This window comes from Megalops cyprinoides, chromosome 3, assembly GCF_013368585.1.
Source record: "Megalops cyprinoides isolate fMegCyp1 chromosome 3, fMegCyp1.pri, whole genome shotgun sequence".
In the NCBI taxonomy this organism is placed as follows: domain Eukaryota; kingdom Metazoa; phylum Chordata; class Actinopteri; order Elopiformes; family Megalopidae; genus Megalops; species Megalops cyprinoides.
The window spans coordinates 51,210,032-51,354,210 of NC_050585.1; the positions used below are offsets into that span (position 1 = coordinate 51,210,032).

Consider the following 144,179-nt stretch of genomic DNA (forward strand, 5'->3'; position numbering starts at 1 on the left):
ACCCAAAACACCCAGGAATCATGACTGGGGGGTTAGAGGCTGCTGCTATTCAGCCAACGTCAAATAATGAGGAAGAAAGACTATATTCACGCGCAAGTTAACAATGCGCTGGCCAACTAACCACGAAACAATAAGAGAACTGAACTTTCCTATAATGCTCCAAAAATGTTTTTTTTTTTACAAACCAAAAAACAACATTTCAAGCAGAGAAGAGCCTTCATCATGACTCCAATGCTGCCCCCCCCCCCCCCCCAACCCACACAGCTCTGCAGACTCTCCAAGACAATGGCCAGCTCACCCACCACAGCAGAGTCAACAAGTTTGTTTGATATGGGTGTCACCAAATTCCCTGATGCCAATTAATAACAATATAGCCCATGTCATGTGACAGATCCATCAGACTCAGCCTGCAAGACAAACAGTCCAGCTCTGTGTGATGCTAACTGTTCTCAAACAAAACCACCAACTGATTAACTAAGTGCCTGGATTATTTAATGAATCAACTGCCAACTACCACAAGCATGCTGTCAACCTGTAGGGCAGATTAGGATAAGCATCAATCATGTATTTCAGGATATTTCGATATGTGACACGAAGATTATAATCATAATGTGACTCTTATAACCATTATGTCCATCATCACCGGCTGCTATAGACAAAACATAAACATAAAAAAAACATTTTCTGGAATTGGACCCAATACACAATAACTCTTCGTGTTGTAACATGTTCTCAGATTAGGCTCCACTGTGTAGACACAATCAATGCTCCCTTAAAGAGCCTGGAGTTGAGCTCAGTGAAATATGGCACTTCCAGCTTCAGTAAACCGTGGATATAAATCGTATGCATGATGCTTAGGAAGCAGAGAGCAATCAAAAGGAATTAATGAGGCATTTATCTGTTCATCTCTCCGCTGCTAATTGATTGGTTTTAATGAGGCTGGAAGGAGTGGGGAGGCGGATGGCTGTACAGACAGTTAGGCGACATGGAATGAGAGCAAGCCACTGCAATCATGCGCACACACACACACACACACACACACACACACACACACACACACACACACACACACACACACACACACACACACACACAGCCTCTTACTCAACTCCAATCTCTCTCCCCTGCTGCTGTTCTCACAGTGCAGGGCTCTTTTGACACTCTGTGTGAGGTAACAGCCCTCTTCAGAAAAGAGAAACAAACATTTTAACAGGAAAAAAAAAGACACGATTGTGAAACAGAGCGGTGACCTTACCAAAAGTAGGATTTGACATGTTCTTGAATCAGCACCCACGTCTCGCCAAAGTCGTCCGATTTCCACAGCTGCAACAGCGCAACATGTTTAGTCACGACCACTGCGAGCAAGATTTTTCACTCTGTTCAACCTGTTCTCCACAACTGTGGGCTGGTCAAGAAAAAAAGTAACTGCGATGAGATTTTCTAATTGACCATATAATGAGGTAAGATCGAACACAGTTGTTCATTTGGGTGACAACCGCCATTAATTTGGCCAAGACAAGTCACCGCCATTAATAATCAGCGCAAACTCATCCCGCGTTGTAATTAAGAGGGGTGACAGAACACTGACAAAATATGAGGAGAGACATACGATTCAAACGAAATGCTGGGAAGACTGTAATCACTGTGCCATCCTTTACTGGGGTGAACCGTACTGACTGTGCGGGCTGAGAGTGGTGGTCATATGGGATAGCGTACCTGTTTGTTGGGGTGAGAGCTGTCATAGCCCAGTGCCAGGTTGGGTCTAGTGCTGTGCAGCAGCAGGTCGGTGGGCTTGAAGGGGACTGAGAAGCCCCGGACGGTCTTGCAGAAGTCGAATGTGTTCCAAAGATAGCTGTTAGCCGTGTCTGCGAAGAGATACTGCAGACAGAACGAGAGCGAAAGCGAGAGCGGGTGAGAGAGAGAGAGAGAGAGAGAGAGTAAGATGATCTGAAGTCATAACCGCCAACAGCCATGGATTACAAGAAATTACATGTATTAATATCCTTAGCTGACACCCTTGTCCAGGGTGATTACAGCATACAATAGACTATTATGGAAGCCTTGGAGGTTAAGTGCCTTCCTCTGGGGAACAGCTGTACTACTTTGGAACTCTGGGATTTCCAAGTGTTCATCAGAAGTCCACTTCCCAAAGCACTGCTCCACATGTTCCCCGACCCCTGTCCTTTCTCACGCACAAACACACCCGCCTCCCAGCGCTGACACTAACCCTCTTGTTATCGGCAGGACTGTGGTAGAATTGGGCAATGGCCTCCTTGTTGCCCACTTTTTCACCAGAGAGCTGGAAGTTGTTTGAGATGTCCACGAAGGCGGTGCCGTAGTCATAGGACACATAGACCTGCCATGGAGAGAGGACCAACGGTAAAGCAGCGGGGTCAATGCGCAGTGACAATCCATCTCACACTCCACTGCTACTGACAGCACTGCAAACCTTTCACCCTCCGCCGTCCAACACTTCTCAGAAGAACCGTTTCAGTGAATAGTCTTTGAGGCAGGAGTTTTTTGGAGGCTGCTTTCACGTTCTCCCTTTTTTTTTTTAAAGAAGGAACAGTAAAACTAGCTCATCTTAGAGCAGGAATTCTTTGTTTACACGCACCAATTCTGCCTGTCATCCTAAGTGTTCTACACTGTTGTTGGTTTTATTTTCTAGATATTTTCACATGACATCCAAATATAACTATGCTATACTAATCATGTTAAAATACAATTGACACTGAATACACAGCAGAAAAGGTCCAAGAAAAGGAAGGCTTACAGGCAAGATTACAGTTACTGCAGAAAAAATTGTTACACGTCATTTTCAGGAAAGCAACCACCCAAGGGAAAAAATGTCTATCCATTTTGTTATGCTGTTCTCCTCTGAACTAAATGCTAAATGTTGCTCAACTCAGTTCCACATTTTAAAAGAATGCCAGTGGGAAAAAATGAAAAAAATCTACTTCAGAAGTTTCTCTTTCAGTTTAACTGCCTCTACTGGTATGGTTTTAAACGTTCACAAAAATCAAGAATGAGGAATGAGCTGAGAAGTCTCACTAAACATTGTTATTCTTACTTGTAGTATTACAGCACTGTCCATTTTTGCACTGAAAATGCACCTGACGTATGCAATTCTCAACAAATGAAGGCATTGCTACACATATTCTTTTAATACCAGAAAATTGAGTATCTTCTAATACCACTAAAAATTAGATGAAGAGAAAAAAAATGCTGACATTCGTCAAAATTGACAAAGCAAAAAATGAAATCCTGCCAAGCGTAGATATGTATTAAACCTCAACCATCTAACATTATAGCTTGTAGGCTGTTAAAGCAGAAGCATCAAACATGACCACAAAATGAAGGATGGTAATTAGAAGAGAGGGCCTAAAATTGTCCTTCGCCCCAAAAACCACCCATCCCACCCCAGGACAATCTTCTACGGTAACTCGTGACATTAAGCTATTCGGAGCTTGCGGCAGGCCTTTGACAGGCTTTGTGGTGGCAGACGTAAGAGTTATTGGTGTGTATGGTAATGGCGTGTATAGTGGGAACAGATGGGAGGGCTTAATCCAGCCCTTAATCTGAGGAAATAATATGAGACAGGCTGGCCAGATGTGCTCGCAGCCAGCCCCTGCAAGCACAGCTTGGCCCAGCCTTTCCAGCTGGAGGTCCCCGAGTTTCAGCACATCAGAGAATTATGGGACAAATCTGTCCATTTCCAAAGGGCCTGAAACTCCGACTGGGGTGGCCACTTACCAGCCTGCATGTCTGCAGAGCCACAAAGACACTCCAGACCTCATCATTTATTAATTTTCCTTATTTAAAATTCTGGGGTTTGTGCAATAAATATGGCACCATATCTGTAGTATTACTAATGTCATTATTAATATTGTTCCAAAATGATGACCAATTACTAATCTTATTTGAATCACTATTACCATTTCCCTAAAGATTATTGCTGTGTAACATACAGTACTTACATTGAGGGCCCACACAATGGAACACTAAGCCACTGAATAACAGGAGAGGAAAAATGATGGACACACTGGTTTTTCAGGCAGGAGGTGTTAGAACAGAGGGAGTAAGCCTGGTGAATGAGTTAGCAGAGATGAGCTGCCCTGGTGTGCGGACTCACCGAGCTGGTCCTGGGCCCTGAAGCCCCACTGCTGTCTCTGGCTAGGGCCACGATCACGTTGCTCTTCTCCCCGGCCCAGTGCACCACCATCTGATTGTGGGAGTCGTTCAGCTCGGCCTGCAAACACAAGAAAGAGTGTCGCTCACGACTGACATTTTCTCTCCCGGTCATGCAGAAGACATCAAAGATGTAGAGCAGCGGTTTACCACACTGACCTGCCATGAACTGAAACCTGACAGCACTGACATTTGATCATGCATGCAGTGACCTGAAGCGTGACCTGAGTTGAAGGACCTTTTACCTCCTCCTCACTGGTCCACAAGCAAACCGTAGCCTAGCTGCATTCATGTGAAGAATGTGGTATTTGTAACGTTAAGTTCAAAATAACCCCAGGTTTCAGACATAGAGTGATGTGCACTACACTACACTACACTGTTGAAATATACCCAAACAGCAAGAAAACCATATTGAGCACTCTGCAATATCAGCACCATGACAAGACTGTCTGATTGACAGCACAGCAACTGAGCTGGGCGCTGTACAATATCAGCACCCAATTCAAACTCACCAGAAAGGGCAATCTGCTGGCATTCACACCTGCCCACCCTCTCCGACAGCTCAGTTCTGACACTGTCCCACACCAAAACTGGACTGACTCCATCTGTTACTCCGTTATATTAATGAACGTATTAAATAAACAGACAATTTAGCATTGCCCACGGGGCAGCTGGCCTCCAGGGCCACAGTGGTCTAACCCTGCTTTACACTTGTAACCAATGAGCTTCCAGATCTATGGCATAACAGGCTACCTACTGCCCATGTAGATGCAGGCTTAAACCCAGTTTATCTGATGTGTGTGTGTGTGTGTGTGTGTGTGTATGTGTGTGTATGCGTGTGCGCGTGTGTGTGTGTGTGTGTGTGTGTGTGTGTGTGCGCGTGTGTGTATGTGTGCGTGTGTGTGCGTATATGCATGCTCCTGTCTCAAACTCTAGCCACGTTATCAGTGCCTCCTCCACCAAACTCATTGCTCGCTGCACAGCCAGCAGCTCCCCACAGTGCTTGGGCGTTTGCCCCGTACACCCTCGCTGCGCCTGCAGGTGTGCGTTACCTCTCAGCCCGCTTTAATAGGCCGCGCCATGTCCTGTGAAACAACAGCACAGCGGGACATCCACACTGAATTAAACGTGAGGGTAACACAAAGGGACAGGGTTCGAATGCGCTTCCCAAAGTGCCGAGATCAGAGCGCAGGCCCTGAAAATAAGTGTGTCACGTTCGCCCGCCCTCCCGTCTGGACTCCCCGCTCCACCCCGCCAGCTCTTCTATAATTTACGACGCTGCTGGAGAGACTGCACTCTAAAACCCCCCTCTCCTGCCTCTTTTTTCCCCTTCCCATCCCTGTTTCTCAGACCATTTATCGTCTGTCTAACCCTTTCCATCTTTCTCCCAATTCATTTATCCAAGAGCTGAAAGCCAAAGGTATGTCTATCATTCAGCTGGTGCCAGAGAAGCCAGAAAATAGGCACATTTACCCTATACTCCAGTAAGACATTGTGTTCCCCCTTCACCAAACGGATTGACTGATTAAGGTGAACAAAAAACTCAAGTCAATTTTAAAAATAAGCCAATCTTTATACACTTTGTAGGATCCACAACCCTCCGAAGTTCAATTGTTCACAGTATAAAGAACTAGAGGGACTACACTTCATGAATCTGTGCCCCCTTTGGTAGCCTAGGTGATATACTTTACGTGAACAAAATAAGCTGAACACAGCTGTGTTCACAGCTGTTCAAGATTATTACAGAAAAATATCAACGCAACTCTTACAATGTAGACAGAATCCCAAAGTCAAACAAAGGACAAAAATGGGTACAAGCTTTCCCATTAATGGCACCCTCTTTAAACGGGGTTTTGACTGCGTTTTCAGTACAGGTGGTGTTAAGTACAGGTGGATGTTAACTTAACGCAACGTCTCAGCATCCCTTGGGCACCGGCAGCAAGAGGAAGATGTCATACATTCCCCTGCTGTTAAAGCAGTTTCCCTGACGTTAGGTACAGCAGGTGCCAGTGGGGTAATGGCACAGCTAAAGAGAGAGAATGATGGAGCCATTAAGGAAATACTTTAATAAATGAGTGCAGACGCTGGCAGGAACAGTACTCCCCGGCAGCCCGCCGCTTCTCTCCGTCAGCTCAACGGCACCCAGGACCTTCGCAAAAAATCTGCAGGTACCATTTCACGTCATAACAGAGACTCCCGATGACCCCCGATTTGAATCCGGTGATTTTCAGCAGAGAGCTGAAAAGAAGCCCCACTCAACACAACGTTTATTTTAAAAAGGGTATCGCCTGTTTTTCAATGAACCTAAAGATGAGTGGCACAACAAAAGAGTGTTGTCTGTTTTTTTCGCTCCCTTCTTGAGTTCCAGAAGGTCAGCACCAACAATTATACTTGGAGTGGGTGCTAATATCAAACAGGCTGGTATTTTTAGAAAGTACTTCAGCCGCGGGGACAAATAAGAGCCCTCTCACCACTAACAGCACAGCTTTTTCTTACTGCGCACCTTCCACCTGAAGGCCTCGGTAAGCATCTCAGACAAAAGGACCCAAAGCAGCCTCGGGGTTCAGCTGAATTGCCATTATTGGGTAAAGTCCTTGTTTGATTTTTTTTTTTTTCCAAGGCTTTCAAAGCAAAGAGTTCTCCTTCTTCAGCCATTTGACTGCTGTCTTACTGAACAAGGTGAGTTCACAGTGTACGGAGACGCTCACATATATTAACAGAAACGTACAAAACCGTAGCAGCACTGTGGTGCATTGGTGAGGAAAAGGGGTTGTAATGTAAAGGTTGCTGGTTTGATTCTCATTACTAACATTGGACCTGCAGGCAAGATACTTAACCTGAATTACCTTGCCTAAATACCCAGTTGTATTAATGGACAACATGAAAAACGGCAAGCTCTGAAATTCTCTCTCTGGATAAGAGCACCGGCTACACAAACGTAAAGGCAAAGAGGGAGGGGGACTGGTTTACTGGAGATTGTGCAATGCGAGTTCTGGCCTTGCCTCCAAGCTCTGAGTGAGGCCTCTATCTACACAGACCTCTCAGGATGGAGAGAAAGGTCACACAAAGACAACGAGGGTGGCCCAATTCCCGCTGACCGCAGACATCAGAGTTTACTCCGAGGAGCCCGAACGTCAGTCAGTGCGGTGTGCATTCATCTTCTCTTACACAAACCACCCCCGACTGCGGTTCTTAGCAGGAGGAGCATGTAATCACCCATGCTGACCACCTGGAATGGGCACAGCTACAGAGAGACAGGGGGGTCTGAATGGATTACATTATATTACATTACATTAGTGTCATTTAGCATTTATCCAGAGCAACTTGCATCAGTTACAGTTTTTTTACAATGTTATCCATGTATGCATAAACATACAGATGTTTATTGAGGCAATTGTGGGTTAGGTATCTTGCCCAAGGGTACTCTAGCAGTGCCCCAGTGGGGAATTGAACCGGCAACCTTTCGGGTATGAGCCCTGCTCCTTAACCGCTATGCTACACTGCCGCCCCTGATTAAAATGCACTCCACTGTTGAGGGCTGCAGTGCTAAGCATCACTAAAGCCTACAGGAAGTAGGTGCTCGCAGAAGCAGTTATTACTGCTCGTAAGAGCCTCACACTACATGACCTTGCCCATTACAACTTCGGCACACGCATGCAGACTTTCAGACTGCAGCTTTCAACTCAAAAATGGACTACATTAAGGTTAAAATCATCCCCAGTTTAAGAGGCCATGTGACTTCCGCCTTTCATCCATCACTCTCTCAACAACGCCAATCAGAGCCAGTCAACCAGTTTTGTTACCAAACAGTTTGGATAAGCTTACACCAAAATGCAAACAAACAAACAATTATTCAAGAATTTTCCCAACATTTCATGTGACCCCAGCCCCCCCCCCCCTCCACCACCATTCCGTATTAGGAAACAAAGATGGAGGCCTAAGCCCACTTTCCTATTTTAAACAGTCATATGGTTTCTTTGACAATCCTCTTAGCTCACTCAGTGTATTGGCCAGCATGATGTCATTAAACTGAAAGCCCAGCATTCTTCGTCACTGAGGGGGGACAGATTAAGCTTCCTCTCCCGTCTAAATCGCAACTTGCAGTATAACCATAATTGCATTGAAGAGTTGGCTTTTAACACACGGAGAGGAAGCACAATGTTCACACGATACGACTCAAACTTAGCCAGCATGCTCAGGAACACCGGGCTGTAAATCTTTTGCCCTCGAGAGAGAAGTAAACAGTTAAAATTTACACATCAAACACAAAGAGCTGAGGACGTTGAGAACACAGAGGCGTTTGAATGCAGATACAGGAACAGGGAGGGAGCAGCCAGACTGCTGTAAACATCTACCCTGCTATCAGATGTGGGAGAGGACTCTCAGATATCACATGGAGTACCATCTAGGGTAGACTGGTTCAGGGGCCTTGTGGTTAGAGTAGCCCCAGCCCTGACTGCAGGAGTCCGGCATGACAATCTCTTGCCAGGAGATACCAAAGACATTAAAGACTGTACCCACTGTCTGTCTGCTCAGAACTCATAGGCACAAGAAGAGATGGATGAGGGATGAGCCCTGTGACCGACTGGCATCTCGTCCTTGGGGGGGTAAGCTAAGATCAGCTTCACGGTATGAAAATCAGGATAAGCTCTGCATTGTCTTCTTTTGGACCGGCTTCCATCCGGCTCACTGGCACGATCCTTGAGAAAATCAGAGCAGGTCTGTGACTTAATCGGAAGGGAGGGTGTGTATCCGCTTAATCATCCATCACACTGACCTTGCAGTATCTCCATCTAACCTCTGTCTCCCGCACAACAATAGCGGGGAAAAAAATCATGGAAAAGTCACACCAGGACAAGGAAAAAAAGCGCACAGATCTAGCGTCTTCCATTCAAGCGAAGAGTCACTAACCCTATTCGCTGAGATCTTGAAAGTGCAGTAGATATTTCCTGCAGAACAAATAGGCCATTTGACTTTCCATCCAATTAATGACTTCAGATAAGATGTTAAGATGTTAAATGAGGTGGAATGAAAACCAGGAACCCCTGCAGCCCTTGAAAACCAGAATCGCCAGCCCCTGCTGTAGGGGACTGATTTAAAAAGCACCAGAACGATCGTTTAAGAAAATATGCACCAGCAAGAATTCTAATGCGATAAGCCCCCGAACAAGAGGGTTTTATTTAGCACAAGAGGAAGGTTTGGATCTCGCAGATTGAACTGTTGATGTTGGATGAAATAGCAGCTCTCTGTGGGCGGTATCGCGCTCAACAGGGGAGGAAGAGCGGCGTCTTCTCAGCAAGATACCAGAGATAACTGACCCAAATTCTCTCAAACACGCCGCAACGGAAAACTTTTTTTTTTTATGCAACATCCACGAAGCAGCCAGCACTCTGAAGGAAAATTACAGTGGGAATTATAATAAAGATCTTCTTTCTACAAGGTACAGCAATCCTACAATGCCACTGATTTCCTCTGGGGCAAGAGTGGACCAGTCCCTAGTGATGTAGAACTCGCCAGAACAACACTGATAATGGTACCAATAAAATTTCTTTTTGGGGAAGGGGGGGGGGGGGGGCATGGTGTTCTGTGTTGGTCTGGCAACCCCCCAGGCCCTTAATTACACTTTTTCATAAGCTTATGTGGCTGCATTTGCAAGGAATTCCTCAAGTCCCAGGATGGGGGAGCTCAGTGAATGGCCTGTTCTGTCTCGGTGTGTCTCATTTCCCCTTTCACCCTTCCCTATTTTCTTTTTCAACCCACGCAGATTTAGCAACATTTCTTTCAGCAGGAAGGGTTAAAATGCTCACAGGCAAAAAAAAATCAGGAATTCTGCTTGTGAGGGAAACTCATTTTATGTGCACCTGAACGAACAGAGTGTCTGACAGCAGCGATCGCGTCTCCTAGAAACGCCGGCCATCTGAGGCAATGACAGCTTCCGTACTGAAACTGAACTGGGGAAGACGATCTGTTGCTTCTCCCAGCTGAGGGGACAACACAACTGAAGGAGACAGCAGTCCAAGCCTACACAAGGTGGAAATGCTGAGAAGCCTTCAGAACGGCAGCAGACAAACCGGCAGGCGGAAGTAGCAGGTGCTACACAGTCAGCCCCCAGTTTCCCTCTGCAATGCATCTGTTCATGCTGGCAGCTCTGCCTTCTCTGAGACACCATTCAGGTTTTTACGAGCGCACTGTAGAGCCGAGAGTCCCTGTCACGTCGTCAAGCCTGTTCGAGGAAGCAGAGTGGCACATTTGTCGAGGTGTTGTTTGTTTGCCTGCGTGGGTGCGCCTTCGCCTTAAGGCTAGACACATTTACAACCAGCACTATAATAACTAGGAAAACAGCACCTAACTCGACCGCAAGCAGATTAAGCAAGATTACAGCAATGAGAGGAGGGACCATTCATCCCGGTTCAGTCATTAACTTATTTTGCTGTTGCTGTGTGCTCGAAACCTCAGTAAGCCAAAGCTTTGTCGGCTCTCTGAGAAACTGCGTTGGATTCTCTCCTCCCTTCTCTCTTCCTCACGCTCTCTCTGCTTCGACACAATCATCTTGGCTCCTAATCCTTCCCCCGTTTCCATTTTCCCCTCCTCTGTGGGAGGGAAATTAGAGAAACAAATGACTACATTCCCCTTGATTTATTTTTACAGAGCGGAGCGTTAAATGGGGTGTGTGGATATAATCTGCCATCACGTTCTCATGCATTATTCAGCAGGCGAGGAAGAGATGAACCACAGGGTAGGCCAGTGTGCGCATGCCACAAACAGATCCGAGGGACTGAGCAGATTACATCATCTCTGCAGCGGCAGTACCCACAACAAGGGGGTCAAGCCGAAATCACGTGCGGCCGATTCAGCCGATTGCGGTCCAGCTTTGCCACACGCGCCCGCACGGCCTTCGGCCTCCGTGTATGTTGGCGTCGGCTTGTGAGCGTGCATCAGAAGCACGGAACCTGTTCGCTGGCATAAATCTGATCCCGGGATAAGGTCTGCTTGTGATTTGTGCCCTAGTCCTTGCAGGCTGATCTGCCTCTCCCCCCAACCTACAGCGGGTCATTTGACACTCCGGCCGCCTGCTGATTTACGAGATGCAGAGCCCGGGAGACAGAGTGAGCGGGTAACCGGCCGCAATGCAGCGCGTGTGCCTGCAAGTGTGTGTGTGTGTGTGTGTGTGTGTGAGTGTGCAGGAGTGTGTAGGAGTCTGTGAGTGTGTTTGTGAGTGAGTGTGTGTGTGCATGTGCGCACGTGCGTGAGTGTGCAGGAGTGTGTGAGTGCGTGAGTGTGTTTGTGAGTGAGTGTGTGAGAGTGTGTTTTTGAGTGAGTGTGTGAGTGTGTTTGTGAGTGAGCGTGTGTGTGCGTGAGTGTGCAGGAGTGTGTGAGTGTGTTTGTGAGTGAGTGAGTGTGTGTGTGCGTGAGTGTGCAGGAGTGTGTGAGTGTGTTTGTGAGTGAGTGTGTGTGTGCGTGTGCACACGTGCGTGAGTGTGCAGGAGTGTGTGAGTGCGTGAGTGTGTTTGTGAGTGAGTGAGTGAGTGTGTGTGTGTGTGTGTGTGTGTGTGAGTGTGTTTGTGAGTGAGTGTGTCTGTGTGTGAGTGAGTGAGTGTGTGTGTGTGTGTGTGTGTGTGTGTGTGAGTGTGTTTGTGAGTGAGTGTGTCTGTGTGTGAGTGCACAGGAGTGTGTGAGTGTGTTTGTGAGTGAGTGTGTGTGTGTGTGTGTGAGTGCGCAGGAGTGTGTGAGTGCGTTTGTGAGTGAGTGAGTGAGTGTGTGTGTGCGTGAGTGTGCAGGAGTGTGTCAGTGTGTGTGTGCATGTGTGTGCCTGAGTGGGTGTAACCGGCAGGCATGCAGAGAGGGAGTGAGAGGGCTGCGAAAAGGCTTTCCTGCACATAAATCAGCAGGAGCATCTCACACTGTTTTAATCCCCCGCCCCCCCCGGAGACAAAGTGAGACAACAACAAGCAGGGGTTCCACTGCGAAAGAAGCCAAAAATCTGACTGATATGAATTTTGCAGCTCGATATTGTTCGTATTGCTAATATTCTCTGCCAATCTGATTCTGAAACTGTTTAAAAAAAGACCAGCCTTAGCTGACTCAATTCTTGACTGCGCTGATTATGTCATCGGGTTATCACTGCAGCCGTGGCTGTTACGTTGCTTTCAAGACACAGTCTGCTAACAGATCAATCAGAACTGACACCCATAACCCACGAGTACACAAGGGCCGCAGAGAGCTCTGAAGGTGTGCGCGAAACCCTGTGGTTTGGCGGTCATGCCAACTAAATTGTCATTTCATCAGTCAAACTGAATGTCCTTTTTCAGGTGTTTTTTTTGTGCTACATTCTTTGCCTTTAATGACATTGTGTAGAATCACTGAATTTACATCTGCATGCTTGCATGTCTGTCTGTGTATGTGGCTGTGTGCTCACATGTTTACAAACACGCATGCATGTTCACATGAGGAGACGTGTTATCTAAGCCATTTTCCATATGACGTTGACAGCCCTTCAGGTAATATGTGGTTTGATGGGCTTCATTGCCTCCTGGAAGTGTCTCCTGAATCCACTACAAGTTGGTATCAATATGGAAATAATAAAAGGGAAAATCTACCTTCTGAGATGCTCAAAGCATAACTTTGAGGCTACTTCATAACAGTAAACGTGTCACATCTTTCCTTCAGTGACAGCCTGTGTTTGTTTTATTTTTTGTTCCCCTGGGTTCATATTAATGTCTCCGCTGAATGGACCGTTGCTTAGCACTGCTCCTGTTGTGCACTCTCACCAGGTAACAGCTATGAATAACCCAAAGAACCCACACCCCTACAGCAGTCAGGCCCAGACACAGAGGATGATCTCACTGGGCGACAGATGCATTCAAGTGCACTGCTCTGCTCGAACCCAAAGCCAAAGAGAGAGTGTTCACACACCTATGGGCATTAATAGGCCAAGATTCCCTGTGACCTTGGACGGCAGGCAGAGAAGTCCACCAGGGAAAGACTTGGTCCCGAGTACCAATATTACATTACTGTAACTTAGAAGATGTTCTTATCCAGAGCGACTTGCATAGGTTACAATTTTACATGTCATTTATTTATACAGCTGGATATTTACTGAAGCAACTATGAGTTAGGTACTGTACCTTGCCCCAGGGTATTGGGTAGTGCCCCAGTGGGGAATCAAAACAGCAACCTTTCAGTTACAAGCTCTGCTCCTTACCACTATGCTACACTGCCACTACTGTGAAGGGGGCTTTTTCATCAGCATATGTTTTTTCCATGTAGTTCCAGTTGGAACACTCAGTTAACAAAACTATTTACCTCTTCTCTTACTACCGACAAGATACATGAACAATACACGATAAAGGTAGCAGTAACATTCCCGTCTTGGGAAGTGGGGGGGCTGGTGTTCTGTGTTGGTCTGGCTACCTCCCAGGCACCTTAACTACACTGTCTCATCAGCTTACAGGGCTGAATTTGCAAGGAATTCCTCAAATCCCAGGATGGGTGAGCTCAGTGAATGGCCTGTTCTGTCTCAGTGTGCCGTTTCCCTCACGCCGAGTTCTCACGTTCATCACGGCTCACCTTTCCCTCTTTTCTTTTGCAACCTACACAAATTTAGCTACAGTTCCTTCAGCAGCAAGTGCTAAAATGTTCGCGAATAAAATCAGGAATGCTACTTGTGAAGGAGATTAATTTTAATGCACCTGGAAAGCACAGAGTGTCTGACAGCAGTGTGTCTCCTAAAAACGTCTGCCCTCTGAGGTAGGTGAAAACAAGGATCGTGCGTCATCATAATGTGGGGAGTTTTCAATCTGTCTTTTGTTAAAGACCTCTGTCAGCGGAAAAACTGGCTTTGTCTGTGTCCTGACTGAAAACTTGAGTGACTTCTACCTGTCCATTTGTCCAAGGAGCACTAATGAGTGAAGCAGATTAAGGTGTATGCAGGATATGTGCCCCTTCATCTGAGAGGACCAACGTCTGAGGTGACTTTGGATCCCTGTGCTGAGAAAAAAAATCCTCCAGTGTAGCTCTCCTGAAACCTGGTCAAACCTGAAACATGGTCAAACTGAAATCTGAAACACGGTCAAACACGGTCAAACTGAGACATGATCAGTTACATACAGTAGGCATATTAGCTGAGGGGCAGGGCTCCACACTGAACATGAAGCTGCTGTTGGTGGTTCTGTGAGGTTTCAGTGAGAAGCAGGACTAACTTGCTGTTTGACATCTAGAAAAATCTGACTCAACAACAATGAAAAACATGATCACAGTGAGGGTGATCCAGTCTAAAGTTGTTAAGACTGCAGATTCTGGCTCTGGCATTGAGCTCCGTCTATTTCAACATTAGGGTGCTGCGTCCTCACACAACACCCAACTAGCCAGCTCCTTGCTGTGCAAATGTGAAATTATTAGCATGGTCTATCATAGCATGGCTTAACATGCACTCAGTCGTGCATATAATGTCCATTAAATTGAAATGAGCCACATTTTTACCACAGTAGAGTTGTGTCTATCTTAATGTCCTGCATGCTGCATAAAATGGAAATGGTTATCTAATGAAAAATGCAGGCTACCCCAGTATGTGGTGGGCTACTTTAGTTCCCCTCTACACTACCTCTTGTGGAAGTGATTTTTCTACCCCTGCATCACGAGCGTAAGCAGGTCTTCAGACTGCAGCAAACAGGGGCTGTGTTTCTTCAAGTGCTGTGGTTTCCTCACTGACAAACAACAGGAAGCAACACAGCTCAGCTGACTGCAGTTCTGCGCTGATGGGCGACTTTCGCAGCTGACACAAAACGCACAGAAACAGTGTGTCTTTTCGAAACAGACGGCTGTGCACGCACACGTGCACGCTAACGCATGCAGGCAAGCGTGACCAATGCTGCTCGCCCCCTTCAGAGACCTGCAAATGTTTGAGATGATGCAACCGGACTGCCAGACCAGCACAGGCCCAGCCTGAATGCCACAGCGGCTCTGACTGTTCCTCCCTTTAACTTCCTCTTCCTTTCACAGCTCATATCTGTCACTCGCAACAGCTGATATAAACTTTGACCAAATATGCAGTGTTACAATAAAGAAAAACCCAAAGTCCAGAGAAGGGTAACAGGCATAATGGACATCCCTTTGTCCCTTTCTGTTATGAAATTATGGGAATATAAATGCAGAGAGGGGAACACAGAATTCTGGGCCCCATCTGCAGTCACCAGAGCCCGCTGCGCTTGTGATCCTGGTCTGCTTTTATCAAACATCAAATACGTTTCTTCCCCAGACTGCCATTATGACACGGTTCCTAAGACCTCTCTCTGCATTACATTTCCGCCATCGATCAGTTAGAGCCAAAACAGAGAGCCAGAGGGGTCCTAAAGCCTTCATCACGACTCATTGGGGGATTAGATTTCAGACATGAGGCATGCAAAGACATCAGCTCCTCACAAAAGAGGAAGAAGATGGAATAGAGTTAGGTTTTCCTTCTGACGACAGGAATTTCGCCAGAATTTAAACAGAACTAAACAACTCTACTCTACATGCGCTTCATGACCTTTCACTTTATTTGACATGTAAATTACGCACACAAATTTATCTCAGGAAGAATGACAACCCCACTGGTTTCTCAGTTTCTACACAGACAGCCAGCATGTGAAATTTGTTTGTGCCAGGAAGTGAGAATGGACTGGATACTCGAGCACTAACTTCCAGTAACAAGTTAGTTATTTTTACCACCTAAATTTTAGCTCTAACAACATGTTTGGGTATTTGAGCTATCTTGGACCCATTAATATGAGAATAAGTTTACTGGGATGTTATTTTGTGAAATGAGAGCTGAAATGGACAGTGATCCTTTCAACTTTGCTACTCTCTGCCTCCAGTCCCCAGCAGACACAGAGAGGGAGTTTGAGCCTCTTCCCTGCAGTTAAAGGTGGAATCTTGTCTGTGAAAGGTAATTAACTTCAGCTACATGTTAAGTATTTCAGACAATAAATTGGGAGTCTGCTAGAAAATCCACACACAGAGATTACAGAACAAAACATTTAAAAATCATGCATATTGGAGCTTTGGCTCATATGGGAAAAAAACTGATTTCAAAATCTCAATGCACAAACCAACCAAAGTCAAAAGTGTTTCAGGAATTCTGATCTTGTTTAGAACAGACAGACAGTCATGACTTGAACTGTATGACTACACAGATTTCAACAGGACAGCTTTGCAGAAGTAGATGGACTGACCACAGGGGTCTGAAGTCCCCTCAGATGAAGGGGTGAATATCCTGCACACACAGGCCACACTTTAATCATTTGCTCTCATTGGTGCTCCTCTGACAAATGGACAACATTAAGTCACTCAAATTTTCAATCAGGACACAGACGAAGCCATCAGTTCCTCACTGACAGAGGTCTTTAACAAAAGACAGATGGGAAACCCTCCACATGATGATGAGCTGTTAGCCTCGTTTTCACCACCTCCTTCAGCCACTGCAACTGCCTGAAACCCACAGCTACGTCCTTGCCTTACTGATGTAATTCCAACATCCCCAAACACATACAAACACATGCATCCATCCACAGATGGATCAGTGCCTTACTTCTGAGATGGTTGATTGAGGTGACCACCTGACCAGTCTGAGGAAGAGTTTGATGAGGATGTGGAACTGCAGCTAACCAACTGAATAAAGCCAGATTGGCCTTTATAGTTAGGAAAAGCCCAGATTAGCCTAAATGAGCTGCATGGGACTCAAACTCTGAAACCTCTTCTCTGGCCAGCTCCAGCTAGAGGGCTGGAGAAGGTGCACCCAGGCCCTCCTTCACTCCATACTAGGGTCAGAAACCTTCAATCTGCTTCAATGCACTGACCATAATCTTTAAACTCTAAGACCTGTGTCCCTGTCAAAGCTGAAAGAGCCAATGTGAAGGTGAGTGCTCTTTAGATCAGTGGAACTGAATGAATTTTCCCCGCGCATTTTAAAAGGTGCCAAGGCATTTATTTTGATTAACTATTGTACGAGGCACTCACACTGCTGGCTGCATCTCAGCTGAGAACATGGCCCCTGCCCCACCAATGACACAGCAGCCTCCAAGCCTCAATCTGACTGTACACTTTTAATGCTTGAAAGAGACAGTGATTTGTGTTCCTCCAACATGCCAGAATACAGGCATAAAACACGGGTTTCTCAAGTGCCTCTAGCATCACAGCCACAATGAGCTTGCAGACACGTACACGTATCTCTTTATGTTAGCATTCTGGACAGGCAGAGGCTGTTTTGCATCAAATGCATAATTCAGCTTCTAGAACCTTTCATGCATCGCAACACTCATGATTGCATGATGCAACTCTACTGCTCAATGGGAGGCTAATGCTATGTGCATGGTGTTTTTAATGAAAACGCTTGCTCACCCTTGCTAAGAAAACATCACCACCCTTCCTTTCACAGCTCTGACTCTAGAGGTAACAGCTTGATCATAAAAAACAGAGGATCTAATAATCACAGTGTCACTGCAGTGCATACACCATTATTAAAATGGTCAGCGTTGCTGAAAAACGCAAGGTAGCAAGTGCACGCAAGGTACTTAATTAAAACTGTAATAAAGATGTATTGTGGTTTATACATTATAAAAAGAACACAATTAATTCATTCTTTTGCGCAGAGCCATCTGAACCATGCAATCGCTGCTCTACCCCCAGTACAGAGAGGATTAGCAGCCTTCCTACTGTTATTAGATGTTCTTGAGGCTCTGCTTCAATGATACCTTATAAACCTGTCTGAAATATGGGGCAATCGAACAAGAAGCAGGTGGATGAGAAAATACTGCTTTGGGCAAGAGACTGCAGGTAATTGGAGATAAGCAGATGGTGAAGAAATAAAAGCCACCAATATCTCCAAACTGTGAGAGTTTCCATGCATCATAAAAGATCCTATCTGTTCTCTATCCACCATAAGACAGAGTCTGGGCCATAATCAAACTGTAATTGATACGACAAAAGCAATAAACAGAAGCCGTCTCACGGCTCACAGCAGAGCCTCTTTAGCCTTTCACATCTCCCCCTGATGTTGCCGTGACTACAACTACATGGAAGGCCTAAATTCAAAGGTGTGCGTCTGCATTGTGCACTAAACAATGCCTGAGATTAATTAGTTCCCTACATTCTGCACAGTGAAGCCGATGCCCCTGGAGCTTCTTCAAAGAACCAGATGACCAGATGAGTGGATTAAGGTCATCCCGACACACAGAGAGTTACAATCGCTCACTGCCACACCCAGAAATTCGCACGCCAAGGGAGAAGTAAAGAACAGAGGAGAGGGCAAAAGGAAAAGGAAGTTATGATTAGGTCTTCAAAGGAGGTCATTGCCATAGACAGCGGTGACTTGCATGGCCCCCGTCCAGCTCAGTAATAACTCTTTAAAAGTGAATTTCCTCTGCGCAGTGTGGGGGGGGGTTATACTCACAGGCTGCCAGATATGAGAGAGGAGGACACCGACTACGCTAAGAGGGCAGGACGAGTGCAGCTTAATAGACCTAGAACAGCAACGCACCCAGAAAGACAAGGCAATGCATTTCTGCACAGGCTGTGCTTGTTAGGAGAAGGGCAAGAGGGCCGGAATTATCCGGCACTCTCCGCAGTGTTGTCACGGCGTTCCAAAAGGCCGCCGCTCGCCGGGACGGAATCAGAAGTGACAAAAAGCCCTGTCTGCGGTCGTCAATTTAGCAAGCTTGTTCTGACAGCGCCTTCCAAGGCCGTCCGTCTGACTCCGAGGGAGCAGAGGCGTCTTGGCCTCCGCAGCCGGGGGAGACAGACAGGTTGGGCCAGGTTTGTGCTGACTGTCACAAGAGGTAAATAATGGTTTAAGTACCTCACTGGCTGATTAACACAAGACTTTCTATCCCAGGTGAAATGGAAACTTTATCGGTTTCCGCAATTCGACATGCCGGGTAAGAAAAACCCTTCTGTTTTTTTTTCTTCCCGTGCACAGTCACACAGTGGAGCGCCTGCGGACATTTTTTTTGAGTAACTCGTTTCAGTTTTCTATAGCCTGACTTTTAGGGAAGTTCACTGTCCTTCACTCAAAACAGGTCTCCAGGATTTGGAATATGGACCAGGGCAACGACCCAGCACTGGCTCAGACTGTTGATACATTAAACCTGTGGCAGCTTCTCACTTTCAGACTTGGACTGTTAGCTGGATCAAGGGGGATCGGACCGGAATTTGTTGTATTTGTTAGTGTTGGGCGCACAAAAGATACAGACCATACCAAGCTCACCTGTGTAAACACATCAGAATGCTACAGGGCACCATCCAGGCATGACCTGTCTGTGTCTGTAGAAGCAGTGCTTCATTATTTGGTGAGGGACACCTGCTCAAATACCTTCTAATTGGAGGAAGTCTGTGCTGTAACACTTGGCCTCGGCTGGTCAGATTCATCCCACAATTTAGGCCAAACTCTGTAAATGTAAGTTTCTTTCAGGCTTTACAGAGACACAGAACCACTGACCTTCCCCATGGACACTAGTCATCATGGAGTGACACTCATCACTACAAAGCACAGGACAGTGGCATCTTTGTCATGATGCAAACTTCATTTTGGGAAAGACATCTAGCATGACTTCAGCCATGGGACTCCACGCAGGGGGTCCTGCTTTTGATCAGCTTCTGCAGTTTAACGCCAGAACTTACTGTGAAAGACTCATTTCATAAAATTTCATAGTCAACGGTATTCCCGTGATCCTCCAAAATAGCCACGTTACCAATTTGTTAACTCTGTCCTCAGCGGGTTTTTTATGGTCTAGTTTTGAAAAGCAAACGAGGCGCTTATCGCGGTCTCTCAAACAGTCACATTTAGGCCTTTGTGTGCATCTTCCCACCTGACATTTTACAGAGCTGTAAATTTCCCCTAAGCAATGGCCATTCAGAATGTTCTCCTGTGACTGCAGTCTTCGTCATCGTGTATGTCCAGCTAGACATGGTAAACTTTACTTAATTTCTTCCTTGTCAGTGCGGACAGACACACCTTTGTTTTCTTCTCCAAACTCCTTTTGATCAATGTCCATAAGTGCTACGCAAATACACCCGAGTGAAGTCAAACTGAACTGCAGAGGCAAACTGAAACAGCGTTAAGACAACGCTTCACAACTCTCCACCCTGTCACTCAGTCTGGCCAAGCTGCGTCAAGCAGAACAGCGCTGTATTGTCGTGGGCCACTAACACATGTGAGCATTAGTTCGAGGTCTATTTAGACCTACTCTGCTAGTCTCACACGTTGATTTATTCGTGTATCTTCAATCAAGTTCAATTCTAAAATGATTTATCTTAAATGAACTATCATTTCATTATTTAAGCAAGATGTCTTACTTAATTCTAAAAACATTAGCCTAAACCTAGCCCAAGAAGCTAAGACATGTAAATCAAAAACAAAGCGCACTTCAGTACGTCCTACTTTTGTTTACAGGTCAGAGCGAGTGACCGTTTAATGTTCAATGTCCATGTTAGCACATTTCCCCACCCCTACACCACCAATTCAACGCCTGATAAAAATATCACAGTCACTAACTACACTGCCTGGCCACAAAAAAAGTTGCACACTCTGATATTGTGTTGGACCGCCTTTAGCTTTGATTAGGGCGCGCATTCGCTGTGGCATTGTTTCAACAACCTTATGCAACGTCACAACATTTATTTCCAGAGTTGAGTTAATTTTTGGCCGAGATCTTGTATTAACAACGGGAGAGTCAAACCACTCCGTAAAGTCTTCTCCAGCACATCCCAAAGACTTTCAGTGGGGTTAAGGTCAGGACTCTCTGGTGGCTAATTCATGTGTGAAAATGATTCCTCATGCTCCATGAACCATTCTTTCACAATTTGAGCCCAATGAATCTTGGCATTGTCATCGTGGAATATGCCCGTGCCATCAGGGAAGGAAAAATGCATTGATGGGATAACCTGGTCATTCAGGTACATTCAGGTACTCAGCTGACTTCACTTTATTGCCACATATCATTGATGAGCCTAGACCTGACCAACTGAAGCAACCCCAGATCATTTGCTTATTTAAATGCAAACGGCGACTTTTTTTTTGGTCAGCCAGTGTATTTACAACAGTTTCTGTTGAGCAACAAGAATGCAAAACTCTGCTCATGACAGTGATGAAGCTAGTTTCACTTTAGATAAACTGGTTAGGCGAGATTTACTTTTCCCTGAAATGGTATGTTAAAATGGAGAAACCACATGCCATTGATGGGATTTTGAAAAACTGCAGTGTTTTTATCCATTCCTGTCATCCTTCTATTTTTGGCTCACACAAAAAAAATGAAATGATCAAAGGTGTGGAGATCCATGGTTAGTTTTCCTCCCTTACAGAGGTCTCATCACTATCAAATGTGGTGTTGGGTCAAAGGAACACCAATGACAGACTAATACCCCTGAGCTGGAACCAGGCTAGTGTGAGCTGGAGCAAAAACTACTGGACCTAGTACAGCCAAATTACTACCTCACACTGCATTACCAGAAATCAGACCTATAGCACATGATGGCACACTGAATTCTGGCTTCTGCCTAGAGGCAACTGCCTGGACTTCAGCCCAAAGCTGAGGTTTTCCATATGACTTCTATCCATCTCTGAATGAGTGCCACCTCTTAAATCCTGTATTGTGAATTGTGAGTGTGACTATCTGTGTATGTGTTGCTTTCACTCTGGCTATTCTGGCTCTTTCAGTCTGAGTGAAGGGCTGCTGGTTGTGCCTGCTTATTGACACCGAGGAGCTTTCACCCCATTAAAGTACAAAACAGGCAAGGAAAAGGCAAGCAAGATCGCCTAGCCCTTTTTACACCTAGGAAGCCACCTCTTGTTTTTCTGCATTGATCCTGTGTTTACCATTCAGACCAGAGAAGTTACAACACCATTAAAACAGCTCTGTCCTGGAGTGTGACTGTACAAAGCCCCCTTGGATCAGATCTTGAAGAGGATGTGACATATCCATAAATGTACACAGGATTTTTGAAGGCCTGTGTTTCAAGAGGTCAATATGTGTAGTAATATTTCTATTTCAGTGTTTCAAAAACACAAAATACTTGTTTAACAAGCACACCTGTACACAGAGTCCTCCAACACTGCCTTCTTATTCTGGATCTGAACACGGATTGAAATGGCTAAATCGGCAGCTTCATAAATTTAATTTGATTCAGCTTGCAGGGCAGCTACCAAACTTGCCTGGCAACCAGCTCACAAGCTAATTAGCTAGCTAATGTAGAGAGGCTTCCAAAATAAAACTTAGATGCACATGATGCTTTTCAACACACAAACCAAAGTGACCCCAAACGCGGAAGTAAACAAACATATTTTAGCTCTGTGATTGTCCACCCACGCTCCTGAAGACTGATTTGACGTTGAGTGCACATACCATGTTACACACCAGCTTGGCAATTCGAGCCTGCTCCAACTCGTAGTGAAGGTGATTCTTCTTATTACCGGCGTTACACCACCTCCAGTTTAGTAAGAAAGCCGATTCAAGGAAGGTGGTGCAGAACCAGCTGGCACAAACTGAAGTGAAAGCAGCTGGAAAGCATCTGGGTGTTTATTTTACTTATCAGTATCTACATTAATTGTATCCATAATAACACTGCTTTACCTGCCTCTGACAGATCATCTCCATTGCTCCGTATCACTTATGGAGGTAGGTGGTAAAAAAAAAAGATCTAAACTAGACCTAAACAACAAGGAACTGTTTTCAGACTCGTTGTCTCCCTACTCCATATCTCTACTGACGGCCTTTGGAAGATGTCTAGTAGTTATAGCTTTCATATGGCTGTTTGACACAAAACCTTAACTTTGAAACGAGAGACTGCTATGAGGTATGGCCTACCTCTATCCAGCTCCCCCAGCCCACATATATCATATGAGTAGAGGCTAAAAATGGACCAACTACATTAGAAGCTTCCTCACAGACAAACTTTGATTTGTGAGAAGTATACCAGGGCTTTCTCTCCAGTATGTGACTGCTCTGCTTTCCCTCACAGTTTTTTGCAGCCAAAAATAATTCTGGTACAGAAATACAATGTAAAAAAAAGCACAGGCACCATGAATGATTTGTCACTCAGATCTAACGGAAAAGAACAAGATTTGTTTCAACTTAAAGTTCAGCCTACAAACCAGAATTATAAACGAGCATACTGACCTACTGTACATCATAGATGATAATTTTATTAGCTTTTATCATACTCAGAATTGGAATATTTCTTGGACCAGGGGTATTCTACAGCTAAATCAGTTCAACAGTTCATTATCTGACTGAAGAAATACTTGCCAGAACATGAAGTATGTTCATGCTCAAGTTGATCTCTGTTTTGCATGACTTACTCAAGCAAAAACACAAAATCAGTTTTTCCTTCCAAAAATGTCTGTCTCTTATACTGGTACACAATGCTTAGTATATTTCCATCACAGCCACAGAGGAACACAAACCCGTCAATTACCGTTCTGTTTATACTTGGAAAAACATTTTAAAATAAAATAAAATAAACACATTAAGTTTATTGTGGGGCTGAGGTTTGCAGTATGAATGATTTAGGCAACAGCAAACTTCGAAGATTCAACGGTACCAAAATGAACCAATTATGGCTTGATATTAATTTATTTTAATCAACAGCATGTAGTCTAAAAAATGCTGTAGATATGAACATGAAATGGATTAACAGGCGGTAAGCAGGAGACTGAAACACGATAAGCACTCGCTAAACGTGAGGTTTATTTTGGAAACTTTCCCAAACCCTACATAAATGTAGATAGCTAGCCCATATCACGGTTTTGCGAGATACAGAGGGAGGAAGCGTCAAACAGCGGCCGTCTACAGCTATTCAGAAATGCGGTGTGACGGGGCTGCAGCGGCGGTGTTTGGGGTAAGGAACGGGAGCGTGTCACGCTTTGGCTGGAGCCGCCGTGTTGTGAAACAGGAGTACACAACATCGCGGGGCGTGGTGAAGGGACACAGAATGCATCGGATTTCACTAACCCTTATTGCCGAGATCAAATCCAACTTGTAAAACACAAAATCAAATTCCAGCAGGGTGTTCACGTGTTGTGCGTCTGTTTTACCATTGATGTGTTTTTTTGTTTACCTTGAGGTTTTAACAGCGCGATCTTAAACCTAGTCCTACGTAGCTGGTTATGACTACTTCGAAATTGTGTGAGACGCCGAACAAAGCAAGGACGCTTTTTTTTCTCGGGAGCTAGACAGCCAGCTATAGGTTTCGCCTGTGCCTGGTACAAACCATTTCGGTTAGCAGGAAGCAGCAATTCTTATATGACGATCTACACCACACGTTAGGCTCTAATCTAGCTACTTTCTTTTGTCGTTTGCAAAATAATATTTGCTAACATCTGACCTTTTATCAACGGAGTAAACATAACCTGAATAACAGCCATAAAGACCTACTACCTACATGCCTAACACGGTTACCGTTTTCATCCTCATTGCCTTTTTCGCCGATTTAATCTAGCTAGCAAACGCTAGCCACAAAGCGATATTTTGATTTCACAAGCCTTTTCTGTGGTTAGGTAACATACCCAATTAGGTGACTAACTGTCCAAACATCCATGCTAAACATTCATTCAAAATCTGTAGACTAGTGTACCAACTACAACTTCAGAGGACATCTGAGAGCAAGTAAATCGCTCCGTGCATGGTTGTGGCCAGACAGCTAAATAGCTAGCTCTAGCTAGCTGACAGTGACAATCAACGTTAGCCTGCCACAACTATGACAGACGCAACACCACCAATCGATATCATGCCAGCAAGTTATATACAGTACACAGCTAGCTCGACTAGCTCAATTGTCTATCAAGGCAAGTAAACAGCTTGCTAACGCTAGCAAGTTGGCTAACTTATCACGTTAAATAATTAGCTAGCTAGCTGGCTTGTTATCCATTATACCTGAGGTTGAGTCGGAGGGGTAGCTGCCAGCTAAAGCCAGCTACAGATACCCCGGGTAACAAGAATGCCTTATGTTACCTTTCCATACACCTTGAGCGGCGGTGAGTCTGACGCACTCCTGCGGTTATCGTGCTGGTGCATTTGCGGTGCCGCTCTCCGCTCTCTCCCTCGGTGCAACGCTTGCCTCCAAGTCTCGGTACCCATACCGTGATTTTGGCCGTCCGTGTTCACCCATGAAAAACCCCTGTTTTGCGGCAACATGAAGCGCTGGTCTTCGCGAAGCCAGAGCGAGGAAGAAGAACAGTCGAGAACCAGCACGAAGAAGAGAAATATCGTAAAAAGTGCACGGAGCGGCATCTTGTGCGGCTGCCGTGTCGCCATGTTTTGAGTATATGTTCTTGAGTGCCGTACACCTGAAAGAGCGCCTTCGGGCGGCGAGCAGCAGCAGGAGAAATGATCGGAGTTGCAGGGGACTTTGCCAGTGATAAGAAGTCACGATGCAGGTGTTTCAAAATAATACGTGACGTAACGCAGACCACTTGTCGGACCGATTATTCGTTCGACCAGCTACCAGAACTGGAAGCAAAGGAATATATTATCATCACAATGACTGTAACGTCTTTGTAAACGTGTAGCTATTGTTAAAGGATCTTACTGTCAGTCTCCTAAAATTATAGTTGCGTGACACGAATGAAAATAAGCAATTCCAAATTGAGAGTCTGTTCAGTAATATTTGCGAAACAATAAACATTAAGAATATTTCCCTGAAAGACCTCTTACAAGACAGACCGCGGACATGGACTGGAGCGTACTTATTCCATGTATGCGTACTGCACTGCTGTTGTTTGGTATTTGTTGTTGTCGCTTTCGACGCTGTATGCAATCACTATGAGAGACACTGGAACCGGAGTCAAGTTCCTTGTATGTGTAGAAGCATGTTTGGCCAATAAATTCTCATTCTGATTATGACTCTGGGGAAAAAAAAACGTATGCAATAACGCAGTTTTATTCAATATAACAGTATATGTCCACGAGCAACTCTACGAGTAGTCCAATTCATCGAAATTGAGTCAGATTGGTAATGCTCACTATAAAAAGTGTGGAAAAGATTTGTAAAAACACGTAAAGAGTTTTATTTAAGGAGAACACGGGACAGCATTGTGAGTAAAGTACCCTGCACAGACCACAGGGCTACTCAATGTAGCCTGACCTTAGTGGGCGGATTTCAAAGCACGGCGCTGAACTTCCGAAGCGCTGCTGTTTTGACAGTGATGAATGGGCTTTCTGGGTTTTATGTGTCTAGCTCTGTGGGCATGCCACCTAAACTTTTTTTTTAATGTGGTAAAGAACATCTTTAGCGGTGAGACATTTGCCACCACTTTAACCAAACTGGTTATGTAGGAATTCCTGCATACGGGCTACTGGCCTTTGCACTGCGTGGACATAAAGCGTGTTTAATGGATTCCAGATGCCCGGCAATGATTGCGTTTATTTCATTTAACCTACTTATTTTTTTTACCGTATGAACACTGTCGGCACACAGGCAAGTACACATACTCAGAAATGCGCCAATCAATGGGACACGCGAAATGCTGTTGTAGTTTCTCCTGAACGCAAACTGACATTCAGTTTTGTATTTAAATGCAACGAGGAAAGTGGAAGATAACAGGTGCCGTGTTGACAATTTGCACTTCTCCAAGACTTCTTTATATAAGGCTTTTACATATAGATGAGACTAATGGAAAAAGGCAAGCTGTCACTTATGAGATTTATAGGAAACCACATCATCCTCATTAAAACAGGAAGGGGTGCATCTGTGATATATTTCATTCTCCTCACTACAGTGCTCGTGTGAGCCAGTCCCAGGACTAAACTGAATTCTTCTGTGGCAATCCCTGTTCCTGACTGGATGTTCATAATTGTTTTTTGACATGTTTGGTGTAACAAACATTGGCAGTCAGCATTCTTTTTTTCTGTCATCTTAGGGAACAACAAGAAGCCAGATGTAGTTACAGAAATTATGCAGAGGTACTGTGTAATCAGTGTAATTATGTGAAAATAAACATATCAAGTCATGAACGTTTTTCTTTTTTCATTTTTTCAGACACTTAAAAAATGTATGAAACTTAAAAGCTTAAAATCTATCTTCAGTATTCAGTATGATTACTAACTCATTGTATGCATTTCCATAAGAGAGAAGCCAGCTGGCTTAAAAAATTCTAACAGGAAGCATGGAAAAAAAGGATGTTCCATGCATAAAAACAAAACTTAAAATTGTAATAATATTAACGGCATTTTTTTAAAGGCCTATACCGTGGTAGTTTGGGCTAAGAGGAAGTGCTTTCATGGATGAATTAATGTGCCTCATCTAAATCATCTAGGGCAGTGTATCTGAGATCACGTCCTGCGGGCAAACTGTGTATGCTGGTTTTCATTCCAGCTCGGCTCTCCATTAATTAGGTTTCATTGAGCTGATAATTAAATGCGGATATGGATCTGACATCATTTACTGTAAGAGGTGTCAGCTGTTAGGACTTTATTGCAGATATGGGTTGTTGGAAAAGTGTTCTAAGAGAAGGATATAAGTAAAGACACTTTCATGTGGACTATTCATGTATGTTCAGGAAGTTATTGCTGTTTATCTGAGCCCCATAAATAAACTACGTGTAAGATTTAGTATTTAGTATTTAGTTTTTAGTATATAAGATTTAGTAAGAGTTGTTATTTGATTGACGGGCCCCAGGACTATGAACCAAACCGTATAATACACTTAGCTGCCCAAAATGTGTGTATGAAACAATTTTGCTTGATATTCTTATTAGAACAAGCACACTTCCAACAACACCTTACTGTCATAAAGAATGTGTGCTGGATTAAATATTGAAACATAGAATGAAGATTAGTAATCTTGAAGAGCTCCCTTCTCTCTTGTAGTTTGTCAGGAAATTGTTAGCTGTCCATTCCAGTTGAATAAGTAAAAGGTCATAGAAATGATATCCAGCAAATGTGAGTGAGTCATCTGACCTGGAAGTTACCGTCTGGTGACACAATGCAGAGCAGAAAGAGAAAATTCAGGGAAGAGCTGTCATTTCAGACGGAGAGCTACAGTGACCCCTGGGACGTGAAGCTGTAAAAGCCGTTTAGGGAGGCAATGGTAAAAGGTGAAAATTAAAGTCAAACTCAAGAGATTTGTGAGTGAGATTTGGAAAGCCAGTTGTTTCACGGCCTTGGGGAGAAAATCTTCACAAAGGTTCACTATAATGGCGCCTTTTAGCATGGCACCGTGCATAAAAGGAGACGTTTATGAAGAAATATGAGAGAGCTGGAACTGACAATTCAGGCTGCGTGAGAGCTAAATGTCAGATTTTCTTGCATTTGTTTAACTAAAGTGACTAAATGCATGGGAGCTTTCCATGACGTTAATGTCATGAAATTCCATGTCCCATAGCACAGCATATGCCTCTATTGAGCACAACTTGAACACATGAGACGGTTTGGAACACAGACACACTGTAACACAGAAATGTTTTTTCTTTCATTTTTAAGTGAAGCAGCTAAGGGCAAGCATTTTGCTTAAGGGTGCGATTGCAGCATCCTTTCTACTCCTGAGCTCTAACCACTATACCATAATTCAACCCATGTATGCATTACTGAAGAAGATCACAGGGACATGGTACATTGGCACTGAAATCACCAGCATTTGCTGTGTTTTATGGAATAAAGGATTCTGAACTCTTAAAATATACCTTAAAGGATATATCCGTCCTGTGTGCTCCGTCTTTATTTGTATTAGATTAATAAAAGAATTCTTTCTCTGGAGGATATTTAATGAGGTGTTCAGTTTACCTTTCATTACACAAGGCAGAGTCAGATGGGACACAAGGGCAAGTCAATGGCAGCTTAAAAGTATCTCCAAAACAAAACAAAATATGTAGTTGGAAGGATGTGGAACACCTGTTAAGGGCTTGTGAATATGAAGGAACGTTAACAGGAAAGGTGATGGGGATGGTGCTTTTGGAGAACAGCAAGTGGGGTTTCCCAAGGAAAGGAGCTCCAGTCAGGTCTATCAGATACAGCCAACCGCAGCACTACCACTACAAACACACCCTCTGCTGCTCAGACACAGTGAAAGAGAGAAGTTGTGGGAAATGATAAAGTATGAAAAAAAAGTGGAAGAGCAGAAGTGAAGTGAAAGAAGGCTTTATGTTCTGAAGCACGTTAACATGTCAGTGCAGCCCCTGAAGGCAGCAAAATTTGAGGGTTTTTTTCTTTAGTGCAACACGCTGCCATGAGCTATGGAAAGACATTGGGTGGAATGCCAGAGGTCATACTCATTTAGAGTTTTTTTTGTTTAGCGGTGTTTTTTCCAAACAAAATTAACTTGAACAGAAAAGACAAAGACAAAGCAAGGAAGAACATAAAGCCAATCAGACCGACAAAAGGTGAGGGGCTCTTAGGTAGCTCAGTGGTCACGGTTCTTGCCTTGTGCACAAACTGAGCTTTACTGAGCCGCTCAGCTCACCAGGGGCCCTCGCTGGCAGAACAAATTGACTACATTTTACATTTGCTTTAAATATGAACACAGGTGACTTCCTCCTTTCCTCTCAGTAGAATATCAGGCATCATTTGTTACTTCTGCTGAGCTGTACTAGGAAACTGAATTCCTGGAGATCAGAAGTAGGTCAGTAGCGTATTTCGCATGGGTAAAAATCAGAACTTTGTGAACAGGTTTGGTTCAAAGAAAATAAAGTGACCTTTACTGGAGACTTGGGGGATACAAAACAGAGTTGGTGCAATAGAGAACACTCACACACGCACACATGCACGCGCACACGCACACGCACACGCACACGCACACGCACACGCACACGCACACGCACACGCACACGCACACGCACACACAATAGGCATGGCAACTCAAGACTGAGCAAACACATGAACAAAGGGCAGGGCTTAAATAACAGAGAAAACAGGTGCAACCAATAACTAATTAACACAAGTGAAACACATTAACTAAACGAGACATAGAACACAGGAAGCTATGTCACCATCTGGTGGCCAACCGAGGAAGCAGCCGTTACATTCCTGACACATTTACCTTTATATTTTGTCATGTCGCCGACACTCTTATCCAGAGCAACTTCCAATGTGCAAATACAAAGTGAATACCTGCAATACAGCATCTCCACTATAATGAGAATGAAGAACTATAAAGCTAAAAGAAATGACAAACGGCAAAGCTACAATATATAGAAAATTATACTGTATATTATGTACGGACGCTGTTATCAAGGGTGACTCCAGAAATCAAGCACAAAGCACAAACAAGAAAAGCAAATACACAAGCACGAGACCACAAATGTGCACCTGGCCCAGCATGCCAGAGCAACACAATATATCCGACAAGAGTGTGCCATTCTAATACCACACCATCACATACCCAGGGACTCCCTGGGTTAATGTTATTGTAATGATATGATAATGTAACCAACATTAAAAAATACTCCCCCAGTGGCCCTCCAAGATGGACTCCCATAGATTGACTCGTATGACAAGGAGGAGAGATGAGGCTACCATGTCTGCGCAGACACACCCGATAAATACTTTATTCAGACAATGAGAGGATGAGCAGCCAGTTAAAAGTGGTGAACAAAACTACTGACTAATTAGCAGTGAAATGCACCCCTGGAAACATCCTACCTCCTTGGGCAGTGGATGTGTGCTAGGGTGAGTCTGGATTGGCACATAAGTGGACCACCGCTTTGAAGCTGTTGAAGGCACTAAAGGCCAATAAGGATACAGTTGGGAAATCTGATTGCAGGAACCAGTCTGATACCAGGTCATCCAGAGCTCCACGCTGGTGTCACAACAGCAGCCCCTAATGCTAACTCTGTAAAGCAGCACAATACATCCATCACAGCAAGGAGGTGAAGAATGTGAGGTGAGTGGTTATCATCTTGCTCTGTGCTCAGGGATGAAAGAACATATGAGCTGGACTGAGGGCTGTACGTAAAAGCGACAGACCGGTGCTGGGGGAAACAGTTTAAGCGGCACTGTGCATCCCAGCCACAGGCCTGACAGGCACAATTCAGTTTCACAATCACTATTCAGACAGAATACAGAAATTTACTTTTCACTCTTGACTCTTAAAATCTTTGGGAAGCTGAATTTTTTCATGAAAAATTTAAAAGGACCTATATTTTTCAATAGTCTGGTTAATCTATTTAACTTTGAAATTTTGTTCTAACCACATCAATTTTACAGTTTTACTCACGCTTAGCTGTAATCTTTTAGGATGGTTTCAGGAAGAGTTTTGTTTGGCAGTTTTCACATTTGGCGTGATGATGACCTTTTTCTTCCTTTTAACAGTCTGTGTGGGTGCATAAGGAGCTGCTGAAGACAATCTGAGCATTTGAATGGTTGCCATGTACGTAGACCATTCAAATGCTCTAAATACTGACATCTACTGGCACAGACTGTAACTGCAAGTCAGACCCAAGGGCAACTATCCTTGAAGCAAAGGTTTACGTTAAAATCTCACTCAAAAAGAAGTGATCTTTTATGTCCAAAGATCTTTGATATTTACTTGATGAAGGTGAGTAGGTGTGCTTCCTGAATAAAAATGATGGGGTGCAACTCCCCCAAATATAAATGCATTAGGTCATTTTGATTTCAAAGAAGTTAAAGCAAAATGGTAGCCCACCGTTAAATAATCTAACAAGGAACAAGTTCTCTTTTGCAATTTTGATGTTAGTCCAACTTTGTGACAGAGAGGGAACACCAGTGTGTCTTGGAGGACAGCCCTCTTCATATGCTCCAGGGAAGGCTCTCAGTGAACATGTGATATGATGTGGGAATTGAATCATCTCCCTTCAGCTGAGTGGCTATGCTCATTTCAATCTCTTGCAGTTGTTAAACAACATGATATCACCAAGTCAACAATCTAATATCATTTATTGAACTTCTTTTGGCATCTAAACATATTGTTCATTCAGTTGAGGGACATATTTTATGGATTACTTCAAATTGTCATGATATTCTCTTAGTTATTTGATTACAGTAAATCCTCAATGCAAGCTGTTAGCAAACAGGCTGTTGGCTCACCTTTTATTGACACATTAGATGACATTATTTTCTAAGCATGCAGCCCTGTCTAAGACAACTTGCACACAGCTTGCATTTGTATGTCTTTCATAAACGTGTGACATTACCAAAGCAATTAAAATAGGCTGTTCATTATTCATAGAAATGTGCAGAAATATATTTATTACTAAAATTTGCTGAATATTATCAAAATCATGGACCAAGATGTGCTTTCACACACATTTTCATAGACATTAAAAGGGTTATACATGTCATATGTAAATCATGTTGATACTTTATAAAACCATTCAGTTAGTACAGCTTATTCATTATTTTAAAAATAAGTACAAAGACATACACACACTTTGCAAACTGTGTCAAAAAAAGATAAACAAGATGGTTAATATTTTGCTTATACTCTGTCATTATAGTAACAGCATTTGTAGTGTATCACATTTTACAAATGAAATCATCATTGTCCTTCTTGTGAAAGTTGTGTCAATCTGACAGCTTTTTGCTCAAAATTAAAGTCTGTAACACTTCTAGTGTATTTAAAGAAAATCCCCGGAGGATGATTTGAAACGGCTCATATGAACCACAGTTCATAAAAAAACATGGCACCTATACACTGATCTGTCACCCAAGTGAATGAATATTTATATTTACACCAAAGAACAATCTTTTGCCCATGATATTCTTTGTCAGGTAGCCATGCAGCATCTCTCGGTTTGTACATATATGTGGGGGGACATGTAATAACCTAATCAATATGTTTTCAGATTTCACTTTGGACATACATTGGACATGCATACTTTGGACATACAGTGAATAATTATTGGACTGCATCATTGGCACAAGTTGGTGAACTGCCCTATCCTCTTTTCATAACTAGTTATATATGCAGGTGCTTCTAATTTAAATTTGAAATATCCATTCACGTGCTGGTCCTGATGGGTTACACTGTTACCTGACAAAGACTGTCATGTTGAAACATTATTCATTTATGTATGGTTATATATTATATAGTTATATATTGTATAGTTATATATTGTGTATAAAACTTTGTACATATTGACCTGCAGCGTTTATGATAAAATGACCTATAAAAGCCTTCCATTTGCTACATTTTGCTATAAAAAATGTCAAAACATGTCAACAAGTTTTAGCTGCTACTGAAAGACTTAATTAAAAACAGGCTTTGGTTTTGTTGTTCTTTTAAAGCACCGCCTTTCAGCACAGCTAAAAAGTCACTTGGCACAAATAAAAAAAGACGACAGCATAATCCCTATGAAGACGCAGGGGTCTTTGGCAGAGCTACATTTTGAGGCTTTGCTGGTACAGTTGGTCCCTCGGGCCAGGCTTCTCTGGGCTGCAGGCCTGAGGGTTGAGCCCTATCTGACTGCTCTATGCGCTGCCATTGAACACTCCATGGAAGCCGTAGGGGATGTTCACTGGCACGTCAGCCCTGCCCAGCTCCTCAAAAGTTTTGGCATCCAGTACAAGAAGGAAGGTACTGTTTTCCTGGACCGAAAAAAAAACAAAGCAATCAATTGTGCGATTGGTTGTTCTCCTGAATCCTGCAAGAATAAAGCCGTTGACGATTGTAAGTCTCTCTCGGTTCTGATGGAAATGAGCTTAGCTCGCCTTTTTTGTTCTTTTCTTTCGATTACATCCAAATACAGAACAATGACGGAGACTGGAAATCCACATGTGCGTGAGTGACAGTTAGGCAGCACCTTTACCAGAGCTCAGAGTCAGTTACACAGATTCCTTACATAGGACAGCTGTTTTAATCACTGTTCTGTGGTTTATTCTTTGTATTATATGATATTCACTTCACATATCAACTTTTATTTTTTTTTGTCAAGATGTTTTATCTTATCCTTGCTTGTTATTACTTTGTACAATGGCTTTAATGTGGAAAAAGCCAGGAAATAAATAGACATCATTATCATTCTTAATTTTATGCTGTTCCCTCCCACCCTCATCAGATAAGGTGCTGTTTTGCTCCTCCTCTCAGAAGTGCGTGATGGGTTAGATAGGGCAGTGAGGTGTGTAGAGTGGTAGCGTGGGATTATCCCACAGGTGTAAACTGTGCGAGAAGGAGCACCTCACCTGTGTGGGAGTAATGACCACAGACAGAATGACCCCGTCATCCTCCTCCTTGGCATCAGGGGATGGGACGAAGACTGGCTCAGAGGGGTAGAGCCCAGGGTGATGCCACACCTGGAGCCGCAGACAGAATGCCGTCAGAAACATATGTGGTGCTTATCTCTGAAGGCTTTATTGTCCGTTGGGGCCATGTTAAATATTGTGGGCTACGCCAGTACTTCTTCAGCTATGCATCAAGATAAACAGGTGGGCCCAGGCAGATTTTTACGGAGTCACAAAGAGGTGAAAAAAGGTTTCCAATAAGTACGCTGGAGCGCCACTACAATGTTAACACTTAAACCGTGCCCCTCCGAAGCCACCAAATTAATTATTTGACAATCAAATCAAGCAATGTATGTACACTAAAGTGAATATAGTGTACTTGGTTTATTAATTGGTAGGCATATTTTTCCCAGCATTTAGGAGTAGCCAGGTGGTCTGTACATGCAGCTTGACACATGTATTTTGGTTCGGTTATTTACTCATTTAATATAAATGCTGATGTTTTTATTTCCTGTATACTTTATTTACCTTTACACTCTACAAAGGGGTTTTGGAGACAGCACAGAATACTGTTCCCGGGATAAAATTGTTCCCAGGGATGTATAGTTTACAAACCACTCATTTACACTAACTCTATAATCTGTATTACTGAGTCTCCGGGGGTGTCTTTGATGGGTTATTATTATGGTGTCATCCTCTTTGCATTCTGTAGAGTCACTGCATAATAACAACTGCACAATAACAATCACTGCATAATCATAACCAGTGACAGTGTAGCTTAGTGGTCAAGGAGCAGGGCTCTTAATTGAAAGGTTGCCAGTTCAATTCCCTGCTGGGGAACTGCTGCTGTACCCTTGGGTAAGGTACTTATCCCACAACTGCTTCAGTAAATATCCAGCTGTATAAATGGATAACATAGTAAAAAACTGTAACTTTGTTCTATTATTGTACCAAATGCCAATAATGTAACCACAAACCTTGAGCTGTTTACCCTGGAGGTCCATCTTGAGGAGGGAGTCCCCCACCAGGTGCTTAAAGCCACAGCCATAGAAGTAGCGGTATGGGCGGGTGTTGCATCTGACGTAGTTGATCTGGGGGAACTCCAATCCACCATAGTCTTTAAGGTCATCACAATGGAGATCTTCATGGGTGCAGTACACCTACAGGGAGAGAGGTTTCCATCACATGCCCAATAAATATAAAGCAATGCTGCTTTATGCTTTGGGTTATTGGGTGGGAGTTTTTTTTGGGAAAACATGGCTATTCTACAACTGAAGGTGCTATGCTTCAGGAGTATACAGGATCTTTGTTGGAGACTACTCAAATCCACTGTAAGTCCCTCCGACATTTTTAGGGCACAGGTTAGGCCAGGCGTGGTAAGTGTACAGAGTATTAATTTTTAAACTACATATTCGTTACTCTTTAACTTCCACAGAAGCAGTCTGTCATTCTGGAGCTTTAAGAAATTGCTTTCATTATATTCAAAGGCTGGGCTCAACTTTCTCCATACAGTTACAGCTGAAATTTTAATACAGCCTGATTTCATATTTTTGATGATAGAAGTACTTTGCTGTTGCAGAGTTTCCCCCAGAAATATAATCATAAATGGAAATTAATCAATAACCTTGAATTAATGTCACCATATTAGCTTCAATGCTGGAAAAGATTGAGCCTGCTCATATAGGACTCAGTCTGGCTGATTGAGTGGTATACATCACGCCTGGAAACACAGAAATGAAAAACAACCTAATTCGTAGCATCATGACTGATTGATGGTGATTTTGTGATTGAAAAAAAAACAAAATCTATTTCGCTCAACAGTTTACCTGACAGAAACTATTCCAAACTTCTAAAACTGGGGCTTTAACTATTAAACATTTCAACAGAATTACATGCTTATAACTGTATTTTTTACAGTTATAAACCCCAAACACACGTGAAGACCTGTGCTTCAAGAATACCTTGTCCTTGGCAGTCTTGACAGCGGTGGCCGGGCTGGAGGACCGGGTGTTGAGATTTTCGCCGCTGGGTGTGTCATCGTCCACGCTGAGAGGCAGGACGAATCGGCGAGGGAAGGCTCTGCCCATTGAGTTATACACCTGACACATGGGGAAAAACACACTGTACTTCAAATCAGTTTGGGCTACTGAACGTAAGAACGCGTTTGCATGTTTGCGTGCGTAGATGTGTTTTTTTGCGTGCTTTCTTGCTGACCTTGTCTAGAGCCTCTCCACACTTGCGCAGGTTCTGAATCAGGTAGTTGTTGATGTTGTTGCCATCGTCAGAGCAGCACAAGTCCACCATCAGGAAGCCCTCCTCCTCAAAGGCGTTGATTTGGTGGAAGTTGGACACGGCCTTGGTGTGGTACTTCACTGAGCTAGGCTGTAGGAAGGAACATACGCAAGCCTCTCTCTCACATCAGTGAACTGCAGTGCACGCTCACAATAAAAAACAAGGGATGCTATATCTCTGACCAGAGGAAAGCCGTCTTTCCACCCAATAAAGCAGTGCAGTTTTTTTTTTTTTGCTCATCAGATCTAGAGCTAACGTGTCCAAACCTGGCTCTAGTCAGCCTTGTTCTTCCTGAGTTAGAGTTGTGACGGACAGGAGGTCCTGCTTTGAGACCGTTCAGTTGCATTGCTGGAGGAAAGCCAGTGAGAGATGGAAGAAAGGTTCTCTGAGTTCAGGGAATGGCAGTGCTTGTGGCCCCAGCCCTCACCTTGCCTGTGTGCTTGTCAATCAAATGGAAGATCGTGTCCACCTTGGGGTCCCAGTAGATCCCCTCACTTATCCCCGTTCCCCGCAGTTTGCTGGTCACGATCTTCAGCAGGTCCATCTTGATGGGCTGCTCTATGAAGACCACGTAATTCTCCGACATCGCTGAAACGAAACGGTTACGCACATCAGTTGCTTCACACTCCAGCAGACCTCAGCCTGGAGCGATCTCCAACGCGTATACCACATGTAGGACGAACACTAGGGGAAGATTTGTAATAAAGCATTAACCATGCACAATCCTTCTTTTCCTGAAATGTTCAGATCAAGAATGATAATTATAGCACTGCGGAGGGTTTTGTGGCTTTGGCACTGTAAGGTATTGCTGATTTTTTTTTTCAGAGTTTCAGAGTACTTTGAATACAGGCCTGATTTCAAACAATAACACATTAATACAAGTATCCCCTAGAGTTGGAGTTCTGGACCAGTGACTGTGGAGGGCTCACCAAAGCTGTGGTAGTATGAGGGCCGGGCTCTTTCCACTGAGGGGATGGAACACAGCACTTTGGCACCTTCCAGGGTCTCCTCTGTCCCTGATCTCTCCGGAGGCACACAGATAATGTTGTAAAAGGCACCTGGAATCAGAATCAGATTCAGATTCAGTGTGACCACACTACACTTCCCAGAATGCCACATGCTCCACCAATGCTAATCATTCTGTCAGGATATTTTATATGTGTGTGTGTGTGTGTGCACTTGTGTTAAAGAACATGTGTATGTAAAAGAAAGGCAGTGTTACTGATTTTTCCCCTGACAGTGCTGTTGAAAAGCTTAGAGTATCAGTGCAGTGTTGACTTTTCCATGTCCCAGAGAATTCTGTCTCATGTTTTGTGCTGTGTCTCTTCCGGGGAAACTGAAGACAAATTGCTGAATGAATAACCTACAAGATTGTCAGTCCAGAAATAATGTTATTTCTCTTTCTGTGCTTCCGCAATTTTGTTCTGTGAACTCTAGAACTTGGGTTGTTGATGACATCTCTGCCTTCTTCAGAGCATACGCTGTTGGCATAGCAAGGCTGGAGTCTCCAGGGGTTTTAGTGCTCTTGGCGCCCCCCAGAGTCATGGCACTGTATTAAAGCAAACTAAATAACAAATAATGTATACCTGCAAATGCCACAACAAACAATTGTTATGCTTCGTATGTAATTAATATTTCTATGAATTATCTTTAAAATATAACTCTGTAAATATAATTCTGTAATATAAATTCAGGCCGATTTCTGATTAATAATAATTTAGGCTATGTCACGGGCATTTTACTGTTCTATTCCACCTTCAATCTCCTAGTAATTCCATCAGGTTGGTCTGGGACCAAGCTTTGTATTCAGTCACCTCTAAATTAAAAACTGAAGGAGTTGAATTGAGTCCTGTTAATTCCTCTGTACACCACCCTTCCGCACAATAACCCATCTGTCTGTCTATCTGTCTGTGCAGGTACAGTAGCATCCAGATACAAACAAAAATATTTTTAATATGATATCCCTCATTGTTATCAGATATAATGGTAATTTCCTTTGGATTGTATCGAATGGGTGAAATAACACAGAACACGTAGGTTTGAATTGCAATAGTCTGCAAGGCTATTCTGAAACTTTGCAACACCCTGCCTGATTGTAATACCCAGCGATTCCCAGTGCGTTTCCATCTGTGGCTTTGTGTTTGTGGAGCACAGACAGAAAACAGGACATTGAAAGGCTGTCCTTGACCTTTAGCGGTGTACGAGTTGCCCATGTTGTACGCCGTTCCATCTGGATCATAGTGCGGGTGGGCTGTAGCTCCATTCACAGCGATGAATTTGCTCCAGTCCACCTTCAAAGAACAGACACGACATGGCGTACCTGGAGAAGACTTCAAAAGCCGTAAAAGGCAGCATTCACTGAAGGTCGATCCCCCTCTGGCACTGTCAGAGGTTAAGTGCTGCTTCTTCTCTCACACATCAGTGGCTAACGCAGCAAAAATGAAAATAGTGCTTAGGAATTTCAGAACGGGTTCGTGCATGCGTGGAAATTATGTTAACACAAAAACGCATGCAGCACAAAACACCATCTTACTCATATGTACAAAAAAGACATTCTTTTACAGGCAGCCCATTGCAACAAGCACTTAAGGCCCAGGTACCTTGTAGCTAATAAGGTCAGTTTTGTTCACTTAAAAATGAGTTCAATAAACAATTCAGAAAAACTAGAGTTCATTGTAATCCACTTGTAAAGAGAACAAAGAGGTTACTTAAACTTGTGCTTGAGGCGCAGCTGCCTTTTTTGAGTGCTAAGAAAAGGGTCGTAGCTCATCTGCAACTGTGCATACAGAGACACCAAAAAACTCTGTTTCTTTCATTGAACTTCACTGCAGAGTTGCTATAACAATTCAGGATGCTAAAGTGACCAAGGTGGTCAACTTTAACAAAGGCCTTCTAGCAAGAGTGACTAGCAAGGAGTGGAACAAGATAAGCTTACATGGTAGCTTGACTATGTACCAGCTTTGACGCATTTACATATACATTTAGTCATTTAGCAGACTTTCTGATCCAGAGCGACTTACAAAGGTGCTTATAAGAAGGTTAGGCTAGGAGCAGAGAGGACTGAATCATAAGTGTCACAATCCGATAGTAGGAGTTACTACATGACATGTCATATTCTGTTCACTGCTGTTGAGCTGCATCAGGGTGAGAAGTTTTATTAGGAGTACTGGCGGATTTACAACGGTGTAATGCAGCAAAAATGCAAGTGGAGAAAAAAGAGAAGGGGGAAAAGCATAAGGCTGTAAGGAAGAAAGTTTAAGGAGGTCTTAGATCAGATAATTTAGCCTTATTGTGTCTTAATTCTATGTATTCATGTTCATGTTCAGTTGTATAGATTAAATGTTTGAACATTGTTAGACCTTAGGGGCACTGTGTTTATTGTTGAAGGAAACCCAAAAAAGTGCTGGTATTGTATAAGTATGGGGTATGCACTTTTAATCTTACTTGGTGGATGGTGTATGTGCTGTCCCAATTTCTCTGTGAAGACCTTGGCACACTTCTAAGGGGTGTTGTCACTCACCCCTGCCATACTTAAATTTATTTCAATAACCCTAGTTTATAAAGTTGCCATTGGCATTCAAGTACAGCTCCGTAACGTACAGTAAATATGACAACACAGGCATGTTCCTGTATGGCTGAATGAGGGCTAGACATGGCATTAGCCACAGGAAAGTCAACGAAAAACTTTAACACAACCAACTCTTGACAGTAGTGGAGTGTGAGGGTACCTTTGCCTTTGACTCAAGGTTCTCAGGGTCCACCTTGTGCATGAAATTGGTCTCTGTGCTGACATAATAATCCCCCTTGTACTTGACAAAGTTCACGCTGGCATTGTCTGTGGGCTCTGCAGAAGGCACATGAAAGGGAGGGTTAACTCCTCACAGATGCGGACGTCATAGGATGTCCCCCAGTGGCAAATTTTCTCTCGTTCAAACAAAACATTTGCTGGGACGCGGATGCAGGCAGAGGGAGGGGAAGTCCTCCTCTCTCCCCGACCATTTGTCCTCATCAGTTATGCAACACTGGATTCCAGCCAATCATCCCCGCTTAGCAATTTCTGTTGCTCAACAGAGTTTAAAGGCAGGTGCTTTTAATTTAGTTTTGGAGCAAGAAGATGCATGCAACTTACCCAAACAAAATGTAAGCTTCATTCAAGCACATCTACAGTTCTGCGTTGATATTAATGTATTAAAGTGCATACTGACAATCCAGCTGTATGTATCACTTGCAGATTGTTGCGTTTTTCTAAAATAGAACGTTCTTCTGGGTACACATGAAAAAATGCTTTCTATACAGATGACATACAAATACACAATTGTATGAATAGAGTTATAATTTGAACAGCAACGTTGCTGCGGGGATCCTCTCATTCTTTCTCTTGTTGTTGTTGGCCAGTTTGGTTATTTTTGTTTGAACTTGGAGCCCATTCAAAATTTCGTTCCTGCCAATCAGTCTGAAATTCTAAAATAAACTGGAATGAACTTTCGTAAAACAGTGAAAGTACGAGAATCGGCACACAACCCCATGGGAAAAAGCTCTCCGGAACTCCTCTGCTTCTCAGCCTGGTGCGGGCACCACAACTCACGCGGAATTTCAAAGCGGGACAGGAACCGCTGGAAGAAGTTCTTGCAGGGGTCGGGCATGGCGACAGTCCCGAACTCAGACACCACGATGCGGTTGTGCTCGCTGTTGGCACGGTAGCTGTCACTGCGCAGGAAGCGGCTACTGTAGGTCACCTTCCCGCCGTCGATCTTAAAGCGGTGAAGAAGGGCCATCCCGTCAAACCAGTGGTTAAAGCTGGAGGGTGGACACAGAGGTTTGCAGGACTCTGACAGGAGCACAGCACGACTAATACACTCCGCAGTACTGCTTTGTGAGGCTTTACTAAATTCTCTCTGCTTTTCCCCTGCAATGAATGCTGGAATTCATGTTGCACTTTGACATTTGCGTAATAAATGTTTCGTGTTTCCTTCAACCTGCAGATCAGACTGCACACGTGCAGAGTCGAAAAGGCTGGGCAGCCTCTTTTGGCCGTGCAGAGTACTTTGTACAGTAGGCCGTCTACCAGAACCATTGTAATACAGGTTTGACATTAACTCACCTCTGATTCCCGAACTCGAACTTCCCGGGCCCGTTGCGGAGGAGGCTGCCGTTTAACCACGAGGGGATGGTCCCGCGGACGTTCGTGGCGATGGGCTCCGGCGTCTCGTCCACCGTGCGCACCAGCGGAGCGATGCACTGCAGACCCTGCACGTCGCCGACCTGCCGTTCCTCCTCCTTGGAGCCCAGGCAGCTCTTCGCTACACCTGCTGAGAGACGGACCGATCATTAACATGGAGTTCATGGAGTAACACGGAGGTCACCGCAGATGCACGGGAAAGCCATGCACAGAGCAGGCTGTGTCCTGGCCCCTCGCCGCCCTACCTTTCCACAGAGCACATCATCTTTGGACATGTGTACATATTTGTACATTTCTCCCTCACTGCTGTAGTTGACTTGATAAGAAATGCAATATAGGACAAGGCAAAGAGATTAGGGGGTGTAGCACATACTGTTGGTGGATTTTAGGTTTTAGGCTCTGTGAAGTTAATCTGTTAATGCTCTCCATTAAATGTTAATGTTCATACATAACACAGCTTCAACACTTGCACTGCTTCAGTGTCACAATGCAAGTGTTATACATAAACATACATATATGTCATTTCACTGCTTACTGTACATTGTACCTTGGCATGTGACAAATAAAACTTTGAACTTGAACATACGTTCATAATGTACTTCAGAAATAGCGAAAGAGGAGTTAACTAGCATCAAAAAACTGAAGCTGAAAAAAATTATTTAATCTTCTGTTTCATTTAATTTCCATCAGTTGCAGATGGGTGTAATGTGTATCTTTCTCCGTTATAAATCAAATGTAAATTGCATCTGGTTTTGTCAGGATTAATTTTAAAACGTTGTATGCATAGTTTTGTGCTATGCATACAATGTTATTTATCCATAGTTTTTAAAACACAATGAATGCAATCATATGCTGGCATGAATTCTGAATTCCTACAGATTTTGAATACAAAAACCCTCCTAGAAATTTCCTGAATCAACAAATAGAGGGAATTGTGTTCACTCCTTTTTGTTCAGTAAACATAACCACAAAAAAGCAACTAAGCTGCTTACCTGTGAATAAATTCGCTCACAATGAAAGTGCAGTTACTGCAACTAATAATTATTGCACCATCCCATATCCTAACAATCACATCCCCCTCAAACAGGGGGACACAGGAGACACGCGAAATGGCCCAGGGACGACAGAATGCGTAAATATGCATGAAAAGCTACGAACAAAAGGAGAGACTTCAGCAGTCAGCTTTCATACCAGCAGCACTGGGAAAAAAAGCAACACATTCCAGGCTCACATTAGGAGATGAAAACTCAAGCAACACATATCCCAGAAACAGAACACACAGGAAGCAAAACAGCCAACAAGAGGTGTGAAGCACCGGGAAGCGTAATGCCGCGTAATGCCTTACCCGGAACGAGCCGTTTCATGGTTGACATGTTCTGTTCAATGCCACGCGCTAGAGAGGCAGGTTTTCCCACTTGCGGTGAAGCCGCAAGCTCTACAGCAAGAGTCTGTGCATGAGGGAGGTGGAGCTTTAAATATGCCATGTCACGTGCCTCTTGTGTAACATGAGTAACTCCTCCGAGAGGCAGAAAATAACAGGGGCTGTATGGGTGTTGCATTCCACAAAAAAAAAAAAAAAAAAACAGGACAATGTAGGCAAACATGCCCCTTGGCTTTGTATTGAGGCCCATTCATTCAATTCATTCATTAATATGGAGTTGGTCTCCCTTTTGCAGCTGTAACAGCTTCCACTCTTCTTGGAAGGTTTTCCACAAGATTTTGGAGTGTTTCTGTGGGAATTTGTGCCCCCCCCCCACACACACACACACACACACACACACTCACTCCTTGTAGAAAAGAGATTATATGCACTAAGGAGTGTGGAGTTGCAAAAACAGACAGGCTCTTACAAACATTTCTCTCAATCTAATTTTCTTAATTAAGGTTTACAGGTCACAGGTCTCACAAGACCACTTTCTTTTCTACACCTAAAAAGTCTTCAGCTTTTTGACAACAGCAGAGTGAGTGGATTTTACATGTTATGTTAAATGCTCTTAATTATTGATTTTAAAATGATTGTTCTTATTTGTTTAAAAAAATCTCTTCAAATCCAAAATGAAGAGAGGAAAAAAGAGTAGAACCAAACACATGCTCCAGATTCTATAGTTCATGTATTATAATTATAGATGAATAGGTTTTTGTCCTGCTTTAACTGCACATTTAATTGGATTTGCGAGATTATTCATTTTGTTTTTCCACTGTCATCAACGATTAGCAGTTATCCATCAATTAATCTCACATTACATACATATTACATCTAACATTACATTCATATTACAGTCCAGTATTATGGTCATGCCCTAACAATATGGTCCAATATAATACAACCTATTGTCATAGTAAAAATAAATATTATTAAAAAACAGTAATTAATAAACAACAATTACAAACATGCTAATAATCATGATTTCCATTTTAAATTGTGAAAATAATGACACTCAGTGGTGAAAGTTAGTAAGGACACAAGCTTTCATCTGGATTGGAACTAATTTGGATTGCCCAGCTAATCAATTTTTCCGCGTGCTGATATTATTGAATTAGTCCTGCCCTGTAATGGTGCATTGGCAGACAGTAGCATGACTTCTTTCAGTGTCTATCTTGGCGTGTTCTTGTTTAGTAATTTACTTTTTACATATCAAAACTCATCATATTTTTTCTGTTTTGAAATCAAACCAAATAACAGAATTGAGAAATAAATTGATAATGATAGTGGCTTTTCATTAAAAATTCTAATTTAAACTGCATGCATAAATCAAATCTCAACATTCGATAATGAAACAATTGTAACATCATTAAGAGACTATTATCAACATTACAAAACTGCAAATTACCTTTACAGACATGTTATGGCACATACATCACTCTCACTTTTTCCACTTACTTTCATTTTTTTTTAGAACAATGGCATACAGAAAGTCTGACACCCATATAAAAGACTACAGTAACTTTATCTTTAGCTTCTGGCATTGTATATACCAACATTGCATATCTTCTACTTGCATTGCATGCAGCTGAATTGTACTTCCGCTTGCTAAACGATAATGACACTTCACCAGCATTAGTTCAGAAAAGGTGCTATAGTTCTATCTGTTACAGTGTATCGGCTGAGTAGAAACGAAACAACACATGTGGGCATTAAAGGGTTAAACTGTAGATCACACAATAGTGCTTCTCCAGATGTTCTGTCCACCAATGAAACAGGAACTGGCTAAAAAACATCCAATAAGAAGAAAGGGGAGGAACAACTATAGGACAAGGAGTCAGGTGACAGGCACGGTGAGGCCGTACAAAGTTAGCTCCTGCACAGGACTGACCGCAGAAAAAATGGTATCTAACATTAGTCGTGATTTGTTTACAAGCCAGTATGTGGGTGTATGCTGTTCAAACAGGTAAGTAATAAAGGATTATTTAGAAGTGGAAAGGTTATTGCTAAATAGTGAACCAGAGTGTCAGTATTGACTGCCTTAGCAGATCCGTCACCATTCAGCTCCATACGGCATCGTCCAGCAGATTGCATCCCGGCTACTGTGAGATTTTTTTACTGATCTGGCTGAAGAGCCAGCTGCTGCTTTTTGTTATCGGACGGTTAAGAAACTGGTTATTTGCAACAACCTGTCAGGTGATCCTTCAGAGCAGTGTCTGGTGGCCTGTGCTGACAAGCGAGACATTTTCTGTCCAACTTTATTTAAAATACTAGCAAAAAAGTCAAAATTCCTCTAAGAAGAGCAATGGAAACCTGGTATAACAGCATTAAGCATGCTTGTCAGGATTTTTTAAGGTTAGCTGACAGAGGTCGTCTTTTTGACTGTGAATTCAATTGAGCTGGGATGGAAAACCATTTCTTTGTTTCCCTGCTGTTTTAGCCTGAAATATGCCCAACTAGTAGATGGGGAAACTCGTAAAGAAGAAGGAATTACACGCTGTAATAGAAGGGTCAATCTGTTCCTTTGTGAATCAGTACATATTTTTTTCATTAAACTATACAAGCAAAAAAGGCACAAAATGTGACCCCAAGGTAAGCAAAGCAGGTTTTCATCTTCAAGAGATCATCATCAGTGTCATCAAGATAAAACTGGATGAATATATTTACATATATCTTCAATTTTTATTTGAACTTTAATTAAGAATTAAGAATTAATACACTTGTGTTTCTGCATGAGACATTGGTTTAAAGCACGTAAGGACTGGCATAATTTTTGGTTAACTCTGGGTAATCACTGTTTTGGTTAATATTCACAAATTCTGGGACTATGAATTCCTGTTTTCTTGTAACTTGGATTCAGGAAGGGAATCCAAGAGTGACACTTCCCAGCCTTTTCCTGCATCAGAGGAGAGTGGAGACAAAATCAGGACAGGAATCACAGCCATAAAAACCTGCTGAGACTGGCCTTTCATACACAGATGTGTATAAATGTCCATAAAGGGTCATCGTGCCTCAGAACAGTGTATTTTGTAGTTAAATGTGTGGCTGGTTAATAACCCAAAGTTATTGAATTGAGTTTACTTGGCTTTAGGAAATACCAGGGAAACAAAACAAGGACTAAGTGAAAGAGAAGGCTATGATCCTAAAGCATAATGTTACGTCCGCTCTAGCAGCTACCTGAGTTGTAGCCTCAATTGCCCATCTCCCCAATGTGCTAGCCAGGCCAGCATCCAGAGTTTGAGACAAAGTGAATCATAAGCCTGGTAAAGCCCTGCTAGAGAGTAACAGACCCTGCATTTGTGGCCTAATTTAAGGCATATATTGGGCTCATATGTGTCCAACCTGTAGAAGGCCCAGGAATATGCTCCTTCAAGTGACAGCAGGCATACATGATAATTTTAGGTAGAAATTTAGCAGATATCATACAGAGGGCTTGTGGACATTAAAAAGGTCTTAGGTGCTATGTTCTTAGCAACTTTTTAGCAACAGTTCATTCCATCTTTCCTCTAAAAGAATGAAGCATGTTCTGATCTATACTAATAACACAACAGCAATGTATTTAATGCCTTCCAATAACTTTGACACACATTTTGGAAGGCCTTGGCCACCATGGATTTTTGAAGCACATGTCATATGTCTTGGGTTTAATACTTTTAAGAATTTGTGTCTTGCATGTACATCCCTGGACAGGTCTGATGCCAATTCAAATTCAAGGGGACTGAAGGATCCCACAAATTCACCAGGTTGACCATTAGTTACTTCATGAAATAGTGAGTTTAGCTGCCCTTCAGAGGCCAATGACTGTGTAATTTATTTTCTTTGCAAGCTCCAGTAATAAGTGGAACAAATCTCACCTATTCCAGTGCATAAAACAATTGTGAGTTATGTTTACTATAGATGCATTCCCTGTGCCCTGGTGCCTACATCCAGCATCACCCAAGCCAACATAATAAATCAGGTGAGGAACATGAAGGAACTATCACATTGAACCAACCCCAGGGCTTAATGACTTCATTGAACTTGTTGCAGAGATTGACACTACTTGTGTTGTGTGAGTGCAAGTGTGTGGGTGTATAATGATAGAACCAAAAAAGAGAGTAATATACTAGAAAAATGGTGGCTGAAAAGGTCTTCAGAGCTGCCCTTTTGGCCCCTCCAGTGCAAAATAATGTGAAAACTTTCAGATCGTGGCAAACAACTTTTTAAGGTGGTGGACTGCTTGCTGACTTGCGGATTAAGATTATCCATTAATAACCTATGTTTCAGTCCACCTATGGTTAAATAAGATGGACATATTATTTTCAGATTTCGGATTGCAGCTCATCCAAAGCAGAAGGAGTAGGTGATCAAATCCTTCTTAGGGTGTAGGCACATTTCTTGACACATTTTTTTGGATTTATTAATGAATGCTCAGGTATGATTAGACCACTGAATGATCTAAGAAAACTCTATCCTTGCACCACCCACTCTGATAAATAAAGCAGGAAATCACAAAGCAAAATGCCCCTACTTTGGAGAAAGCTGAGACCATTGACGGGACAATGTTTTTGTAGTACATAGTAGTAGTAGTGGTATTTGTAGCATACCCAAATTGGATTTAAATTCAGTTTGAATGGCGAAAAACAGTAACCCTGGCTGATCCATGTGTATCTTCCCCTAATACTGTCCATTCAGTGCTGCCACGCTGCATGGCATTGGTAAGAATCTCATGGACCCCATAAGGCATACCATAGGACTCCTCGGTCAAAGTGGACCGGGAGATTCCTCCTTGTGCAATAACCCTGATGCTCAGTTGTTCATTTAAGATTGGGATACATGTGATATGAAAGATGGTGTGGGAAATGAAGGACAAACAATCTTCCTAAATTCTTGTGGTGGTGCTTTACCAGTGGTATCACACGAAGGTCCTGCCAGCCCTTCACAATACAATGGGTCACAGAGGCACACAGTGGCAAGCTGGTCTCGTAAAGGATAAGTTCTATTGATCGCAAATGTCAATGGATGTAGGGAATAAACACCTACACTTGTGGACGAAAAGGAATACTCCTTCATCAAGTCTGGTGATGGGCTACAGGACCTAATCTGTGTTGGTTTATCCTGAGTTGCTCTGAATGTTGGGAATGAAAAAAAATCTAAATCACTCCACATCACACCCAAAGTAATCCTAACTCAAACTGTATTGGGCATGTTGTGAACCCTTGATTCCAGTGAGAATGCCACTTGAAGTAAGCATTTTAAGGAGCTAGTACATTTCTAAAATTGTACAATAAATGACATAATAGCACACAACAGCCAAGTGAACTTTGTTTCATATTGTTCCTCCATCGGTAGAAGCTTACGATATCACCTGTATACAGCTAAACTCCTTAAAATTTTTAAAGAGGTTATTGTATGGTCAAACAGAACTGCTGAAAAACACAACTTGGGGACCTATGAAGGCCAAAACTGCTGATGGACGGTGACCAGATCAACACTTGGTACTCTTCCGGTTCCTTCACCCGCCAGTTTACATAGTGGGACCATAGACAAGATGTGGTGTGTTAAAGTTCATCTATTGAAACCTCTTCCTGCCTATTGTTTATTTGATGACGAAATCAGAGGGGGTGAGCCTGCACTACACCACCAGTTATAAAGTGGAAATCTACCTGAAAACCTAACAGGTCTGAATGTCCTTCAGTGTACTTACCTGAAAGAGCTTACTTACCTCATTGATTCCAAGAATGAAGATCACAGCTTTTCCACTGGCATGCAGTGTACAGCTATACCATACAGAAATGGGCAAAAAGAGAATGAAGAGGAGAATGAAGAGGAGGCTCAAGGTGGGTATACAGTAACTTATAGCACAACCAAACCCCAAAAAGGATCAGGATGATCCAGGTTATCATTGCAGACCATAAAGAACAGTGAGACCCCCAAAAGGCTCACACATGATCAACCTGTTCAGATTTTCATGGCTTTCCCCATGATTTTTAACAGCCATGGTTATTTAAACTGACAAAAATTAGTAAGCATCACAAGTCAGCATGCATATCAGTGGTGTCATCCAATGCATCAACTGAAGTGTGATGATCCTGCCTTTCTTCTTGAAGCATGAAGTATGTTATATTGGTGTATGAGGTGAGCATGTTGGCAATTTCAGTAATGCCTCTCCCTTTGGGTTGTCTGAAATGTGGAGGATTCAACATTTCTGTAGGATTCTAGGTGGTACCCAGGGCTACAATTTGGAAAGTCACTGCTAAGATGTATGTACACTGTAGGACTGGGAGTGGGTTGAAAAATTTTCATGTTTTCATTCCAGGACAGTAGATGGCAGTATGCAACGTTCTGTTGACTTGTAGCCCGCCATTACACTACTAGAAAATAAGAGAGACAAAAAGAGATAGAGAGAGGGGAAGAGAGGTAAGAGACACATGGTCTGTAGTTCATGAAAATGCATGTTTCTCCATTTTTGCTCTTATATAAATTTAATTTGTGCCAAAGTAGTCATTGTATATGATATGGACGATTATTAGTTACTTAAATGGTACTGTGTACGGCATCTTACTCGAAGAGTTAAAGAATAGGGGCTATTAGAACTAGTAAGGCTATTGCTAACAAGTTACTGAACCCAGGTTTTGTATTTTTTGCTTATCGAAAGTCATCATCATCAATCTCCATTCAGCACCATCCAGTTCTACCAAATATCATATTGGGAACCCTGAATCATTCGGTATCTCTGGCAGGGAAGACATTTTTGGCTTTTTGGGCATCTTATATCTTCGTACCTGTTAGATCATAGCTATTCATAACCTGTGGATCATAAAGTTTGAAGCCCTACACGAATAGTCACATTATTCAAGCATCATAAGGTAAGTTGTATTTGTGATTTTTTCATTTGGCATTTCAGAACGAAAATGAGGAGTGGTAGTTTTCCTATCTCACCGAATCCAAGCTACATTTGGGTCTGTGTCCGTTGGGTATAGTCACAAGAATTCAATTCCTATGCCTTACGAAGATTTGATAGTTTATGCTGTTTGGGTTTGGGTTTCGGTTTTTGGGCTGGGATTTTTATGTGACATTTTTGCTGGATTAGTTCATAATCCCAATGCCTGAATGTTACTATATACTATATATAAATACTATACATAAATATACATTACTATATATAAATACTGAATGTTTTCAGTAATGTATTTTTAGAGAGAAACTGCAGAGGTGTACTTCACAACATTCTGTGCTTTTGACATTGTTAGGGGAGTGTGCTGCTAAAGCATTACTCAAGTTAGAAAAGGAAGATGTTTGGAGCTGACAAGTGCCTCATGGTGTTTCACGCTTGACTCGACAGGTTCATGGTGCTTTCGCACTTGACTCATTCGTAGCGGATTTTCCCACACTGAATTCCCTTTTTTTACTGTGATAGTCTGAAATCTGCTTTTTAACTTCAACTTTTAACATAAAAAAAGACAATATCAGGCCATTACAGTTACTGCCTGGGTTTGAGCCCAATCATTTTATCTGTCAACAGTAACCTGGGGTCCACAGCAGCAGAACAAATTGGCTTCTTCCTGCTGAGAGATGTGCCTATCATCCACTTGGCATCTGTTATCTGCTACCTGATGCACTGTCTGAATTGTTGCCTGCGAAACAGTCACAGCCGACGAGCATGCTTATCAGAGAGTTGCTATGCTCTGTACTCTGTATGCAGAGGTTGACTCAGTGAGACAAACCTAATGTATATTTGGCAATTACAGAAAGTGAAAAAGGGGGAAAAGTTTAAATAAATCTACAAAACATTACGCTCATGTTACCTATTTACACAGCTAGAAAATTACTATGGCAATTTAGGTTAAATACCTTGCTCACAGGTACAACAACAACAGCAACTTGGAATCTATCTCTCCTCCAACACAATATCTCTCTGCTCGATCTAAGTTTGGATTCTGTAGTGCCGAATTCATTCTCTACTAATGCTCAAGATATTGGCTGCAATTGTTCAGATTTTCCCCACAGGTTTGGATATTTTCAGATGCAACGTTATTGGCAAAAGTCTAACCAACAAGAATTTACCAAAGTGCATTTGTCCAAATGTAACTGGCCATTTCATTTGACCAATTGAATCACTGTTTCCCTACAATGTCATTGATTGGATGAACAGTCATTGGTGGCTCTTGGATAGGAGGAAGCACAATTGCTAGTTATATTGCTCCAGCTGTTATACAGTTTTCTATTGATTCTTTTTTACTGTGTTATGTTTTTTTCCCTCTTGCTCTGTAAAATGTGCTCTTTCTGCTAGTAGTTGTTCTGAGTATCATGTATTAATAAGCTCTGTGTGTTCAATATAAGTATTACTCTCAACATACAGCTGAATGTTGTCATCATGGATACGACTGTCATTAAATAGTTACACAAACATTTTTACTGTAAAGAAAAAATAACTTGATGCATTGCTAATAAGTTGATACATCCTAGAGAAGTTACATCAGTAGTATCAGTGATCCAATTTCTAGGTGAATGAATGTATCACATTTTATCAGTATTACGGGACAGATTTTAGGTATGAACTGGAAGCAACACCCTGGTTATCAATATAAGTAGATTTCACAGACGTGTTGCATGCTGACTTATGTTATCTGCATGAGCTGCTAATGGACAGTGATTAGACTGACAGATTTATACAATGTTAGAGTCAGTGGATCAGGACAGCACCTGTTATAAACTTATGGCTGTGAACAGGCACAGGGTGTTTTGTGCGTCACATAATCACAACATGTTATTGTTATTTTATGCAGATTATAATATGGCTGTATATTATTACCATTATTGCCTTTAATATAAGCATTTATCAAGCTCCAGAGATATAGCACTTATTTCTTATCACCAAGAGTCTGGAAATAACCTGTGGAATTCCCTGCACTAGAGTGACACCCACACAAAACAGTGAGTTGAACTTTCCAGGTGATAAAGCAAACAGCCTGTAAATTTCCATGACATGCTTGGGACATGTCACATATATGTAATCATAGTGCAGTCATAGTAATACTATTAGTAAAGCAACCCTAAGCTGTTCTTACAATATCATTATGAAGATCGGGAAAGAGCATATGTGGTTCATTTCCTGATGGTGTCTGTTGGCGGATCTTTTTCTTACATTTTTCCACCAGATCCACCAGATTTATCAGCAGTGAGAGTAACTCGTGTAGTGACCTCTTCACTGAAAATCACATTTTTTGCCCTTCACTCACCTCATTTGTATCAATCTATTGACTAAATTATTGTATATGATTGTTTTCAGCATTTTTTGTCAAAGCATTAAATGTAAATCCAATGGATGTCATATAGTACTCTCAAAACAATCAAAACCATTGATATTATATCGTATATATTCCACAGACAGAAGACGAAGAACGGTGTAACAGGCAATTGATATCATGTCAATGGATTGTAAGAACATCCAGTACACCTATGTTCAAAAAAATGAAATCTACCTTCTAGGTAAGCTCCCCAATTCCATAAATAAGCATTGTTTATCACAGTAAGGTTTTCATTCTGCAACAATATCAAATAACGTGCACTAGCCTGCTGATTCCACTAAATGCTGACCAGCTGTTTGTCTTTTTTTTGTCTTCTTCTGCCATCCCCTACCTCCAAACTATAATGTTGCTCCTTGAAGCTGAAGATGAAGGTAGTGTATTCATTGCAATGACATATATGTAACTATACAGTCTTTACAGATTTACATTTAGCATCGACTGTGTTTGATTACACAAATGTGCAGCATAACAGACAGAAACCCCTCCCAGTTAGATATAAATATGTAGTGGTGTGATACCAATGATAGTCCTCTGCTGAACTGAATTATACATTTCTCACGTTAGTAACCTTTCTGGTCGTAGACCTTGAATGTGACTGCCTGACAAAAGACAGAAGTCTATGGAAAATGATTCAGAACAAGGACCACAAATACCTTGTTGTGGATGAAGAGTTCTTCAAATACGAGTACAGAAATGCGGAGCAATGCAGAGCTGGTAAGAACAGCTTTTTTTCCATCCTTTTTTTTTCCCTTTCCTACATTGTGAACCCTGCAATGTTATTCCAGCTTAGAATAAATATCTATTGCAGATGCCTTCAAGAGCAAAGCCTACTCATGACAATGTACACTAATTAAAGAAAATGCCTTTTTCTGTTGAGTTATGGGAAACGAATATGCACAAAAGAAACAAACATTCCTTATAGTAATGGTATAGGGGAGAGACAGTACTTCATAAAGAAATAATTGCAGCTGGATATGTGTCATGCAGTAGAGGAAAAACAGAAATAGGTGTCCTTGTTTTAAAACAAAACCACAGTTTTGTTTTTCAGCACCTACTTTATGGCTAGTAGTAGCTGTAGTGTGCCCCCCCCCCCCATGTTTTATTTATATATTTAAATTGCATTCATTATTTAAGCTCTACTTCACATGTAAGCATAAAATATATAAATATATCCTATTAATATCTTGACCAAGTAGCCAAGTTTACATTACATTCCATTCATTTAGCAGACGCTCTTATCAAGAGAAACTTCCAGCACTTTAAAGTTAAAAGCATCTGGAATCAAAACAATCTGCTAGTCTAATAATGACGTTTTTCTGGTCATCTGTGGTCTTTAAAAATGGAGAGGAGATAAAGCTTGATCTCCGTCTTAAAACTGAGGACAGTGAGAGCAAATGGCTTGCATTTCAACACTCATTGCTCAATGGCAACAAGTTTTTTTCCATTGAATTGAAATAGAGCTTTTACACTTTCATGGAGAAACTGTTTATACAGGCTTTGAAGAGTTCAAAGAATTCTAAATTCAGTAGGTAGCTACATTCACTACAGATTCCACATCAAGAAGTTTATAGTGACCATCCCCTGAGCAAGCTGTATTACTACTCTGTACAACAGAGCAAAAAGCATAGGTTCCTAATTCTTTTTCATCTGGTGTGTGCTAAGTGTGCATACTTCAAACCTGCCCATCTCTACAGCAAGGGCTCTGATCTCCCTCTTCTCGGAATATGTGACACCGAAAACTTATAGGCTGGTGTGCACTTTCCAATCACTGGAGGATTTTGTGGCTAGAGTTTGAGTCATCTATCAGCCTTAACCTTCTAGTCTAAAGCCTTTGCTTATGCCAACGTAATTTAGCTGGCAGACCAGGGGCTAAATGCGACCAGCCACTAAATTGTATGTTGGTCTTTTGATCACTGAGGAAAAAAAAAATAGGCATGGATAACATGAATCAGAAATTGCAACTGCTTGTGATTCCAGTGTAATTTTACTCTGTATGCCCAAGAAGCTGGCACCGTGAGCAAATATAATCACTACTTTTCATTATGTTGATATGTGGTCACATTCCTGTCAGTCTGATTTCCCAGTTGTTACTGATTGTCAACCTGAAATATGACTTGGATTCAGTGTTGCTTTTATGGTTAAATGCACTTAGCTACCTAATCTGAATTGTTTATTCACCACAAATGAGGAAAAAATAGCAGGTAATGATGACACTTTACTCTGTGACAATAGCTAAGTATATAGAAGTATTTATTGTTTGGTACGCCTGTACCATTTAAAAAATATATATATTGTATGGAATGGAAAAGTTACCGAGGAACCCTGATTTATTATGCCATAGGCACAAATTGGCCCATATTTGGTCAAAGCAAGAATGTGTGACTTCCATACAGAGTATATTTTTATTCGTTTGATTTTAATTTCAGAGGATAGCTGCTTTGTAATCCAGACGTACAACAACAATGACCCAAGCATGCCTACTGGACGACCTGTCACACTCCAAGTCATCTTCAATGGAAACAATTACGTTGTGTGCTGCAGTGAGGAAGGGAACAAGAAACGGGTTTATCCCAAACTACAGGTAAGCGATTCAGGAAGAAGACTGAAAATACTGTTACCTAAATTAGCTCACATGGGCATTGGACTTGACAAAAAAAAAAACACAAGCCCCGGGCACACTTGACTTAGCCCCTGTTACATAGCAACCTTACATTGTGTCTTGCAACGTTCATGCCCATCCGATTGTCGCTGGACTGTTGCTCTTCTGCCCTCCTTTACAAGCACAACCATTTATCATAATATTTTTTTTCTAGGATCAATTGGCAAGGGAAGAAAGTACCCATTAATTACATCGGCAATAACCCTAATCGCATCAGCAAGGTCGAAGAAACTGCATTCTAGTTCTCATTTTTGTCCAGTTTTTGGTTTAGCCTTGACATTCTCAAAATAATTATATCGTTAGCCAACATCTCCACTCAGTTAATCTGCGATTGCAAACGTATTTCCTCGGTAGTCCATTTTCCCTGTGAAGAGACGTAGACATTAGCCACGTATCTTGGTGTATCGTGTAGAAGTTCCGCGGAAATTAGCATTGAATTCGAGGCCCTGGAGGGCAAGTGTAATAACGAAGGAACCAGAGACTGTCATATGAAAATGCGGTGCCGATTTTAGATCATAACTTATATTTGTAGCGCCTGTGCTGAACGTAGGCTGTCTATAAAGAAGAACACGTTTCCTGGAATAAACTGTATTTACTTTCTGGAATTGCAAGCTAAAATTTGATTGATAGTATTAGGCTACATCTCGTCTGCCCGCGAGGTAATCGACGCATCCCTTGCTGCGTGTGAAATGCGAATATGGCGTCAGATTTCTGTCAAAAACATTCTCGCGCACAAAGCAGCCGAATCGAACTGAGTTTTGGCAATTTGGGGGCGGAAGGGAGGCACTGGCCCGTTATGGTTGGTCACTTTCAGCGCAATCACACCCATACGACCCCCTTGAACCTTGGTTGACAGCTTCGGTTAACTGAACGACAGGCAGAGAGTTTGACCAGAGGCTTGTTATCTCGTACACTGTTGCCAACTTACCCTACAGTCACACGGACGACGCAGGAGGGAGACAAAGCGACCGGCTGCCATTCATTTTAAATGAGAGTTGTTGATTTACAGCGACAAGAGACGAACGGCCGTTGCAAAGCCAACCAGGCGGGGCTAAAATAGACTAGAGGTCTGTTCTATGCAAATACTGAGCGATGCGACACGGCGACTACCAATGGGAGTGAAGGCAGCGTGACACACGTTGCTGAAACAAATGATGCCACATTGTGATTAGTTCTGTGCTCCCGCGTCGTCCGTGTGTAGGGTTAGCTACAGCTGTCGCTAGATTTAGCGAAGACCCATTTAGTGGTTTTTTCCCCAACAAAGCACCTGGCGAAAAATCTAGCGACTTTATGGACAAACATTCCATAGAAAAGAATCGCCAGTACCGCCCCGTGAGCGAGAGGCTGTTGTCTTTAAATTATGTGTACGGTGATTTTGTCAGACGACGTCGCGGTTATAAAGCAGCTTGGAAGTGAAGAAAATATGTAAATGAGAACAGGGAATTCGGCTGTATTAAAATACAGTATATGTGAGCACAGAGAATAGGAGAGAAGCAACCAGATGTAAAGGGCTGACACCATGTGACACTAGGCAGAGTGCGATGACGTCACAAATATGCTAATTGACGTCATTTAGCGACTTTTCGAGAAGGCTTTAGCTACTTTCCATGGAAAGTAGTTGGGAACAGTGTAAACAGCTGAGTCCTGACAACAAGTTCGGAGTTGAAGGAACAATGGCGGCGATACCTGAAGATTTACATGTAAGTGATACTAATAGATGGCTTTGTCTAACAACCCAGCAATTTACTTACGTTAACGTTACTTAGCGTTTGGTCTGTTGCATGCATTCGGCTGAATGATAGGGGAAGCATAGCTAACGTTAATTAGCTAACGTTAGCTATTTACATGTTCCAACCAAATTTCAGAGTAAGTGAATTGCTTGGCTTCCGCCCCCAAGTTGTCAAAACTCAGGTCGATTCGCGCGAGCGCTCGCCAAGCAGAAGCTCTCTGGCGCGTGGTGGCTGCTTTGGGCGCCAGAATGCGTTCTGCGCTCGCGACTTTTGACGTAAATCTGACGCCATATTATGGCGCTTACTTTTCAACTATTCCGCAATCCTTATTCAACTGTATTGCTTTTCTAATTTTCAGTGTTTTAAATATAAACAGCAGCTTTGGTATATATAATTTCAGATCAGAACTAAGACCATTTCATTTAATTGCTGCAGCGGTCACTTTGTGTAGGGAAGATTTTCTTGATAAGTATATTTGCACATAAACTGGTAAGTCCATTTCATTGAATTTTTTTTCAGGTCTAATAAAAAGAAGCCTAGCATTAAAAAACTTTTGTAAGGCATATTTTATTTACCCTTGGTAAATACAGAATGTTGTTTACTAAGGGACGCACTTACAAAACTTGCAACCTAAGTGTAATGTGAGTTTTTTGTAAGTCCCACTGAATAAGAGCGTCAACAATATTTCAATGTTAAATAATGACATGTTAATGTTAATGTAATATACAGACTGAACGTGGAAGTGTGATGACTAGTGAAAGTACTAAAGGGAATCAGATACAAGCTAAAAAGTGTCACCACAGTGCCAGCATTATGTGCTATGCATTTTATCTCATTTTGTTTTTGTGAATTAAAAATAAGAGACAATCGTTTGTTAATTTCTCTTTGCATATACAGTAAACATGTGTGCTTTCTGCTGTTAGCCATACAAGGAGGATTGATTGGATGCAGCAATGGCCCGTGCAAATGTTTGATCATATACCACTGTAGCTTCAATATCCTCAACAAAATATTGACTTTAAGTTTTCAAAATAGTAAAAAATTAATTCAGTCACTAAATTAACCCTTAAATAACAAAGCATGTACATATATTTTAAAAAAAATCCTGACATAGATTTTCAAACCTTTGAAAGGGTTTTCTTTACAACAGAGATACTAAAAAATGATTAATTCTCTAAATAAACACATGATGTTAAAATGAGCAGAAGTTGATGGGCACATTCACAGATTCTCATGCACACAAAACTGATGTGAAACTGATGGAGAAAAAGAATAATTATTGCAAGGGTTGGAAAAACCCAAGCACTGAATCTGTACACACTGTTTAAAGTAGCATGTAGGAAGATGTTCAGATATGACTTTCTGGAAAGATAAACACAGTTGACTACATAATTAAGATTAACAGCTAATTAGCTACCAGCATAGACGTAGAAGCATGAAGAAGAATGTAGATTAATGAATGTTTCTAATTATACAATGTCAATGATAGTGGACTCTTAGTAACAGGATCAGTCAGCAGTGGCTTGAATAATGAAGTGAGGGAACTTTGATTTGAATCATTTTAAAAATATAATGATATTAATGTAATCACTTTAATGGCAATTTTCATGCACTTTAATTTGCCTTCAACCTACACACATCCTTTTGCAGTGCTGGTAGTTCTTGTCCATTTGCTGTAGGGCCCAGCTTTCAGCATAGCTTTTCTTCTGAAATATGGCAAATATCATTCTGCCATTTTCTTTTTTTTTTTAGGAGCCTCCTTTGCCTGACATCATCAAGGACTCTAAACATGAAGCAGTGTTCCTTCTACAGCGAGTACAACCACCAGACTCAAGGCAGAGCGTCAAGTATAAACTGGAGTCTGCTAAGTGGCCACGGTGGTATTTAAGTTTTGATGACTCAGCTGAACCTGCAAGACTAATTCTCAGTGAGGTTGATGATGAGGTGGTGAATGAAAGGATTATAATCACCATGACATCCGTGACACATTATGCTAACACTTAATACTAAATATAAAGTCATCCACTCTACCTAAAAGGTTTGAGAGACATGTAATATATGCAGATATATGCAGCCCATCTTTTTAGATGACTCAACTTTGCTGCTTTTGCTGGTTTTTTCTTTTTCTTGTTGCTACTCCCCAACCTTCATTGTACATTTGTGTCATAATGAGATGCAAATCAAGGACTCCACTACTACACAACTGTCCTTGATAGTAATGATGTACGTGTTGAGTGGATTGCTGCTGTTGTGACAGTGATATATAGTATAACTATATATATATAAATAGGCCATTGCAGATTAGAGCCCGACCGATAAATCGGCGTGCTGATATTATCGGCCAATATAAGCTATGTGGAGAAAAATCAGTATCGGCGTTTATAACGGCCGATAAATGACAATTAAAAAAGAAGCAGAGAGACGGAAGATGGATCCTTCAACCATGTTATGAGTGTTGTCATTGCGTAGTTTGTTCACCAGAGGGCACATTGCAACTCCACTGTTGGCAACACACGTGTTTGGAATGCCACAAATCACAACAATCAGCTGACCCAAGCAGAGTCCAGCAGAGTAGCCTATGACTGAGATCATCTGTGTTCATGGTAAATTGATAATTGTCACGTGAAATACATTACTTAAAAATTAAAATAAACATCCCCATCACTTCTCTTAGCCTAAATAAGCCTGACAACATTCATGTCAGCCATGCCTGGTTTTGTTGCAGTAACGTGAAAGCCGGTACCGTCAGTCAAACATCAAAATTACATTTAACTCTTTTCCGCATATGGTCACACCGGTGTGATTAGTCGTTTAGCGCATATGCTAAAACTGGTGCAATTAGAACACTAGATTGGAGAAATTCTAGTATAGTGGACTTTAACTAATATAGCAAATACTAACTGAAAACTATGAGAAGCTTAATAACACTAATGAAAAGATAACTAACCATGTAATGCGCGCATAGCATAAAAATAACTTACGTGCAAAAAGAGTTAAACCAGAGGGGACACGTAAATAAATGTAAGCTTAACAAGTATCTAACCTGGCTTGGTAGCCAAACAAAGTTATGTAGCTTCTCTTTCAAATGTGTAGTGTGAAATTCGAAAGTCGCAAGTCCTCGTTGCAGACAGTCATGTATTAGATGCATTCAACAGCAGCTTTTATTCTAGGTCACTGTATCAGTTTACTGCGTAGTTTAAGATGGCATGATTTTTTTTTAACTTTTTTGTATTTTTATACATTTGACTCTTATTTATCAAAACTGTAATATATTTTGTTGTACTTTTGTTCAAAGTACTATTTATGACAATAAAACAAGTTTATTTTTAAAATGTATTATGTCATGTTATCTTGATGAGGACTCATAAATAACTACGCATAACAAATGTTAGGGAAAATCTTAATGTTATGTGTTTCTGAAAAAAAAAAAAGAACAAGAAGAATACCGGCTGATATACCATTATCCGATTTTAAAATCCTCAAATATCGAAATCGGTATCGGTCTTAAAAATCCGATATCGGTCGGGCTCTATTGCAGATTCAGGTATTAAATATTAGCTTCTTGTGGCTCTGTCACGTTCTACAGTAGGCCAACACTGCATTTCAGCAAGTGTAACGGGTGGTCTCTTGCGTTGTGTTTTAATATGATGTTACGTGGGTCGGCGAGCGAGCGAGTTTCGAACCGAGGTTCTTACTGCTCGCTGCCAACCCCTTACAGCCAGCGTCGTTGCCAGTTGAGCTAAAGGCAAATTGCCGTTAGCCTGTCGGCGACAACGCTACTTAACCAGGTCTCAGAGGGAGTGACGTAGCCGCTGCAACCACTCGGCTACCTGCTACCCGCTACCTAAGGCTTTACGCAGGACTCACACGAGCTACTTCAGCTCCGCTACACTCACCCCCCTTTGACCTCCTCTGACTCCTCAGCGACCACTGGCGGCCAAGCTGTGCTTTAGCCAGTGATCCGGGTCACGGCACCAATGTAACGGGTGGTCTCTTGCGTTGTGTTTTAATGTGATGTTACGTGGGTCGGCGAGCGAGCGAGTTTCGAACCGAGGTTCTTACTGCTCGCTGCCAACCCCTTAAAGCCAGCGTCGTTGCCAGTTGAGCTAAAGGCAAATTGCCGTTAGCCTGTCGGCGACAACGCTACTTAACCAGGTCTCAGAGGGAGTGACGTAGCCGCTGCAACCACTCGGCTACCTGCTACCCGCTACCTAAGGCTTTACGCAGGACTCACACGAGCTACTTCAGCTCCGCTACACAAGCAGTAGATTAAAGCTATACTCCAGTACATAAGCTATACTCCATATTTCAAGTAGATTGCCTGTAGATTTAAAAATTTGTCAAAAGAGGTATTACAAATTTAATGTTTTCCTTTCATTTTAATGTTTGCACTGTTAGGAGACAGTTTTGTGGAATGGCATAGCGTTTGTTCCGGTGACACGCGATGTGTATTCGAATACAAACGCTGGAGACAAGCGATGTGTATTTGAATACAAAGCGATGTCGCTACACCCGACCGGAGCCAAACGGCGCCTCTTGTGAACCCTATGGAGCCAATTAGATTACAGGGCTCAGGAAATACCCAATTAGAGAGGGAGCTGTTTAGCTATGCACAGCTCCGTGAGACCAATCAGAAACAGCACCCCTGCTGGTTATCATAACTCATATGCAAATGTGACTGCTATTAACTGTATAAAAAATGAACTGAATTCTATACCTGTTGAACTTCTGCTCAATGCTGATGTTCCCACGGCCGGCTGTGCTAATGTAACGGGTGGTATCTTGCGTTGTTTTTTTTTTTTTTTTTTTTAATGTGATGTTACGTGGGTTGGCGAGTGAGCGAGTTTCGAACCGAGGTTCTTACTGCTCGCTGCCAACCCCTTAAAGCCAGCGTCGTTGCCAGTTGAGCTAAAGGCAAATTGCCGTTAGCCTGTCGGCGACAACGCTACTTAACCAGGTCTCAGGGGGAGTGACGTAGCCGCTGCAACCACTCGGCTACCTGCTACCCGCTACCTAAGGCTTTACGCAGGACTCACACGAGCTAATCACTTCAGCTCCGCTACACTCACCCCCCTTTGACCTCCTCTGACTCCTCAGCGACCACTGGCGGCCAAGCTGTGCTTTAGCCAGTGATCCGGGTCACGGCACCAATGTAACGGGTGGTATCTTGCGTTGTGTTTTTTTTTTTTTTTTTTAATGTGATGTTACGTGGGTTGGCGAGTGAGCGAGTTTCGAACCGAGGTTCTTACTGCTCGCTGCCAACCCCTTAAAGCCAGCGTCGTTGCCAGTTGAGCTAAAGGCAAATTGCCGTTAGCCTGTCGGCGACAACGCTACTTAACCAGGTCTCAGGGGGAGTGACGTAGCCGCTGCAACCACTCGGCTACCTGCTACCCGCTACCTAAGGCTTTACGCAGGACTCACACGAGCTAATCACTTCAGCTCCGCTACACTCACCCCCCTTTGACCTCCTCTGACTCCTCAGCGACCACTGGCGGCCAAGCTGTGCTTTAGCCAGTGATCCGGGTCACGGCACCAATGTAACGGGTGGTATCTTGCGTTGTGTTTTTTTTTTTTTTTTTTAATGTGATGTTACGTGGGTTGGCGAGTGAGCGAGTTTCGAACCGAGGTTCTTACTGCTCGCTGCCAACCCCTTAAAGCCAGCGTCGTTGCCAGTTGAGCTAAAGGCAAATTGCCGTTAGCCTGTCGGCGACAACGCTACTTAACCAGGTCTCAGGGGGAGTGACGTAGCCGCTGCAACCACTCGGCTACCTGCTACCCGCTACCTAAGGCTTTACGCAGGACTCACACGAGCTAATCACTTCAGCTCCGCTACACTAATAAACTTCCTGTCTTTTGCTACGAACATTGAATCCGCTTCTTGTCGTAACGAAACACTTTTTGGTGTCCCGGACTTTTACTAACAGCACCAACTGCTAGGAAGTGTGTGTGAAAGTATACAGTCAGGTGCATATTAAATCGTCTTGCCACCAGGTCAGGCTGTTCTCTAGACGGAAAAGACTTATGTCAGCCTCTAGCCGGATGCTCAATCTTCTTCAAAGTACATTCGCTTCCTGCAGGTGCCTTATTATATATGGCTGACACTTTCACAAAATCATCTAACTAACAGTGAATGCTTCTGATTGAGATTTTCTTTTAAATTTTAATGTATTAATATGCATGTCTTGATCTCATCTGACTTTGACAACACATAATCACAGTAATTGTTTATTAAACTTTTTGCAAAAAAAGAGAAAGCTTTGCTTTGATTTTATATCTTTGAACTTTTGTTTTGAGAAACACGAGTGCCCCGGGTGGTGGTTGGGCTTTATGTTTACTGGCATTAAAGCAAGAGACTGAGAGGAAGGTGAGGGATTTGTTTTAATGCTTTTACGCTGTTGCTTGGTCTGATTTTTCCAGACAAGCTATCATCAATTTCTCAGCTGAACTTACAAGGGGAGGTAGGAACACACTGCTCAGTACACACTGTGTAATTCTGAAATCTACTGAAAGAGCAACCTTTTCATACATCAGTTATTAGCATACATCTTAACTGAGTTTTATTCTTACCCAAACAGTGTCTAACTGTAAGACTGCCACGGTAGAAAACCTGTTTTCTCATGCATTCCTCTTCGGACACACATTAAAAAATTATATTCTTGGCCCAAGTACCCTTTGTTTATAATGCATCTCTGCCTCACCGCATCTGTGGAGACAGAGACAGGTAATCAAATTAAATTAAATGCAGATAGAATCATGTAAGTTATTGTCAGTGTGTTTTGAAGCTTATGTTTCACGCTCTAGCAGAAAGAATGAGTAGCCTTCATCTGAATCGTAATCATTGTATGCTTTAATTAGCCCACTACAGTGGCATGACCTCAGGCTGTAAATAGTAACAGCAAACTAGTAATTATGCTCCTGATTGCATGGGTGTGGGGAAAAAAGTAATAAGATCTTTCATACTGCAAATCAATTTTCTGCCATATTTCAGTATTTTTAAATGTGACACATACTGTTTTCTAGATAAACACCATGTAGGTTCTTCACCCAGAAAGTTTCAGAATGCTGAGTGTAAGGTGGGAATGGGAGACGCCTGACAACATACGGACTGTGGCACACTAAAATAAGGGACTGTTGCTCAAGTAAGCATTCTTGGGCCATAAAAGACAAGGAATGTGTCCCCGCTCCTCCACACCAAGGAACTATACGACAGGATGGGTCACCAGGGGGTAGGGAGAGTCAGAGGGCACGGGATCTTGATGATCCCAAAACTCTCAGGGACCCTTCCTCCTGACCAGTGGTGAAATCCCAACCTGCAACTATCAACTATTATGACTGCATATTCTGTTTGGTTCAAGGTACACATGTCTTGTTTGGTCTCATTTTGATCCATACAATGCGAGTAGCAAAGGGGTGATAGTTCTATAACAGTAAAGGGTCTCCTAACCCTTAGTCTAAAAATCCGCTCAGCAAGATAAGAGAATGAACACTAATGCACATGCCCCAAATAACGGGACAAGAATAAACACCGGCACCAATCAATAGCCAGATAAAGACAAAAACCTGGTGGGGCTCTGTCCATGACCCCACCTCATGTGCTGACCAACTCCTTATGGTTTGGGTATATAAAGGGAAAGATTTCTTCACTCAGGGAGCCCGTCAGAACGGCCTCCTGCGCATTCAGCGTATAGCCATGTCACTCCGTGTAGGGAGCCCGTCAGAACGGCCTCCTGCGCATTAAGCGTATAGCCATGTGACTCCGTATAGGGAGCACCGTTAGCACGGACTCCTGCGCATCAAGCGTATAGCCACGTGACTCCGCATTGGTAAGCTGTGTATATTTGCCATCATTTGCACTTTGCCATGCTGTTTACTGTAATGCGGGAATTTCTAATTGATTGGAATAATTTTAATTGGAACAGTTTGGACTAATAAAAATATTAGCCTTAACCTTTGTTTGTGATTTCTCATTTGGCCATTTCTAACGACGCACGTAGCAGGATTCGAGGTTTTTCCGTATGTTCTTGCCGTACCGCTCGAAACACACTGATACTTACGCTCATAGTCAGTCTTAAGTATGGCACTATTCTGACGAGTCTGCAGTCCCTAGGTGGGCCGCCTAATGTATATTCTATAACTTAGAATATAATACGGCAGCGAGTTATATTAAATGTGCTGGTACGGTATCCTACGTCGTGGACTATGTAGCCTGATCACCTACAAGCCAAAGCGAACTAAGAATTCCTGGGATGCTAAGTAGAATTGGGAATTGGGGAACTAAAACGCAGGTTAGAACAAAATGGAGTCAGATTTGAGATATTTGATAGGCAGATTTTAACATCACTACTTCCAAAGACGCAAACGCACGCATCTGCCTTCAACAGCCACCACTTCCCTCATTGGTTGTGACTGGCTGTCCTACATGAGTATAAATTATGTTTCATTTTTACAATACCCTGTGTTTTAAACTTTTCTGTACAGTGCGAGTGTGTGCAATTTTTAAAGTTTTTTTTTACTTCTTTATAATGGCACACATAATGTTATTTCAGCTAGAAGTTATTCTTGCCATTCTATATACCTAATCTATGCATTGATGTTATAGGCTTGCATTGCCACCATTGTTAAGTTACACTTTGCTCTTACACATGGGCGTCAGTTTGTTTTTAAAAGTGCTGGGGACAATGACGGGTTCCACGTGTTCACATCTTCTTAAAGTGGTGGGGACGAAATGGACCACGACAAAAAATGGTGGGGACATGTCCCCAGCGTAAATGACGCCTATGCGCTTACAGGAATGGGGTTCTGGTCAGCGTTTTCTTGCGCATAGGTGGTGAACGTGACAATCACAGAGCTGTGGTATTGTAGAAACACTGAGCTCCAACCCCCAAGGCATGCACACCTTATTTGTCATTTGTAAGAATTATTTACCAGTGGCAGGAGTGAATTACTAATAGGTGTGCTGGTCAAACTTACCAATGATCTTGTGTTTGTAGAGTCCAGCCAGCCTCTGCCTAGAAATTCAGGGTCATTGTCTTTGTGAAAGATTTACTAAAAGAGTTTGATCATGTTTCTGTAAAAACCGAGGACATTCAACCAAAAGCTGTCCTCCACCCCACACAATATTTTCTCATTAATTACCACTGTATATGTTTTGAAATGTGTATAATGGTGTATCGGCCCCTTTTTTAATTTGACTGCTCCTGTCTGTTTCTTCACTAGACCGTTCAAAGTAGAGCTACATATGTGTAACAAGTTACTGTGGATATTTTCTGATATATGGAGTATATTCTAGCATGAAGCAAAACATACATTTAATGTTTTATATTTCATTGCGTACTATATTTTCATTAAGGCTGATGATGGAGAAAGGAATCATACTGAATTTAGTCTACTGTAAAAGAATGTACGGAGCAGTCATCGCAGTCTAACATATATGCATTCAGACAGACAGTTTAACGGGTTAAAATGAAATCCATCAAATGCATAGAACAGTCAATAGGTAAATTATATTTGGTAACAGAATTTGGTAGCAAGCAGTTTCCATCCATTTTTACTGTGTCAGATACTTAGCAGCAGGAACATTAACACCTTGTGAGTCAATTTCTACCACTATAGTCACACTATTTGAGGTTGTCAGTTAAAGCACAAAAAATCTCTAAAAGCCATGTAGTGTGGCATGCGAGTCAGTGGCACAAATGGCAGACCTCAAAATTCACTGTGGCAGCCTTCATATGTAGTGCAAGGGCAGCTGTGTGGAGCATGCTACAGTTTGATTATGTGCTGCAGGGACAACGCCAAAATGTGTGCTGTAGAAACTTCTACACAAAAAGTTCAGAAGGCCAAATCTGGAGGATCAAATGCTTCCAAGAAGACATCAGTTGACAATGACAATCGACAAAGTTTGGAAGCCACAAATGGTTACAAGAATATCACACTAAAACACCAACATTAAGAACATTAATTTTTTTTCAACACAGGGGACTGCGTGTGCATATATATATATATATATATATGGGGGGTGGGGGGGGGGGGGGGGGGGGGGGGGGCACCCAGTGAGGGTGACTCCTTCCCTAGCCACTGCCAGAAACAAATGTGCAACTGCATTAATTTAAACATTAACATAAAAAAGGATCTGGAATCAAAATCAATTGCAATAATAATGTATGGAATTTACAATGATACCCTTAAAAGAATAAAGAGCTGAAGCCTGACAACATGTCCGACCCCACTGCTCTCAGCCTAGGCGCTACAAGCCCCACAGCAAGGCCACAGCCTTGCAGATTCCCACGTCCTGGTAGTTGAAGTAGGACAGGCCGGCGAAGGTGACTGCTGATACAGCAAAAAGGCCTGCGTTAGCCAGCTTGATATTGAGGTCTCCGTGGACGTAATCCGTCACTACCTGACCCAGTCCCCTGTAAACAGGAAAAAACACAACACGAGGTAAACTATATGTATCCATATGATAAAGATTAGCACAATTCATTCAGGATGAACAAACAGCTGTTTCCTAAAAATGCACGAAGGGGAAGAATTCCAGAAAGTGGTTCATTACGAGTAAAATGAGGGGCTGCATGACTATATAAATTGGGCCCGGATGACTTCTCTGCTTAAGATGCCTTCTTGTTCTTGTTTTTGTTTTCTTGTCTTCTTGCTTTGTTGTCCTTTGCCAGGTTGTAGGTCTTATGATGAAAATGGGAAAAAAAATGACTGGCATTTTTTGCAGAAGATGGCATTTTACTGCATAGACCTGAAAACATCCAAGTTAATTTTTATACCAAAAACGGAAAGGATGCTCTTTTTGTTGAATTTCCAAGTAAATACCAAAAAAGTGTATTCCAAATTCTCTTTTAATAACCATAAACCTAAAAATAAAACTTAAGCGAAACATGTTTAGCATCTTCAATCCTCAGTCCCCTTTGCAGCAGAGTTCTGTGTCTTGCCTTCCATTTTACAGACACACCTGCACTGATCCTGTGACCATCAGGAATAACAAATTGAAATTTCATACATTCCAGGTATGGCCTTAATAACAGACTGGAATTGATGTAGGTTTTTTCATTTAAATGTACCATGATTATAGCACAATTTCCTACAAACAAAACCAGGCAGCTTGTCTTAAAAACATCTCCTGAAACCCAGTCAGACAATTCAACAATATGTACGTTCCTTTATGACCGTACACACAGGAAGTCTGAGTAGAATCAGAAGTAACCACCCCACATGTTGCAGATAAAACATTAAATCCGAAGGCGCCTGTGGGTTTCTTACCAGTGGCCGTGCAGGGTGAGCGCGGCTGCCATGGAGTAGTCCAGGACAGGCCCGGGGTACATGTACGCGGCCGGCACCATGCCCAGCAGCAGTACGCTCAGGGCTCGTTCCCCCGTCCAGTGCAGCGACGCGGCCCTGGAGCCCACTGCCGCTGCAGGGCAGAAGGAGTCACGCTGACGTTAGAGCTAATGAGCAGTTACACGGGAACATGCTACACCGCACGTTCGGCAGTGCACGGGCGGCAGTGTAGCGCAGCGGTTAAGGAGCAGGACTCGCAACCACTGCTGTACCCTTGGGCAAGGTACTTAACCCAAAATTGCCTCAGTAAATATACAGCTGCATATATGTGGATAACAAGGTTTACAAAAACCTGTAACTGATGTAAATCGCTCTGGGTAAGAGCGTCTGATAAATGCCAAAAATGTAATGTAATGCATGTCTTTTGGGATGGCCTCAGACTGCAACCCAAATGTACGTTCTTCATAATCATATAGGAGTAAAGTCAAGACTGGTAGTGTACAAAGATGATTTGACCCCCATGCGCCACTTTCAGGGTAACCCACAGGAAGCAAAGAGGGCACCCCTGCGTGCAGCACTCACTGGAGTGGGACTGTGACATGTGGATTTGGACCGCCGGCGGTGGGGGACCATCCCGGTTCTTCTTCTGGGCGACCAGAGCTCGGGCAACGAGTGCCCTGCTGAGAAACAAGGCTGCCGTGTGGGGAAATGACAGAGAAGCCGGTCATTACTACTCACAACTTTAGCCAGACATCATTAAAAACAGCATACTAATAAAGCCCCTGCAAATAACAAGAGATGTACATACACTGTGACACAGGCCACATGTCACCAAAAAGAAAGAGACAACAGGACCCTCCCCCAAAACAGAACAAATGTAGCCTGCAGTCTTTGTTCTGATGTTTTTTTTTCTTTTTGTAAACCCACATGCCATACACAAGCGAGCAGTATGTGTCCACATTGATTAGCAAGACTACATGTCCATCACTTTTAGAAACATGGCCAGCTTGCAGAATCCATGTTATTATTACCCAAATCATGACACATAGGCCTACTGAGTTTCTATTTGCCAGATAGCTTTACATGCATGACCAAAGGAGAAAAAAAAAATCAATATGTGTATCAACTATCAACTCGATGAAACAACTGATTAGACAGACACAAAAGAAATATCATGGCTAATAAACTAAACAGCAAGGTAGCTTCATAAAATTACAGAGCAGACTCCAACTAAACTGCAAGGCAACGTAATAAAATGGAAATCGATAATTTAATGGATTTATTTAGGCTAATCGGTTATTTAATTTCATACGAAAATAACCTAACCTAACTAAAATTAATTTAGTTATTTAATGTGTTTTTATTGTATTACTTTTGTTACCTCCACCCCTAAATCACGTTATGAGATGCGATCTAGAGGGATGCCACAAACTCGACGGTCGATTATTGTGATATTGTTTAGCTGCTAGCAGGCTTACTAATAACTTGCCTATTTGGTGTCCTCTAAGACTTACCTAACCAAAGACCTATGCTGTCGGTCCAGGCTGCCTACACCATCCGACCCAGGATTAGTTTCCCGAATGTAATCATAACCCTTACTTTAAAATCGACATATTTTATGAATTAGCTAGCTGTCTAGTTATCTTAAAATTACCAATATGAACTTGAACTACCGTAATTAGTTTACCTAACGTTAGCTAGCTAGCCATGTGCCACTTTTCAACATAAACCACATGCCACTGAAAAACACAATAATGAAAAACACAAAGGATCTGTTTAGTTTAGCTAAATATTTAAAAACACTTACATTTTCCGCCTCTTTGACAGACAGAGCTTATCCTTACAACACCCGACATGCTGAAGCTAGCTGGTTGGCTGGCTAGCTGGCTAGCTATATAGTTGAGGTCACAGTGTATTTCCCTTCAAAATATTTCCGCTTCGCCAGGTTATTCACGCGCATCAGTGGAGCACAGACGTATCTTGAGAGCGTGAGAACGCGTATCTTGGATCTGTATCTAGTACAGATGGGTTCGCAGGTACACACTGACTATTAAACCGACGTATCCATACAGTATGATCATAAGTAAATCTGCGCAATGCTTGCTTGGAATTGACAACCACAGTGGGAAACATTTTTCTTCTTCTGTTAAACTCACTAGAAAACATTATGTATTAAAACAGTAAAGCTTACTACTGCCACATGCTGTGCTGGAAGTCGAAATACCATAGGTATTTCACTTGGATCTGTTTCAATACAAATCTCAACTATATGGCGTCTAAGGCTAAGGTTAAGTTTCAACGGGGCCTTGCTATATACAGCGATATGTCCACAGCAGGTCAGCGAACACTTCACACTCCTTTTTTTATTTAGAGAGTAGTCAAAAAAAAACTTCTAAAAAGATTTCAACAAAATTGCATATGAGGATTCGATCGCTTTTTTAATCCTGTCGGCAAAAAATGGACAGAATAGAATATAATGAATATAATAATGAATAGAATATAATGTTGACTTAAGAGAGAGAGATAGAGAGAGGCTGTAGTTGTAAAAGCTTTAAAAGACGTGTACCCGTCACTCGCAGGTTTCGTGATTAGTAATTAGTTGATGAGCACACACCCTACGTCAACAGGACCATATAACGGTATAAGTCAAAAAGAAACCTACTTATCGAGTTACTCTGGTACGGTAGAATGTTTCATTCTCGGATTTTAAAAGGCTGGCTAACGTTTCAGTTAAGACATCTCAGATGCATCGATACCGTTATTAAGCTTTCGTAATTTCTGAAGCGTTGTTTAAATGTCATGTTTGTTATAACCCAGCTATTTTCCCACTGAAAGTAGCGGTTGGCTGCTCAAAGGTCTCTAAAAGTCGCCAGATTACGCAATAAAATTTGCATTGGGAGTCTGACAGGCCCGGCGCTATGAGGGTGCTTAGGGGTGCACTGCACTAATAATAATAATAATAATAATAATAATAATAATAATAATAATAATAATAATAATAATAATAATAACAATAATACAGTCACTAAGAGCGTTTGAAAAAGTTACAATTAGCGACAGGGTCGCCAAGTTGGCAGCGCTGCCAGAGCGTCATCATCCTTCCTACTGACACAACCTGTTAGTTTCTATTTAATGCAAACAGAAACCGAAACCAACAGGCAGCGTCTCGACGGGAACAGACTTGAAAGCGCACCAAAACCTCGGACAGGTTTGCATTTTTTAAGTTTCTATAAATTTCTTTTACCGTTTCACCAAAACCGCGAACAGGTTGTGTGTTGTGTTATGTATCGTCGTACCGTACTAATGAAACCTCTAAAATGTGCGTTCATTAATAACGGAGTTAAAACAAACTACACCGTTCCGAGATCTACATTTTAATATTTTAAACTCAAGTTTAATAGTTTACTAGGCTAGCAAAACTACTGTGTTTCCTGAGCGGTGCTAGAATTGTTTAGACGTTTAAGACATATAAGGCCTGTTTTAATGTTAGCTTTTTCTTAGTAAATTAATTAATACAAAATTACCGAATAAACGTTTTATTTAATTTCAGCTAACTATAGTTAGTAAACTGTTTTCTTTTTCAACGAGTGCAAAAACTTTCATCTAGCCTACTGTTTAAAAAATAAAAGGAAATTGTATTTGAAATGGGATCAACTCAAAAATAGTAAATAATACTCATTATTTAGTATTTCATCTGTTGTATAAATCCTCAAATGATAGTTTGGATATACTATAGCATTTTCTAAAGGTTTTGGCAAATAAAATCAAAATAAAGTGTTCATTAGTCACACAGCATTTCCCAAATCAGAAGGAGTTTGTAAATACATTCTGGAATGTGGCGGGTATAGCAGCATTCCATTCCACAGTGACAATAATGCTGCTAAGAGTAATAATAAGCGATGATGGCCATGTGAGCTGATGTCTTTTTGTCTCCCTCAGCTTTCTTGTGAAGACAGAAGATGTCAGTCACTTTTTCAGGGTGGGAGGCTCTTGAGGACAGAAGGCCACTGCATTTTGGCCAGGAGCCTAAAAAGGGGCAGGTTTATACCATGTACCATGGCACACACCTCAAACACGCCAAAGTTATCATCACCCAGGGCTTCCAGCGCTCCAGAGATGGTCTCCTCGGTGCAGGTGTATACGTCAGCAGAAATATTGACAAAGCCAAGTGCTACCCTTTGAATGTGGACAAGAAAGACAAGGTGGTGTTTAAGCTGCAGGTCCAAGTGGGCAAGGTGAAGAAGATCGACTCTGACAACCACCCCCTGCAGAAATCCTGGCACCAGAACGGCTACGATTGTGCCTGGGTGCCCCCCAACTGCGGCATAAGCACCATCAAGTCAGGCAGAGAGGAGGACTGCGTTTGGGACCCCAGCAGGATTACAATCGTGGATGTGGCTTGCTGCATGGATGAGTCCACACGTGCAGACCTTCGAAAGCTTGTAAAGGCTCAGAGGAAGGCAGAAGGAGTGTGTGACCGCTGCCATCAGGATAACAGCTCTGGCCCGCATCCAATCCAGAGCTGCTGGCAGTGCGGCAAGGCTATCTGTCCCTACCAGCACAAACATTTCTGTAAGGAACAGTAAAACTAAGAAGTCACAGCCCTGGAAAGATTTCAGAAAGTAGTTATATGGTCATGATTTGGCGTCATTAATATTTTTTTAGATTCTTTTGGAATTCTGTCACAACAATGTTGGATAATAAGAATGTATACAGTATGTCAAAATTGATTGACAGGTAGAATCACGTGGGACTGGAAAACTGAAGGTGTGCAAGACATGTTTGTGAATTTGAATTAGCTGGTGGGAAATGGCTTCAAAAACAAAGAAAATGATAAATGAAACCTACATTCTGTTATAATCACTTTATTGTTCATTGTATTGATCAAAGTACTTAAGTGTACTGTATACTTGTGTGAGTTGGTGAAGAATTAAATTGTTCAATAAACAATCTACACAGGGGATCTCCGGATAGAGTTGTATTAGTGCCAAGTTCAATCGAGCTGTATGTAAGTGTTGCATTTCAGCACAGCATAGTCTGTAGTACACGTATATAATAAGCTGTATGTATATTTTTTCTTGGAAATTGTAATTGACCCCAACACAAAACCCAAGGAACCGCAGGTGAAATAAAGGGTTGATACATGAGAACAGGACAGACACATCTGCAGCCTTTCTTTATTTGTACTTAAATTAATGACTTAATTTATTTGTTCATCAGACACTCTAATCTAGGGCAACTTACATAGTTACATATTATTCATGTATATATTACGGATATACTGGATATTAAATTAAGTAATTCAGTGGAGGTTCTCTACCTCGTAACCAAACCTGTAACCACTACACCACACTATCACCAGCATATCACCCAATATGAACAAAGGTATTCACATTAATATGTTCAAAGAATATAATAATGACAGTTAAACTGACAAACCCTTGCTGAGGTCTCTCCAAAACACAGGTCATTTAAAAGTGTGATTTAAAAAAAAAAAAAAAACAGACTAATCATATATTTTTTCCAAAATTAAATCCAAATATCAAGAATAATCTGAGCAGAATAACCAAGGTAAAAAAATGTTTTTGTGTGTGTTCAAATGTTTTTTTTTTTCTTGAAAAGCGCACTTACAGCACATTTTTGCTAATGAATTATAAAACTAGTATATTCAGGAGAGGACTATCCATCTTGTTGACGGCTCTTCAGCAGAAACGCAATACAGTAACCGACATTACCACGTGTTGCACCTGAAAATGTATTATTTTTCACTTGCCCTGTTGACCACGCCATTCAGTAGCCACACATGAACACTACAGTAACAGCCACCAGACGTTTGTGTTTTCAGAATGAGTGACGCGTGTTCATTTGCATCCACACCCAGCGTCGCAAGCAGGCGCTTTATTATGACCGCTGACGTAGCGGCAGGGGAAACGTCACGGTGACAGGAAGTAAACAAAACAGGTGTCATCGCAAGATGAAGTAACGTTATCTGTAGTGGTGCCAAGCGTAACAGGCGGAGTCGGGGAAAATTCGTGGAAATTCCTGTTTTATTGTGGATGTGTAGACTGTGTAGCTCAGTCAAATTGTTTTGTAAGAATTAGGTGGGTTTATTGGCATGTCTTGATGTATGCTAGGCTATGGCTGTGCACAAATTGGTTTGCTAGGTAGCCAGCTATAGCTGCTGCGTTGGTCACCTTGAAAGCTGATTAGGAGCTAATTTTAGCAAGCGATTCCTTTTCGATGTTAACAGGTTTCCGTTATCAGGAGGTTCAGGTCCATAGCTGGCTTTGTGACAACGAAATACAAACCCACGTTTATGCCGATAATGGTTAACTGATATTATATTAATTGCTGCGTCTCTGACGCTAGCTGGATGGACAAAGTGATTCCTTCAGCTGGCTAGCTTGCTAGTCTGGATCAGAAAATTTGACCAAAGTCTGAGCTCTGTTTGAGTTCTGTTGGCTGTAAGAGCAGTCGCCCGGTAGTTCTGTAGTTATATTGTAAAGGAAATTAAAAATGCGTGGGAGGTGACCGCAACCAAGTTCATTTCATTCGTGGAGAGCAGAGGTGTCAGTCGCTGCATTTTAGTAAGCCGCACACCCTGCAGGTAGCTAAATATCCCAGGAACGCAGAGAAAACGTGATGACGTGACTAACATTTATATGTTCGTTGTGATTTCATGAGTGCTGTAGAAAATGCAGATATAAAAATGTGGTTTATTATTTTTGTTTTTGTTTTTTTTTTATTTCCAGTAAACTTCTTGTGGTAAGAGAGTGTGTATTCTTCTTGCAAAACTCTTACTGTACACATATGGTTAACTTGCTTCCGGTTCTGTATCACAAACATAGTGATGAATGACTCATCTCATATCCTTTGATGCAGATTTACATTTACATTTATTTATTTGTGTGTGCAGATGTGCTACAGACAGACATGTCTCACCCTGAAACTCCACTACCAAGTCCCTGGGCTCTGCCCGAGTTGCTTGGACAGAGAAGGCTTCTGGGCTTTGGGGCCCTCCTGGCGTGGATGGTCTTGTTCCACTTGCTGGTGAACGTTTGGCTGCTGTGTGTGTTCACGAGCCTCCTGGTGGTGCTGGGAGGCTGGCTGGGATCTCAGGCCGTCCTGGACGCCAACAGCGTGGTCCACCTGGAGCACTTCATCTCCCTGAAGACCGTCCCGCACTCCCCGGAGAGCGAGCTGCAGCTGGACCGGGAGATCCAGAGCACCATCCACAAAATCGTGCGTGACTTCGTGTCCTCCTGGTACCGCTCCGTCTCCTCCGAGGAGGAGTTCGAGGCGGAGGTGCAGGGGGCGATGCTGTCCATGGCGGAGGAGCTGAAGAGCAGGGCGCGGAGGGTGGACAGGAAGGCCCTGACGCAGCGTGTTCTGGACTTGTGTGGCTGCCACCTGCAGAGCTACATGCGGGTCAGGGAGGTCACTGCCAAGCTGGCGAAGCGACCGGGAGGAGACGGCGGCCTCACGGACGACAGCCTTTGGAAGCTGTATTGCAAATTCTGCAGACCTCACCCGGCTCTGAAAAGCTCCGCCATGGAGCTGAACTATGCCAGGGCTATTGTGGACCTGCTCTTGCATGTTCTGGTCCCTCCCCCTCATCTGGAAAGCAGAACGGGAAGGTTCGTAGTGGGAGAGCTCATAACCTGCAATGTCCTCCTTCCCCTCGTCACCAAAATGTCTGATCCAGATTGGCTGAACCTGCTGATCATTGACATCTTCACAAAGTCAAGTAAGCAAGCTGCAGAAGAGAGGGAGAATCCAACAGCTTCTCCCCCACCGCTGATTAGTGTACAGCAGCAGCAACAGCAGGACATAGAGGTCTCCTGTCCTGTGACCTTGAGGATTCAGCCAGACACACCACTTATGAGCGAAGGCCCCTTTCCCGAGCTGCCTGCCTTTGATGTCCTTGACCCTGCGGAGCTATACTACCAGCAGGAGATTGATGAGGAGGCCAGACAGGAAGCTGTAGCTAACCTGCTGCCTGCAGGGAAGTCAGGTGGTAGCACTTTGGATTACCTGAGGCCAGACACATTCAACCTTTTCTACCAAGAGTCTGACTCTGATATAGAATCTCCTCTGTCTGATTACAAGAAATGTTCCATGGAGTCCCTGGTCCTGATGAGCTCAGAGGAAGGGCTGACCGACAGATTAGGGGAATGTGTCACATCCACGGACATCAGTGTAACATACCCTGAGGAAGAGCCACAGGGCTTCATAGGGTTAGGGGGGGGCTTCTGTCCAAAAGTCCTGATCACAGAGGAGCTTGACCAGCCTGACAACCCGCCTAACGTGGACAGAGCAAAGGGAGAGAGGAAAGCTAGTTTCGGAAACATGTACCAGGACACGGTCGCGGAGAAGGAGGTGCTGGGCTTGAAGCAAGCGGGGCGCTGTGACCCGAATGAGCTCTCGTTTGAGGGTCCCCTCCACGCCGCTGCCAGCGGGGCGCCCCTGGACACCTTCAGCTTTGAGCCGCTCAGCAGCCCCGACGGCCCGGTCATCATCCAGAACCTGCGGATCACCGGAACCATCACAGCCAAAGAGCACAAGGGCTCTGGCTCGCACCCCTACACCCTCTACACTGTCAAGGTACTGAGGCCCCGTCATTACCTTACGTTACATGCATTTAGCAGACGCTTTCCTCCAGAGCAGCTTCCATCCCAATAGAACGTAAGCGTATCCATTCACTTTAAATGAGCAACAGTGTCAGACCAGGCTAACAACACTCCCAGACCAGTAAGTGTGAGCAAAACAGTACTGAAGCCCTAACACAAGTTAACTTGTGACAGTAGCTAAGTAAGCTAAGCTAAGAAGCTAAGATACAACATCCCTAGAACACAGAGTCAAACTACATCACAACACTAAATGTAAAATAAAATAATCATTACCTTTCTCACAGCTTTCTTCAAGTCAAAGTCAAAGTCAACTTTATTGTCAATTCTCCAATATGCACACGACATACGGAGGATTGAAATTGCGTTTCTCTCAGGCCCACGGTGACAATACACCGATGTACAATAAACACAAATGGCTCAGTAACACAGACATAAATAAAAATGTGTGACATTAGAGACAGAACAAGCTACAGATATTTACAGGTAGGGCATCAAGGCACATGGTAGGTTTAGAAATATAAAAATATAAATATAAATATAAATTCCACAGGATATTATTAAGACTGTTATATAAGTAAAGTGACTGTGCAGATCTGTGTGAGTTTGTGCGTGATTAATGTTGGGAGTAGGAATGGGTGGAGAATAGTCCAGGCTTCAGTATGGGGGGGGGGGGGGGTCAAAGTTCAGTTCTGTGTTGGAGCAGATGGCTGAGGGAGGGAAGAGAGTTCAACTTCCTAACAGCCTGGTGGATGAAGCTGTCCCTCAACCTTGAGGTACGGGCCTGGAGGCTTCTGAATCTCCTCCCCGATGGGAGGGGATTGAAGAGCGTGTGCGATGGGTGAGTGGGGTCGGCAGCAATGCTCTGTGCTTTACGGGCTAGGCGTGTGTTGTAGATGTCCAGGAGAGAGGGGAGTGAGGCACCAGAGATCTTTTCTGCTGCATCCACTATGCGCTGCAGGGTTCTCCTGTTGGCGGTGGTGCAGCTTCCAAACCACACAGTGATGCAGCTGGTAAGGATGCTCTCAATGGTGCCACGGTAGAAGGAGCACATGATGGGAACTGGGGCTCTGGCTCTCCTCAGTTTGCGGGGGAAGTAGAGGCGTTGCTGAGCTTTCTTGGCCAGTGATGTGGTGTTGTTTGACCAGGAGAGGTCCCCTGTTATGTGCACACCCAGAAACTTAGTGCTGCTCACCCTCTCCACAGCTGCACCATTGATGGTCAGAGGATGATGCTGGGTGTGCTCTCTCCTAATTATATATATACATATATATATAATTATATAAGTTATATTATATATATATAAGTTAACTGGTGTTGATGCTTGAATGGTGTTGTGCATGCACTTGCTGGTCTGAGAGTGCTGTTAACCAGGTCTGGCACTGTTGGTGGGTGGATACGCTTCTGTTCTGAAAGTTGCGCCGCATATAAGCATCTACAAAATTAATGTTCTGTAATATAAAGTTACTGTAACACATTTTTGTACCTTTTGTACCATTTTTGTCTGTGTTCTTCACATCCAGTTGATTAAGCAAGCATCAGCTAACAGAGAACGGACGAGGTCGGTCACTGTCTCTCTCTGTCTTTCTGTGCTCCTGTTGGCGATGCAGTACGAGACCACGATGGAAACGGAGACCCCCGGCACGTTTCAGCCTGTGGCCTACCACACAGTGAACCGCCGTTACAGCGAGTTCCTCAACCTGCAGACCCGCCTGGAAGAGAAGCCGGAGCTGCGCAAAGTGATAAAGAGTAAGGAAGAATAAGGCCATTTCAGGGGGGTCAGAAACCGCTTCTGAAAGGTTGAAACTGAAAAGTAATTTCTTCTTTATTAGACGTGAAAGGACCCAAGAAGCCGTTCCCTGACCTTCCGTTTGGAAACACAGACATCGACAAAGTCGGGGCCCGAAAAGGACAACTAGAGGCGTTTCTGAAGGTGGGACATTTTTTTGTTATGATCTCAGATTTGTGGTGGTTATTTTTCCACATCCTCAATACAGTTAGATTAATCTCTTCCTTGTAACTCTATTGTGTGCTCTGTACTGTATGTGTTTTTTACATTTATTGGTTGTTACTATGAAGTGTGGATTGGATCACTTTGGTGGTAATTCAGATATGTTTTTGGCATAGTTTGTTTAAAACTAACTAACAATAAAACTAACTAAACATACTTTTTGTTTAAAACAATTTTGTTTAATTTTTTTCTCAGCAACTTTGTGCTATTCCTGAAACTGCCAACAGTGAAGAGGTGCAGGAGTTCCTGGCTCTTAACACAGATGCAAGAATAGCATTTGTGAAGAAACCTTTTGTTGTGTCACGGATAGATAAGGTGACCTCAATCATTCAGATAACACATTTTTTTCTGCTATCTTTGATCCATCTTTACTTTCATAATTACATACTTTCATAATCATAGTAAATAAGCAGAACCACATGCATGGTGCGAGTAATAATAAAAAGTGAAAATTTAAGTTGTTAAAGGGAGCCTTAGGTCAATCTGAAAGCTGTAAGCATTTGATCTTGATTAACGCAGTATGTATCAAATTGGAGCTCAACATATGATGTAAGTTCTATGAAAAAGAAAATAAGTCTCTTAAAATTAAACTTGGAGAAAGTATTTGATAGAGTGCACCCAGCACCAAAAATGCTGAGCGTGTTCACCAAACACTCTTCTTGGGTTTATGGTTGTCAGGAAACCATTATAGGCTCCCTCAGCTCCTCTCCAATGTGAGTAGCCAGTACGTGTGTGTACATTGTGTGCTTGAGTGTTTCTTGGTTTTGCGCAGATCGTGGTGAATGCCATCGTGGACACCCTGAAAACCGCCTTCCCCCGGTCCGAGCCGCAGAGCCCCACGGAGGACATGGAGAGCGAGCCGGACGGGAAGACGCAGTCAGACGGGAAGAAACCAAAGTGAGTTGGGCTCCATGCCTGCCTCAGTGTGGTGATGGGTGTGGAGGAGCGTCTTACACTGCCCTACATTGGGCTTCCTCTCACACTGTAGAGTACAGGCTCTTATGCTAATTGATTCCTTGTTGAAATGAGTCGAATTATGAACACTGCGATATCTGGACCTGGTGTATCCATTCGAACCAGTGACTGTTAAAGAGTAGGTCCTCTTGTGAAGATGATCTATACACTGTTTTCCCCGTTTCATGAATTTTGTGGACTACATAGAAACGGAAATGTGTGATTCAGATTGTTTCTGTGGTTAATAGAGGTAAATTTTATTTTAGCATAATGTAACTTACCCTCTGAAAATTTATATATATATAGTTTATAGTTTTGGATGTTTTAGTTGGCTTTGGCCGTATTTATATCTTGTTGAAATAAAAAAATGCAAACCAGTAAGTCACACCCTGCCAGGGGTCTTTGGTTCATACCGAATCCCTGTTTAATTAGAGCAAAAATCCTGTGTGTTTGTAGCATTTTTTCATTGTCTTGCTTTCCTTTACGAGATAAACAGATGACCCCTTTCCTGTATCCTGTCAGGTCTCGCCTCAGGTTCTCCAGTAAGATTGCTCCTGCTCTCAATGTGGACGAGCTGCAGCCCAAGGTGCTCTACTGCTTCAGTGAGGGGAGCACTGTAAGTGCACGGTACCGCCATCTTCTCACCGCATTTCACCCAGCTGCCATCGCTGAGGAGCACAGCAGAGACCAGAGCTGTCACTGGGCTGTACAAGCACAATGCATGTAGAATGTGCCACCCTGTACTTCTTATAGGCACCATCTTTTATGCTGTCCACAGTCCTCATATATCATTAATAAATAAATAAATATGAAAATATTATTATTATTATTATTATTATTATTATTATAATCATTATTATTATTATTTTATTATTATTATTATAAGGTACATTAATTAATATTGTATGTTATTATATAATACATATTCCTTAATTATATGTGTGGTTAATTGACCTGGGAAGGGGTGGTCCCGCTCCCACTGTGCAGACCGTGAGGATGGCACATCGAGAGCTGATACCAGGTCCCTGTCCTCTCCGCGCAGGTTTTCAGTGGCCTCTCTCTTACTGAGCTGGAGGGCTTTCTGAAGGAGCAGGAGAAGGTGCTGAGCAAGGCGCCGGGTGCTGAGTCTCAGGAGGAGCACCGGGGGAGCAGCAGGGAGGCGACCAGGGCCCCAGACTGCCACGGGTGTCTGGAGAAAAAGCGGCAGGGAGCGGGTTAGAAACCACCCTCCTCCTCGGTTTAGCATATTGTTGTTAGCGGTTAGCTAATTTATGTTCATGGCCATTATGAGGCGCGACCTGCAAGTTGACACCACGCTGCACCAAGGTTTGCACTCTGTTGGTGGGCAGTGGTAGTTCCTGCCAATAGGAGCCATTCACTGTGCTTCTACATTCTCAATGGCACAAGGGTGTGGTTTGCACCATTTCCCCAGGAGTTCATTTGTGATGACAACGAACGGTCTCCAAGCATTTTCATCAGTTCTCAGTGTGTATGTGTCCATCTCCACGGTGACTGCTCCATCAGTAAATTGCGGCCTACCACCGTTTAGTATGATTCTTGTATAAATTCCTTATTCCATTACAAAAGTATATATTTAAGAGTTCTTGGTCATACTGAGAAAGAATAGCCAGAGCACTAAACTAGCAGCAAAAGGGTGAGGTATTTGGTACAGGGTTTGATGCTCACTACCACAACGGTTTGGTCAAGAACAAAAACCACGAAGGAACGTGCTGTTGTGGTAGAGAGTGTTGCCGTATCGCAGCGAGTTTTGCTGCAGGTTAAATTTATGCAAAGCCGTTATTTTATTCACATGCTTAAGGGTGTGGCACATTCTTTATCTAGAGTCTTATCTCTTTAAGACACACTTTATCTTGAGTTTATTACTACATGTGTTGTCATATCCAGTCAAAAATGGAGAGAAAATGATGGTTTTTTTAGTTATGAAAACTACTTAGAAATGGTTGTTTATTTAATGAAATAAAAACACTACCTCGCCCCATCAAATTTAACAAATTTAACAATTTTCAATATGAATTTCAACAGCTGAGTACGGGGACAACGAACTCTTTCTCTGTAATGCAGTTGTAATATTGCCATCTTGAAGTGTGGCGGAATCTTATGATCTTGAATGAGCCATATCTATATCTAACTATCTGTCAATGTGCGCACACACATACATATACGTGTGTGTGTGTGTGTGTGTGTGTGTGTGTGTATATATATATATAAATGGGCTGTGGTTACTCCTTCTTGTCAATTTGTCTTTTTTATCGCCAGCTGAAGGTTTATTTCTGGTAAAAGTTTCACATTTTTTAAAAGCTTTTTCAGCTGCGTGTGTTTGGCTGTGGGCTCGTTTTTCCATCCCGGCTTTAGGAGCCCGGTGCGCCGCGGCCTCGAAAGGCTCCCCTATCACATGAGTCACCCATGCAGAGTTTTCGGTTCCCGTCAGACCTGGCCGTAGTGGAATGACTGAAAGAGAGCATTGTATGACTCAGAGGCCAAGGCATGCATTATTGGAAACTTGCTGGCCTTTGAATATGTTTCTGGGTCAACAAGTGTTCAGGAATGACTCAAATTTGCAAATGTGCAAAAGCTGCAAATAGCTGTTTGCTTTAGACATAATCAGAAACCATTGCTATTAGTTAAATATACAAGTGTTATTGTGTTAATGGTAGTGTTAGGAAGATCATTATATTACATTATTGGCATTTAGCAGACGCTTATCCAGAGTGACTTACATGAGTTTTTTTTTTTTTACAATGTTATCCATTTTTACAGCTGGATATTTACTGAGGCAATTGTGGGTTAAGTACCTTGTCCAAAGGTACAGCAATCTAGAGTCATGTCTAGGGTACTCTTGGAATCTCTGTCATTGACCATGAGGAAGCTGCCTTCAGTTTTAATCAGAATCAGCGAGAGGACAAGAGATCTGTGGCGGTCACACAAGGGAGGGTTTGAACTGAAGCAGTTTACTATGCTCAGTCCTTCAGATGTGTCCCTTTAGCAAGCAGGGCAAGAGAGAGAGAGCTGCTAGATAAGTAAATAGCGGTGAAAAGTCAGCCTGTACCGTGCTCAGCGTCAGTAATGTGGCTCTGCTTGTGTTGGATGAAATGGCAGCTGCTAACCAAACCCCCCAGTTCACTGTGAATCGATTACCTATGCTTTGGGGATTTCAGATATGAATCCGTGAAGAGATAGGCACACAGTGCCTTTACTGACATCTGCATCTGAGCCATGTGTGAAGGTTGCGTCATATTCAGCGAGAATGACCTCAGTTTCACTGTAGACTTTACCTTTGAGTCAAACTGAAACAGAACAGGAAAGCCTTCGATCTTTTGTCAGCCGAAATGTTTTGGCTTTGTGTGTCATCCTGAACCTGAAATTCATATTTGTATGTGCACATGGAACTTTTTAAGACTTGGAACTGGAGCTTAAAACCAGCCAACTTTAAATAAATTCTTGTAAGTCAAGTGCAAACTTGTATTTTGTGGCTGTTGATGGAAATCTGGTTCAGAGTTCTGTTTTCAGGTGTTAGTGAATCATCTGCATCCCCCTGTGATCAGTGTATCACCTATTGGTGTATCAGCACCTAGTGATGTAGTAATGGGATGTACAACATCAAGGACTCAGCAGTGCACAATACTTTGAAAGACTGTAACCCTACAATATGGACACAAGAGGGCAGTGTCACATTAAACATACTTTAAGGAACCCTTGGCTGATGTTTTGTAAGGAAAATGCAGGATATTTCCTTGTCTTGTTCTTGTCTGTGGATTCAGATCTCAGTTGGCATCCTGGTTGAGTGTCGTTGTGCAAGGAACTGGAACTTTGTTGTTTCAGGAAAGATCCAGATGCTTAAGTGAGTTACAGAATGTAAACATATAATGTATAATTGCTCTAAATAAGAGTGTCTTCTAAGAGGTTAAATCACAGTGCCATGTCATTGTCACAGTAGTACATTTACGTTACATTTATTCATTTGGCTCCAAAGTGGCTTACAAGTGACTGGAATGTGCAAGTGAGTGCAGTAGTCCAATGTAATCTGTCTAGGTGGTGCTGAATGCAGCTTTCCAAAAAGGCAACTGTTTGTGTGTGTCCAGAAATTCAGGTCTTGGTGTCCTGTGTTTCATTGTTGTGGTCAAGATTCTTGAAACTTAAAATGTTTTACTGTAAATACAGCCCTGGCTGTTTACAACCTGTAGGTTGAGTTTTTTTTCTCAAGATCCTCTCACGGTGCATTGTTTTGTGACAGTTTGTGATCGCACTTGCACAGGTCTACTATTTGGCAGTGTCTTTGTACAGTCATTACAGTTTTACAGATCCACTATGTGGCAGTGTGTTCGGGGCTGCAGTTTTCTAGGTGTGTTCATGGTTACAGTTGTACAGATCCACCATGTGATATGTGTTCAGGGTTACAATTGTACAGGTCCATTATATGGCATTGTGTTCAGGGTTGGTTATAGGCACACTGAGTGACTGCGAATGTCTGGTTAACGTGATTTATGTTCAGTGTTTGGCTGTTTGTTTGCAGTGTGTGACTGTGTGTTTGTGATTGCACCTGCAGAGACGGCCTTGGCGGATGTGGCCCTGAACATCCTGTGTTTGCTTATGAAGGACCAGTGGGGCTGGCTGTGCACTGAGAACGTGCAGAAGACCATCAGGCTGCTGTTCGGAACCTTCATCGACAGGTATCACTCCGCAGACTCTCGACAGGTATCACTCCGCAGGCTGTCAGAGAAGCTGTTAATGATGAAACCCAGTTATTACAGCTGTTGAAGCCTGTGGTTAACTGTCACTTTCACTAGTGCCCTAACAGCATGGGGGCTTCAGTGTTGAAGTACCACCAGGACTCTTCTCTGACACAAAATATAACTACACCATTAGTTTTGTTCTCCATCACTTGTCTATCACACGGTGAGCTTTCTTTTGTTGCTTTGTCTCATTTAAAGTAATCGTTTTCTGTGGTATTGGAACAGACACTAATATCAGTAATATCATTTGGAAATGTTGTAATATACAGAAAAAATATGTTGTTTAGCCAAAGAATATACAGTATTACAAATAGATTTTAAATATATTAATACAAAGCAGAAATACAGTATATTACAATATACCATAATGGCAATAATTTACTTATTTTCAAAATATTGATTGAAGTAAAAATATATTCTCAATATGTTATGTGTTTCTATGGTATGCACAGTGAATGTGTAATAAAGTGGGATTAATTACTACTATATAATGAAATTGTTTTTAAAAGCCGCTAAAAAGTGCTTTAACGTTTAACTCACAAGCCTTTCCTAATCTGAATGAGAGGACAAAAATGCTGTCATCAAACTGCTCTATGAGAAAAATTGACTCTCAAGTCTTGGTACTATGTAGCCAGCGACTAAACGACCAAGAATAGTGTGTATAGTGGTGATCTGTTGAAACATCTGCGGTATCATAATAAGGTAAAGGTGAACATTTTTCACTTGTAAATAATTATAGAAGAAATACCTTCTTGCAGTTGGTCCATTAAGCACATGTGCTGATGAAAAATATGTAGAGGCTATCATACATCTGGACAATAAATGAGACATGGAGATCACTATGGGCAGCATATAAAGATTGCTGAACTGTGTCAGTGACCATCTTGAGCTAACAATGATCCAAAAAATCTCATTCTGATGAAGGGTGCCTGGTCTTATAGAGAAGCTGCCTATTGGAAATTCCTTGGATCCAAAACTCCAGTTCGCAGTGGAATGTAAGATTTTTTCTGGAAGCGAATTTTGTGTACATGGAGTTAATTACACTTGAGCAGCATGTGGCAGGCTTTTACTATGACATTCACGCCAAGCCTAATATTTGTTTGCACGCACATCTTACAGTTGGGGTTTAGCATGCCTGATTCTTCTTTGCTGGAGCAGTTGCAAAACCCATGATTGATCAGTGGACCTGAACACATTCCTCTAAAATCTCTATTAATTAATCAGGCGAGTAATTTCATTCTCAAGCCATGAGCTATATGAAAGATCCGTAAAAGTGAGTAGAAATAACACTGGTTTTTAATCAGGCATCGCTTCTATAATCCAGGTGAACAGTATTTCTTAATGAGAGAATCACTGACCACCCACCTGCAGTAATTGCAGGAGGAAAGGAAAACAGAACCTACATGGGCAGGTGCTGGAGGTTAGCAAAGTCAGGTTCACTGAGCTAATACATTCCTCTTCCCGCAGTTCAGATATTGGTTTGGTGCTCTTGTCTATATGACGGATGATGAAGAGAGTGGGAGGACATCAAGAGGGAGGAAAAGTAATAAATTGTTAATGCCAGCTACTTTGAAGAAGATATAGGAAAAGACTGATCAAGATACTGAGACTTCTAGAGCACGAACGAGCAGATTATATTGCATTACTTTAACAATTTCAGAGCCTCAGGCAGGTATGGGCCACCCTCTGTGCAATTCATATTTTGGTTGGAGGCGAATGAGCAAAAAAAAATAAAAATAGATAAAAAAAAGAATAATAAAACAAACAAACAAACAAAAAAAACAAGCAAGTATACAGCAATACAAGGATGTGCTGAAATGATTCATCTCCCCAGTTGACTAGCAGTGCACTGGTTGTTTACCATTGTGAGACAGGCAGGTAATGAAAAGACTGGACATCAGATGTCCTAATATGTCTAACTGGACCTCACTGTAAGGAAACGCAGTTGAATTTTTAGAAGAACCCATGTCTGCTGGAGCCATCTACCCACAGGCCAGTTAGGTGACCAGTGGAGACGTTGTGATTACATAAGTATGCACCCAATTAAAAGACATTACAGCACAAACAAGCCATCATTACTGTTTTCCCTGTATTGTTTTGGTTTGTTAGCAATATCCCCATAAAATGAGCAACTGCTGTAGCGACACCATGATGACATTTCTGTATGCAGGGTTACAATGAATGCCCTGATTATAGTGTGTACATTGCAGCGTGTACAGTCAAATGTTTCTTTCATTATATCTGGTGATTATATCTGGAAGCCCACTGTCACTGTGAAATTGTGCTGCAAGGTCATTAGCTCATATAGCCATATGTAATATTTATGAAACTAATGAAGATGTTGCAGTAATTAGAAACACTCATATGACTTCCTATAGTTCCATTCCTCAGTGTAGCAGCACTAGAATTGTTAATATGACTGGAAGTTTTTTCTCTTTTTTTTCCACTAGCTGGCTCAAACTTGTTATCTCTGCTTGTTGTGGTCCCTCAAGACTGAATGTACTGGTGTGTGAGGTTCACGGAAGGAGGTGCCGTTAGCCTATTGTTGTGTTTGCTTCTCTTTGAATGCCACCAGTGTGTGCAAAGATGGAGACCAGTTTGAAGAGCTGGTAGTGATTCCTGCCTGGTTCCCCGTTCCTCTCTGTGACCTCCCCATACTGAAAGTGATTGAGAGGAGCTGCCACATTGTGGAGGGGGGAACACACAGTAAAAAAAAAGTAACTTTCACGCTCCTTCCTTAGTTGTGCTGCTTCAGTGCAACCAGCTGTCGGAAGCCAACGAAAGCGAAGAGAGACTTTTTTTTTTTGTTAAAGCCAGATGTTTTCACATTTTTTTGATCTCAGGCTCTGTCTCTGCCTTAGGTTAAGACTATTAACAAAAAATGTGACTGTCTGCTCCGGTGTTTTAAAAAAAAAAAAAAAAACAAACCCTCAGGCCCCCTTTTCCAGGTTGTTTTCAGAGCTGTTTTTTTTCTAACCAAGACTGTATTATGTAACATACGTTTGGCTATTACTGGGAGGAATTAAAATCCCATAACATTTTGTAACATTTTCCAATACACTGCAGCCCCTGTAACACTTGCAATGTAGCTGATTTGCAGGTATTGAAATGTTGATCCTATATGCTGAGCTACAATGCTGGTAATCTGCAACTATTTATATATGATATGGCTTTGTCCAGGTAGTGTGCCACACCATTGGTCTGGATGTAACATTTCAATACATGTGTAGCAGAAGGTTCAATTGAAAATATTTCCTTTTTTCTAAACCATTTGTACAATGTATTATAGGTATTTTAGGATGACGTCCTTGTTTGTTTCAAGTAGTGACCATAGAAGATGTGGATAGGGGAGTAGGTCTTGATATCTTCCTATCTAGGTGATGGTGTTTAAAGGTCTGACTGGCGTTCATTATTTGCCAAGAAAGATTTGTTACACATACCTTTCACACATCCCTTTTCACACTTTGCCAATACCGGGGTGATACCAGGAATTTTACTAGATCGGAAGCGGTAACAATACTGATAGCAAAATGCCTGCATTTTTGTAAGTCCCCATTCATACTGAAGCAATGCTTGCAATCATTTAGGGTAAAAGAGGGAGATGGTCAGGTATTCGGCTATTTTGCGTAAGGGGTTTATGATAAGTAATTTTGTTTTGTCTGTTCATTAGAAAGTCATAGCAAGTGAAATGATAAAACTTAGACACCCCAGCATGTTCATAGAGGGGATGGTGAAAAATAACAGCTTTCAACACCGACGGAGGTGCACTTGAGCAGTAGACCCAATTGCTGTTTACTAGCTTCACAGATACCTTTTTCAAAGCCTTACTTATATTTCATCTCGCACATTCCTTAACTCGTTTATACAGCTGTACAGTTAAGGGAGCTACATAGGTAGAGTACCTTGCTTAGGGCTACATCAGCAGTGCCTCATTGGATATAAATGGATATGAACTTGCAGATCCTCAGGTGAGAAACAACTACGCTTTTACCACTACAGCACATTTTCTCCCACCTGCACAGGTCGACCTGGACCTCATATATGAAGTACCATTTCATCCTTTTTACTTTATTAACGCTGAAACCTAATGTTTTAAAGTAGACAGTTGTTTTTTGCAGAATACAGGTGATGGAAAACACAGCAGTCTGACAGACTGTCTCGTTTAAGCTGGCTCAGAGCAGTGCTGGTTATATGTTACGTGACGTCATGCACTAGATAGATGTAATGCTTTCTCATTTTTGATCAGGTAAAGGGGCCTACAAGTTATTTTTATAGTTATTTTTGGTAATGTTGGAATTTTTTGGTTAAGTTGGAAAGTTGGAATTTTTTGAAGATTTTTTCACATTGTCTGTAAAGACACGCTGAATCATTATCTGTTACCTCCTGCCAGTACTTGTGTGTAAAGTGATTGTATTGGCAGATAAGTTACAAAGGTTTTGTTTCTTTATGACTTGATGGGACTTTACTTTAACGGAGGATAGCATTAGATGGAGTAATAAGTTTAGTTCAATGTAAGGTCACTCACACGAGTGAGAGTCAGTTGCAATAGTGAAACTTGTTATTCTGAAAAGAGGAATCGGCATGACTCACCAATGCAACACATTGAAAAGTGGCAGGTTTCAATTCAGTTCAGTAAAAGCTATTGAAACTGACTAAAGGTTAGAAATGCTTTCATGCGATAATTGTAAAATTGTTATTTTTGGATGTAAAAAAAAATTTCAAATCTAATGGTTTCATGCACCTGTGTCTGTACCAGCTAGCTTTTACCTAGTCTGGCCAACTATTGAAACCTGGTCATGCAGCACTTCTAGTATTGTTGACTCTTTATATGGCTTTCTGATGTGTTGTACTTTGCCTCACTTGGAAGTCGCTTTGGATAAAAGTGTCTGCCAGGTGAATAAATGTAAATGTAGTAAAGAGGTATCAGTAAAAGGCTGTGCTGACCTGTTCCAGGATTTAACCTGATCAGCTTTAGCCTCCTGCCCACCAACCCTGACATGAGGAGGCAGGGACAGCTCTGGGGCTGTGTGCAGACTTTGGGTAGAAATGCAACTCATGAACGGAGTTCTAGGTTTCTGCTCTTTAAGGTAAATGATATTCTGCTGTAAAGTACAATATACTGCTGATTACAGAATGAAGCAATCATAAATGAAATAATTCTCTTTTTTTAGCCAGGAAAATCCAGCTACAGCCAAATGCAAAGTGTTCATTAAAAACATACGTGCAGTATGATCTTGTTGCAGACAGTAATTATCTCAATAAATTACCTTAGCTGCAAATAGCCTGAGGCTTACTGTATTGTAGAAATATAGCTGAAGAGATTAAGGCTTTGAAAGTATAACTGAGGGGACAATTGTGCAGTCATTTTCTCGATCATGTGTGCATCGGATTACGTATTTGGTATAATTTATTCGGAACACTGGCTTTATATTAAATTGGAACCAAATGGTCAAAAGGACCAGTTTGGCATCGCATCTTTTATTTTTAGTTTGCTTGGTCAGTCAGCAGTTTTGCAAACAGAGAACTGTCAGACAAGATTATTTCCCAGTCCTCAGAGCCAGTCATTAGGACTGTTGCCTTATATCCTGGCTAATGATGGTTACCAGTGAAGAGAGCCAATTGGCCAATGTCTGCCATGCTTTAGAACACTTGACACAGCCAAACCGCACTTTATTTTTATTCTTATGATTTGTAAGTAAGTTCTATCCATTGACCTTTGGCATACAGATGTCCCACTAGTGTCCAATTGCATAAAACACCATAAGTATTGAGTAACGCGTGTGTAACTCGTGTGGTAATTATAACACATTTCCCCTTATGGTGGTGAGAGGCTGCTTTGTGTAACGGCCTCACGAGTCCAGAAACACTGACAGAATGATAAGTGAGGAAACTGAGCTGTGTTTCAAAGCACGGGCTCTTCGTAAAAATGTCTACGCTGCGTGTCCGGGCTCCAGGGTTGAATGGATGCGTAACATTGTGTTCTTCATTCTGAAATCGCCAGCTCATACGGATCGAAACCAGCGCAGATCAATCGCTAGTTTAGTTACTTTCTGTATATTGTCTGGGCATTATTCTGGGCACGCTCACAATGTAATGAAATATGCAATCATGCAAAGGTTTTGCAAGCCTGCCTTTTGCGTTTATTACAGCAGAGTCAGTGCAGTGGTTTTCACTGCAAGAATTAGTCCTTAAAAAAACTTTGAGGTCCTGACTAGGAAGTTCTTTAGCATTGAATATCTTGCTTCTGCTTGTGTGTATCTTTGCAGTGAATACCAACAGTTACGTGCAGATATATGAACTACGCGTAAGAGAACTGGTTCTCTTATGGTCATAAGGCCCAATGATATAGGCAGACAGTTTGTTTAGATCAAAGTTATCTGTGGGTGAACGGTGTTCGAGCAGCGCTATAGGAGCATTTTGTCACATTCCCTGACAAGCCGCTGGCTCTCCTTTGCATACAGTCCTCATTCTGAAAGCCGTAGCTGTGGCTGCGCGGTCTTTTGCTCAGAAAGCCCCTTTGGCGTGTCTGTGTGTCTGCATATCTGCATATCTGCATGTCTCTTGTGCTGTGCTGCACCTGTTGTGCAGGGAGCGTACTCTTTATTTTTATTCCTTTAAGATGAAACAGATACTTTAACAAACAGTAAAGCGGGGCTTCGGGGACTGATGACAGCTTAATGTGCAGTAAGGGAAGCTCACAGCGTGAGCTGGTGAACCCCCCGATCATCCCCCTGCCCCTGGGACTGGCCTCAGAGCTGCACCGGCTCATTTTGCAGTCAGCTTTGTTTGAAAGTAGGTTGTTTGTCTCAGTGAAAGCAGATTCTGTCCCCTTTCACCTGATTTAGCAGAGGCTGAAAATAAAAATAGCAAAATTGTATATATAAAAAAGTAACCCAGTGTTCCTCTGACAAACTCGGTTATGTCTAGAAGTAAAGAATGGAACCTAGACACATTCCGGACATCTGAGAAATCGGCTGTGTCATGTCAAATATGTGGAATGATGCAGAATAATGTCCCTTTTCCAAAGAACAGGCCTGGTGGCCACATAAATGGAGAAAAAAAACGTTTGACTCCCTGAAAGGTTAGAGCTGCACCTTTTTCTCTCAGACACCCTGTTAAGGGCCTGAGTGCCGATGTTTTATTTATAAACGGAGCGTTCAGTCTAGCGTGCCCTATCCAGCCGTGCCTTTATGTTTCTTGGAAGCTGGACGAAGGGCAAAACAGCACGAGAGGCAGCGGAAAAAATCTTTTTGGCCATTTACTCTACATACCCTGCATTTCTGCAGAGGTTGCCTCTGCTGCCACACCTTTCCAGCCATCTGCCCAGCAGATACATGATGTACATGATGTGTCAAATGGGTCCTTTCTGCTCTAGTGCATAAAACCCTCTAGTTCCACACGCACCCTAAACATTCAGCTGAGAGGGAACATCGATTTTTAATGGGAGGGGGACTTTCTGGACTTTTTTTCAGTGTTAAATGGTTTATTGTCTGAACAGGTACTGTACAGTACTAAGAATGTCAGCACTGAATCATTATCGCTTGGCGCTGTATCACAGGGTGTCAACACAAGTGACCTCCCGCAACGGATGGATTTGGAGCAGAAAATGCAGTTGCTGTTTTTAGCCAGTCTGGAATGAAAAATTTTATGTTCCATATCTCCTCCTGTAAATTGCGTTTTACAGTAGGAACCAGTACATTTTAATTTAGCTTACCTCCCGAGGGTGAGGCCTTGTACCCTAAGCACACCTGTTCTAGTGCAACGCTTGATGCTTTTCATGGTCGAGGACAATTCTAAATCACTGACCCCAGAGTAGAAATTCTGAAGCTTTATAACAGGGCAGAGTGTTTGGGAGATCTATGATGTTCCTTCACATACTTTAGTTATTAAACTCCATCCATCTGTATGCAAGTGTTTCCATGAGATTTTGCCACACCAGTGCTTTAGGTCTCCAGATTACAGATTATTTGTTATCAGAGAGATAGAAATAAGGCCATTACACAACAGTCTTGATCTCATGTTTAATACAGAGGAGTGTCTTATAAAGTCTTCCGAATGAAACAGACCAGGGTTTCCACAAAACAGAGTGCATGCATCATTTTCTAGATATCACTTGGATTAAGCCAAAGTACTAAATAGTGCAGGAAATGTGGATATGGTGCCTTGTTATGAATGTCACAGGTAGGATTCCCGTAGGCTGAGGTTAAATCTGACCTGAGCCTATTATCTTGGCAGGCAGACAGCTGTTAGTCTGAGGAACGCGATTGGCTGGGATGCAGATGCAGACTACGCCCACAGAGGGGTCCACACAGGCCTGCCTCTGTGTGAAACAATGTAACGCTGTGACACTGCTCCATCTCGAGCTGCTTTAAAGGGCAAACTTACAAACGACTGCACAAACAAGCCGCGCTGCCCTCCCCCTCACCCCCAGCACCCCAAAATCAGTGCACTGTTCGGGCCCGCATTCCCAGACACACAATAAGATATCTATATTCAGCCGGCTGTTGACAGAATCGGTGGGGTGGATGCCTGCAGTAATGTGTCTTTGGCCGCACTGATGTCTGCCCCCCCCCCCCCCCCCTCCCCCCCTTGCAAGAGAACACCAAACATGTGATGCAAGAACTCTGATCAACACAGTCAGCCCTCGAGAGGATATTGTTAGAATCCTAAAAAAGGGGTCCGAGTGGTAAGTCAATCCGGGGAGAAACACGAGCAGGGCACAAGCACATCGTAAAGCGTCAGTGACATGAAGTCATCAGTTAACGTGCCCCACCGCGGCACTTTTTAACCCCCCCCATCTTTTTTCACCCAAAGACCTAGTTTTGGGGGTGAACTGAAAACGCAGCTCAGTTACCTTGAATGAAAGGCTTACTTTTTTGCGTCTGGCCTGGCTTCCGACTTCTGGCCTCCAGAGTACAGCAGGCTAATTTAGATTCAAACAAGAATCAGTGTGAGATTCCTTGGCCAGAAATGGTAGCATTCAAATGAAAGAATTACGGCTTAGTGTCAACAGTTGGAATTTGACAAGCCGTTTTAGGCCTGGGGTTGAGGTTTTCTGTGTATAATGAATCAGGACTTAGTAAATAAGACTCTTGAATCCCGGACAAATATTTCATCAGTTTCTTGATCTTTTCATCCCGTTTTGAATGACTCAAATACCTGGCCTCTTTGACTAAGGCCTCCCTGATGTGTTTATTTGTGTGTTGGTTTTTGAGGAATGACATATCGTCAACATGGATGTCTGTCTGGCAGTGTACAAGAGCAGTTATGGCTGAATTTGTTCCAGAGTTGCTAATTAATTTGGGGGTCTATGCAGATGTAAGATCTTCATGTGAAGAAGAAATCCAATATAAAGGCTTTTTTTTATCATTTTCTTCCCTATTTTAAAGCAATGCGGAGTCTGCTCAGTGTTTCTGCTCTCAGGGGCCTTCATCTGAGCACAGTTCATGCGCGTTTTGTTGGTGGTTGGTGTGTATCACCAGGAGACTATATGTGCGTCTGGGCAGGGTTGCTTTCCTGGTGTGTTGGATACATAAGCTCCCTGCTGTGACTGCCTGCAAGGCTCTTGGGGGGTCTGTTCATTTCTCCAGCCTTACTGGAATCGTGCAACGTGAGAAGCACGTGGCGTCGTTGGGGAGTCATGACGGTGGCTGGTGTGAGGTGGTTTTTTTTTTCTCACTTTATTTTTTCTAAATATTAGTTATAGCAGCTGCTGATACTGGTTATTTAAGTCATAAATCATTCCGGGAGTGACAGTTTAACATGTCTCTAAAGCCTGATGGATAGCTGTTCTGCAAGTTTCATCACAGTAGGATGAATGTGTCAAAGGGCCCTGGTCCATCTGCTGTAGGGGGTGGCGGGGGGGGGTATTTTTGAACTGCTCTCAGGCTTGGCACGCCTCCCGCTTCCCTCTCTCGATCCCGCGTTACTCTCGTCACGGTGAGGGCACTGTGGCGGCGGCGAGCAGGGATGACCACAGGGAAGTCCCTCTGGTGACTTAGCTCCTCGCGATTACCCCTGTCCCGTGCTGCCCGGGAGTTATCCTTTACCTCCGTGCTCAGGCCCACAGGAGCCATTACGAAGCGGCATGTAGAGCTCTTCAGAACATCCGGTACCTGATCCCCTGCTGTGCGCCCCCTTCGGGAGACTACCACAGACAGGATGTCGTCCCACACACCCCCTCCGAGCTGCCCGGTATCCCTGTCCGCATGTCTGTGGCTGTGTGTCGGAAAGAGCCGGCGCATCCATTCCCTAGAGACCTGAAAGGTCCTCTAATAAACTCTCTGAAATCCAGTCCCAGTCACGAGCCTGAAAGACTCCAAAGTACAGGCATCAGGAGGCCGGCAGTGGCCCGCCAAACCGGCGAATCAAAGCAGCGGCTGACAGCTTCGGTATCAACATGCTGGTGAGATCACTGCAAGGAGACAGCTGACGACAAAGAGGGACGAACACTTAGTGGGGTCTGTAATTTCATCGCTCACGGGCAGCCGGTTCGGGGAACGGGGAGTGGGTGGGGGGGGTGTTCACTGCACTCTCGCAGGTCTGTGGGTGCCAAGGCCCTGCAGTTAGAACACTGAGGCATGCCGATGCAATTACAGCATAGAGCAATAAACAGCATTTTAATAGATTGACCCAGAAAGCTAATTAAATATTGGGCTTCTATTGGAAATGGATCTGTTTGCAGAGAGAGAGAGCTGTCGCCTTTGGTGGGTCTCGGAATTCTGTGCATTAATACCACACACCACTGGGTGGAGGCAGAGAGCTGTCTGATCTTGAAGTGGTTGCACCATAGCAAGCACGGCTCAGCCTGGTGGAAGGTGTTCCAGTGCTATAGCTTGCACTGTATATAGTGGAGTGTGGACTTAAGTGCTTGCCTTTTAAAATTCTCAGTGCACAATGCTATCAGAGATGACAATGCATGCTTGTTCTTTAATCGACGATAACCATACCACAGTTAGCAAAATTGGTTGTTCATAATGTATGGAATAATAAATTTCAACCACCGAAATTCTCCAAGTGTGTTACAAGCTGGCGGAACCTGTTGCCTGTAGGACTTACTGTCATGGCTTTGCTAACTTTACTGTGCACTGCCAGGGGTACTATGTGCTTCTCTCACCATGACATCAGCAGGCTTACAATCAGCTTTTTCTTCTCTGCAGTAATTATCTCATACCACAAGAGGGCAGTGTGAACCTAAAAAAGTTTCACAGACACATAAATATTTTCCGTCTAATCTGTAGGTGTGTGTGCAAAACAACTCAGAATGAAACTGTTTATATATTTGTAAAATATTAATGAAATTTCAGTCACGTAGTCGGGATACTGGGGTTGTAATGAGCGCCATTTCGGCATATTGTACGTTGAGATTTTTAATATTTTATTCTTACTATGTAATCATTTAGTCAGATATTGTCACTGATAACCATTTGAGACAACATGAACTTGTGAGCTCCTTGTTGGCAGTTGTAGAGATGAAAGGCAACCAATATTTTTATCTCTGCGTTCTGCCCCTTTGGTGTGAATGATCACCTGTAGGAAATTACTTCATTGTTATTGGAGCTGTAACCACCTGCTCCCTATTTACCCTCAGACTGCACTGGTTATACAGTCTGCCTTCAGAGACAGTGACTCATCCAGAAAACAGAAGCTGTAGTAAACCGCTGCTCCGCTTGTTTCTTAGAAATTACGCTTGAATATCCCACAATGCACCTGGTTGGACTACATGCTGGTAAACGGGTCCAACAATCTGGATTGGATAATGGAGCGCGGCGGGGGTTTGCCCCTGGGTGGCAGAGCTTCTGCAGACTCCTGATGTTGACTCACAGGCCCCTTTTGTGTGGACACAGTGAGCCTGGTGTTTGAGCGCTGACTCAGCGGTGGGGGACACGTTGCAGAGCCGTCTCTCCACGCAGCGGACCCGGCGGGCTGCTCCCCTGCTGCTCCTCCACAAACGCTCCTTTTGCGTCACCGTCTTTGCGTATCCGCTCTGCCGCTGATCACCGCCAGCCCCGCCAGGGAGCGGCCGACTTCCCGCAAGTGTGACTGCCCCCTTCCGCTGTCACTCGGGCGGGAAAGAGGAGAGGCGAGCGCACGAGCGCACGAGTGCACGAGCGCACGTCACCAGCGGCTCTGACACTCTCCAGCCCTCTGTGCTTTCCTGCTTGTGTGTGTCACCAGACGTGCACTTCTCCACATTGCTTTTCTTTACATACCATTATTGGCATTCATCCAGAGAGCGGCTTATTATCATGTTATTCATTTACACAGCTGGATGTTTACTGAGGAATTCTGGGTTAATTACCTTGCCCAAGGGTACAGCTGCAGTGCCCCAGTGGGGAATCGAACCGGCAACCTTTCAGTTACGAGTCCAACTCCTTCACCACTAAGCTACACCGCCACCCCTTTGAGCTACACCGCCGCTCCCTCTCTAGCCCTCTGTGCCTTCCTACTCTGGGCCCTGGTCTCAGGCTTGTATGTGCCACCAGGTGTGCAATTTTCTACATGTCACTGCACAGGGGGTGAATTAGTTTTATTAAATAATGCTCATTTATGGCTGCCTAGGCCCTATTGTGCTGCGTTCTGTGTTTGCCAACACCTGCTACTTCTTGTATTTGATGTTAATTTTATGTGTAGTATTATAATGTATTATGAATCAGCATTCTAGGGACTGTTGTACTGTAGTATAATTGGCTTTGTCAGAGTGCACAAGTTAACTTGTGGTAGGGCTTGAATGGCGTTATGCTCACACTCACTGGTCTGGGAGTGTTGTCAGCCTGGTCTGACACTGTTGCTCATTTAAATTGAATGGGCACACTTGGATGTTCTTTTGTGATGGAGATCCAGTCGCTCTGGATAAGAGTGACTTCCAGTAATGTAACGCTACCAGACTGTCGGTACATCCTGATCTTGCAATCTAAACATGATTTTGGCAGTTTGGTTTTCCGTGTCGTGCTGACCGGACCTCTGATGATGTAGACCTAGGTTTTTGTCAGGCAGGACAAATTGGGGCCTGTTCTAAACAAGTGGTTCTCATTTGGAATGGGTAAAAAAAAAAAAAGTTGAGCAGATCCAGTTGGTCGCCTGTTGCCAAAAAGAAACTGGACACACTGAAGTGTGACTTTTTTACTGCAGCCTGATGTTGCGTCCTCTCCATGCACGCACAGTGTGTGCTCAGAGACAAACAGACACATGCACTGTGCACAGACAAACACACTGCAGAGAACTGTAGCCGTACTGGCCAAAGTAGGTCATTGTTACACTCCTGCGTTTTATGTTATATAGCATTACTGCACACTTTCTGAGCAATGTTTGTTTAAGCCATGGGGACAACGTGATTCTTACAGGGCACTGTGGGATATCGTGAAACATTATGGAAATATGGAAAACAAAAACTTAGATCTGATTCCCACTGCAGCTGTCTCCTTCCTTAGCTGAGGGCCACTTTCGGTGCGGAGTGGGGATTAACATATCTGGCACTGGTGGCGGGGCCATCTGGAGGCTGTTTGACGCCATGACATGAGTTAGTGCTGTAGAACAGGCAACTAAGTAGAATGTCAATATGTACAAGTCTGTTTTTCCTTCAGTTAAGATCAAAGTCTGTATGTTGCAAACAAATGAGCCCGCAGACGGATTGTTAGTAGATGCCTCTGGGGCCTGAGAGAGCTGATTGAAGGGACGCTGGATGCCTGTGCTACAGCGTTTTGGTCCCTGCTAGCGTAGAGTAGTCAGGGGCGCAGCAGTGAAAATATTATGGAGTTGCTTGGGAGAAACACTTGGTTCCCATCAAGTGTTCCTCTGGGGTTTTAGATTCAGTTCCTTTGCATGTAATGGTTGGATGAAAGAGCGCCCAGAGACTCCATCAAGCGGATTAAGCAACGCAGCCCTTGGCAGCCCCGGTGGTTCATTTTCATTTCCATTTACAGGTTTTGTGATTAGAACTGTACATGTAGCCTCTCGCCCCCAAAAAACAGACCACATGCACCTTCAAAGCACATCTGCACGAGACGCGTCATTCTTTTTTTTCTTTTCGTGATGCTTTACGGTGTTGCTGCTCGTTTTGTTCCGTCCCCCCCCCCTCTCTTAGACCAGGATCACAACTTAAAGGTTAAATATCTTGCTTGGATTGGAGCTGGGGTCTACAGGATTAAATAGACTGTTTAACGACATGCAAAGTACTGGATTAGAAATAATTGGGCAGGCAACAGTATTCACTTTAAAGCATCATGCTGGATTTAGCTGACATGGACATTCTGGTTGTGTGTATTTAAAGTGGAGCCTAAATGTTAACGGGGATAAGAAGCTGCATTTTATGTCTTCCAGTTGTAACAACCCTTTTAATGTCACCTAAAGATGTTTTGATGTGTTCTTTGAGGACAGTGCTTTGTAGTTTTTGGTGTCAGACCTCTTCTGTCATTGTCAGTTTTAGTTTTAGAATTTTAACAGCAGGGCCAGGTTTAACTGGTCTATGATTTGGTATAGATCACATGACTGACACTTTCTGGTTGTATTTCACTAGAAAGGTCACATTTTACAGTCGAGATCGACGCTGGCAAAAATGACATGCAGGCAAGCGGCAAGACTTGATGTAAAAATCAGAAGTTTCAGAAAGCCTTCGCTGTGTTCAAATATCCAAAAAGGAAAATGTTAAAAGGTGTCAGAGCCGTTTGAGCTGCTCTGCAGCTTAGTATTTAGAATCGTAAATTTCCGGTTCTGTTGCCCTACCATCTGTCAGGCTAATGTTGTTTCACAGTGTTTGTGGTTGTGATTCTAGGCTCTGCATTCTGAAGCTGAAAGTGCCCCCCCTTATTTGTATGCTTGAGATCAGGAAGTGGCAGTTAAGCATGGTGGCAATGAGCAGGCCTCGTAACTGAAAGGTTGACAGTTTGAATCCCTGCTAGGGCACCTTAACCCAGAATTGCTTCAGTAAATATTCAGCTGTATAAATGGATAATATGTAAACAATTGTATCATATGTGAGTCCCTCTGGATAAGAGCGTCTGCTAAATGCCAGTAATGTAATGTAATAAATAGGCTGTTTGAGAGACAGTCATCTTGCTTGCCCAGGGACATCAATTTAGAGCAAACGATTGGCAGATCCACTATCCTCTGTATGTCTTTAGCTGTGATATATAGGCCATTGTCAGAAAAAATATAAGCAAGGAATTGTCTTCATGACATAAAAAGTGATTTTTTTTTGGATTAGCAAGGTACCGAAGGAGAACGTTCCTGTCTACACTCTCTCTTGACAATGATGTGTATGCAAATAATACCACACAGACCAAATTTTGAGTCTATCAATAGTGTTGTTTTGTACTCTGAGCAGTACCAGGTGAGAATTCACAGCGTGGTGTTAACTTGAGAATCTGAAGCCAGCCAGTGTTTTTTCATATGTAAACATGACCTAGAAAAGAGAGCGATAGCTCATATTACTGAGGGCCGTCCTGGTGATTTGTGGTGGCGCACTGAGTAGGCAAATGAAACTGTTGCGAAATCTGATAAATACTGAAAATTGCTGATATAATATTAAAAGGAATTGGTTGGAGAGATTTTGACATTGGTACGACCATGTCAGATGGGGTCAAAGTGGTTTTCAGGTAAAGTTTGGAGAGAAATATGTACTTAGAGTGTTTCAGAGATTAATGTTTTCATTGTATCATATGCTATATAAAAAAAACATGGCTGGCATATTTATAAGTATTTTTGCTTTAATGTTTTTGTTGTGTTTTCTCTTTTCTTAACCAGAACATTGATTTAAGGCCACCTAAGACCCTTTGCCTTGTGTAACCTGACACTAATGTTTATGGAGAGATCCTTGAAAAGCCTGGGGAGTCGGTGGCCGGTTGGGCCTGTTTCACTGGACCAATTACTCAAACATATGGTACCTGGGAAGCGGACAGCATGTGGGATGAAAGGAGGCATGTGGATTTAATAAACAAGAAAACAAGAAGCAGCTCGCCGCTCGGAGGAAGAGTGTGCCACCTTGTAGACGCTAATGCGCGCAAACCACTGGGCCCTTGTCAGAGGAAAAGAAAAATAAATAAAATCGATTGTGGGTGTCGTGGCCAGAGCAGTGGGATGTTTGCCGTTTCCGAGAACGGAGACGTTTATCATCAACGCGTTTGCTGAAGTGTGTCCGGTTTCACTTCCTTCAGCTGCTCCTTCTCTAGCCCTTTCTATTTAGTCTGGACATTCAGTCCTGCAGTATATTCCCAAACATAACCTTTCAAAAATAAACACCCCCTCTCTGAGCTACCAAGCGCTATTTTTCTTCTCAGACACAATCCTGCTTGTTTATCCTCTAAGACAAAATGCATACGTACAAAATGATCTTTTAGATCAATTTCTCTAAGAAGAAAGGGTGCAATTACAAATTTCCCACAGTGAAAAAATTACATTAATTTCCTTTTTAGCTGCATATTTATTGGCAATGACCTATGTAAGATATTAAGTGTTACTTGTGTTAGTTTGCAGACAAAACATTCTGAGCGAGTGTTTGGATATCAAAAGTGAAGCAGTGCTCCACAGCTGTTGTTTTGGGAAAATACCAGCTTCTCACTGAGTGCCAACACAACTTAGCGCACGAGAGAGAGAGAGAGAGAGAGAGAGAGAGAGAGAGAGAGAGAGATAGGTAGTCCCCAGGCTCGAGCTCCTGTAGTGCTCCTGCCAGCCGTGCCTCTCAGTGGCTCTGGGGAGTCGGCTGCCCCACGGAACCATAAAGCACAGTTACAGTCACATGGGCATCGGATCAGTCTGCCTCTACAGAGACCCACACGTTCTCAGAGCTCGGTTCAGAAAACAGAGAGCGGCATTAATCTGCGTCTCCACAGCGTTAGACGGCGCTTTCAGTGGTGCCAGGGACTTTATGTGAAGGTGGTTCATTGGGTTTGGTGCTGGTTGGAAAGTAGAGCTGAATGGTCACATATCATTGTGAGGCTTCCTGATGGTGGGAGTGAGGGAGGACTGAAATTAATGATGTCAGTGAAGGGGCGAAAGGAAATCACTGTAAATCTAAAATCCAGCAACATTCAAAGCCTGATTCACATACGTAGCTAAGTTTCCAAAGTTCAGTTTGGAAGCAAATGTAATGGAATGTAATGAAGCCTGTATTTATTTTTTCTGTAAAAAATACATTTCTTTTTCTTAGTTATAGTAACCCGTAGACATGGTACCTAAAATGAATGCATTGTTTCCTTTTTGAAATAAGGAAATATGACCTTTTTATCATTAGCTATCACAATTTGCTACCGCTCCATGGTTGCATCCTTCATGAAAGGGTTCAGTCATACAGCCGTGCTGCCGGCTCTCTCCCCAGACAACACACACCACGTGTGAAGAGAGCATTGTTCACGTCAGCCTTGTGAGGATTGACATTGGGATGCTCTTCATAGGCATTATTATAACAGCATTTTGCAGGCAGACATGGTGGTTGAACCCAGATGTGGGAGTGTCAGCGTGTAATGGCCTGGCTGATCCCCCTGTTACAGACCACGGTATGAGTGAGGGGTGTGACATATAGAGACCAGTGGAAGCGAAACGTAAAGATCCACACCATGGATCCCCCACAGACCAGGACCGCCTCTGTGAACTGCAGCCGTGCAGAACCGGGAAATCAAAGCAACCCACGGGCACCACTTCAGTTAGACAGTTCAAAAAATACCGACCGACCAGGAAGCGTTAAGATAAGTGAACTTGAGGGATTCATACACTTTTTTTAAATGATTTCCGTGGATTTTGACAGATTACATAACAACATCTGTAATGTATTACTTTAGTGTTCGTTGGTTTTGTCTTCTTCCTTCTGTCAGATATGATAAATCCCGAATGTCAAATATTGCATAAGCGTATTATCCGCACATATGTTACAAAATACCATTTAATGGGTATATGGTAAATGCAATGTATTTTCTACCATAAAATTATTTACGAGACAGAGTAATCTTTGTGTTTTTGTCCTATTATTCAGTATGTTTAAAAAGCGCACATTCTGTTTTGGCAATGATTGTCCTATCGATTCTGTGGTGTGGTTAATATGTACCCCACACATGGCACATGTGCTCAGCTCACACACTTACTGTGCCTGCAAGTGAACAACCAAGTGCCAGTTATGGTTCTATTAACACAGTTAGCACTAATAGTACTATTAGCTGTCAACCCTGGGTGGGTTGTGAGAACCCTGTCCACTACACCTCAGAACTCACTGTGGTCAGCTAGCTACGTCACGCCTGCAGACACCACAGGCATAGGGCTAGGGGAGATAGAGACACAGGAGACAGGGAGACAGAGGGTCAGGCGGTACAGAGACACAGGGGAACAGGGAGTAATATAAAGATGCAGGGGTGTAATGTAATGGGAGAGGGAGAGAGGGTGATGGAGCGGCAGGACGAGCTGAGAGACAGAGGAGACAGGGCTGGAAGTGAGCAGAGAGGGGACTGCAGTGTGAGTAACATTTCTGTGTGTGCGCGTGTGTGCGCGTGTGTGCGCGTATGTGCGCGTGTGTGCGTGTGTGTGTGTCTGTGTGTGTGCGTGTGTGCGCGCGTGTGTATGTGTGTGTGCGTGTGTGTGCGTGTGTGTGTGCGTGTGTGTCACCTGCAGGTGGCTGGACGTGGGTATGGCTAACCTGACCAGCACCCCCTGCTGGGTGATCTACCTGCGGGTGCTGCAGGAGGCCGTGTGGCCTGATGGCACGCTACCTGTCCAGCCCCGCCCCGCACGCAGTGACCAGCAGAAGGAGGAAACTAGGCAGCAGTCCCTGCAGTGCCTAATGAAGCTGCTCCCAGGTCAGTGCCTAATGAAAGTGCTCTCACGTTAGTACCTAGTGAAACTGCTCCGAGGTCAGTGCCCAGTGAAGCTGTTCTGGAGTCGGTGCCCAGTTAAGCAGTTCTGGAGTCAGTGTCCAGTGAAGCTGTTCTGGTGTTTATTCCCAGGAGGCTTGATTGACGAATTCATGGTCTGCTCCTTTTAGCCTTAGTATTTGTAAAATTGTGACAGTTAGAAAAATAAAGAATTCAAAGCAAAAGATTAAATAAAGGTTGTTTTTTGTTTTAAATCAAATAAACTTTGCTGTCATTTTCATTCATAGATGTCAGTGAAGTCATTTAAAATGTTTAAGTTAAAATGTTTCACATGTGGTTGTTTTTGTATATGCACATGTATTTTTTATTTGGGTGAATGGCCACCTGTTATACTGCAGTCTACATCCTGTCTCGTGCCTGCAGTGATTCATCGTTATATAACATTTTACTAATTGAAACCCTGCATTCATCATTCACTTATTTTTCTACTGCAGTGTTTTAAGAATCCTTAAAATGTATCTCTCAAGCCAACATCAAGTCTCTTACAGAAATGAAATAGCCCAAACTGCATATTTGTTCATTTCTGTTTCATGACGTAGCCTTTGACCGTTTAATTAAAATTACTGGTGAATAACCAGTGCTGTCTATGTCAGTTCTGTAGAACAGAGAGTCAAGAAAATATCTGGCGGTCAGAAGCTTCACGAAAAATAAAATTAACATTTAATTCTGTAACAGAGCCAGAAGTCTGATGTTTTTCCAACTGAACACCTAGTGTGGTTTGAACAATAGCCTAAAATACAGTATGCAGAATACAGTAGTATTCCAGGGGGTGTGGGGTGTAGAGGAGGGAGCGTGGTCTGGAGAGACTGTGTGGGAACAGACTGTTCCACTATAGCTCTGCATTCACGCCTCTGTCACAGAGGTGATTTATGGCTTTGTTCTGTTATTTTTGAGTCAGAGCATTGTCTGCGATCTCCTCCGTATTTACAGATCTCATCCCAGACATGCTGGGCTCAGAGAAGTACAAACTGAGCTGGCAGACCGTGCTGGAATCCCTGCAGGACCCCCACATCAACAGGTGATCCTCACATGGAGTCCACACACGCATGTACACACACACATACACACGTACACACACACAGGTACACACACACACACACACATACACATACACACGTACACACGTATGCACACATGTGTACATACGCACGCACGCACACACGCACACACATATGCACATGTGTGCACACACACACACACACGTACACACACACATACACACGTACACACACACACGTATGCACACATGTGCGCACACACACACACACACATACACACACACACTCACTTGCACATACACTATATGGACAAAAGTATTCGGACGCCTGACCATTACACCAACAGGGACTGTAATGACATTTTATTCAAATACATATACTTTAATATGGAGTTGGTCCCCCTTTTGCAGCTATAACAGCTTCCATTCTTCTTGGAAGGCTTTCCACAAGATTTTGGAGTGTTTCTGCAGGAATTTGTGCCCATTCATTCTGTAGAGCATTTATGAGGTCAGGCACTGATGTTGGACGAGAAGGCCTGGCTTGCAATCTCCATTCCAGTTCATGCCAAAGGTGCTCGATGGGGTTGAGGTCAGGGCTCTGTGTGGGCCAGTCAATTTCTTCCACACCAGACTTATCAAACCATGTCTTTATAGTCCTTGCTTTGTGCACTGGGGCACAGTCATGTTGGAATAGAAAAGGGCCTTCCCCAAAATGTTGCCACAAAGTTGGAAGCATAGCATTGTCCAAAATGTCTTGGTATGCTGAAGCATTAAGATCGCCCTTCACTGGAGATAAGGGGCCTAGCCCAAACCCTGAGAAACAGGTGTGGCCAAATACGTTTGTCCATATACTGTACATGCTGAAATGCCTTGCATTGATAAACACACCCATACTGCGAAATACACATAAACTCACATGCAGTTTTACTATACCGTCACATGTACCTACATTTCCCCAAGAAGTGGTGTTTTTCCAGCTTTCATTTGAATGTAATTCACTCTGCTGTCTTTCTGCCTCATTCTTACATTTAAATGCACCGAGCTGTGAAGAAAGAGAGCAATAAGTAATATGGGGTGGGAGTATTTGCATGTGTAAAATCTGAGTAGAAACATGTTCCACCGGCGATGATGAGTACTGTATTACTAAGCTTCTGTTCAATTCCACCCCCTCAGGTATCAGCTTTGCCTGCCGCATGCATACCTGAGAATGAATATTTGCTTTAAAGATATGCTGTAAAATACCAGCTTTTTTAGACAAGATGGATTTACCTGCCTGTCAGATACCGAGATTTAGCTAGATTGTGGCCTGTGTTTTATCTGTTCCATTCCATCAAGCTGTCGTCTGAGACCTTACATTACTGTGGTGGCAGGGGACAGAAATACCCAGCCTTGTCGTAAATACGCCTTTCCCGTTCCCGCTACGGGGAGCTTAAGGGTTGCAACCAGTTTGAGCGAGTACGTTCCCAGACCGCAGCTTTGGTAGGAAACCTCAGTTGAGTTAGCATACGTTAGAAGCAGTTTCAGCCCGGGTGCTGCAGGCCCTGTGGAGTGGGTAGTTTGGAGTGGGTCTGAGGGAAATACATCATGGGTTCGACCCCTGGCCACGGTTCCTCTGAGAAGTTCAGTATAGTTATATATGTGTGCGTGTGTCTGTGTCTGTGTGTGTGTGTCTGTGTGCATGCATGTGTGTGTGTGTGTGTGTGTGTGTGTCTGTGTGTCTGTGGTTCTGTGTGCCTGTGTGTGCGCACGCACGTGTGTCTGTGTCTGTGTCTGTGTCTGTGTCTGTGTCTGTGTCTGTGTGTGTGTGTGTGTGTGTGTGTTCAGATGAATTTCTGAAACAAATATCAGAACAAGGATTTCAGAGAACTTGGCCAAAGGATGATTTTTGAAAAATTGCTGAGCTCTGCTAACATAAGCCTACAATAACAAGTAGTTAGCTAACTTAGACAAAAAGTCAATAATGTGTATGTTGTAGGTAGCTTTAGTTACTTAAGTTATTTTTTTAATGATCATTTTCATTGCATTAGTCCATTTGTTAGAGTTACAGAAATCTAACGCACAGGAGTTTGAATCACAGAATGGCAGCAGTATCCCAATGAAGACACTGTCTGTTTCGTTGTTGTTTTGACCATGTTTTAATTTACAGCACACATTGACTTAAAAGAAATAAGTGACACCGAATGAGTAAAAAATATTTGTTGTGTTTTTTTACTAATATTTTAAATTGTCATATACTTGAACATGCCCTTGAATTTGTTTTCTAAGTGGATACAGTTTGGTTCAGTATATCTCTGGGTGTTCTTTTCCAAACACACACATTAGCGATGCTCACACAAGGGATACATTCATGTCTTTTTCGCTCAGAGAGAGCTTTAGTTGGATCTCGTGCATCGCAGTGCTGAGGTTGTTGGTTTAACAAAGTTATAAAGACTCAGGCCCGCGGGTCCATTTGGGAACCAGATGCTAAAGTTTGATAGTAAAAGTGCTGTAATGTCTGACCCCTCTAGATTGAGGAGGTGCGTATGTGTTGGGCAATCTCCGCTAGAGTGGAACCTCAGGCTGTGGTGCTGGATGACTTGTGTAACTGACATCTCATCCGAGCGCTACTCTAGGCTGACCAGTCGTTTTGTCTGGTGTGAACCCTCTTCTGACCTGTGCTCTTGTGTACCCCTGATCTCTTCTGACCTGTGCTCTTGTGTACCCCTGATCTCTTCTGACCTGTGCTCTTGTGTACTGCTGATCTCTTCTGACCTGTGCTCTTGTGTACCCCTGATCTCTTCTGACCTGTGCTCTTGTGTACCCTGATCTCTTCTGACCTGAGCTCTTGTGTACCCTGATCTCTTCTGACCTGAGCTCTTGTGTACTCCTGATCTCTTCTGACCTGTGCTCTTGTGTACTCCTGATCTCTTCTGACCTGTGCTCTTGTGTACCCTGATCTCTTCTGACCTGTGCTCTTGTGTACCCCTGATCTCTTCTGACCTGTGCTCTTGTGTACTCCTGATCTCTTCTGACCTGTGCTCTTGTGTACCCCTGATCTCTTCTGACCTGTGCTCTTCTGTACCCTGATCTCTGATTCTCTGCAGGCACGTGGTGTACAGCGTCTGTGACCTGCTGCTGGAGTGTCTGATCCCAGAGTCCTCTGATGAAGGCTTTCAGAGATCCCTACTGCACAGCCTGTCCGGCACTACAGAGAAGGCATCAGTGTGAAAATACACAAGCAAGCATATGCACATTCACACTCATACACATGCACACGCACAGACACGCGCGCACACACACACGCACATGCACACTCACAGACACGCACACACACACGTGCACACTCGCAGACGCGCTCGCAGACGCAAACGCGTGTGTGTACACACGCAAAAAACAGGATATCGATGTTAACAAAGTGGGCACACCTGCAGTGTAAGGATTTATTTAAGAGCAGTGTGACGACACCGTGTGGAGTCTGTCAGCCTGAGGTTGCGTGAGTCTGTCACCAATTTAAACATCCTCTTTGTCGAATCAAACTCACATGCAAACCGCTTTGACGTTTCCACACCGATTTGATTACCAGGCCACCTGTTTTGCGGTTTCGTGGATTACATCTAAGATTTCTCCTTACCGGATTCGAATCTCTGCGCCTGTATATCTCACTACCCCTTATTCTGGCTCCTATCAGGCAAACCCAGTCCAGATTACATTAATTCCACTGCAGTCCTCATGCAGCACTCAGTGTGGGGAACAGGGGTTTACTGAACGCTGTCCGTGCATTTTAATGACGTGGTATTTCCGGGCGTTTGTGCTGGGTGTTTATTGTTATTATTGTGTTGTGTTGTGTGTCTTGTCAGGGACATGTGTTGTTAAGTGAGCTGCTAAATCGTCAAATGGTGGGCTGCTCTCTGTGAACCTCTGATGTTCCAGTCCATCTGCTTGTGAGACCTGTGATACATTTCTCTGCCTCTCACTGGCGTGTGTGTGTGTGTGTGTGTGTGTGTGTGTGTGTGTGTACGTGTGTGTGTGTGTGTGTGTGTGTGTGTCTGTGTCTGTGTGTGTGTGTGTGTGTGTGTGTGTGTGTGTGTGTGTGTGTGTGTGTGTGTGTGTGTGTGTGTGTGTGTGTGTTTGTGTGTGTCTGCACATGGATGCAGAAAAGGTCTGCTATGCTGCTAAATTTTCACCTGTATTCAGAAAATACTGTAAGATACTGTTATTTTTATTTTTGTTGATCTGTATCATTTTATGTTGTAATTTTTGGGTTGTTATGAAATGGTCAGATTCACACGTGAAGGTTGAGTTGCTTTTGAAAGCAAAATGCACTTACTCAAAAATTCCAAAGAAATTTACCACCTTGACCCAAAATTGAAAAGAGCATTAAAATGACATATTTCCAGAGGGGAAAAAATATGATCACACCTAAGAGAGAATGTTGTTAGAGTTGGACTAAATGTCTTAACACACATTGTCTTAAGAAACGCTGCTTTGGTGGGGAACCTTTGAACATTCTATGCTGTATGTTTAGGAGAGCTGAAAAGAAAGCATTAACAGTGATTTGAAAATACACACGCCTCCATCATGCAAGAAATGAATATATTTTAAATGTTGAGTTAGTATATATGCTTTAAGGGTAATTTGAAATTTTGAAATTGGATATGTCATTCCATACCTTACATTCTGAAACTGATTCAGGTATGTATGTATGTATGTATGTAGCATTTATTTATTTATTTGTTTATTTATTTATTTATTTACTTGTCTGTATATCATAATGTGTAATGACAATTATATTGTACATCAGAGTGGGTCTGAAATAATACAGTAGAAACATGATAAAGTATTGAACATTGTTGGATGAGATAAGGTTACCCAAGTATGAGTGGAAAAAACAGGCATGGACTTTGGTGTTGGAGTAAAATTACTCTCTGCCTTTAAAAGGCCCGTTAAAGGTCAGACTCACTCTGCTTCAGCAGTAAGTTCTACACCAAGAGTTATTAGAAGATTAAGAAAAAAAAAGCTTACAGAAGTCTCTGTAAAGGTTTAGTCTTTGTCGGTGTGACAGTTCCGGGAAAGCGGTAGCACTGCAGCAGTCCGAACACATTTCGCGTTCTCCCGCCATACCCGTCTCCACAGGTTCCTGGAGTCCGTCTGCTACCCCCGCCTGTCTCCAGCGTGTGATGCTGTGTTTGGTTGCAGGTCCTGCATATATTCAGTGTGAGGTGAGGTTCCAGACACTGCCTGTGCTTGAGTTGCAGTCTTAGGTGCTCCAGAATGCTGCCACAGACCCCTCTGTTCGGTACAGTACAGTAGGTACTGTATCTCTCTGATACACAAACACAGCGACGTAGACACTCCACCCCTTTTACAGCAGCTGGTTCCACTTTGGGTTCTGGGTCTGCCATTAAACTACTAAGGTAAAACTACAATTATTTGAACTCCAGAGATACTGAAGCCACAGTGGTGCTGGTACAGTTGAGTTTAATTTATTTAAAACTATGACATGGTGGCAGTAGTCCAAACCCTGGCTTCACGGAACCAGGCGGCAGTGTAGCATAGTGGTTAAGGAGCAGGGCTCGTAACCAAAAGGTTGCTGGTTCAATCCCACAGTTGCCTCAGTAAATATCCAGCTGTATAAATGGATAACATTGTAAAGAACTGTAACCTATGTAAGTCGCTTTGGATAAAAGCGTCTGCCAAATGAAATGTAAATGTAAACCATCGGCAAACAGGGGGCCATCTTGCAAAGTCCCAGTGAGACAAAAAACATATAAAAAAGACCCATGGTTGTGGAGGGCCCCAAGCAAAATAGTGTATACCAGCGTGAAAACAAAAGCATTCACCAAATGACGTAAATTGTGTCAGCTCCAGCAAATGCGGTACTAGGATCCCCATCCAGGTAGCGTGAAAAACTAGTGATGCCAACGTCTCTGCTGAGTTCAGAATTGCTGCCATGGTTTTTCTTTCCCCGCTCTTTCCGGTCAGCAGTTCACTTTTTTCCGCATACCTGGAAGGGAGGCTGTCTCAAGCTGCATGATGATGTCACAGCACTCACCATGTAACACCCGAAACAAAATGTGTGTGCGAGCATAAGGAGTGTCTGGCCCTAACCCTAACAAATGAATGCAGAATATTTGGTGACAAGACTGAAGGAAAGAGACAGGTTATTCCATCTGTTAAGTTCTTCAAAGCTTGTGCATATAGTTTGTGTCCTCAAGGCTTCCACCACTGCCTCCTCCCATGGTCTACAATAGAACACGCAGTGCAGTATTATGGCACGTGCAATGTGGTGTGTGTAAACTGTGTAAATGTGAAACTTCCTGCAGTTGTGCTGTTAAGATCTGACCGTTTGAAATGCTGTCTGTTGTTGCTTGTCTTGCTGGAGTGACCACCATATGGAGTGCTGTTGTCTGTACGAGTTCTGGTGAAAATGTATTCAGAACAATAAAAAAAACAAAAAAAAAAAACAAAAGGATTTTCTTATTTTCTTATTTTTTTTAAGCACTACTCACTTGCTCTTTGCTTGAGGTTTTGGGTGGATGCATCAGCACTGCCGGTGGGAATCGGCCACCTCAGCCCAAGCCTAAGGTGCTGTCGTAATTTATGGGAAGTGTGATTTTGAAAGCAGAAATTCTCCCCCTTCGGTGTTTCCTTTAGGATTTGACACTTTCTTTCAGGCTGTGCGGTAGCGCTCGATGGCTCCTGGCTTCTGCTCGGAGAGATGAAAGGGAAATGGGGCGGTCTGTTAAACCAGTTCCTCACGGTTGCTGGCATGGCTGTCCGACAGGCCTGTAATTACAGGCTCCTCCGGCGTGTGAGTGAAGCCGTGACATTGGTGCATCTGGAGCAGTGGCTCTGTGCATGCTGACGCGGGGTCGGCCGCTGTGGACAAAAAGCAAACGCACCAGCATACTCAGTCTGATCCGAAAGAAAAAAAACACATGAAAAATACTTTTGGAGTACCTCTGGAGGTCTGAGCCATTTTTTGAATTTGATGCGTGTATACTATAGCCAAGGCCTTGATTAGTTACAAAAAACAGGATGATTTGGAATTTGCCTGAGGAGAACACCAATACTAAAAAGGGACTATAAAGGTTAGTTGCCTTAATCAGCCCATGTTCCAATTTACAAAGCTATCTGTTGCAGAGGCACTCTTTGGGACCCAGGTGACAAGTCCAAATTCTGCTATAATCTACAGATATGTAGCTATGCAGCTATATGCTTCTGTACCGTAAGTGACTGAAGCATGATTGTGTGAACTGATCTGATGTTGAACTTCCTCCCTCAGTTTCTTGACTGTCACTTTAGTTATGGCTGTTGAATTGAAAACACATTCCAGTAATTAAACACAAACTACCTCAGGCTGTTTTTTTTCCCAGCCTTAAAATGAAGCCCTTCCCTCTGTTTTAATATGTGAAACTTTTCTCCTCTGTTGACTCACCCTGGGTGCGAAGCAGTCATGGAGCCTCTGCTCTTTGTGTTGTCTGTGAAATTGTGAGGCTGACAGTGAGGTCACTGCTAATGGCGCCTTTTCCTAAAACGGATGCGTTCTTATTGTCAAAACTGTGATGGCTATGACAGAATAACAAAAGAGTCAAATTGAACTGAAATTCATTACATTTACATTTACATTTATTTATTTAGCAGACGCTTTTATCCAAAGCGACTTACAAAAGTGCATACAGTAAGTATAGCGACAGTACGGGGACAGGATATGTACAGTTCCACAATGAGACAGTTCTCAGCTGAGAGCAAGGTCTGTTTGAGGACACAGTACTATCAGATTTGTACAATTACAGCCTATAGGGCAACTAATACGATACACCTTCAAACAGGAAAATTACATTTTAGTCTATCTGTGCTGTATTATTTGTATTGATATATTTGTACCCCGCAAATGTTTGGGACAGCAAATGATTCTGATGGAAAGGTGGTTAATATTCAGCACACAAACGCACGTGCACACATGTACGCACGCACACACACACACAAAGCTCAGTGCTCCTAGGTTTTGCAGTCTGTAAAGTCTTTCATGAATTTAGCTGCACTGTTGAGACTGATTTATAGTTGAAATCACTGTAAGTAAATTTTGTTGTCAGGAAAACCTCTGCTCTTAAAATCAACAACAGCCTAGTTCTCTTTGATTCAGCGACTAAAAATTATTGAACAAAACTATTACCTCCTTAAAACGTATTTTTCTTTGTACTTTCATTGAAATCCCCAAGAAATGGGACTGATAGCTCTACCTAGCTGAAAGATGGAAAGCTAAACTGAAATGTTGTGCATGCAAACACATTGATTCAATCTGGAAAGTGTTAAGGTGATGGAATCAGCTTATCTGGGTCTCACAGAAATAGGAGTGCGCTGGCCTTTTTCTCCTGTGCTGGCAGTACACTCCAGACACGAGAGTGGATTTTTAGGAATAATTGGCAGGTTTGTGGTTTTTCTCTTGCACGTTTCTGACTGCAGCAGAGGCTGTGTCAGGTAAGGTGCTCTGTGTGCATGCGTGTGCGTGTGTGTGTGTGCGTGCGTGTGTGCGCGCGTGTGCATGTGTGTGGCTGGTTGGTGGAGAATTGCCCTGTGGATCATATTGCCTTCAGTTATAAGCAACCCTATTTTAATATTCACACAAATCATTGAATGAGACGTTTGAAAAAGGACAAAAGGAACAATAAAACAAAAATGAGAAAAAAATTATGCTATATATTTTAATACTTCATCACCAACAGCACAAATGTGATGTGGAAAGTGTTCAGTCCTAAGAATCTGTAAAACTAGCTCATCACTCTCCTTGTCAGGGTGTTATTGTGAGTCAGTGAGTACGCTGGTTTGGCATTCTGTCATTTTTTCCCTAAGGCACAATGTTTCAGTGGAGTCAGACAAATTAAGCAAAAGCCAATAAACCCGTCTTTGGCAGCACATGAGTTCTGATGTCTCTTACATTCTCCCTGAGTTCTGTTGGGAGGGACAGATTCCCCTTGTATGGGTTTTGCAAAATGCCGCTCTAATTTGACTCTTCAGGAGTGACATTCTTCCTAGCTCCCACAGTTTATCTTAATGTAAAAGTTAATCTTCCAGAGCAAAACCATTACACATGAAATTATCATTTAGTGTTACATAATTTTCTCCATGATTGGTAGAGTATCTACTGCTCTTTGGCAGCCAATCTGGTTAATATATAAAAAGGATTATAAATAAATAAAAAAGGAGCAAGTGTGCTCTACACTGGTCAGTATGGTTTGTTAGCTCTATAAAATAATTGAAAAATTGTATTGAAATGTATGTGTATATGCACATACTGCTGGATAGTTACATATGGAACACTGACATGATCTGCAACATATGAATCTGTATGAAGAAAAGGGCATACATATTAAAATCAAATACATAATCTTTATTGACCTAGCCAAGGCCTTTGATACTATAGAGCAATCCAACTAAGTTCCTAATGCACCCAGAGGAAAAATGAGACCTGTCCAACGTCAACACAGTGAGGTATGTCCTCTGCAAGACCCCTGATAATTAAAGTCAGATCAAATCTCAGACCAGTCTCTCTGTGTGGGGATGACAAAGGACGGAGCTTTAGCCAAGCGAATGTTTGCGTTACTATGAAAGATAATGTGATAAACATAAAAGAATGCTAACATGAAGCACTGTCTAAAACATAATTAAATGTATCAATCACAGGGAGTTTTTTTGGTTATTGGATAAGAGGAACCCTTAAGCTTGAATTAAATATTGCTGCCGAATGTGTTTTTCTTTATGAAACACAAGTATGAAAACATGTTTTTATTCTGACTCATGCTCATATTCCTAATGCAGACTGTACATACTCACATTGTGAATATGTATAACACAAGGTTTACATTTGTATGAAAATGATCTCATTTTATCTCATAATATCAACGGAGCAGTGGAGCTTGTGTAAATATATCTATGTGCAATTGTTCCCCTCTATGATAACAGCTTTGGAACAGAGGGTCACCCAATGGCTAAAGTACAGATAAAAATTAACTGATTGGTTTCTCCATAGTCTTCATAGCCATTAAGGTCCTTAATGATGTCGTCGGCACCTCTGACAATAAGCATTATTTTTTTTCCATGTTTTTTTTCCAAGTCTGTAGATGCCATAGACCACCCCATTCTCATCAGCAGACTAAGAAATATTGGTATTAATGAGCAACCTCTTGCCTGGTTTAATAACTATCTCTTACACCACAAAGATCCACACTAGTCCCTGCATTATTCTCTATTTACATTAATGATATTGCTCAAATGGGTGGAAACACACCAGTTCATCTATATGCTGATGATGTAGTCCTATACCCAACTGGCCCCTCCCTGTATTCTGTGGCGGGTAGCTTACAACAAAGCTTACGCAACATTCAGCATGTTTTCTCTAACTTTAACCTTGTTCTGAATTCCAGCAAAATGAAGGTTGTGTTATTTGGTAAGAAGATTCCACTCTGCCCCTTCAGAGTCAATACACAAGATGACGCAGAGCTTCAGGTGGTCACTTCATACAAATACCCAGGTATCTGACTTGATTCTGTTCTATCCTCCACTCTTCACATTAAGCCAAAAGCAAATCTAGGCTGGGATTTGTTTAGCGAAACAAGTCCTCTTTCACCCCCTCCACCAAGCTGACCTAGGCTGACCCTGGTACAAACGAGCATTCTCCCCATATTAGACTATGAGGATGTCATCCACAGGACCACATGCAAAGGGCTGTAGATAGGCTAGATGTCCTTCAAATTTGCCACCAGTTTCCCTCATAAGACAGGTCACTGCACCCTGTACACCCCTGTCAACTGGCCATCAATAAATACAAGACATGAAATCCACTGGACCGTTCTCATCAATAAATCTAAATAAGCCCAAACCTGAAAAGCCTCTGCAATCACTTCCCCCAGTTTACAACACCAGATCTGCCAGTTGCATTTAGCGAAATTAACTCATCCCTGAGGCACTCCTCATTTCAGATTGCTGCACCTGGAGACAGGAACAAACTGCATAAGTCGCTGAAATGCCCACTTTTACACCTGTCTCTGTTAAAATCACAGACATATTCACAGACAGATATACCTGTTTTCCTAACTGCTCTGGTGCTTGCCTGCGTCTTGTCCATTGCTTGTTGTCATTGAGTGTTTTAATCTGTTGTTGCCCATGTTTCTTTTTCATCTGACTTTGCTCCGTTGGGCATCTTGGCTAGGCCAGTATCGTAAATGAGAATTTGTTTTCAATTAACTTTCCTGGTTCGGTTAAATGAATAAATTAATAACAGTTGCCCAAATATACTGTATAAATGCTGGATCAGACCCCCCTCTCTCTCTCCCTCTCAATGATCATCCTTGTCCCCAGGACCTGCTTAAAACTTATCCTCATTTGCCTCCTTTTCCTTTCTCTCCTTAATATGCTGTTTATTATTGTGTCTGTAATGGCAGTGAATTAGTTTGCCTCAGGGTTAACTTTGAGTATGGCCGAGCAGCAAAAACCAAAGTGGGGGGAAGCGAAATCCCTGAGTCTTGTGAATTTTGTGAAATTCCCTTGGAATGCTGGGAAAGCTTTTCTGGGATACAGGTAGCATTAATGTCCTTCTTGGAGGTTTAATGAAAAAGCAGTGCTGAGATCCAATCCAAATGAACTGGTGTGTATTCTGATGCCTGCCAAGAGGAAACCAAACCCTCCGCCGGGAAGTGCAACTGAGGTTGCCTCAGCTTGGAGGGAGCGATGGCTTTATTTGGGGCAGGGGCAGGGGCAGTGGCAGGGGCAGTCATGTGTTGGAGATGTGTTGGATCCTCTCCTGTGGGACTCCACGCTCAGATGCTTTTAATAGGCTTGTATGACCCCTCGTTAACTCCTGGCTTGCCCCCCGGGTCTGCACTGAGAGCCCACTGAGATACAGGTCTGCAGGACTGCAGCGTCAGCATGTGTGGTCAAGTTGTGCCTCTGACTGAAACGGTTCAGAACATGAAATACTGTTGTGCTGAGTGAAGTCAGCTTATGTATTAGTACCTGTAACTGCAGACCCAATCCATTAATTATGCAGTACGGTGACTTAACAGACCATCGGTTAGCCCTTGAATAACTATAAAGAAATTGTCACCATTTAAATGCAAGTGCTTACACAGGCTCCCTCAACAACCCCTTTATTAATAATCAGATAATTACTAACTCTGGTTTAGTCATAATTCTATAGTTAAGTTTTAAATAGTGCAAATCAGAGGACATATGATACACTGTTCATTTACAAAAGTGACTGGGTTTTATTGCACACAGATACACTGAAAAATGAAAGCTTGAAATGTTTTCACTCTTATGTGGCATGCTAGATCTATTGCAAAGGGTATGCTTTGGTACAGTTTGTTTTCAGAGTTGAAAAATCAACTGTATCAGAATTTTGGGACAGACGATGTGGTATATGATATGAACTTCTCTTGCATCAGTGGAACTACTAGGTTTCCAAAAATTATATCTCCCATTTATATATTGAGATCATCATTTTGGTAGCTATATTTGTGGCCTGAAGTTGATCTGCTGATCTTTGAAAGGCATCCCAGTGTACACTATTCTTACATCTGTGGATAGCTAACAACTTCCCTTTCATAATCTCATCTAATAGTCTCATCTAATAATAATCTCACTTTTTATAATTTAATCTCTTCCCAAACAGCTAAAAAGGAATTCGGTTTCTGTTTCAGCCCAAATTGCTCCTCCAAACATTCTACCAGTTTTGTCTATTTTTAAGTCAGCGGCCATGCCACCACCCCACATCCTTAGGCTGTGAAGAGCAGGCCGATTTGGCAACCAGACATATTTTGCAGTTTGAGTTCTAAGGATAAATGTTTGATCTGAGGTAAATTGCATAGACCTTCAGCCAATACCATCTCCTGGATTTTGTCTCTGGTTTTACCCTTGATTCGAAATGGTCTTTAATGTAAGTGCTCACTGCCAAGCTTAAAATGGAAGTATGGAATAATGTGTGAAATGAATAACACTGAATAGTACTGTGCACACACTCACTGGTCTGGGAGTGTTGTTAGCCTGGTCTAACACTGTTTGTCATTCAACTTTAATGGACACACTTCTATTCTTTTGTGCTAGAAGTTGCTCTGGATAAGAGCACCTGCTAAATGAATGTAATTTAATGTAATGTAAATTGTGTACATCTCAGCACTAGAGGACTTCCACAGCAGCTTAATGAAGACATATTTTGAAGAAAAGAAACAATAAGTAAAAAGAGACAAAACAGTACAACAAATAAACAAGAAGAGGAAAGGATCTGAAACATAAACTTCCCTGGTAGAAAATGTGATTTCAGACCCTATTCCATAATTCATTCATAGGCTGTCTTGTAAATGGTAAGAAATCCATTTCCAGTTCAAATGGTTGTATTCCATAGAAATAAATGTGGATCTAGACACTTTTCAGTGATTTTTTCCCCCAGTTAAATCAATTAGTGTAATATGGATAAACCAACAATGCTTTTCCTATACTGATGTCATATTTTGAGAAAACAAAACTTGGTTGAAATATACATCTTTAAAAAACAACAAAAAAAACAAAAAACAGACCAGCTGATCAACTGATTACAAAACCTTTATTTGGTAAGGCAACAACTATTGGGGTGTCTCTCATGATGAATGTTCAGCTTTAGAGCCTTCCGCAAGGCATATGCAGCTAGTTCTTTTTAATCAGCCATACAAGGCAAAATCCTTTGTTTTGTGAAAGTCAGTAATGAAGAATTGTTTCAGCTCAGAGTGAACCTAACCTTTCATGTGCTCATTTACATGAAAAACATATGTTCAGTCAGATTACATAATGGTCCGCAAACCTATTATTCTCCAAGGCTCTTTGACACGTATGCTTTTGGCAGTCCTGAGCAATATGTTTAACATTAGTCCTTTTTATGCTTAATCTTGCATAACGCAAGGCAAACATGCACGTGATACATCTTAAAATCCAATTCCGAGATGACGGATAGAGCTTAAACACGTTTTATTCCATATTGGCACTAGCTGCTATTACACTGTGAACGTCTGGATTTTCTGTAACCTTCCTCTCACCTCCCTACTCTGCTTAGAATGGATGTCCATTCTTTCAATCTGGTTGCCATTACTGGTATTAATTTTTGCTGAAAATCTTTGTGTAATACATATTAATACATAAATATTGATGAACATATTCAATTCCATTCTTTACTGGTTCCAGATTTTTATTATTATTATTTTTGTAGAACATGTTCCCAAACCAGTTTTTCCAAACCTCTTCAAACCTGAACTCAACAACAGCTACGGAAAAAAAAATGGTTCAGGGGTACCCAAATGGCCTGCTTTATGTTTATGTGTGACTTTTATGTATTCAGTAATTTGGAATTTGACATACGGTCACCGAGAAACAAAGAGGGGCCCTGTAGGAGTAATTATTTTCATGTTTATTTCTCTTTGCCACGGTCCTGCTAAAGTCTCAGTGACATCTCCAGTGATCCACCATGTGTGTGTGATCATTTTGCACTGCCGTGGTGCTGCACACAGTATTGCCATTCTGATTCCTGAGATGCAGTTTTTTTTAAAATGGGCAACAAAACATCAGATGCAGTCAAAATTCTGTGCTAAAATGCCACCTATTTGTCAGACTTGCTCCATGTTTAACTTGCAGTGCTCAGTGCCAGATGTGACCAGCCTGAAATGGATGATGTTGCTGTACAACGTTTAAGACCAGTCTTAGATTTTTTTGATGCCCTTGGGAACTAATATTATCAAATGCTCATGAGAGGCTCTGGGTGCGTGCACACAAATCTCCTGTCGTGACGTAGAAGGAAACCTTAGAGACTGCAGTATTATTGATATTATTTATTTGCTTTGGGGACGGCCTCGTGTGGCGTATCTCACATTTCTGCAGAGGAAAACAGGGAAAGGGCACCAGACCATTCAAAACCTGCCAGCCAAATATGGTAAAGTTATGGGAAGGGCAAGGAAAGGAACCGTAGCTGTGAGTTTGTGGAAAGCTTTATTGGTGAGGGTGAGATTTACTTGACATGTTATTTTTTGCTGCCACGAGCTGTGAAGGGAGTGTCATTCGGAGTGCCACAATTAAGGAGGGAAGCGGGCTTCAGGTTCTCTGCACAGGCTGCTAGCCTCCTAGCGGGGACTCTTCTGCTCCCTCCTGGCCTGCAGTCAGTGTGGGGGAGCTGGCGTGGAGCTCACGCCGCTGTGGTCTCTGCCTGATGCCCCTCAGGGCCTTCGTGTGGCTGCAACAGCTGCTTCTGACATGTCAGCACAAATCATCGGTGCAGAGGAAGTGTGTCCGCGATCGGCAGCTTCATCCCACACCAGCACTCAGAGCACTTAATTATCTGACAAATCTGAGCTTTGAAATGCCGTAAAACTTAGTCATGTTTGCCTTACCTGAACAGTAGTCTCTTAGGAGATACACATTTCCACTGCAAAAGACCTGCACATGTCCAGGATTTCCTGTTGTATATCTGCTTAAATTCTTTCACAGCAAATGCAGTGTCGATCCAGTTTAATCTATAAAGACTTAGCATGATCTTCAAAATCTTTTGATTATTTTAATCTTATTGAGATTTATTTTATTAATAAACTAATCTAATAATTAGTTTTAAATATACCAGAAATCTCTCTTTGGTTGACTGCTCCATTTGCTCATAATTTTTAAGATGGAGCTCTTTCAAAATGATTTCAGCGCAACTCAGCCCATAAACCTGTTGCACTGTAAAGGAAACACAGACCATGTCTGTTGCACCTTGTTCTTTTGCCTACAGAGAGCACTGTTGACAAACTTTTTGCATTTTCGTGCTCATTATTAAGACGTCCAGTCTTACCAGGAGGTGGCAGTACAGACTCAAATGAACTTTATCACCTGTTGATTTAAAAAGAAAATAATCCTTACAGCCACACAGTGACAGCCAGTAGTACCCAAGTGGTCACTGTTATATGGCTTGGACAAATGAAACTCTCTATGGGCATAATTTAAGTAAATTGCCACCATTGCAAGGTGACTGGATTAAAAATATATCTCTTACAGTAAGATTAAAAAGACCGCTTTCTGTGCAGCTATTTGAGCCTCAAGGTCAACATGTAAAAAGTCCCAGGTACTTGTTACATATTTGCTGCTGTTTTATGTACATTTGTTGGCAGAGCTATGTTATAATGCCATATGTTTGTGCTTAGAGTTGTTTTATTTGAAAGTTGTTTTCTGCAGTAAAACCTGGACCGGATCAAACACGCTTTGCTTTGGGTACGTTTTTCATTTAATTTCCATTTAATTCAACAGATCTGAGTCCTGATAGATGTATGATGTTACTAAAGAAATATCTAATCAGTGTGACCACAATCTCATTTGTCAAGATCCCCAAGAAAGAGGTTTTACTAGTCCCAGATCTCTGATGTCACTTTCAATTACTGCTGAAAATGAAGATGATGGAAAGTATTCAAGTTTTAGAAAATATACACATTTTAGTCACAATGCTTTCTTGATAGCTTTCTGTATTTACTGTCAATGTTACATGACAACACACTTTTTCAGTGTCAACTGTACATCAGCCAAGTGACTGTAAAGTTTCCTAGACAAAATAGAGGAAAATATAAAAGATAATACATAAAATAATAAACTGACCAGTTGTTTGCTTATTGCAGTAAGCCATGTGCTTAATAAGCACCGCAGGGGTCAGCTGGGAGTATTTTAATATACTTTTGGCTTTGGTAGTCATTGATAACTGCTGACATTAAGAAACTACTGCTCAATTATTTCAATGTTGACATACAGTGGATTGCCAGCAGATACAGTACACTGAAAAAAAAGATCTAATTTCACTTGGAGGAGGCTTTCAAGGCTGGACCAGGAGTCTGGATAGCCAACAACGGCCTGAGCCTCATCAACGTCTGGACCTGATCACAGGTCTTGGAGGAGCGGGGCTTTTAGCTGAGAAAGAATTTGAGCCTCATTAATGCGGTCCAGGAGAGTGTGTGGGACTCAGCCACGAGGGGTGTCACTGCCAATTCTGCTGTCTACCGCTCTGAGGATGAAAATGACACAACCAGCTTAACATTCCTCACTTTCCTTCCCGTGGTTGATTTTTTTTTTTAATAACTGAAGCAAAATGGTAACCTTTAATGAGCAATCAAACAGAATTTGATTAACAATTAATTTAACCGTCTTTTGAAAGAAGTGTTCGTTAGTGTGCGTTAACAGGGACAAGTTCAGATTTTGTCATAGGCGTTCCGATTCTTCCTGTTTTGCTTCCCCTTTGGTAAGAAAGGCATGCATGATGGCAATTTGGTGGATGAGCTTGGCATAGGTGTTTTATAGGATGGCAGCTCCAGATGTTGTAATGTATTTAAGTTAGATGGACTGCCTGGCACAAAGGGTGTCTGTGAGAATACTTAATTATTTCTGTATTTATTCATTCATATGATACTCATTTTACAAATCGTACAGAGAAATAGGGGAGCTGCTGGCCCAGTTGGCAGGGCATACTCAAGCAATCCCAGTCACAGAGCAGTCTATCCTAATGACCACACAACATGAATCCGAAAAGCAAACCTGCTTTCAAGGGAAAAATAGATGTATAGAAGTCAAAGTAGTCATGCTCTAGACCATTTAGACTAGACCATTTCGGCCATGGCACAGTCTCTTTCTTGGGGAGCTGTGTTTCTGTTTAAAACAACATCTTTACTCAAAGGGATCTGCCATTGGAAAGGAAATAGCATACAAATATAAGTGCTGAGAATCTTTCTGCTTCATCTTCAGAAATGTGCTGTGCTTACATTAAACTGTTCAAGATTTCAGGCCTCTCTCTGAGCTGTGCATGACAACGTCCCACCAAGGGCTTATATTACAAAGGCAGAATTGATTTTTTTTTGTTCCGTCAGCGGTTTCTGGAAGGATTGAGTGATGAAAAACAAAGATGACGTGGTCTAGCAGAGAGGGCCTTTGTCTTACGCCTTGTGTTTTTTGACAAGGCGACTGAAGAGGTGACTAAAACGAAGCTCTGAGAGAGCCTTCACTTCTTCGCATGGAAGAGTCGCGCTCTCACGGAGGCTCTCTCTCCATAATGACACTGTGTAAACAAAGACTTGAAATTTTGTATTTACGAGGTCTGAATATTCATTTCAAACGCTGGAGACATTAAAGGAAACATATTTTCAGTATTGTTTTGGATGGTTGCATATTCCTATATGACTTGTAGTGAAAGAGTTGTGTCTTTGAAGAAATGAGTGTCTCAGTATTCAGTATTGAATATTGCTGTTATTCACACTGGACTGAAATAACAGCAACATAATAACTACAATATAATAACTGAAAAAAAACTGAAATGTATGACTGAAATATGAAAAATGGTGAACCTTTATGTAATCACTAAGATTTTTCATAAAAAGTTATGAATGCAATGCTGCAATCTCAAGGCTTTAAGCTTTGAACACCTCTTTGTGATTCAGTGTATTCCATGTATACAAAAAATACATGCATGCAACTGTAATCAATAATAGAAAATAGATTTGATATCAGTTTTTGGATTCCATGTTATTTTTTTACCTTACCCAACCCTACTACCCCGCAGATTAACTTTGTCCAAGGTTTTGCCATAAAAACAGAGCCATCATTGTTCCAAGCTTTCTTCATTGCTTGTGCTCTTTTCCAGATCCTGATGCCTGTTCTAAGTCGATTAAAAAAAAAAAAAAAGGTGAAAAATATGTTGCTTGGAGAGCAATGTCATTTTGTCCTGTGACGTCACCCACATGTCCCTCCCTGGAGCCAAACCCTTGAACTAGCTGAAGTGCCGTGCACAAAATAGGTAGGTTTTCATAACATGGCATAATCAATCACTGCGAAGAATGGAACACGGCCACTTTGACTCACTTACATTTGATCAATCCCCTACTCCCAGGCCCTTATCCACTTTCACTGGAGAATGTCACATGGAGAAAAAGTGTGTCACATCGTATATAATACCAATCGCATGCTGTTTTCCTCATGGTGATGGCAGGTCCACAAGACACTGGCCTGCTTCACATGAGCAACACTTGTAAAAAGAAGGCACAGTGCCAGACTGTCCTTGAAAATCCGGCACACAAGCCTCATACCAGTACAACCACGCATGTTTCCCATGAACAATGCATAGGCTAATATGGTCAGTGGGACTGAATTCAAAACAGAATGTCTTCTGGTTTCCTGCCTGAGGAGAAGGGGTTGTGGTTGAGAAGTATGTCATTATGAATTTCTTTATTATTGACCTTTCCTTTCATGGCCTGCACTCTTGCTTTTTTCATGGTTGGTATTCTCTGCCTGTTTGCCCGCCCGCAGGATGTTCTTGATGGATATGTTGCTCAAACACACACAGAAAAAAAAAAAACCTGTAGTAAGGACTCCCATGCAAAACACAAGTAATGTGTGTTTAATCCTGTAAACATTAAATCCCTATGAAACAAGGAAGGCCTGTGCATTGCAAAATGTTTTTCAAAGTCATTCATATTATCCTTGAAAAATCTTTGGTTTGTCTTTAATCTAAATGTAATGTTTTATATCCACTTATCTGCATGGCCGTCCAGCTGACAGAAAGATATATACATCAGCAAGACTTGGAGGGGTATGTTCTAAAGCAACACTGCATGGGACATCCAGCTGTGATATCACAATAGCTGACCTGTTCCTTTGTATGTGGTCATGTTCTGTTGGTCATCAGCCTTGTGAAGTACACCGAAGAGGCCAATCATCTGCACTGTCCTGTCTTGTCTAGTAACAATGTAAGACACGTTTAATCATGCTTGCACAAAGCAGACAGTTTAAATGACCCTCAGTGGTGTGCTGTCATGGATTGGAGAATAGGTTCTTTGTGTAAGTTGAATCTGAAATGAAGTAACACTTCAGTGGCGATCTCCTTATAGACTGTGTAAATTTAGTTCTTTATTGATCTTCACATTAAAACATAAGTGTAAAAGTTGGGATGAAACATTTTGCATGGGCTGATTTTGATTTCTTTATCAAAAACTACACCTCATACTTTGCTCCAAACTGAATTTCTCACCAAAGTGAAAAAAGACAATCTCGTATTTCTGAATACATTTTATGGCTGAGACAAGTGACCCTTCCAGCTTATCTGAGTGGCACCAAATTTGGGTGACGTCATGAAAAACAGAGTTTGCTGGGATAAAAAACCATCTGCAGTCCAGACCATGAACAGAATCCAGACAGGGGTGAGGGAGAGGTTAACCCGCTCTTAAAATTTACCTGTGACTCCAAGTCCCATCACTTTGAGTTCAAGTCACAGTGACCCCTTTGGGCTAACAGATGGAAAATGAAGATTTCGGGAAAGAAGTGTACCTATTCAAACAGCTTTTAAAGTAGATTTGATTGTCATCAGATACAGCTCTACAGCAGACTGCAGACGGCTTTAAGCCATTGGTTGAGGCCGGGTGGCTGAACCCTCTTCGACCCCACAAGCCGCACCACTGCATTTATGGGCAGTTTAACGAAAGAGGGTTTTTTTTTTTTAATCTGCCTGAAGTCTTGTGAGAACAGGCAGATCTATGACTATGCATTTTCTGCTTTCGGTTCAATCACATGCAGAGCTTAGGCTAAAACAAAGAACATGATGTTTTATGAAGATTTACACGGGCGTACTTTGCAGAGTAATGTGGTGCAGACATCAAAGATGACTGCATTAACAAGGTAAAAGCACATTTGTTTCAGAGAGACTGAACTTTTGAAGTTCTGTGGAAAAAAAAAACCCCAAAACAAAACAGTTTTTATTTTGCCGGTGGAACTCCATTGAGAGCTTGAAAGCCGTGACTCCACTTATGTATGTCTTGCTGATTTAGGACTGGTTTGTCTGACCAGTTCCCTGACCACCGCTCAGCAGTTATTTCCTACACAAAGTCCCGTTAACAAAAACAGCTGACAAGAAAACTGTTTCTGGTCAGGTTGACGTCAGGTCAGGGGGTCGTAGAGCACTCAGGTGTTTGTCCTTAGGTGTTCTTTTGGGGAGAGACTGAGCCCCACAGCCAATAAAACTCACCAAAAAAGCAATAAACACACAGTTGAAAGGCAAAATGTGTCCGTTATTGAAATGGTCCATCATGGCCCGTATTATATGATTTAAAAAATGAAAAGAAGTTCACCTGGTCACACCATCATGGCTATTAGTGCCTCTATAACGGTATTCCATTATGATATTATGTGTGATATTACTATATTGTTTTTACCAATACTTGTTCATAACATGTCATCATAATGATTACGTTATTTTTTTAGCCATGTTTTTTTTTTTCATTATTCATAATAAATGTGTTCCATATGAACCACAGCTGTATCCTGGTGATAAAGCTGATCCAAATTTCCATGCCGCTTGCTGTTGTGAAGAGACCACACCAAATGAAAGAATATTCTTACATTTGCATTCCACATCATAGTCAGTCACTGTTGCCCACTAATTGTTCTCTAAACCAATAGCTGAATTTGTATTGATTGATATACCCACAGAAGAACAGATAATCCGGATGATGATTTGGAAATTCAATACTTGCTCGTGTTTTCTAAACCGCTTGTCCATGCTGGCTCCATTTTGTGCAGACACACTCACCACATGGCATGGGCCAGGAAGCACTAAATCAAAGCAGAGGAAGCCGCTTCAGTGGAGTGGAGCTAGTCAGAGTTGAGCTTTACCTCCGGGCTGACTCAAATGGAATTATATTGACAGGAACTAGTCCAAATCGCACTTGTCTCAGATATCCCAGTCCTTCATCAAATATTTGACAGGATGCATTGAGACCTGCATCTTTTTCTTCTAAGACCCAACCTGGGGATTAAAAAGAGAAAAAACTAATCGGATAAAGCCATTCTGTAATTAAAATGTGTCCTTGACTTCCAGATGCCTGCCAGAACAAAGCACTTTTTTCAGCAGGTAATGTGCTTGAACTAAGGCAGTAAGAAGTGACAGTGAGGCCCCTTTAAGGTCTCACTCCATTCCACACCCCCTTGCTACTGTGTTATATGAACAGCACTGGGCACTACTAGCATTTCCCACCTTGATGCGTGTTATCGTCTGAATTTATTTTGCTTTGCAAGATCGTGTTCTTCGTGCACGTACAGAGTCTCTTGCTTTCATTAAGTGAGCTCAGTAGGGGAGCTGCAGAAGATGTAATTATTTTATCTGTTGAGTCTGTACACTGTTACACTCACCCTGCACACTTGTGTATAAGCACTGTTCTCCATGTTATGGCATTCTGAAATGTCATGAAGTGTGTTGCAATACTGAATATTCATATTGTATATATACAGACACACACACACACACACATGTGGTGATCAGTTCTAAGTCCAATATTTTTATTTTTATACAGCGGAGGAGAAAAATGCTGAGTAAGACGTTACACTGACACACACATAGAATAACATGGCACCATGGCCAGATGGAGCCATTTTCAAACACTTCATATTAAATCAGCTTTTTTTTTTTCTTTTCTTTTTGGAACGAAAGAAAAAAGGATTTTCATGAGACGCCACAGAGATTACTTCTCCCTCCTTGCTGTTTGGCCCACGCTGAGGCGAAGTGGGGTCAGCATCCCAGACTGGTCCATGTATGTGACGGATGTGGAGTCTGTGTCCAGATGACTCATTTTACAGCTTTTTTTTTTTCTTTTTTTTTTTTTCCAGTCCCAGCCGTCCAGGCTTGAGGCTGTTTATCTGCAGCGTGTGACAAGGCCCATCCTTCCTGTCCAGCCTTCCTCCTCCGGTCAGAGGCTAGGAGGCAGCATTGCTCCCCAGGACCAAGCTCAAACAGCCTCTTACTCACTGACGTTGGCTTGCCACGCCTTCCTCAGCAGCATTATGGGTCAGTAGGGCAATACCAGAAAAAATGTCATCGGGTAGACAGATTGGAAATACATGATTAGTGGGTGGGTCATGTGGTGGCCCGGTTCAAAACCATGTAATGACCACTTATCAAAGTAAAATGTCATAGCCATTCATCAAGTGTAATTACAGAATTTTTTTTTTTTTCTTCATTGCCTGTAAATGTTTACATTCTCACTGCCATTACTGGGTCCGTTATAAACCACTTGCGGTTTAACAATAGTGAGGCAGTATATCTGCTGTCACCATCCCCTCATTTCCCTTTACAGTTTATAGAGCTACTCAGCATGGCCGGCGCTCAGGACATCAATCTCAGAGTTCGGGAAGCTATCGCTCTGCGATTGTTTTCCCACCAACAATAATTAAAGTTAATTTGTTTTGAATTTGTTTACAGATGTGTTTATGTTCTGCACATTGTGTACCCATGCGAAATGAGCTGAGGCTCTGTCAGATACCAGAACTCAGGGGGCTGAGGAATCACGAATGGAAGCAGTATGTGCGAGATCGTAACAGAAATTCGCCTGCCCACACATAGCTGGGGTGAGAATTTTTTTTTCTTTACTTTTAATTGGGTAGCTGGGTATATGAGAAAATTGAATTCCTCAACTGAATTGTCTCCCCCATTCTTACTGCCATTGGCTGAGAGTAACCTCACCTAAAATGCTTTTCCCAGATTTGCTTCCTAGTTCTGATGAGGGGAAGAGAGGAAGAGCCCGCCAGACATTTTCCTCATGACATGAAGTGAGGATCAAATGAAAGGTCTGTCACAGGAACACTCCACTGACCCATGCACTCCCATCCCCCACTTGGTGATTATACAAAACATTCAGAAGAAGTTAACAATGCTTGTCAAAGAATGCTTGTCAGTGCCTCTGTGTCTAGCTTGTGGGCCATCACTGGTTGTAAGAAACCCTGAGCTACAGGGTTAAAGAATGAGGGAAACCTGGCAACAAGACAAGAAGACTCAGTTATAAATGATTTATTCAAAGCTTACGTCAGAAAATTATGAAATCCTTTTCTTACGTTATTCATGTGCAGCAGGTAGTACAAGAACATGAAACACTTTTGGATTGTTATGAGCTTGTATGAAACATGGTTATGCTATTTTGACTTGAAGATTAATCACATCTAGTGAAATAAATCTCTATTTTATCATCAACTGCTGCACTGTGTGATGTTGTAAGGGGTCACAAAGACTGGAATGGGAGAGTGGTGTTGTGGTCCATTGTGTGCTCATGACCATCACAATGAACTTCAAAATGTGGGTACCGAAAATCATTTGTTAGCTGAGGCTTGCTTTTAGAGTTAATACTAAGCGCCGAAATGGGAAATTATGGACAGCTTTTTGGGCACTGAAGGGAAGTATGACTGTTCCCTGTGGCTTAATGTTGGCATGACTGCTTTTCACATTCAGGGTCTGCAACGCATTACAGCCCACTGCTGCCAAGTTCCACTTCTCTATTAATTGCTGTTTCAGTCTTGCAGTCTGCCCTTGTAATTGAATTGTGTGTAAATAAGCTTCACTCCACCCAGAGACAAACCTTTTCATCTTGGCCATTGAGTTCCGGAACACTCTGGTGCGTTCTGGTACGTTCTGGTGCATTCTGAGCTCCAGAGCAGTGACTGAGTTGAGTGGGATGCTGCGTGTACTGTACTGTGTGAAGATAATACAAAGACGGCATGAAGAATCTTAGAGTCAATTTAAAGGACAGCAAGGCAGATTCTGTAAATCATTTAAGTGCTTTGGCTGGATTTTTTTTGGATATCCTGTTTGTAACGTTTCACGTTTCAAAACATCAGGGTTCATTCAGAGGCCCGTCCTCATGTCAGATGAGGTATTGTGGAGTATGTGATAAAAACTAGATGAAAAAAGTAAAATCATTGTGAATATTTGACTAAATCTAGCGTTTTCTGTGAACCTTTAAATTATAGTTAATTTCATTTCATTACGCTACCTCTGAAATAATTACTTCTGGACCTTTGTAGCTCCTGGCATAGAGGAATTCCTGAACTCTGTACTGGGGAAATAACCAGTGTTTCTCGAGAATTTTAGGTTTACAAATTATCATTAACATGTTTATCTCCACATTGGAGTAATAGTGGAACACCCAGACATTTTTTTAACGTAGTCATTTCCTTTTATTTTTTACCTCCCTAGTTCAAGGGTAGCACCAGACAATAGAGAAAATAAATGTTGAGTAAGGGAAAATTCCACATGGCCCTTCCTCTGCGGTGCTACACAGCAAGGCTGCCTATTTTCTCATCTTGCCATAAGTTTTGAATAACTTGGTCAGAAGAATTTGGTGTAGCCAATCATCTGAGTCACACACCTGTGAAATTTATGACGCCTAGCACAGATGGACACATGCATCGTATTGCTGTCCATGCCAAGGGAACGGAAACCAGCAGTGAGATACGCAGGCCGTCTTTACTGCAACTGGTGTTTGGACAGTTTGAGAATCCCTTGTGAATCGGGCGGTATGAGGAGGGCGTGCATCTGCCAGCGTCAAGGAATGATATCATGGGAAAGGAAACGGCTTTTTCTCAGGTTGCTGAACTCCGGTTTATGGTGTGTCTGTGCTGGAGTTAAACCACTCACCGTCGCAAAGGAAGAGAGATCCTTGAGAACCAGCTGATGGGCGGTTATTGTTACAGAGGGAGTGATGCACAGCTGAGGAATATTTTCCCTCCAGCGCACAAAACAATGTGAGGGAATCCCCTTTCCTTGACAACATATTCATTTTAATATGCTTTTTAAAAAAGAGCACTCATGCTTTACAGTGGCTTTATTTGATATCAGTATGTGCTCTGTTACGCTTTTAACTGACATTTCCTCCTGGAAATTACCATCTTCTACTGTCTTAAAATGACATCAACACAGAATTTAGTTTTTTAGAGAACATTTTTTTTAAAGGCTTAATAACTTTGGATAGCGTGTGTAAACTTGCCGCAGGCACAAAAGAATCGGCTCAGGAGCTTAGGAGTTTCTTCGAAACAGGTGAAAACAGTCAAACGTTTATCTAAACCTCATCACAGTGTAGGTTTCATGACAACTTGTGTCAAATTTCTCTGGAAATTTACTGAATCAAAAAAATAATCACCTATAAATGTTTCTCCTGTTCAGTCCTGATATGGGCTTTTATGTCATTTGATAGAGACATGTAACACATTTTTTTTTTTCAGGACAAAAGAATTTTCAAGTAAAATAATAGACAGAACACAGCATTCACTGCTAGTCATTTTTCTTACAGAATGCATATCTTAGATAAGAAATGGAACCACATCATGTGTTTAAAAAAAAACAACTGGCTGTAGTGGCTATCAGCAGTATCAAGCCTTTCCACCTGTCTTGTCCGGTGGCCATACCTGGACACGGGGAGCCATCGACTTGTCACTCTCACTGTTTGCTTTGGCACATGCCATTGCCAGTGATTACGTCACTATGTCAGTCCTGTAAGAAGGCATTTGTTCAAAATGAGGTCATTAAGGATGGCAAACCTCTCGATATTACATATTTTGTGTTATTGTGTGTTATTATAATGGAAATGTTAAGCAGTGCGCTGGAGGCTCTAAACATTTCAGCTTATAAAAACAATTAATTGCAAAAGTAGTTTCAATAGAAATGTTCGTGTGGTGTGTGTGCATATATGGAGGCCCCACCATATATATAAAAAACAACAGGGCAGAGACGTTTGGAGACTTGGTAGGTCTTGCCTGGTGCTGATGTTGATTCTGATGGAACATTGTTGCTATGTGCTCTTTTGTGAGAAGTGAAATACATCGTGAATTCCCTTCGCACAGTAAATTTGTAAGAATTGACCGTGACAATTAGGATCGCATAGCCAAGTCATCTGTGGATAAAGACCTATACTCCACATGTTGTTGGCAAAAATGTGTATATAGATGTGATCAGATTTATCCAAAGTGTCCATTTAAACCGTTGTCTGAACACGGTGGCTTGTAAATGAATGTTCAAGGAATGTTAATGCACTCCCATGTATTCAGTTCTACTATCAGCATTTAACAAACCAAGGGTGAAAATGACAAACATCAGACCTGAACTGCTGAGACAGAGTGCAGTCTTAAGATAAGGAGATTCTGTTTTCTAAGCCAGGGAGCACTTTGGACTGTTTATTTTCTAGTGTGCTTCCTGCCAAAGATGATGTCTTTCACTGACATATTTTAAAGAAACACAGAACCTGCTAAATTTCATTTCACTGTAATACTAGGAGGTTGGTCATGTTACTGCAAAACTGATCCCTGACTTGGTAAGATGCTTCAGACGTAATTCTGTTTCAGTTCTTCTGATATTCAAGGGATCGCATAGCCCTTGAGCTCAGAGCTCACTGGATTAGAAAAACGGTGATAAACAAGTCATCGTCATGCCAATGAGGACAACATTTTCATGGGTACAATTTATTTTTATTTATTTAATGGAAGGCGTCAGATTAACTGAATTCTCATTGTGTGGCAACATGATTCATGCTAACAATTGTGATCATTTTAAAACAGGGAGGGTACTTATTCATTTTCTCCACAGTATAACATCAAAACTCCCAACCTCTTTAGAACTAGGTCATGATTTCATGTAATTCCAACAACAGCAGTGAGGCATGTTTGATGGTGGGCCGCCTAGGCTGGGCTCAGATATTCTGGAATGCTACAGCACTGTTGTGATCATGAGAGTTACTGTGCACGCAGGCTACAGGGGTAACCTTGCATACACATTTTCATCCCCTTATTCTTGAAATATGAAGCAAGAAATAAAAAAATACATCTGCCAATGTCAATTTTAGATTCAGAGCTGACAGCACGGGAAGAGCCAGGGCTGAGTCCTGCACCACATTAATCACATGTGTTTAATAGCCCACAAGAATGAGTAAACGATATGGAAAATAACGGAATGGGCCGACACTGTTTATTTACTCATTTGCTTGGCAGGCAACCTGATCTGGGGCAACTTATATAGCTTGCGTTTAATTTAATATCCATTTATACAGTCAAATATTTACTGAAGCAATTCGGGTTAAGTGTCTTGCTCTGGGGTCTGCTGGCAGAGATCCACGTGAGAATGAAGCCAGTTAACCGCTATGACACACTGTTTGGAGTTTGCATAATTTTTCTCTCTGTTGGCGTGGCAAAGAAAAACAAAACAAAAAAAAAACATCATAAGCAAGTGTAGCCTGTGACAGGACATGTTGCAGCCTTTAACCCCTTCGACCTCTAGTGGTCAAACAGTGTTACTGCGCCCCCTTGATGCAGAGAGACAGATGGAGAGAAGTGAGCCAAATGTAATATCCTCAGGGAAAGGGTAATCACCTTAGACACAGGATTAATGTTGTAGGGAAATGCTGAAAGGAACGCTGTTCCTGTGAGCAATGAGGAACCTCAGTCAGGGCAGCTGAATAGTCAATAATGTACCGCACAGCTGAATCCTCTATGCCACAATTGTCAAAAAGACAAAAGAGATAATGACTCCAGGGGGAGGCTGGAGTCAGTACCACAGCAGGAAGTTTCTCCTCTAAAAGCAATCCTTAAGAGGGTGTTAATAGTTAATGAAGTGCACCTGCTTCTCTCTCTCTCTCTCTGAGAGCAGTGGTGGGAAATTCTGATATTTTGACAGGGTCTTTTGGGAAAAATGGTGTCTATGGGTCACTGTGGGTTGCGGTTCATTGTAGGAAGACTTCTTGACCTTCCTCTGAATGGATTTACTGCATTGTGGTTACTGTATTGTTACCTGGATTTTGGCAAAGCAAGTACAATGATACAGTCAACAGAATGGGATTGAGATGTCAAAATGAAGCGCATTCACCACGGCCATATAATGATGACACTAGTAGAAATAACACAGGGGAAAGCGATGATTTATTCAGCATTGTTTTGTGATAACAATAACTTATTTTCAAAGCTGCTTGCAAATTCTGACTAACCCACCTCTGTATGTGTGACATTCTAAAGTCCACATGAATTTGAATGACATAATAAACTTTCTATGCGTATGAATTAATGTGATTTGGAGTTCATATTCTACAACTATGGTGTTAATCTGTCATTTACTGCAGTGTGACGGAAGTCATGGTATTCCTAAATCATGTACATTTTGTCCTGTTTTTTTTTTTTCAGAATAACTAAGGAGAGGCAGGGGAAGGATAACTTCATTATGCATATATTATGCCCAAGACCATGGCTTTACCACTTTATAAGGTAACTGTCAGCAAATGTTTGTTGCACTCTATGAAGACCATGAACTATGAACTATATTAAAGAGTGATTTGCTACTATGTGCTGTTTCATTGTTTCCATCTTCCTGTTTTAATTTTTTCTAGTCATTACAATCCAGTCAATTGGCTAACGGGGGAGACCTTTTTTACTTTCATTGCTTCAGTGTTACTATGTTTCCCTCGTATTGAGAGCGTCTCTCTTCATCTAGCGTATGTTCCAGCCTCCCTCTTCATTCATGTTAAGAATGAAAAGACCAAAGGGACATGTGATCCTTACATCATAATAGGATTATCCGATTTTTGCCTGCAGGGGATTACCATTAACATTCTTCTTTAATTTGACTTAATTACGCCTATTCTCTCCATCCACGCTGTTCTGTGATGTGTCCATACCACAGTAACACGTGCAAACTGCGCCAAAAGAGTCAGTATTATCAGCTGTTTAAACCTAAATTAAAGACTAAAGTTGCATGAAAGATGGTACAAACAGGACAACACTGATCACATCCAAAAATGTGTCCCCACCTCACAGAGCATACTGACAACTGGTACACACAAACAGTGCCACACTTAAGTGCAATAAAACATAGCCAACAATAAGACTGCACAAATAATGGGAGGGTGAGTTATGCTTAGGTGATAACAAATGCCACTATGTTGTTATTATTGGCATTTAGCAGATGCTCTTATCCAGAGCAACTTACATAGGTTACATTTTTGTTTACAAGGTTATCCCTTTATACAGCTTTGATATTTACTGAGGCCACTGTGGGTTAAGTACCTTGCCCAAGTGTACAACAGCAAGTGCACCAGTGGGGAATCAAACCAACAACCTTTCAGTCACAAGTCTGGCTCCTTAACCACTACGCCACACTGCCACATTGTGTGAGACCTTCATTCAGTGATTCACTGCTCAGCCTCACTGTGTATTTATACAGTATGAGTACATAATAAGTGATCACATAAACATGGAAATGGGAAGTACTTTGTCGTTAAGTAATTCTTTATGGAATCATTCTCCCCCAGAAAGTTTAATATCCATCTACATGTAGGTGTAACTACAAAAAACAGCACAAATGTGGGTGGAAGTGTGGGATTCCAACTGATAGATTGAGGCGAGTGTTGCTGTAGACTTCAAGGTCATTTCGGTGAAATAGCTAACACTGTGGTCTTTTCGATTTTCTTCATCAGGCATTGAGGATCCGTGCTATTGTGATGGACCGTGATCTGTACTGAGGCTTGTGGGAAAACCTGCGCGGATTCCATACTCCCCTGTGTATATATACAGTTTCGTCAGCAGAGGATCTGATTCACATTCTTCCCCCTGCGTGCTCACATTTGGGGAGCCGTTTCGCAATGTCTGCCATGCGATTGCAACTGGAGAGGTTAAAAACCGCTTGGCCCGCCGGTCCAATGGCATGTTTCTCATCGCCTAGCATGATGTGGGAGGGCAACTGTTCATTGTCTCCTTCCTCTGAATCAAACCATGGAGGATGTTGTTATCACAGATAAATGAATGTGTCTGGGATGGGCAGCATCTTGTGATATACGATATGAGATGCTGTCAAGAATAAAAAATCCTCTGGGCCTACTCAGCGAGGCAGACAGTTAGATAAAGAGAGCACACATCATTAACCACCTGAGGGCATACAGTTTATGAGCAATGGCATTGTTTGGCAAGCATACAGAGTCATCGTCTACTTAATGCAAGCTTTCCGGGCCAGACAGTAATGATCTCACCAAAACACTTATTGCACTCATGGATCACAATGATGTATCTGTTCCACCGAGAGAGAGGACAGGGCCATATGCTAGTGCATGCAGGTGTATGCAGAGACGTTTAGCAAAAGTACACAGCTTTATACCTTTCTTTCACTTTTTGCCATTATTGCATATGTGGGGATGGATCAAATTTTATCTCATTCAGCATCTTTAAATGAAACTAGAACTGTTGAGTAGAACTGTTGTTGTGTACATTACATAAAGATCAGAGCAAAATGTTTTCCTTAATATTAAATTTCATTTGATGTTAAGACAACAATAGCCATTATGAAAGGATTGACAATGTCCTCTAACTTTATGTGAAAACACTCTTAAGGAATTATTGCATTTACCATATTACATTAAAAATAACACATCGAAATAAAGAATAGGTCTGAATATCAATCTGTATAAGATATTTAATATGCTTTTCCAGTTATTTTTGGATCATTGACAAAAAGTGATTATATTTTTTTTTTCATTCTTATAAAACGCCCCGTTTTTTTTTTGCAAGCTTTTAACTTTTACGAGGTTTACAAAGGGTGGATCCCTCCTATGTGTATAATGTACACTAGCTTTACTTACAAACGGCTATAAGTTTTGCAAGAGGTATTTCTTAGAAGCCCTTCATTTCTTTCCCTTCGCATGAAGAAATATCTTACATCATCTGCACAGATGTACCCAAGGGGCAACATATTTGCTGTGTGGCACAGTAACGTAGGGCTGTGTTATTACAGGGAGGCATGTGGATGATGACAGTTAAGTGAAACTAAAACATAATCAGGTGCAGAGTATTGCTCTTGGCCATGGAAGGGCTGGAGGGCTGGTGGACGCAGACCAAAGCAGTTGAGCGCCTACACCTGCTGATGGAGCAGCCGCTGATGTCCCTCACTCTGAAGGAGACACTGCCGTGACCTCACTCCCAATGACATCATGGGCTGGCCCTGGCTTGGGTTCGAGCTGGAGCTGGGTTTTTGGCGGGATTGCCGCCAGTGTGGTTCTGGCTGTTGCAGCTGCAGTACTGAACTCAGAGGAGAAGGGATGGAGGGGGGGGGGGGGTGCTCTGCTCCCATTTAGCAGTGTACTGTTTGTTATTATTCCATCCTGCAGGGCCAAGGCCCCCCTCTGCGCTGTGCTGTGTTTGCCATCATAGTTCAACTGAAATAACCTGAGTGAGACGATAGTCATGGAGGATACAGCTGCATAGAGGGGGGATGATATGAATGTGAAGATTCCCAAGAAGTGAACTTCCCAAGGAGAAGAACATTAGAATGCTCACAATTCCAGCCCCACTGAGTAGAATGCAGGAGAAAGCCTGTGGAAAACACAATCTGTGTATCTCAAATCTGGTCACACGGGAGATTCTTATCTTTTACATTTATTCATTTGGCAGACGCTTTTATCCAAAGCGACTTACATAGGTTACAGTTCTTTACAATGTTATCCATTTATACAGCTGGATATTTACTGAGGCAACTGTGGGTTAAGTACCTTGCCCAAGGGTACAGCAGCAGTGTCCCAGCAGGGATTGAACCGGCAACCTTTCGGTTACGAGTCCTGCTCCTTAACCACTATGCTACACTGCAGCCCTGCATCTTTTCTTTTGATATGTGGTTGTCTTTGTCTGAAGAGCAATGGAAGTAAGACCTTGTGTCAATAAAAAAGAAATAATGCTTTTCTTCATTTTGTGGATTAATCAGTGTGCTAGCAGTTAAGGCAATAACAGCTTTTTGTCTTGATGGACTCAGAACTTTTGACAAGAATTGAAATGCACAGACATGAGAGTTATGGAAACTGCCCCTTCATTTTCCTGGAATACATGGCTGTAATAATTGGCTTATTAGCCTAATCTTGTCAAAGAGATAAGATTATGGGCAAGTCGAGTGAGAGGGTACGTTAAGTCTGCCTATCATAGTTTTGCCTCAGTGTTTGGTTTGATTTAAATTCACAAGACATCACCGTGTTTATGGAAACCAGCATATGGAAACAGTACAAGGATGATCATAGCCCTAACTAAGCAGTTACCCCCTTTGAGAGAAAAACAGGAAACAAAAATTATTTTGTGTTTTGAGTACAAAATAGACGGGCCATTCAAGGGAGTTCTTCATCTGCAGAAGAGAACATTCCTGGGAGTGTGGGAAACACCTTGTTCTCAGTTTTTCAGTAAGAGGATACCCAATACTGTAAACGTCCATCACTGCCAGGACAAAGAGGATGTTGAAGTCATACAACATGGTGGACTCCAAATATTGATAACCAACTTTTTAAAGAATTTTTTTTCCAAATTAACAAAGTATGTATTACTAATGTATTACTACTACGATCATTTTGCTCTCCCAGTTACATAGAGCGGTGGGCATGTTTTCCCTCTTGAACCAGCACCCACATCTGGAAAAGAGTTTTGCTGCCAGTGCTAATGTAAGCTTATTAAGTAAGGTGACACCAGCTCCGGGCACAGGCAACGGCCTCGTCATACCCTCTCTGGCATACAGAAGGATATGGGGTGACACAGCACAGCCATGGAGCCCTTGTCTGTCCCCATCAGGGAGGGCTATCAGAAGGCTCCCTTTCATCTCCCTTCACTGAAAGGCTTGAGTGGTCTCTTTCTGTGTGCGACAGGTCAGCTGAAGGCAGTCAAGTGGTGGGCTGCCTGCTTATTGTTCTTAATGCCAGATCGGCTCACGGCGGATCTGTATTAATTTGACTTTTGCAGAGAAATTACAGAGATATGTGCCAGCAATACAAACACCACTCCAACTGTTGGACCTTCAGAGAAAGAGCAAATTCTGATTTTCTTTGGGAACCGCTTATTACTGAAAGTCGCCCAAGTTCAAGCAGCATAACAAATTTAATTCCATCCATTCAAATAAGCATTTCAAGTGTTTATGCATTTTGTCAGAAACTTATGAACACAGGAGCTCTTGAAGCCATTTTAAAAATAAATGACTGCCCTTCTGTTCCCAGCCTGTTTTTCTGTTAAAGAACGTTTTTTTGTCTTTGTTGCGTGTTTTATGAAGGCTTGGAAAAGGGCCGAGGAGAAATTAGGTCAGTGGAGTAACGCCAAACTCAGGTTACATTTGGTATGACAGTAAAGAACAGTGAGATGAAGTGCTTGCTGCAGAGCAAACTGCGGCGATTATGTGTTCAACACTCATGCCAAACAGCTGCTTCCTTTGTTCTGCCGTCAGCTGATGATGGTGAGCAAGTATCAGTTCCATTGCAATTGCGCGGTTCACACTCTGAAGCTGAACACTACATGCTGAACTCCGTAGTATACAGCACACAGAAAGACATGGATCTGATGGAGAAAAAACTATGATGATTCAAGTGAAAGCATGCCTTGGTGTAAATGTAGAAATTTGTTCACCCCGTCTTATTATATGTATAGCTCCCATGGAGACAGAACTGAGAGCACCTGTACTTTTTTGTAGACACAGTTACCCATCAAAACACCAAAGTTCATTTCTGCATCCAAGGAAATATTGGACCACCTTCCACAGATTTGTGATGGGAAAAACAAAACAAAAAAATCAACTTCAGAGCGATAATTATTAGCAATTGCTCATTTTACAAGGTGAGGTGGTGAACTCACTTTTCCACTGATAAAGCAGATTAGAGCCCATGTGCATGCATGTTTGAGAGCTGGTCTTTCTTTCTACTTGGGCAAGACATGCATGAGATTAATATTACTTCAAATGCCCAACAAAAAAAAAAAACACTTTTTAAGGTAAATGTTGTATTTCCGAATAGGTGATACCCATACGCCTCAATATAATATCCTAGAGTGAAATATAGCTGGTATATTTGAACAAATACATTTTTTTCTCGAGACTGGCAGTTTTGGAGCAACTTCAGCATGCCTGTTTGTTGAAGCAGTTCACCATGCAATTTCCCAGTGCAGTTCCCGGAGGAGGGCCACTTTCCCAGGCAAGTGTGGGGCGAAACTAACCAGAAAGCTAACGGAGCTCGGTTTGTTGGTTGTAGATACACATCAGGCATGCAGCAAGATTACTTGTTTGATTTGGCTGTGCCAGAGCAATGATTTATTGTTCTAGCTGTTGCCTGTTAGCTGGCATTTAATTCCAGTGTTTACTCAGCACCTGGTGCACATGTTCCACTTAGCCTATCACTTGTCCCATAGCAGGAAGAGCCTCGTGGTTCTCCTCTCTGCCTTATTGGATGTTGCTTTCCCCCATTCAAAAGTTCATCGCATGTTACGGAGCAGTTAGGACGGACTTAGTTATAAACTGGCTTGCCTCGCTGAAACAAAGGAGTGCCCTCTTCGAATTGTCTGCACCCTCGTTTGTCTGCTGCCTTACGGTGGCAAATTTCATCACCTTCTTCTCCTCCCTCCCCCCAACGTTTTTGTCACGACCGACAAAAAGTTCATTTATCTAAGATTCAGACCATGATGCCTTTTCCATTGAAAACACTGGTGAGTAAACATCCTGCAATCAATCATACGGGACATTTTGTTTTATTATGATACACATTCTGGAGAGAGATGATTTATGAACATTAGTAACCCAAGTGCCGAGACTCTTCACCACCACCTCCATGGCCTCTGAAATAACAACAATAACAGGTCTGGCCAATATACTCTGCTGGTCCCTGAACACCTGCTTTGTATGGTATTGCTCCCTTTTTTCATTCTTTCAGGGTTAAAGGACTGTAAATTCATGTGAGATTGGAATCAGTATTGCAATCAGTTATTCTGTCAACAAATTGAGGACCCGTCCAAATATGCAGGAGGTATGCGGGGTCTGCTGAATGCTACACAGACCCCCTCATCATGACTGTACCCAGTATTGGCAGAATGCAAGGGGAAACAACTGTTAAACTTCCATATTCAGCCAGGAAATGGTGTCATTTGAGAAATTAGCCACAGTGGTGCCAGAGTTTAGTCATTGTGAGGTGTGATGAGTTCGTCCGATGGGGTGAGCTTTCACGACGATTGGTGCTGGCCTCGTACATGTTGTTACATATCCCATAACACTTTTTCCACAGCCTTTAGTTTGGAAGAACAAGTAACAGCTTTGCCATTTGCAGAAAGGACTGTTTTCCTCCCAGGTTTCTTAGAAACCCAGGGGTATCTGTTTGGTGCTATTTTGGAAGCATCTCCGTGTTATTCAGTAAGTCACAGCTCAGCTCAGTCAGTTCAATCGGTCAGAGCTGTGGTTGTACATACTAATGTGCTGCTGGTGCCAAACCGGTCATTCACTGTATTCATTCTTTACAGTTCCTTCAGCCAACAATATCGGTTTTCTTTAACTTCAGTAAATACTACACAGAAAAAAAAACAGTACGCTAATCCTCTAGAACATTGTAATTTTGAAATGTTAACAATTAAATGTAAATGCATTTAATGGCCTCATGGAGGTCTAAACTGAGGCAAACAGGTCTTTCACATCTTTTGAAGTGTTTTCAAAATGAAGCATGACCCCTGTCTGTTTTACAAAGGAAGGTTTCACATCTGAAGCTGTTTGAAGTTATTACATGATCCCACAAGATCTATTAATGTCAATTTATGAATGTTGGTTGTATTTCTATTCCTCCCCAAAGGGATTGAGTCAATGCCTACCATATTTGGTGGTCCCTGCAGAATCAAGGTTGCTGAAAAAGAGCAAACAAGGTCTATTAAGACTCAAACACACATACCAGAGGGACAAGGTCATTTTCTTAACTCTGAACAAATTCAGGAACACAGCTCAGCAAAGCCTCCCTGTAGGTTTTATGTTTCTCATTAATCTGGAAAAAAAGTAAAAATGAAACTGCTTGGTGTGTTATATCATATGTTTTTATTATGATTAAGTATGCAGCCATAGATGCCTAGAATTCATGTATACACCATCTGTCTTTTAACATTCTCAGTGAAAGGTTTTGCTTTGTGTTTGAACGATAAAATTCATGTAGACCTCTGCACTTAGTATGTCACTTCAATTTAAAATGTTAAAAAGTGCAAAATGTGATTCATGCCAATTTTTGTGTATTTACACAAATATGATTATGATACAGGCATATCCAGTGAACATTAGAGCTATACTGTCTCTTACACTAAACAGAACAATTAATCCCATGAAAAAGGAACATTGAGAAACCAGAAAATTGTTGAAATAAGCAAAACCTTTACCCACATTACTTTAGCTTTAAAAATGTCAGGTTCTGTTCTGTTCATGGGCATCACCGAGATGTTCTTCTGCCAAAAATATAGGTCAGCCACAGCCCTATATGTGTTGAATATATTTTATTCCTTACCGTTCTACAATCACACTGAGGGACTCATATTTATCAAGCAATAAAATAATCTAATTAAAATAATAAATTTATGGCCATGTAACTGACTCTACAGGAAATCAAAGTTCCCTACAAACACTTTAATGTGTATATCCATCTCTCTCGTGCTTTCTTTCTGGATGGAACACCCCAGCTGTGCTATTTTGGATTGGAGGCAGAGAGAAGCGATATTTTTCAAAATCAAACTCTACAAACAATAGCATGCCAACTGAAATAAAAATGGTTTAATTGGTGTAGGGAAGCCAATCTAACATTTTAAGGCTCACATTGAAATTGCAAAAGCAGACACATGCTGATAGCCTGAAGCTGATAGCCTGAAATCAGGTATCTAGTTCCAGGTCAGAGAGGGGATATGTTTAAATGCCACAGCAGCAAAAACTGGATGAACCAAAAGGAGAGCTTTTCCTCTCATTTCATTTGGAAGACCACTAAACTACAGGTAAGGTAGAATTATACACATTAGTTATGCAGTATAATGTTGCTTAAGTTGCATATGATTGCGCCTGATTACTTTAGCCTCAGTATGTATACAGAACATACCATGGACATACTGCAGGCACCTTGCTGTGGCAAACGTGCTTTTGGCTTAAAATGAAAGACTCATAAATTACAATTTAGATGTACTTTCCTAAATGTAAATTCGTCAGGTCATGATCCATCATTATTTACCTGTTTTTATCATAGATCTGGTTTTTTAAAAAGACTTGAATATTTTTTTAAATGCTTGTTTCCCGTGTATGTAACCTCGTTTTGACTCACCAACTGCACATATAACATACCCACATATCCCACAGTAGAATAAAGCCAGTTATTCCACCCCACTGGGCTCCGGTCATCACCAGCTGATGACATGGCTGGGATCAAACGTGGGCCATAGGACTCAGCCCACATTACGAGATGAGCATCTTGCCAGCTGAGCCACCCGGGAGCCCTAAGTTGATTATGTTAATCAGAATCATCTCTGGGGTGCTGAAAAGAAAACTAAACTAAAACTTGAATTTTGCAGATATAGCTAATTTCATCCATTTTTATCGCACCATTAATCTGCCAAGCAATTTTAACAAGGGACCCACATTCTTTCGTTTGTGACTGCATTATGGGACATGTAAAATCCAACCTTTTCTATTGAACCCTATAAAGAAAGACATATCACCCGGGGCGCCATTGACAGGCAAACAGGGAGCCTGTCTGCAGCTCTTTGAGATGGTATAGCTCAGGTTTAGAGTGGATTATGATTCATTGAGAGCTGAGGTCTTTAAAATGAATTGGGTAGTAATGGTGACTGAAATATTTTGTTTTGGAAAATTTAAAAGTTTGTAAGTTTTACAAACTCTGCTAGTTGAAAACATACTGAAAGCTTTGTTGAAATTTGTCTGTTTAAAATAATGCTGTTTCAGTGAAATAGTCTGTAAACTATTAAATGTAACAAACAATATGAGGTTATGATATCATATTGTCAGTGCTCCCGCCCCCTAGCTATTGTGTTTTGTTTTTCCCTGTCCATGTGCTTTTGTTTTCCTTGTGTTCTAGCCCTGCCCCACTCTCCGCCCTGTCTCCGCCCACCCGATCATCCCCTCCTGCCTGCTTACACACCTGCTTCCCATCTCCTCATCAGCCCAGCCCTATATCTACCCTGCTTGTCTCTGTCTTGTTGCCAGTTCGTTGCAGTGTGCTTTTACCTGTCTTGTTCCCACCGTGTTTTCTGCCTGATCGCTGTTCCCTGAATCGACCCTGCCTGCTCTTTCACCTTGCTCCTGCCTGCTGTCCTGCCTTGTTCACCTGATCTTCCTGACTACCTGGTTTCACCCTGCCTGTCCCCGGCTTTGATTCCTGACTGTGTTTGGACTGCCTTCCTGGTATTTTGACTGCCTGTTTGTTCTACAAGTCTGTTAATAAACGCCTGGATTCTGGAGTTCTCGTGGTCCGCGCCTGAGTCCTCGCCTGTGCCCTGACACATATAATAAATAAACAAAAGTATGTAAAAAAAGAAGTTAAAATCCCCCACAGTTCAGCCTAGCTGTAAGTTAGTTAACAAAAACAACTCAAGCTATAAAAGCATTCATAAAAGTAATAATAATGAAAATTACACAATAAAAATACAAATACTTGGCACATACTGAAAGTTACACATAGTTGCACATAAAGGTGCTGTTTTTCAAGTTTTTCAATTTCCAAGGCGTGAGAATGGTGTAGTTTTTTTACACAGAGGCTATGACAGTATGAATGGGCGTGTGAAACATCTTGTGACCCTGTTGCTATGTTCTTCATTACTGCTTGAAAAGACACTTTACAACCACAACAGCAGAAAGCCCTGCCAGAGAGACACCCGCCTCCCCATTTCAGCGCTCAGACGGTGTGGTTTGCCAGGGCAGTCAGAAACACAGAAACCCAGCCATCGCTTATCCACCCTCTCAGGTCTGAGAGATTACCAGCCCGATTCTCTCTGCATTCCTCCTGCAGATGCTTCACGTTACAGGACCCTGTGTGCCCTCAGGGAGGACGTGCTAATCTGAAGGAGTACTTTTTGGGTTGGACGACAGCATTATTTTTTATGCCCCCCCTCTGAAAGATATTGGCACTCAAGCCAAAAAATGGCTCCCTTAAAATCAGTGCTCTCATTAATCAAAGGGAGAAGTCCATGGGCTTGCAGGATGTGGGCCTATCCATGGTATCCATCATCTGG

At 42.3% G+C, this 144,179-nt stretch overlaps 5 protein-coding genes across 5 annotated transcripts in view; 2 read left to right on the top strand and 3 right to left on the bottom strand.

Moving 5' to 3' along the window:
* The window catches only part of LOC118774227 (sortilin-related receptor-like), a 71,461-nt gene extending 45,871 nt beyond the window's left edge, over positions 1–25,590 (bottom strand). Inside the window, exons 1-5 of the mRNA XM_036523405.1 lie at positions 25,167–25,590; positions 4,133–4,249; positions 2,228–2,356; positions 1,717–1,878; positions 1,256–1,323 (exon numbers count right to left, since the gene is read on the bottom strand). Coding sequence (XP_036379298.1) covers positions 1,256–1,323; positions 1,717–1,878; positions 2,228–2,356; positions 4,133–4,249; positions 25,167–25,469 — 779 coding nt within the window. The 5' untranslated portion in view covers positions 25,470–25,590. The remainder of the gene's footprint in view (positions 1–1,255; positions 1,324–1,716; positions 1,879–2,227; positions 2,357–4,132; positions 4,250–25,166) is intronic.
* A 7,985-nt stretch (positions 25,591–33,575) lies between these two features.
* LOC118775119 (beta,beta-carotene 9',10'-oxygenase-like) lies at positions 33,576–41,788 on the bottom strand. The gene is made up of 11 exons (XM_036524853.1): positions 41,719–41,788; positions 41,203–41,414; positions 40,346–40,461; positions 38,806–38,908; positions 37,547–37,675; positions 37,045–37,205; positions 36,540–36,707; positions 36,287–36,424; positions 35,303–35,485; positions 34,287–34,397; positions 33,576–33,692 (listed from the first exon to the last, which is right to left on the bottom strand). Exons 2-11 carry the CDS (start codon positions 41,390–41,392, stop codon positions 33,576–33,578), a joined length of 1,416 nt encoding a protein of 471 aa, XP_036380746.1. The 5' UTR covers positions 41,393–41,414; positions 41,719–41,788.
* A 25,178-nt stretch (positions 41,789–66,966) lies between these two features.
* On the bottom strand, positions 66,967–68,373 carry LOC118774574 (succinate dehydrogenase [ubiquinone] cytochrome b small subunit B, mitochondrial-like). The gene is made up of 3 exons (XM_036523926.1): positions 68,364–68,373; positions 68,164–68,314; positions 66,967–67,307 (listed from the first exon to the last, which is right to left on the bottom strand). Exons 1-3 carry the CDS (start codon positions 68,371–68,373, stop codon positions 67,142–67,144), a joined length of 327 nt encoding a protein of 108 aa, XP_036379819.1. The 3' UTR covers positions 66,967–67,141.
* A 2,952-nt stretch (positions 68,374–71,325) lies between these two features.
* gig2o (grass carp reovirus (GCRV)-induced gene 2o) lies at positions 71,326–72,974 on the top strand. Its single transcript, XM_036525082.1, has 2 exons — positions 71,326–71,389; positions 72,121–72,974. The coding sequence occupies exon 2, from the start codon at positions 72,141–72,143 to the stop codon at positions 72,765–72,767; it is 627 nt and encodes a 208-aa protein (XP_036380975.1). The 5' UTR covers positions 71,326–71,389; positions 72,121–72,140; the 3' UTR covers positions 72,768–72,974.
* Positions 72,975–74,153: 1,179 nt separating this feature from the next.
* On the top strand, positions 74,154–107,659 carry LOC118775694 (sorting nexin-19-like). Its single transcript, XM_036525728.1, has 12 exons — positions 74,154–74,282; positions 75,098–76,785; positions 78,419–78,557; positions 78,641–78,741; positions 79,015–79,134; positions 79,592–79,716; positions 80,296–80,389; positions 80,816–80,987; positions 84,338–84,461; positions 103,116–103,300; positions 104,306–104,393; positions 107,456–107,659. Exons 2-12 carry the CDS (start codon positions 75,115–75,117, stop codon positions 107,577–107,579), a joined length of 2,943 nt encoding a protein of 980 aa, XP_036381621.1. The 5' UTR covers positions 74,154–74,282; positions 75,098–75,114; the 3' UTR covers positions 107,580–107,659.
* Positions 107,660–144,179: the final 36,520 nt, after the last annotated feature.

Coding starts and splice junctions, on each gene's coding strand:
- LOC118775119 (XM_036524853.1), bottom strand. CDS start 41,392: ATGGCCCTTCTTCACCGCTTTAAGATCGACGGCGGGAAGGTGACCTAC. Junction 37,676..38,805: donor CAACTCGTACACCGCTAAAG/GTCAAGGACAGC, acceptor TTCTGATTCCAG/GTGCCTTTTACAACATTATC. Junction 37,206..37,546: donor CTCATACTACCACAGCTTTG/GTGAGCCCTCCA, acceptor GTTTCGTTTCAG/CGATGTCGGAGAATTACGTG.
- LOC118774574 (XM_036523926.1), bottom strand. Junction 67,308..68,163: donor CTCACCCTGCACGGCCACTG/GTAAGAAACCCA, acceptor TCCTGTTTACAG/GGGACTGGGTCAGGTAGTGA.
- gig2o (XM_036525082.1), top strand. CDS start 72,141: ATGTCAGTCACTTTTTCAGGGTGGGAGGCTCTTGAGGACAGAAGGCCA.
- LOC118775694 (XM_036525728.1), top strand. CDS start 75,115: ATGTCTCACCCTGAAACTCCACTACCAAGTCCCTGGGCTCTGCCCGAG. Junction 78,558..78,640: donor GCTGCGCAAAGTGATAAAGA/GTAAGGAAGAAT, acceptor CTTCTTTATTAG/ACGTGAAAGGACCCAAGAAG. Junction 79,717..80,295: donor TCAGACGGGAAGAAACCAAA/GTGAGTTGGGCT, acceptor GTATCCTGTCAG/GTCTCGCCTCAGGTTCTCCA.